At 35.9% G+C, this 144,179-nt stretch overlaps 1 long non-coding RNA gene across 1 annotated transcript; it reads left to right on the top strand.

Moving 5' to 3' along the window:
• The first annotated feature begins 62,703 nt into the window (after window positions 1-62,703).
• LOC116421257 lies at window positions 62,704-122,274 on the top strand. Its single transcript, XR_004231562.1, has 3 exons — window positions 62,704-62,795; window positions 64,486-64,555; window positions 120,975-122,274. It is a non-coding gene; the product is annotated as an uncharacterized LOC116421257 (long non-coding RNA).
• Window positions 122,275-144,179: the final 21,905 nt, after the last annotated feature.

Raw genomic sequence — 144,179 nt, 5'->3', positions numbered from 1 at the left:
ATTTGAAGATATCTAACATGTCCTTCTAACCTTTCTCTTCTTTAACAAAGTCACTATATTGGTAGATTAGAGATGTTTTGTAGGCATAGTAAATCTTGATTCCAGAAATAAAGATTAGAAAAGATTTCATTGAATAAATCATGGTATTCTTTTAGATAAAATAAAGAAATGTGGACTGAATAATACAGTGAAAAGTATTTGAAACTTTTTGAAGAACTGAACTCAAAGAATGTTGATTAATATGCTTATAGCAACCTAGCCATACATCTGTATAGGTAGAATATAGGGTCCAAGTTTCGGTCCTGTTCAACACTTTTTTTTTTTTTTTTTTAATATTTGAATAAAAAGGTAGATAGGGTATTTGTTCAAGTATTTGTTCAATTGGTGGGCAACACTAAGCTGTGAGGAATAACTGACATAGGATATAATAGAATCCAGACTGGAAAAACTCTTGTAGGCTGGAATGTTGGGCTTGACCTAAAATGATGGAATTAAATAGGGTTAAATGTGAAATCTGTTTCAAAACTCAAAATGGATTTTACACTTATTGCTGTCTAGTGAGGTGTAAAACAGGGTTACATATCTTTTACTTAAGGTGTTCCCCAGTGTTTGCAACTGACCTTGTGTTAATTAGACCACTCCCCAGTACTGCAAAAGCCTTTTAAGAAAAATCCATTGTAATATAAAAGGAAGGGATAAAGTCATTTTCACTACAAAATCAAACTGAAGGAAAAATGCCTATCATTAACTTGACATGGAATTGAGCTGGCAGCCCCTTTGAGTGAATCCAGCAAGACAGGTACTATGGATGGACAATGAATGGGCCCAGGATTAAGCAGTAGGTGGAGAGTGGGCTGGACCACATTTAGGAAACTGCACAGTGCTTTCAGTCATCTCATGAATGCTGCTCCCAAGGCTTTCTTCTTCTTCTCCTTTTTTTTTTTTTTTTTTTTTTTTTTTAATACTAATATCCTCTTAGCTATACTGTGAATATGAACATCATGAAACAGCAAGAACTCAGAGGAATTGAAATCAGTGGTCTATAGGCCATAGAACAATACATGGTGGGTATAAGCCAGCAGCAACATATGCTCAGTGATGGGTGTAGAAGATGTTGTCAGGGACTAGTTTGACCAGAAAGGGCAGTGGATTGTTTATGTGTCAGGAATGAGAGCCATCAATTAGATGGCCTCAGGTTAGAATGGTGCCCCCACAACATTAAAAGAACTAGAGGAAGGTCTCTAGCCAATTGTAAGATTCTGGGGGAATTTCTGAGAGCTAAGGATGGGAATGACATAGGGTGAGGAGATGTGGAGGGGTTGTGATCCGTGCCAGTAAAGGGATTGCTCACACAGATGCAATGTAAAATCATAGATTTATCTAGGTATCTAGGGAAATAGTTCAAACTCCAATTAAATCTAAGTTTAGGAGAGTGAAACTATATTTTATAACAGTTTGTATGAAAAAGAGCTGGATGTTTTGAGGAGTTCTGAATAAACTTGAAGCCTTAGGATGGCAATTGCTTCAGAAGGAGGTTTGGCAGATCATGTCCTTGATCATGCTGGCTCAGCAGAGATGGACAGGTTTGGGAAGCAAAGAAAAGTATTTAAATACTTTAAATAACTAATTTCTATATCCCAAGCAGTCTTATGCACTTCACATATTTCATCTAATCTGACCTTCATAATAACCTTGAGAGGTGGGCTCTAAATTGGTCTCTCTCTCCCTTTTGCAGTTGAGGAAACAGAACTAGAGGTTAAATGAATTGTCCAGAGTCACACAGCTAATAAGTGTTGTAAGCTAGATTTGACTTTAGACCCAGCATTATATCCCCTATATAATTTAACAGTTCCTAGAGAATGTAATCTGTAAAGTTTTGGGGAATTAGGTTGTGTTAGGGAAATGGTTAACCCTGGATACCTTTCTATTTTTGTTTTTCTCTCTCTCTCTATATATATATGGTATCAACTTCCTGGCCTTTTTGTTTCAGTCATTTAGGTTTCTATCTGAAGATCACCTTGTATCAATCTCCTCTGGCTTTTCTATTCACGCTCACCTCATGACCTGGCCTCTTACCTTTACTATCCCAGGTGGGTTTTGGTCTTATTCTTCTTTTGCTCAAGGGTTTATTTGACCACTGGCCTTACTTTGGGTAGGTTGCAGCAATTGTAAACACAAATCAAATGAGTTATAAACTCAAATCAAATGATTTCTAAAAAAAGCTAAAAAGACCTCAACCTCCATTAATAGAAGTATAAAGTACATATCAAGAATGATAATAGTCCCTCTGTACCCCAAAGTGGTTCTAGATTATCATAGATTTTGTCCCTTATGTGAGTCAAACCATCTTTTAAGAATTTTAGATGCCCTATTTTGAGAAGGGTAACAAAATGAAATGTTTCCAAAGGAAGATGAGGGAATCTGAAAACTATCCTGATTAATTGGCATAGTTGAGTTATTTAGTCTGGAAATAGTCTTGTCTAGAAGGGAGAAGATTGGTAGTTTCAAAAATCTGAAGGGTTATTCCCTTAAACAGGGATTATTAGATTTCCTGTAACTACTGAAAGGAGATCAAGGTTTGGTTGGTGAAAGCAGACTTGGACTTATATGAAGAAACTCCTAACAATTAGAATCATTCATCCTAAAGTTGAATAAGATGTTTTGTGAGGAAATAAGTTTCCTATTACCAGATATCTTCAAGATGATGTCTGCTATCAGGTATATTATAGAGATTATTTCTGTATAGGCTGGATATTGGGTTGTATAATTTATAAGATTCTTTCCTAATCTCAAAGACTGTTTCTCCAGACTAAGCACCTTGTGAAATATCAAACAATGGTGCCTTCCTTATTACTGGGTGAGATAAATTTTTAGCATTAAAATGGAGATGTGGCCTTTATAGCACCATCACCAGAGGGTAAGCAAGCTAACCAAGTTGCTCCAGGAAGAGACAGGAGAAAAAAAGAGAAGAGGAGAGGAAACAGACTCTCATATCCACTTCCCTTTAGACCTTAGGAATGGGCCAAGACTTGGGTTCCATGAGCTCAGGAATATCAGCAATACCCAGCTCAATGGCCCTGGTTATTTTTAATTTTTATTTTTTCCCCTTCTTCCCCCCACCCCCTCCCCTAGATGGAGTAAACCATATGTTAAACATGTTCAAATATATGTTAAATCTAATATGTGTATAAATATACAGTTATCTTGCTGCACAAGAAAAATCAGGTCAAAAAGGGAAAAAAATGGGAAAGAAAACAAAATGCAAGCAAACAACAATAAAAAGAGTGAAAATGCTATGTTGTGATCCAGACTCAGTTTCCACAGTCCTCTCTCTGAGTGTAGATGACTCTCTTCATCAGAAGATCATTGGAAATGGCCTCAATCATCTCATTGTTGGAAAGAGTCACATCCATTAGAATTGATCATTGTATAATCTTGTTGTTGATTGGCTCTGGTTATAACCTGACTTCTTGGCCATCATTCATAGGAGCAACCCTAGGGTCTCTGGTGCTTTTGGTATTTGTCTCTGCTTTTTCTACAGCTCTTGTGGCCACGGATTTACAGCGACTCAAGATTAGAAAAAAAAAATTCTTAGAACTCAAGTTCTTGGCATTGTTAAGTGGCTCAGTATCAGAGACAGATATAATTATAACAATTAAAATGTTCCTCAGGAAGAAATATCTTCCCTTTGCATTTGAGCAAAACTGGACTATTTGCAATCTGGGCCATTGGGTCTTATTGACTGCTATGTGGATATATCCTCCAGACCCCTAGGCATTGCCATCTACTCTGCTGCTTTGCCCTCTGGTTCATTAGCCTTACCAGCTTGCCCTTCTGTTGTATCCTAAGGATTATAGGGACTTTCTCTTCATTCTCCAGCTGACTCTCCTATGTGTATTGTTTCCACCATTAGAACCTCACATCCTGTTCTCAATAACAGGAACTGTTTTGCATTAATAGTTGATCCTCCCCAGTGCTTAACAAAGTGGTTTTTTTTTTTTTTTAACCAATAAAGTCCTTAATAAATGTCTTTTCATTCATTGATTCATACCACCAAGATACTTCATTATCTTGGTTAAAAACACATGTGGTAGTTTGTCTCTGTCCCTCCTGAACTGAACACAATGTATGCATATAATAATAATACAGTCAGTAAACATATTATCTCTTTCCTCTTATTTTACTTACTTATTTGTGCAAATGTTGCACATTCCTCAGAATCAATTAATCAATCAACATTTATTAAGTGCACTGTGCTAAATAATGGGGATATAAAAGAAAGTTTCTGCCCTCAAGGAACTTAATCTAATAGTTGGGACAATATGCAAATAAAACAGAAGGCTATCTGCACAATAAAGAGGAAATAATTGACAGAGGGAAGGCAATGATATTAAGAAGGATTGAGAAAGGCTTTCAGTAAAAAACAAAACAAAACAGGATTTTAGTGAAATTTAAAGGATTCCAGGGAGGTCAATAGTTGGAATGGAAGAGGAATGGAAAAAAGAGTATATTCTAAAGATGGAGGACAGCCAGACAAAATTCCCAGATCTGAGAGATGGAAAAGGCCAGGAGGTAAATGTCGGAGTATATGCTGGGGTGAAAGACTGGAAAGATAGGAGGGGGCAGAGCTTTTTCTTTATCCTTGCTTTGCTGTAAATTCACTTATACTATCTTGTTCATGGAATTGGCCTGTCAAAGTGACCTTGGATAACAATTTTTAATCTCCTTTCTTAGTCATCACTCTTTTATTTTTCTCTTGTCTTTGTAACTCTTCTTCCTCATTTCCATCAGAAGTTCAGTACTCCCTCCTCATCCCCAACTTCTCCCGACTTGATCTCAGGTTCTCTGGCTTCTCAGGGTTTCCATGCTAACCTAACTGTCTGTAGCATCCATCCTTCAATCTGTTTCAAGATTACATTGACTCAAACTCAGAGTTCACCTGAAACTGAGGACAAACAATACAGAACAGAAGCAAACACCCCTAGGCCCATTTCTTGGATAGATAAAAAGAGAGTAGAATGTAAGCTCTTTGGCCATTTTCTTTTTGTCTTTGTTATCTTCAGTGCTGAACAAAAGGCCAGTGATCAAATAAACCCTTGAGCAAAAGAAGGGTAAGACCAAAACTCACCTGGGATAGTAAAGTAAGAGGCCAGGTCATGAGGTGAGTGTGAAGGGAAAGGGACTCATATATGCAAAAATGTTTGTGGCAGCCCTTTTTGTAGTGACCAGAAACTGGAAAATGAATGGATGCAAATTGTGATATGTGAATGTTATAGAATATTATTATATTGTATGAGGATGTTTTCTGATGGAAGTGGATATCTTCAACAATGAGATGATTCAAATCAGTTCCAATTGTTATACAGAACAGAACCAGTTATACTCAGCGAAAGAACACTGGGAAATGAGTATGGACCACAACATAGTATTTCCACTCTTTCTGTTATTTGCTTGCATTTTTGTTATTCTTTCCAGGTTATTTTTACCTTCTTTCTAAATCCAATCTTTCTTGTGCAGCAAGATAATTGTATAAATATGTATACATATATTGTATTTAACATACACTTTAACAGATTTAACATGTATGGGACTGCCTGCCATCTAGGGGAAGGGGAGGGGAGAAGGAAGGGAAAAGTTGGAATAGAAGTTTTTGCAAAGGTCAATGTTGAAAAATTGCCCATGCACATGGTTTTTCAATAAAAAAACTAAAATAAAAAAAAATTTGGGATTCATGCCTAGTGCATGATATTATAGCCCTTTGGGCATAGTGCATATCTTTTGATCATTTATCAATTGGAGAATAGCTTTCTCTCTCAATTTGACTCAGTTCCCTACACATTTGAAAAATGAGGCCTTCATCAGAGAAATTTGCTTCAAAATTCTTTTCACAATTACTATCACTAACTGTATTTCCCCCCTTTTTCTTCTATTTTCTTTCTCCTACACCCTTTCCTTTCTCAAAAGTATTTTGCTTCTGATCATTCCTCCCCAATATGCCCTCTCTCCTATCACTCTTCCACTTCTTGTATCCTCTTCCCTTCCTACTTTCCTGTAGGGTAAAGTCATTTTCTATACCCATACCTGTTTCAAGTCTCTCTCTCCATTTCAATCCATACTCCACTAAACTGCCAAAGTGATTTTCTTAAAGAATTATTTTTTTACTTTTCTTTCTTGTGTTTTCCCTTTTAATTTGATCTTTCTTGTGCAGAATGATGAATATAGGGATATATTTAGAAGAACTGTATATGTTTAACATATATTGGATTGCTTGCTGTCTTGGGGAGGAGGGGAAGAGGGAGAAAATTTGGAAGACAAGGTTTTGCAAAGATGAATGTTGAAAACTATCTTACCTATATTTGGAAAATAAAACAGTATTACAATAATAAAAAAAAGAATTGGTTTTAACCATGTCGCCCCCTACTTAATTAATCACAATGGTTCCCAATTATTTCCAGGAACAAATATAAAATTCTCTTAAAAAACTCCCTCATAACCTGGTTCTTTCTTACCTTTATCCCCCTCGACATTCTCTATTACCCTGTGACAATAGACTGCTTGCTATTCTTCACATAGGACATACCATATCCATTATATTGGTGTCTTTTCACTGCATGTCTCCTATGCTTAGAATAATCTTCCTCTTTATTTCTATTTCCTGGCTTCCATGCTTTAAGACTCAGCTCAAATACTTTCTGTAGGAGACCTTTTCTAGTGTCTTCTTCCTGCCTCCTCCTTGTTTCTCCTTAATCCTTCTTTCTAAGATAACTTCCACAAAGTTGTTTTATGTTAGTCCCTCCATTAGGATGTAAAGTCCTTGAGAGCTGGGACTTTGGTTTTACTTTTCTTTCTATTTCCAGTGCTTGCATACTGCCTAATATAATATAATAAGGACTCAATAAATGCTTGTTCACTGATTCTCTGACTTTTTTATTTGACATTTTTGTAGCACCTGGTGACCACTCTCTTCTGGATGCTCTCTCTTCTGTAGGTTTTCATAATATTTTTCTCTCTTTGTTTTCTTTCTCCCTGTCTGTTCTATATTAGATTATTTTCCTGGATTATTATCCAAATTCTATTTCCAAACTGTGGATCATCCTTATGTTCTAGAATTTCTCTTCCTCTCCCTACACTCAATCTCTTAGTGGTCTTAGTGATTCCCATGAGTTTCAGGTCTAGGTTTTTCTTTTGAGCTCTAGTCTTATATAATCAGGTATTTATTTGACATTTTCCATTGGATTTTCCATAGACATCTTGAACTCAAGACAAAATTTATTATATTTCTCCCTAAAAATCTCTCTTTTCCAAAGTCCCTATTTCTGTTGAGGGTCTTGCTATCCATTTAGTCAACCCTATTCTCAACCTCATAGTCATCCTTGACTTTTAATTTTACATACTCCACACATTCATTGCTGAATCTAATCAGTTCTTCCTTCACAATATCTCTTGAATTTATCCCCTACTCTTCGTTTACAGGCTGCCACCTAATTCAGGTTCTCAAAACCTCTCAATTGGACTGCTGCAAGCCTTCTAAATAGTCTCCCTTATATAAATTGTTTTCCTTTCCAATTTATTCTCCACATAGGTACTTAAGTTCCATTCCAGGGCATGAGTCTGATTCTGTCTGTTTTTGCTCAAAAAGGTCCAATAGTTGCTCATTTCCCCTAAGATAAAATATAAATTCTTCATTTTATGTTTAAAGCCACTCACAATCTCTCTCTTTCTCTCTATGCAATCTTTTGGGGTTTATTATATATGCCTCCTTTTCATGAATTCTACATTCTTTGCTGTTCCTTTCACATGACACTTCAACTCCCATATTCCTGCCTTTGCTTTCACTGTTTCCTAGTGAAATTCATCTCCACCTCTTAGAATTTCTAGCTTTATTCAAGGTTCAAGGGCCACATTCCATATGAGGCTTTTTCTTAAATGAATCTCACTTATTTGTATCTCACTAACCCCAGACCGATATTCAGTGTACTATATATATATGTTTTGTATTTGCTTCTATGCTTAAATATTGTTTTCCTCAATAGTATATAAACTCTTTGTTGTATCACTGGTATCTTGCACATTGTATGGCACATGATAAGTATTTAATAAATGCCTAGTAGATTGGTTGATCAATTGTTAGCATCCTTTTACTAGACCCTACAAAGCTGGGAGATACCACAATAACATACTGGATGATTATTACCTGGGTGAGTTTGGACAAAACATTTAATATCTGTGAACCTCAGTTTCCTCACCTATAAAAAAAAAATGGAGCTGCATGCCCTTTTATATTCCTTCCAGATATAAATCAATCATCTTATGATTCGGTGAGAGATTAGAAAACTGAGGGATAAAGAGAATTTTTCTTCTCTATGAAGAGAAATAGGAAACTAGTTATTATTCTCAGCTGGTCAGACTCCACAAAACTCTAGGGGGTAAAAACAACCTCATGATGATTTCAAGAAAGTACAATCCAATATAAGTGACATAGGGTTCTGGAAAGATGAGATTGATCCTAGATCCTATAATATACTTCCTATTCAAAATTTCAGAAAAGTAAGGAGCTAGACTGGAAACTCTCTATAGAATGCTCTATTTTAGTTAGAGATTAGTGAAAACAAAAATGTAATTATTTTTCCCATCCAAGTTTACAGACCTCCTCCCCCTTGAAATTACAGACTACAGATTAAGAATCCCTGACCTAAAGAAATGAAACTCCAAAAAAAGGTATCTACTTTTTTGAGACATTTGGACCTCTTCAGTCTTTGCATAAACTGAAAACTCATAGATCTCACTTCTGTACTTCAGATAATAATTGGTGTGTGTGTGTATGTGTGGTAGGGCTCAGTAATGGCCTGGACTTCGGGTTTATTTAGGTTTTTTAAAGGGTGCTGAAGTGACCATCCTGGGAGATCCTTGGAAAAAAATAACTTTATTCTCCTTCCTGTTCTTTAGTTTTTCTCCTCAATTCCAGATCCCTGGCTTTAAAGAAAATCTTAAAACCTCAGTAACTTTTCTTCCATCTTCCAGCTAGGATATGAATAAAGGGACAAAGTTAGTTTGTCAGAAAGGAGTCTCCCTGGTACTGACTTCTAAGCCACTGGGTTTAGATAGAACTAGTTGAAGCAAATGCCACATTTGTCTCTCTTGAAAGTATGTGGGCTTTCCCTCATGCACTTTCATGCAGGCATTTGATTCTCATGCTTTCTCCTCTCTTTCCTTTCTCCCTTTTCTCCTTCCTTTCTCTCCTCTTCTTCCTTCTCCTCTTTTCAAGCCTATTTGCTTTGTGCACATTAGCATAAAGACTGTCTATATATGAGAAATCCCTTCTGAAAATTTTGCATGAAGAGGCTGCTCATCTGTGAGCTCAGCCACTGCTTCTGTCATATGGTTTGACACAGACAACTCATTCAGTTGTATATAATTCCAGGGTTGATACCTTGCTTCCTGACACTGAATAACCATATACTCTTCTGGGATGGGTTTAACCTATCAAAAAGGTCCTGCTTCCAGAGTGCTTTGGAGTTTGCCAGCTCTGAGGATTTATTTCCAAAACAATGTGAGAAATGCTTTGTAAGATTTCTGTTAAGAATTGCAGTGTTCAGCAAGGCTGCTTTTTCAGAGTTAAGTACTGGGAGAATAAATTAATGAGAAGGAATTTTTTCACACACCTACCAAAACATACATATTTGAAGGAATACCTTAGGGAAAGATGCTTTATTGTTCCAACCAGTCTTGCAATAGCCTCTAGAGCCTGCAATATATCCTTTTGATTCTTCTCAATAGGGGGCAAATATTTCTCTGTTAAGCAGAGATTTAATTTCCTGAGGTAGCTAAAAATCATAGAAAGACAAGCCTAGTGAGTTAGATGCGTGATGAATCTGGGGGTTATAGGTTTTTGGCCAAAAGCAAGATGTGACTATAAAGCAATGAGAATGTTTTTCTTGTATGCCTTGCAAATTGACTTTGCCAGGCTTCCTTAGCTTGCCTGCAGTAGCTCAATTCTCATCATTTCTAAAATATGAATTTTGAAGCTCCCAATGGAATTCCAGCAGTGTATGTATGAAGATCTCAGCTCAGAACATGCCAATTTACAGCAAAGAATGAGAGTCAAGCTTAGTGGTTTTGAAGCAAAATTGTCACCATTGAGGTTTCTAAGAGCCAAGAAAGAGAATCACGGGTAATTTTCAACATGATTGAGAACTTGCTTGGCTCACTTGGGGAACAAAAAATAAATAGGTTTGATTTTATCCCTAGTGGAATAATCTTCATGAGATGGAATTATTAGCTCTTAAATCTCAATTTGCTGCCACATTTCTCAGCTTCATGGGTCTAATGAAAATTTCTGCTTCAAAAGTGACTCAGCTGAGGAATCAGAGACAGACTTTGCTGGTGAGCAGGAAACATCATGGTTTTAACCTATATGGTGTGAAAATCAGTTTCTTGCTTTTTATCAGAGAAATTATGGGTTTTCTTGGGTTGAATCTACCCCTCAGAAATGGCTAAATAATTTTTTAGAAGCCAGCATGTTTAAAAGCCAAGGGTGAGAAAATTGTCACCTGCCCACCAAGAAGCCTTCTTTGAATCTCAGCCTAATTAGAAGTGTTATTTCTCTCTTCTAAATGTTTATACAATGTTTTGGGACTTCACAAATATTATTTTATCTTCATAGAAATATTGGTTGAGAATGTTGCTATCACTCCCATTTTGAAAAAGAGGAAACTGAAGCAGAAGTTGTGACTTGTCTTGGGTCACATAATTTAGATTAAATTTGAATTTACATCTTCCTAACTCCAAGTCCAGCACTTTTTCCACTGTACCCCAAGCTATCTAATGGAATTATGGGACATAAAGCTGAAAGGTAGGTTGTAGTTATCTTACATACTAGGATAAAGAGTCCAGATTTTATTCTGTAGATAATGGTAAGTACTGAAGATTCTTGAGCAGGGGAAAGATGTTATAAAATGAGGTATAGAAAACTTTGCAGCTGAAGTTTTTTTTTTTTTTTTTTTTTGACAAGGCAGTTGGGATTAAATGATTTAGCTAGAGTCACACAACTAGTAAGTGTCAAGTGTTGGAAGTTTGATTTGAATTCAGGTCCTTCTGACTCTAGGGCTGGTGCACTATTCACTGTACCATCTAGCTTCCTCCACAGCTAAAAATTTTTGAGAAAGGCTTTTATCAGATCCAGAATTTACACGGTGGTTTCTGTCTGACCCTACTTGTTTACTAAACTGAAAGGTTTCTTCCAGTAAAATTATACTCATGCATCATACATAGATTTACAACTGGAAAGGATTTTAGAAGTCATTGAGTTCAATCTTTTCACTTCTATTTTATAGATAAGGAAACTGATACCCAGAGAAGTGAGTTTTAAATTACCTAGATTAAACAGCTTGCTCATCCAGCTAAAAATGTCTGGAGCAGGTTTTGAATCTAGGGCTTCCAAATTCAAGTTCAGTGCTCTCTTTCCATTGTAGAACACTGCCTCTTAGATAGATCAAGCAGAATTTATATGGTCAAATCTCAGAGTTGGAAGAACTCTTGGAGATTATTTACTTCAAGTGGCTATCTGGGCAGGAATTAATTCTCTTCAAAAAGTACTGCCTTTTTTATAGCACTTTAAGGCTTGCAAAAATGCTTTACACACAGTATTTCATTTGATTCTCTCAATAGCACTCTGAGGGAGGATTCACATACTGTTTATTCCTCTTTTATAGGAGAGAAAATCAAAATTTATAAAGATTTATTAAGGTTTTCCATTGTCATTTAGTTAATAATTATTGGAATCAGGATTCTGTCTCTAATAAGGCAATATCTGAGGAAAAGGAAGAATCTGGTTTTTGCTTTTTATAGCCTTTAATAATAGCACCTATAACAATATAAGGAAATAGATTCTCCATTTTCACTCTTTTCATTTATCTGTTTTTCTTTCTTAAATCATGAATTTTCTTCAGAGAGACACTTTTAAAACCAAATATGAATCTCATTGGTCTTAGATGACTAAAGTGGCCAATTTCAACATCATTAAAGAATTATTCCTGTAATAGATCTGATGTGAATGGAATTGTGTGGCAAGACCAGATCACTCTCAGTGGACTTGAAAACTTGCATCTCCCCTCCTCCTTCATGTTTATTTTTTAATAAATTCACCTTCTCACTGATTGTATTTCAGTGTACAACAGCGATTAAATCGTGCAATTAGATTGGTGAGGCTGCCTAATTAGCTTCACACTCATTCTGGCATACTTTTCTCCTTTCATTTTCCCTTGATGGTTCTATAGAAATGTGAATCTCCTCTGGGTCAATTATTACTACTTTGAGGAAAACAGCGGCAATGTGAGAAGCAGGCCAAGGTGATTGGTCAATTATGATTTTCACATTTCTATTCATGCTTCCAATATCCCACTTGTCACTGACTCCCAGTGATTACTTGCCCTGCAAGAATCTACTTTACCAAGATTTTGAGTTAAGACTAGTTGCAAAACAGAAGCTGGGGCAAACTTTGTCATGGGAAACTTGACCTAAATAGACAGTGGGACTTGAGACTTAACCAAAAATAAATTATACTAGTTAGCTGGAAGAGCTAGAAAGTCCACGTTAACTGAGAATTCTTTGTTGTCAACCAACATAGCCCCTTTAGGCTTAGGTGGGGTCCCATTCTCTTCGCTGAATCTTAATAATTTCCCTTTCTCTAAATCAAAACTTACACTGTTTTTCATTTGTTCTCTCTTGGACTTATTTTCTGTCAGCGTTCTGTGAATAAATCTGAGAAAATAATAATAATGAATGTTTGATGTACCACTACCTCCCCCTAAGTAAGGGGTGTTTAAAACAGTCAAAACACACGGGTGTCTTAAAGATCCTTATGGAAGGGATTTAATCATACTCAATGGCACAATGCTTCAAAAATGAGGAGATATTTTTCATCTACTCTAAACTAAACAACCAGATCCATTGCAACAAGTATTTATTGAGCACCTATTATATGCAAAGCACTGTGCCAGGTGCTGGAGAGACAAAGATAATGTTATGCTCAGGAGGCCAGTTGTGCCTGGTATTAGAAAATTATTTTTTGCTTTTGTTGAATCCTAGATTATCTATCTGTAATTTCAAAAGCTGTTCTGGGAATTCTATTCAACAAAACTTCACAGGAACTGTTCAGGCTTTGGGACAACTTGTCTGCTATCAGCTCCCACAAAGCTCCCTGATTCATATGCAAATAAACCTAAGGGAAGAACCAAAAGGATGGTCCACTCTTATGCAATATTGTTGCTTTTATTACAATAAACAACAAAACTTGACTTTATTCCTGCTCTTATTGGTACAAACCTCACTTGGTCTTCTTGCAACTCCAGTTAAATGAACAGCCAGTTTTATTTGAAGATTTCAAGTGAGGAAGAACTCATTTATTCCAGAAGCTGTCCACTTTTAGATAGCTTCAATTGTTAAGACATTTTGTCTTAAATTGAGCTCATTTGACATTTAAAAAAATTAGCTCCCTAGGACCAAACAAAGTGATCTAATCCTTTTCTTCTGCAGTCTAAATGTTTTCAGTCTTCTCTATGTTCACTTTTTACCCAAACTTAGGTTAATCACTCTACATGGGCCTGTGATCTTATTTCCTCCCTTGTCTCTCAGAACCCCTCTCCAATATCTGTGTGTGCCCTCTCTTCCATGAACTGCCAATCTCTCCCTTTCTGTCTACTCTTCTCCATCTGACTCAAATATGCTCAAGTCTCAAAAATGTCTTGCTATGCCCTTTCCCCCCAGGTGCTGCAACAGAAAGAGCCCAGGATTTGGAGTCAAAGGAAAGAAGAAAACAAACAAGCATTTGTTAAGCACCTGCTTTGTGCCAGTTGTTGCTTAGTTATTTCAGTCCAGTTCAACTTTTCATGACCCATTTGGGGTTTTCTTGGCAAACATACAGGAATAATTTGTCATTTCTTTTTCCAGCTCATTTTATAGATGAGGAAACTGAAGCAAACAGGGCTAAGTGACTTGCCCAAAGTCACACAACTAGTGTTTGAGGTTAGATTTGAACTCAGGTTTTCCTGAATCTCCTATGTCACCTAGCTGTCTCTGTTAAGGCTATTGTCCCTACCACTTCCGTATTTGTAAAACTTATATTTTAGTATACCTGGAATACTTTGTCAGATGACTTGCCAAGTTCCATATATATTATGTTGTGGTGTTCTTTTTCCAAAACACAGCCAGGTGATAAAAGAGTTCAGATCTTTTATTGTGTCCTTCAATATAGCCCGGTTAGCTCAGAGACCTATCTCTCTGCTTGGTTCTAAGAGCTCCGCCCGAATATCTCATACTAAGCCTGAAATCTCCCAAACATGTGAACTCCATTGAGTACTTAGATACTTATGAGCTCTCTAAAGGTGTGAACACAAGCATCGTTTCTATCAGTTGTACTTAGTACCTTGTTTCAAGTTTTGGCCCAAAATATCTCCTTCTAAGATCAAATCAATCATGTTGAACCATGCCAAATTGGATAATTATTGTCTCTATCAACTCCAATGGCTTAACACTTTGTAAAGATTCCAACATTATGTCTATGACATTTCTTTGATCTAATAGAAAAGTAACCTTTTTAAAAAAAGGATATTAATTTGGCATTACTTGTTCTTAAGAAATCTATGCCAAATTCCATGGGTCACCACTTGTCTAAATCTTTACAAACTGTCTCTTTAAAATGTGTTCCAAAAATCTACCAGGAGTCAAAATCATGCATGCATAACATTCTAGTTTGAATATTTTGTCTTCTTATCTATTTTGAAAATTGGGGCATTTATTTGTTTCCATACTGTTGCTCCTCTTCTGTCCATGATTTTAAAAGACTAGTCACAGTGACTCAATAATCACATTCATGCATTCTTTTTTTTTAAATAATATTTTTATTTTTTTCTCTCTCTATATATATTTATTTTTAATATATATATTTATTTTATTTGCAAAAACAGAATAAGAAAAAAACAGAAAAGGAATACAAAGCAAAATAAAATGAAAACAAGAGAGAACATTGTCATGTGCCCAGCAGAACATCAAGAAGGATTTAAAATATATAAGAACAAATTATCAGATATAAAAGTATATATATATATATACATATATATATATATAATTTCTTCTATAATAGATCTATATATATTATAGAAAAAATTATATTCACAAATGTCCATTTTTTCTTTACTTTCTTGTAAATTGTTATTTGTTTCTTTTCTATGAACCTTATTTACTATTACCTTATTTACTTTATTCTTTTTCCCTTTTCATCACCCTCATCCCAAGCAATATATATTGTGTGTGTTTGTATATATATATATATATATATATATATATATATCCTTGCAAAACCTTGTGGTCAAAATTTTTTCTCCCTTCCTTCCCTTCACTCCCTCCCCAGACAGCAAGTAATCCAATATATGTCAAACATGTGCAATTCTTCTATACATATTTCCATAATTATCATACTGCACAAGAAAAATCAGATCAAAAAAGAAAAAAATGATAAAGAAAACAAAAAGCAAGCAAACAACAATCAAAAAGGTGAAAATATTATGTTGTGATATACATTCGACACTCATAGTTCTCTCTCTGTATGCAGATGGCTCTCTTCACAAGTTGTTTGGAATTATCCTGAATCACCTCATTGTTGAAAAGAACCATGTCCCTCAGAATTAATCACTGTATGATCTTGTTGCTGTGAACAATGTTCTCTTGGTTCTACTCATTTTACTTAGTTCATGTAAGTCTCTCCAGGCCTTTCTGAAATCATCCTGCTGATTGTTTCTTATAGAACAATAACATGTATATACTATAACTTATTTAGCCATTCCTCAACTGATGGGCATCCACTCAGTTTCCAGTTCCTTGACACTACAAAAAGGGCTGCCACAAACATTTTTGCACAACATTCATGTATTCTTAACTTTCCTATGATGTAGTTTGTCTAGGTCTGATGATCTGAATTCATTTAATGCAAAGTAAGTACAAAATGCAACCTGATTTATCTTGTATTTGAACTGTCTCTTAACTGGTTTTGTTTGATTCTCTTCATTCAAAAGTTCTTTCTTAATGGGAATGAAATAAGAATTGTGTAGTTAGGTCTTTCTTATTATCATTCTTTATTATCATCCTAAATATTGATACAGAAATCTTATGCCTTCCTTGGACATATTTTGGATATAAAAAAGTCCTATTTGTTGTCTTTAGTATTCATTGCCAGTTTCAGATTCCTCTCCTCTCTCTCTCCCTTTATCTTTCCATCTCTCTCTCTCTCTCTCTCCCCCTCTCTCCTCTCTTTCACTCTCTTTCTCTCCTTCTCCCTCTCCTCTTCCTCTCTCTCCTCCCTCTCCCTCTTCCTCTCTCCCTCTCTTCCTCTTCTTTTCTTCCTTTACTTCTTCCTCTTTTCCTCTTCTTCTTCCTCTCTGCCCTTCTGTTTCCCTTCCCCCCCTCCTCCGTCTCTGTCTGTCTGTGTGTCTGTCTCTCTCCACTCTCTGTCTGTCTCTGTCTCTCTGTCTCTGTTTCTATCTGCTTGTCTATCTGTCTGTTTGTCTCTCTGACTCCCACTTTCATGTCAATGATCTAAACAGGCTTTCAGGATTAAAGGTTTAGTCTCCCCATGAAAGGGAAACAACTTTGAAGTTTCTAAAGAGGCAACCCCCTTACCAGCAGAGCCACACTTTCATGGTAGCCAAAAAAAAAAAAAAAATCTGACTTTTAATGTTCTCATATTATGGCTTTTCTAAGCTCTACAACCATATGCTTCATGCTTTTCTCTCCAAGAATCTAACACTGTCCAATAACTTAGCCTTCTTTCTTTAGAAGGCATCTTTCTTTATTAATGAGCCTAGGTTCTGTGGCCCCATCTGAGAACAGCCATTTTCCTAGGACTCCATAGTAGAGAAGTTTTGTTACTGGTTCTTGCTTCCACCTCTAAAACTATGTGGGTAAGACCAAAATCAGTCAAACAAACAAAAAAAACAGAAACCCCACATATTCCCAAACCCTTCAATGTTTTCAATGTTCTCTGTTCTTTTTCTAAACATGCTATTGGTGATTTTTGCTCTTAGGTCCTACTCTTTCTAAAAATCCAAAACTTTTATCTCTGAAAATTCTCTTTTATTTTTACAGGTCCAGTTAAAAGATGGTGGTGATGAGTCTGATCTGTAACAACTGGGACCAGACAATTTGTCACAGATTCAGAGATTTAATCATTCATCCTTAGTGAGATATGATTGGGTCAACAAATATCCTGAGCCAAGAAATAGCCTCAACTTTTTTTCAGCAACATATTAACACTAACTATCACAACATTTTTTCAACTCCTTCAAGTGGTACTAGGTGGCTAGTCTGACCTCTTGGGGCTTCTCATCACTATTTCTTGCTGCCCTAGAAGCTGCATCCTTCTCTGATGGTCCTGTTGTACCTTCTATTAGAAAAGTTTCTAGAGATCATTACTGATCACAAAATAGAAAATTTCGATTATACCAAACTGAAAAGTTTTTGTACAAACAAAACTAATGCAGACAAGATTAGAAGGGAAGCAATAAACTGGGAAAATATTTTTACAGTCAAAGGTTCTGATAAAGGCCTCATTTCCAAAATATATAGAGAATTAACTCTAATTTATAAAAAATCAAGCCATTCTCCAATTGAAAAATGGTCAAAGGATATGAACAGACAATTCTCAGATGAAGAAATTGAAACTATTACTAGTCATATGAAAAGATGCTCCAAGTCATTATTAATCAGAGAAATGCAAATTAAGACAACTCTAAGATACCACTACACACCTGTCAGATTGGCTAAGATGACAGGAAAAAATAATGATGATTGTTGGAGGGGATGCGGGAAAACTGGGACATTGATGCATTGTTGGTGGAGTTGTGAACGAATCCAACCATTTTGGAGAGTAGTTTGGAACTATGCTCAAAAAGTTATCAAACTGTGCATACCCTTTGATCCAGCAGTGTTACTACTGGGATTATATCCCAAAGAGATTATAAAGAAGGGAAAGGGACCTGTATGTGCACGAATGTTTGTGGCAGCCCTTTTTGTAGTGGCTAAAAACTGGAAACTGAATGGATGTCCATCAGTTGGAGAATGGCTGAATAAATTGTGGTATATGAATATTATGGAATATTACTGTTCTGTAAGAAATGACCAACAGGATAATTTCAGAAAGGCCTGGAGAGACTTACACGAACTGATGCTGAGTGAAATGAGCAGGACCAGGAGATCATTATATACTTCAACAACAATACTAGATGATGACCAGTTCTGATGGACCAGGCCATCCTCAGCAACGAGATCAACCAAATCATTTCCAATGGAGCAGTAATGAACTGAACCAGCTATGCCCAGAAAAAGAACTCTGGGAGATGACTAAAAACCATTACATTGAATTCCCAATCCCTATATTTATGCACACCTGCATTTTTGATTTCCTTCATAAGCTAATTGTACAATATTTCAGAGTCTGATTCTTTTTGTACAGCAAAATAACGTTTTGGTCATGTATACTTATTGTATATATAATTTATATTTTAATATATTTAACATCTACTGGTCATCCTGCCATCTAGGGGAGGGGGTGGGGGGGTAAGAGGTGAAAAATTGGAACAAGAGGTTTGGCAATTGTTAATGCTGTAAAGTTACCCATGCATATATCCTGTAAATAAAAGGCTATTAAATTAAAAAAAAAAAAAAAAAAAAGAAAAGTTTCAAACCTCTTGTAGAAGTACAAAAGCCCACTCATCCATCTTCTCTTTCTTCTTTAAGTTCTATTCTCCCACTCTCTAACCTTCCAGCAAATATTAGGATCCCTTTCTATCTTTGTAGATTCCATTTCCTGTTTGTTTTCCTTTTGAAATTTCTTCTTCCATTGAGTTGAAGAGCATTTAATTTTCCCTCATACAATGAAGAATACATGTGGAGAATTATGCTGTCAGATTCTGTTGCTTCAATTTCTTTCCTTAGTTGGGAGACCATTCTATTTTTTTTACTTGGCCTTGATATAGATTTAAACCTAGTACAAGATCATCTGAAAATTCTCCTTGTCTTACACACTTGCTAGAACCAAAATCTTCACTGCTCTGATCCTCACTGCTTTCTCCTGCGACTAATTTTCAAGGCTAATTGCTGTAGCAAACTGATGCTTTTGGGTCCTATACCAGGGGAAGTGAGACCCTCTTCCTCTTTCTCTCCCTCTTCCTACGTCCCTTTTCTTTTTTCTCTCTTTCCACCTATTTCTGGGATTTACCTAATCGTTACCTTTTTTTTTTTTTCTTTCAAATTTTACTACATCTTAGATTCCTGCCAGTATTTTAATTCAAATAATGGCTGACCTCAACTATTGTCTAAGACAAAGTCTCTGTGAAAATTTCCACTTGAAGTTGCTTGTGGCTGCTTTATTTTTCTCATCTTGTCTCACTATTGATTAATCTTACAATACTATTCACCTATGGCTTACTTGGGGGAGTTAGATGGCATAGATGATGGAATGCCAGGCCTGGAGTCAGAAACACCTCAGAGCTGAGTATTTTGGCTATTTATAGTCCCTGGTCTTCACTAAGAATGTTTATGTGCACCAGGGTATCCTTTTACTGAAATGCTTCTTAGTTTATGAGCATAGAATGACCCTAATCACAGATTTCCAGATAGGTCATTTAACTTGGCACAGAGGACCCCTTAACCTTGGTTAGCCTTATCACAGACAGATGCTACTATTTGCAATTGAGTTTGGATGGCTCTGTGACAAACTACTTCCATTATTAGAAAAATAACTTTAAGCATATGTCCTATTTTAGTGCTTTAAAAATGATGACTATGAAATCCTTAGGAGTCTCTCAAGAGCTTGCTAGAGCTTCATGGAGTATATTTCCAATGAAATTGGTTTCAGATGTTCCTCTATACAATATTACATTTTATATAAAGTTATTATTTATGAATCCAAAATATTTTCTTTCATTATCTCAAATTACACTTATATTTTAAGAACATAAACTCAATGCTTGAAGGCAATCTGGAGATCATTGCAAATAACACTTTTGTTTTTTCAGAAGAGGAAACAGGGTTAGAGAGAAGTTAAATAATTTGCTGAGGGTCATCTTCTTCCTCTAACAATACCTTGTCTCAAGTGCATTTGAGCACTGTGTTTGAAAGCCACCACTATGTGTACCAATTTATAAGTGAAATGTGTGATACATTTCTTTTGATTATTATTATTTTTGTCTTGCCCATATAAGGAACTATATAAAAAAGGAAAGAGAAAAACAATATTACACCTACTACCCATTAACTTGTTATCTGAATATTTACTTAATGCACAGCTAACTTTAAATCAGGAAGGTTTGGGTTCAAGTTCTGGCACATACTGTACATAGGACCAACATAGATCACTGAAACTTTCAGTACTCTAGTCAGCTAAGACTTTAAATTATAGAACAGATGCCAATCAATTGACAGAGGTTGTTTTTTATTAGTGTGTCCAATATTAATAAAATCATAGATTCAGAATATCTATCATGTACCTATCAATCATCTACCTATTAGTCTATCTATCAACTATCTATCATATACCAGTCTCTCTTTCTATCTCTCATCCATTTATCATCTACCATCTACCTATCAATCAATCTATTTTCTATCATCTATCTACTCATCTATCAATCTACCATCTACCATCGACCTATTCATCTCTCTCTCTCTTTCTCTCAATATCTCTTCATCCATCTTTTATCTATATCTAACCCCTCTTAATCTCTATCATTTATCCATACCTATCTTTTTTATTCATCAACAATCTGTATCTCATCAATTCATCTATACATCTGTATCTACCATCAATCTATATATCTATTAGTCATCTATATCTATTTCTATCATCTATCTATAACTATCTTCATGTATCTCTATTATCTTTATCATCTACCTACCTATCTAATTTCCAAACTTGCAAATTCATTAGTATAGGGAACTCTTCTGGAGGACAGACCATCTACCAAAGCAGAGCTACAACATTTTTGCATCTTTACAGTCTTAGAGAGCTGCCTCAGGCACTGAAAGTTCAAGTGACTTTCTTAGTGTCACCTAGTGAATATGTGACCAGAGGAAACACTTACTCCTAGGTCTTCTTACCTGGACAGTCTAACTTGATCATATATATATTTTTTACACTATGAAGAGATCTGTCTGTCTGTCATTTTTACCAGGTAATGTCTCATGCATTTTATTTTTTAAATTTAAAGATTCTCTAAAAAGGTGATTTACCAAATTTAGAAAGTCCTTGCCATCCTGACTATAGATAACTAGCATCATCTTCATATATAAAGGATAGAATATTTATCATATGAGTTTAATATAACAATGAATCTTTCTAAGCTTTGGCTTATCCATCTCCAATATAGTTGTTATCCTGATGGGTTTAGGAAATAAATAAGGATAAGGGTCTTATAGATCTTCAGTTAATGGGAATGATGACATTGTTAGTAATAAAAGTAAATGGTGAAGCTGCAGATTGGTTCTGAAGCTCTCAGCCTGTCCAACTTTCCGCCCCCACACTTATCACTTTAGGGACATTGAATTAGGTAGAAACATGCTCCAGTTACTTCGCAGAGAATACTAATTTTTTATGTTTGTAGTATACTTTTAACTTTTTGAAGCACTTTTGAACTCATGAACTTATTCTCACAATACTCCTGTAAGATAACTAACTCAGGTAGCATTACCTCCATTTTAGAAAGGAATTAATTGAAGCTCAGAGACACTAAAAACTTTGTCACATAGAGAGTAGTGGATAAAACTAAAATTCCCTGAGTAGGTCAGTGTGTTTTTACTTTATCAGGTCATAAGCTCTACAAAGGCAGGGATTGTGCCTAAAATCATCTGTCAGCACTTAGTACAGTGCCTGGTAGATAATAATCATTTAATCAATATTTATTGAATAAATAGATTAGTAAAATTAAACTTCCCATAGTCTAGCACAGTGTTCTAATCACAATAAGGAATTTAATAAATTTTTGTTAAATGAATAAGTGAACATTATTTATGCAATTATTTTTATTAAGTTTTTTTTTTTTTTAATTTTCTTTGATATCCTTCAGGCCTTATTTAGAGTGTATTTGGCTAAATTTCCTACACATGCTGTTTTCTTTCCATTTGTGAAAGTAGCTTGTTCTGATGATCAGTGGTTCTGAACTAATGCCTATGGGGCTGATCTCTGGGTCTTTTCAATGTGTGCAGGCCTCAAGTTAGAATGTGGTAAGAGAAATGTTCCATTTCAGAGGAGACTTGCAAATGGAAGATGGCTCTGTAATTCAGATTTTAGATTTTGATTTCATGTTCAGAACTTTAAAAATGAGTTTCATTTATTTATTTATCTATTCATCTATTTATTTATTCATTCCTTTATTTATTATTTAGTTGGGTTTTAGTAGGTTTCACAATTATTGAAGCTCCCTGAGGCTTCTACAGAGGCCTTCATCTCACTATTTTCAAAACCTAAGTGCTGAATTCAGCAGCTTTGGAGTTTTTTTTTTTTTTTTAATCTCAAAATGTTTCCCAGCCTCCAGGAGAAAGAGTGCCCTTTAGTCTAGCGGCTTCACGTTTATCTTGACGTTTCTTGACATCTAAACACCACTTGGATAGGATTTGGTGTTTGAAATAGAATTTTCACTGGCACTGGGAATGTTGTAAAGAGCTCAGCCTTCAAGGAAACTCACTGTAACTCTTGTAAAAATGCCCCATTTAGAATTCATATGATTCTAGTAGCAGCAGAGTCTGGGCACCCAAGCTGATGTCCTTGGCAGTCACGCCAATGATCTGTCATGCTGATTTCCATTGGGTCTTTTTAGCAGTTAGTCAAGTTTTCATTTCTACTGGGGGCTTTGGGAAAGTAACTTGAGTTTAACTTAAAAATCCTAGTCTCTAGAATAGTGTTGATTTTATCTAGCTTTGGCACATGTGCAAGGCATTTTCCCTGTCCACAAATGCTTATAGTTTATATCTAATTGTCTATCAGCTGTAGACATAAAATCATATGGGTTAAGTGCAGCAGGAGCTCAGAAAAAGAATGGGTAAGTTACTGGGGCCTTGGGAAATTGGGAACAGTTTTATGGAGAAAACATAACTTGAGTTGGTTCTTGAAGGAAACACAGAACCAGGATAAGCAACAGAAGGGGAGTCAACATTCCAGAAAGAGAGAATAATAAAACGAAGTCAGGATTAGTAGTATAAATGGCATATTTGAGGAGCAATGAACAAATTTGTTTGACTGAAGGACTGCATTTTTTAAAATAATAAAAAACCAAGAAATAATATTTGTGGGGAATATGGAGGGAGAAGGTTGGGAGGGTGAGTAGAAGCTAGATCAGAGAAAGTCTGAATATAAGGCCAAATAGTGAACACATTATCTTTTAGGTGTCATTGAAATGGATTACTTCACTAGAAGGGAAGACAATAAGCATTTAAGTACCAGGTACCCTGCTAAGCTTTTTACAAATATTATCTCATTTGATCTCTACAACCTTGTGAGGGTTGATCTACCTGTGAGTCATATGTCATTATTATCTGTTAGAATCCTAGTGATAACTCAACTTGAAACAAGGTGATAACTCAAGGGAGATGTTAGAATCCTAGTGTTAACTCAATGGAATTGATACGATGCTTATTGGTTCACACCTTAGAGCAAATCCTTACAAAGTGATAAATCAGTTGCCTAATTTAGCATGGTACTTAGCAAATCCTCTAGCTCACTAATGTATTTAAGTACTCATTGGAGTTCACACTTTTGGGAGATTCACAAGTCAGTATTCAGTATGAGATTCACAAATCAGAAACCCATAATTCCATTCTCAGATCCCATAATCCCACCCTTTCAGAGGTCGAGTCAGATTCATTCACTTCATCTCACAACACTGTGGTGGCTGGGTTCCTGCACTTCCCCTACTGAGACCAAGGCTGGTCTGAAAGGCTCTCCAGAAAGCTGCCCAGCCCCAGGCAAGGAGACAAGAGATTCATTCCATTTTCCACCTTGGTGCTGGCTGGAGGCTGAAGGACAAACCTTTGGATTTGGAGACATTCGGAGACAGCTTTTGGAACCAAGCAGAGAGATAGGCCTCTAAGAAAATCTAACTGTGCTATTTTGGAGGAAGCAATAAAAGATCTGAACTTTTAACACCTGGCTGCATTTGAGTGATTATTACTTTTAATTGAAACGAAGGCTGCCTCCAGAAAACCTCTCCAAGAAACCTGCTCCCAGAGAGATATATTATATTTTAAAGAAGAGAACACCACAATTATCCCCATTTTACAGATGGGAAAACTGAAGTAAGTAGTGATTAGGTGACCCAGGGTTAAACAGGTAATAAGTGTTTGAGATTAGATTTGAATGCAGGTTTTCTTGATTTCAAGTCCAGCACTCTAGGTTTTGAAACTCATTCACTACTTATGGGAGATAACATGGAAAGGATTCTTATTCAGGAATAGGTTGAATTAGGTACATATTCCCTTCTAACTCTGACACTGATACTCTGGTTCAGTATAAGGCACAGATAGACTTGAAAGGAACCATATTTTAGTATATTTATCCTCATTCCTATCTCATATATTTGAGAGATTTAGAGAGATTTATACTGTACCATAAGATATCACCCAGGACAACATTGAAGTTCAGATTTTTAATGAAGTAAATGTAACCTTTCACTGAAGAAAATGCTCTAAGCACTGGGCACAACCCTGATTTAAAGTTTGCTAGAAGTTTGCATTATCTAATTACTCCATAAGCTATATAAGACCTTTTTATCCTCAAGGGGAGCCAAGGCTTCAGACATGCACTTGTTTGTTATAAACTATTCAAATCCTCATATGCATCCCTAAATGATGCCCAAAAGACCCAGTGACCTTAAGAACAGTTTGTTAAAACTGCCCATTTGAAAAGAGATTTATGTATTTCAGATTAGAATAGCTATGTAAGGTGGATCTTGCTGATGTTTTTTCAGGCTAAAAAGATTTCATCAAATGTATCACTTACATAGGGACCTTATCTTCAAGGTGCTTATCAAAGTAAGTCTGGGAAGCATTTCAGGCTGACGGGCTCCAAGTTGTAATTGTGAAACACATTTATTTTCCTCCTTGTAGGTACAGATTTTGTGGCTTTACTTTTTTAAACAACATGTCTGCAATTTTTCCAGTGAACTAAAGAAGGAAAAGGCCCATCTCTGACCTGGATTGGTTCTTCAAGATTCCAGTATCCAGTATAGGAAATTCCCTTCACAAGTACAGATCACAACCATCCATGCCTTTGCATCTCCTTTGAGTTTTGTCCATGTTTTTTTTGAATCCTCCATACAGGATTTACTCTGAATGTTAGAGATTCTCTCTCTAGACTTGCTTTTACTTCAATCCAGTGTTCCTTACTCTTCTAATGTGATTGCTCCTCTCTGCCCACCCCCACACTTCACTCCTTCTGGGTCCTAGATGTTCTCGATAAATTCATTTATGTCACTTTTTGTAGCAAGTTATTCCTGTGGATAACTATGGCTAATATTCACTGTGTATCTCTCCATGGATAGCCCCAGTGAGAAAGGGTAAATTCATCTTGCCACAAAATAGCAGAGTGAAGATACGAATGAAAAAACAAGGACTGCATGGAGTAAAGGAACTAAGATTAGCAGACCTATCCCAGAGAACATGAGGAAGACTTTAAAAGAAAACAGAATGGTAAAAGCTGAGGGAATCATGGCACTTGATGAGAGTGCAGGAGTAGTGCAGTGGAAGTATGAGTAACTTGACACAAACAATGGAACCCCAGAGAAAAGCTCCATAGTCCTTGCCCTCAAGTAATGAACAGGTAGGATGTATGTGAATATACATAGTCTCAAAGGAAAAGCATCAGCATCTGGGACAGGGTGACTGGGAAAAGCCTCCTGGAGAAGCTAACACTAGCTGAGTCTTGAAGGAATGTTAGAAAACTAAAAAATGGTGGAGAGGGGGAAAATATGCTAGGTATGAGGGACAGCCAACCAATATAAAGGCACTGGTGTTTGGTTTGAGGAGTTACAAGTAGGTAGATGCATTGTTGAATGTGTGGAGGCAGGTAAAGTGTAAGAAGACTGAAAGGTAGGCAGGGGCCAGAGCTGAAATGCTCTTAATGGTTTAGATATATAGGAAGCAATGGGAAAATTCCAGTATGGGGAATTTGTGAACAAGAGCACAAAGGTATGAAAGCACAAGACATGTTTTGAGGATAGAAAATAAATGGAATGGAAGGTATGGGTAAGGAAGTAAAGCTGGAAGGGAAAGATGGGGCTAAATTATGGAGAGCCTCAGATGCCAGGCTAAACAATTTCATTTTTATCCTATAGTCATAATGGATTCCATAGGAACCATTGTTTGTTGTAGTTTAGTTTTTTGTTTTCTCTTGGCAAAGGTGGTGGATTGGTTTGTTATTTACTTTTTTAGTTCATTTTACAGATGAGGAAACTGAAGCAAACAGGATTAAGCGACATGCACAGGTAAATGTCTAAGGCTAAATGTGAACCCACATCTTTCTGATTCCAGACCCAATACTCTCCTCTGCATCTGCCCTAGGAAGTCATTAGAATGAAATGAACAAGAAAATAAGGATGTTGTAGGGGAGCTCCTAAGGCAACATAAATTCTCCTACGCCCTTTTGGGTGGAATCAGTTATGAAAGTTGACCTCCGTTTTTGTCAGAGGAAATGGTCATGGGGCCCTTAAAAGGGAAATACCATTATCTTGTTCATTTGACAGTGATCTGGTCAGTGGTACCCTATTGTATGCAGCTAATGTATCACTCTGTGTGGGACAACTAATCAAAGCTACTAGAAGCTGCCTAGAATTAGGTGAAAGAATTCTAGTGTTTCCAAAGTGGCTTGTGGAGAGATTCCAAAGACTTTTATGTGCCCTTGTCCACTGGGGCATTACAGCCCACTAATCATCACCATACTACATTTGTTGTCTCTGGCTGGTGCATAAAAGTTATGCAAGACGGGTTGTTTTTTTTCCCTACTAAACCAGAATCTAATTAAGACTAAATCAATTAGGACAGAGACATGAGGAAAGGGTGAGGACTTTATATCCTTCTCTTGACTTCCAAAATAATTATAATTTGTCAATGGAATTAATTTATCTTTAATTGTCATTCCAGGTCATAAACTGAATAGTTAAATATAATCAGAATATACTATAATTTTAATATACTGAATATACTGAGTATACTGAATTATACTAATTCAGGTAATTGGAGCCTAACTGTGAAAAAAAAAATTTTTTTTTTCTCAAGTCCATAAGTTTTCAAAAATTCTTGGGCTATCTGGTGGGACTAAAGTCAGTTAGCAGTTAGACTGATCTTATTCAAACAGAAGTAATTCAAAGATAGATACTATTTTCTCATATCTCTATCTTTCATTTAAGTGATGTTGTCTCCTTTTTCCTCTTCACAAGATCATACCATAATGGTTTGATTCTAAGGTTCCCTTGACCTATAAAATTGCTTTATACATAACTTCAGAGTGACCTATAATCATGCTTTGATTGGCTTTTTTTCTGCTTGATTCTTGCTGCCTGGGCTAAGTGCCTGAAATTTGAGTGGAGAGTCAGGAGTCATTCCTCACTGGCCTATTGGGTTTCCCTTTTATCTAACAATGAAATGTATGTCTGTGAATTTTTGAGCCTTTGTTGTGGCTCAGGTCTGTTAGCTCCTGTAGGAATAGTTCCTCTTCCCTCCACTATTGTACCCTTAACACTAAGAAGTGTTATTTAATTAGCTATTTAATCAGTTATATTTCCCTCATTTCTGCAAGCTTTTACCTTGTCTCATGTCATTTTTGGTGGAGGATGTGATTTGGATAGATTCTATTGTATTATAGAATCATTAAGAGAAATGGAAAAAGACTTCTGAAAAATGTGCCATAGACTCTCTAAATAAAAAACAAAAAGCAAGGGTTCTTAATCTTTTAAATGTTTCATTGACCCCTTTGGCAGTCTGGTGAAATCTATGTATTCCTCAGGCACTGTGCTCAGCATATAGTAGGCATTTAATAAATGCTTGTTACCTTGCCTAGTAGGGATGCAAATATTTCTATATGAAAAATAAAATATCTATGATTTCAAAGAAAACTGATGATATTGAAAGACAATTACAAAAAATACTTTTTAAAACAACTTCAAAGATTTCAAGTTAAAACTGCCAACAGAAAAGCATCTGGGGATTACTTCTTTTAACATAAAAAATCTCTTCATAGAATCAAAGTGTAACTGAATTTTGGGTCTGGAAAAGAACCTTTGTGATCATCTCCCATTCTAGAAAGCAGTTAGGCAGATCCAGTTTTCCTTACTCTACTATTCTCACATATCCTTCCTTTCATTTTTTGAGTTCCACACAGTTATGAAACAAATGTGGACAATAGTCTCTAGCATCAAAACTTCCACTTCTAACTTGTCTTAATCATCCTCTCTTCCTTCCTTCCTTCCATATTTAGCTATGTTCATTTCTTTTTTTCTGTTTTTTTTCTTTCCCATACTTTTCCCCTTTTGTTCTGATTTTTCTCTCCCAGGAAGATTCATAAAGCAATGTGTATTAAAATAATAAAAAAAAAAGAACCTGGAGATAACTTGCCCCAAATTTCTCTTAAGTGACAAGTAGTGCTGTTGTTTCTTTAATAAGGAAGTATTGAGGTCAAATATTGGTTGAGCTGATAAAACCAAATAGAAAGGTCTAATGTATTTCCAGGAAGTACATCCTCCAAGACTTTTCAAAATATTCTTGTTTCTTGTGATTTACATAAGAATGAATGATATTGCTATGAGGGATAGAAAACATTGTTCAGAATTGTCAAGTCTTTAAGAAAGTGGAGTATTTAAGGCCACGGTTGGTGTTTTTGATCATTATTACTTATGTAAGGCATGGACGTTAGACAAGAAAGTTAGAGATGGGAAGCAAAAGGTACTTCAACTGAAAGTGAGGAAGAAGTAGGAAATGGAGTTGTGTCTTGCTCTTTCTTCCCATCTTTATCAATCTAATTATATTTATGCCATATACAGTTATAGAAACATACATAAATATAAATATAGTAATTTTTCATAATATATATTTTTTATTGCATAATACATACATATATATATTTTCTCTTTTAAGGATATCTTACTTTAGGAATATAGTCTATTCTGAGAGAAAGCTTATATCAATTAGAGGTTGATCTGAACCAATTTTCTGTAGTATTCTCTCTCTCAACACACACATATACATATGCATATACACATTTACACACAGATACATTTATACAAATACAACACACAGGTGCACATACATATGCAATATACATACATGTATTTATAAGTACACCATATATTCAATATGCTTGCACACACATGTATATATGAACAGATGGGTGTGCATACCTGGTTAGCTACCATAGAACATGGAAACTATGTGAGAAGAAAACTAGCTATATGGTTGACCAGAAATGAATAGGAAATAAAATCCAAATAGCTCCCAAGGGCATCACTGGTGGAAACAAGAGTAAATATGAAATTAGGAAAATTTAGAAAGAAGAATGCCTAGGTAGAATACTCAGCTTACAGGAGATACTTTAAAAATAGCAATAGCCATAAGGGAAATAGGCTAAGGTCTTCTTAGGGACCTGCAGAGAAAATCAGAAATGGAAGGAGCAGTTGTCAGGTAGGTGGGAGTCAGGAGTCTTAGAGGTTTGGAGAGAATTGGTACCTGATTGGACAAGGAGGGGGAGTTTCCTAATGATGTAAGCATTCAGTTTCCCTAGTACTGGAATGTGAATATCTCTTCTATGTCAAGACTTTCCCATTGTGGTTTTGATATATTGCAGGTCAACATAAGAAATTAAATGGGAATATTTTAGGAGTTTTGCATAGAAGATAAAAAGTTTAGAAACTCAGAAATGCTAACTTATAAACATAGTACTGTATAATGTCAACTCAAATTTTACAATAACATCTCATAAAAGAAAAGAAACAATTAGACTTCTCTGGTATAGAGGGAAGGCCAAAAAATTTTATATAGATTTTCCAGATTGTGTGAGGTACTATTCCCCTAAGCCCTGTGATGTAGAAGGGATAATTGTATACTGGTGGATCTTAGGTTTATTTGGTTTAGGCAAAGTACTGTTTTATTTTTTTCCTAGCAATGGCAAGGTGTGCCTTAATTTAGGGAAGTAGGAATTATTTTAAGATTCTAACTGCGCATAATGGAATATGCACAATTGGAGTCTAAGATAATAACTTCTGACCCTGTGAGTATAAAAAGATATTTTATACAATTTCAAAGGACTTCAAGTAAATAAAAGGAAAGACTATGTATTTGAATTTGGAAGTTACTAAATGACATAGCTTTGGAAAGGAAACTGAGTAACAAGAATTGTTAGAATTTTTTTTTTTGGTAAGATTTTTTTTATTTTAAACAAATAGAAAATAAGAAAATGGAAAAAAAAACACATTGCCACGTACAGTGAAGACCATAAGAAATGTTAAATATAAAACAATAAATTTCTATTTCACAAAAACCTATATAATAAGCCATTAATATAATAAATATTACACATTGTTTTCAAAGCTGCCCAGCTTTTTTTTTTTTTTCTTCCTTGTTGGTTTTCTCTTATTTTCTCTTGGGTACTTTTTATTTTATTTCCTCCCCACCCCAAAGGCTACAATTAAATGTGGATACATGTATGTGTATGCATGTGTATATTTACACATATATACACATACATACTCATATACATAGATGTAAGACCATAGTATGCTAATTTTTTCTGATCATCTCTTTCTCTGAAGATGGATAGCACGTTCCTTCATAAGCCCAACTTTTTCCACGTTTTTCTACATCAACCAGCTCATTTTCTATGCCATCACAATATTCCAGCCCATTCACATCCTGTCTCCCCACCTCCAATTTTCTTGATTCCTTCTATTTTTGGCTACATAGGTTTTATTTATATCAAAAAGTTTTTTGGAGAACCAAAAGTTTTCTGACCTATTTCATCATCTTTTCAGACTCTTTTCCTAGAATATTATTTTGGACTTTGGTCATCTTTGGGGAAATGGAGGATTCCATGGGAAATTTCTGACTAAGCCATGAAATGCTGGCTCACTGGGGATACTGGCATGGAGTAGATAATTTGCAGAAGTAATTTGGTTGCTTGCACCCAGAATACAATGATGCTTCGGGAGAACATAAAAATTTTGGTGATTTATGAGTTCACAGCTCCATCTGTCAAATGACTTGAGGAATGAGAATGACTTTTGGGGGATGAGTAGTGGGAAGGCAATAGGGCTTAAGTGACTTGCTCAAGGTCACACAACTAGTAAGTGTCTGAGATCAAACTTGAACTCAGGTCCTTGTGATTCCAGGGCTCATAGTCTGTCCATTGTACCTTCTAACTATCCAAACTGGCTGTGATTTTTTTGACAGAAATCAAAAGATACAGGAAAGAACAACTAAAGCAGCAACATGACATTCAAAGATCATAGATTTTGATAGGGACTCTACTTCTGTTGAAAGAAGACGCTCAGTCAGACATTTACTCATTTCTTACTTATCTGAACTACTCTGAGATTTATCTGCCTTCTTCATCATGTCCCTATTTTGGGTATGTCTCCTTCCCCTCTCACATTTCACCTTTCTTTTGAATATTCTCTTCCCCTATTTAAATCATAAGTTTTTTGAAGGCAGAAATCTTCTTCCTTCTTCTTGTTCTTGTTGTTCTTCTTTTTGTTGTTGTTGTTCTCCTTCTCCTTCTCTCACTTCTTGTTCAGTTCCATTCAACAAACATTTATTAAGTAGTTTCTATGTGCCAGACGCTGTGCTAGATACTTGTGTCCCACCTCCTCCTTAAATATCTTCTATTTGTTTCTTTTATTCATATTGTATATATTTATATACATACTTGTTTCTTCTGTTAGAATGTATTTATAGTTTTGTTTTTATGTCCCTTATATTTAGTCTGATTCTTGGAACATAATAGACATTGATTGATTGATATTGATTGATTGACTGAATGCAGGTTCAAAGATGAAACTGAAACAATGCTTGTCATCAAGGAGCTTACCTTCTATTGGAGAGAACCACAACAGACAAGTGAAATAAAAAGTAATCTCAGGGAAGGGGAAGAACTAGAAGGATTAGGAAGGGCTTCATGGAGGCTTCATTGAGCTAAGTCTTTACCAGGAGCTAAGGAATCCACCTGACTTGGGATGGGATGGAATAACTATTTGATAAGTGGCTGTCATGTGCCAGGTACTCTGCAAACTCTCTTACAAATATTATCTTTTTTGGTCTTTACAACTACCCTGTGAAGTAGGTGATATTATCATCCCCATTTCACAACTGACAAAATTGAGGCAGATAGATAGTAAGTGACTCATCCGGGCTAGCTAATATCTGAGGCTAGATTTGAATGCAATTCTTTCTGAGTCCAGACCTAGTGCTCTATCCTTTATAATGCCTACCTACCTTATAATTACTTGCCAATAATTATATAAGTTAGTAGTTAGGCAGAGCTAGAATTCAGATTTCATAATCATTATTTCACTGTAGAAAATGGGAGAGGAAAATACAGAATTAGATATGATACAATTTAAGTAACCAAAATTTTTGATTAACTGGAATGGCCAGATTTAAACTCTTAAAATCAAGTCTTTTGGACTTCAGATCCAGAGCTCTATCCACTGTCCCACCTTGTTGCCCTAAAGTTGTTTACAAATAAAGGAGAAATAAGTGAGTATAAGGAAAAATAATCAAAAGCACACAGAGATGTTTTGATAGAGCAAGTGTGAAAAGTTATGAGTTTTTATTGGTTCACATGATACCTTATGTCAAGTAGTAAATGGACATCCCTGCTGTTTTATAAAGAGAAACTGCTCACCCAGCAGAGAGCCTCTGAGATGGAAGAAACCTATCTGTATATATCTGAGAGCCAAATCGGGCTAATCCACATACTGATTGCCCTGTCATCTTCAGAGCTCTAGCCAACCCTTCTAATGTTTTTTCAACCCTGGGAGAACAGACAGGATTTGATACTTGTCCCAACTGGCTCGTAATTGCCCAGGAAGAGCCAAATTCCTGACTAAGCTTGGCTATTACCTTTATATACCCAGGCTATATTGGAATGAAGATGCTGGAAAGACAGATTGACTCCCAGTAAGTATCTTTGTATTAGCACTGAGCCCTTGAATAGGAAAGATCTGGAATAATAGAATGACAGGATTTAGAGCTGGAATGAGCAGTCAGAGATTCTCTAGTCCTGTTGCCTACCTTTTCTTTTTTCACCTTCTTCCATTACTAACTTGCTATGTGGCCTTAGGCAGTTTATTTAAGTTCTCTCTGTGATCCAGATTCTTCATCTACAAAATAAGGGAGGAAAACACCTGCCCTATCAAATGTGAGAAGTCTTTTCCAGTGGATGAAGTAGCACATAAACAAATGTGCTATGGATAGTGTAAGGAAAGAAAGCACTATAGGAATGGAATGATTAGCCTACATTTCTTGCTCCATATTTACAGAGGAGTTCTTGCAAACTAACTGTGGGGACAAATATTCTTATACTTTATGAGAATTGGAATAGACCTGGGACAGTTTTTTGGAACAGTCCTCCTGTCACTGAGATTGATGGATCACTCCCGTGGTCAAGGGGAATTGGGATGCTGTGAAACACAATGCTTTTAGTGTTAGTCTCTCTCTGACAAAGCAACGACCTTGATAAACACAACACTGAACTGTGCTGAGAACACAGTAAAGACAGGAAGCAGCTGCCATGAAAAAATACCCAAAGGGCCCAGGATCTTGGGAGATTCAGGATCAGATATCCCAGCAACAGGGGAGGGGGGAAATCTCATTCAGTAGGTCTCAGGAAGTAACCTATCATAGCTCCTGGGGCTGTATAGGGTTAGAGAACAGCTTTTCTGGTCTCCTCCCCACCATAAAGAATTCTTTTCTTTTTTTTTTTTTTTTTCAGTTGCAAGCATTGACTCTATATAAATAATCATGCTAACTCTTGACAGGGATAAAAATGTGGATCTTGTGTAAACCTGGAGGAACTTACAGGATAGTTGGAAAGACAACCAGAAGAAAATAGTCCATCCAAGGCAAGAGATAATAACAACTTGGTAAATAAGACACTCTGACAGCAGCACATTCAGTCAAACCTTCTGCCACCTTCTTTGGGGGCCAAAATAGGTCTTCTTAGTGAACAAACTATGTTCAACAGTATTACTTTATGCATCAATCATGTTGTTGTTCGCACAACATAACATTGGAAATTTGGAATAGAGGGAACTCCAGATCTGATCAAGTTCGCTCCCTTCATTTTATAGACAGGGAACCTAAAACCATTCATTTTGAGATCTTTCTATCTCCTCCCTTTTTCTTCTGCAATGCTTTATTTTTTTTCATCTCATATCTTTTATGTCTTCAGTCTCCTGAGGGCTTTCATGAGGATGGCCTAGTCTTGCCCATGGTTCTCAGAGTGAAAGAGGGTTTACTCATCCTGATGCTATTTCATCATCCATCAAAATGTAGCCAGTTTCAGACTTGTTCTCCCTTCTTTTCTTGGCTTTCCTTTTCTCCCTCCTTCAGCTTTTTCAGTTTCTGCTGATGCAACCTCTCTTTGAACTGAGGAAGATTGACTGAATAGCTCAAGCTGGTTTCTGGCTTTTTTGACAGCCAGACCTATTCAAGTCATCATGGATTCTGAGACTCTGGAAGACAGATTGAATCCTCCATACATTGATCTTTTTCAGATCATTCCAATATGATTCAGGCTCCTGAGAAAGGCACCCCTACTATGTCAGGTCAGCTAGGGGGTCCAGTTGCTCTCCTTTCTGCACTTCCTTCTGTATTATTGAATATATTGAATGGCTTTCCAATGGGGCAATTCTTCCAACTCTGCCCAGTACTTTGTGGGTCCTTCCAAAGCAGGCTCAGTATCTTGGTTTTGCCCCATCTGTTAAGGAAGACAGATAAATTCTTTATTTGTCCCAGGCAAATTTTGAATATTACAATCTGTGGCCTATAGCTCACAGGAGCCTTCCCACCTTCCCCACCATATCTACCACATGACTCATCACAAAAGAAATACCTACATGCCATGGAGATTTTCTAAATTAAAAAATATAGGCATTAAAAATAATGTAAAATGTCTTTCATTTTGTCTTGGGCACTATGCTACCAGAGTCTTGGCCCTGCCTGTTACCAGAAATGCACAAACTGAAGACTAATTTTTGGATGATGAAGTCAAACCTCTATCTATCTATCTTGTCTGTCTGTCTATCTATCTAGTCAACCATCTGCTTATCACCTCCTCTCTCTATATCATTTACTTTTCATTCATCTAACATTTACCTATTTTTGACAGAGATTTTATTTTCTAAAATTTTAATTGATTAAAAAAACATCACTTTCACTTCCAAATCCCTTCCTCCCCCTATCCCTATCCAGAAAACCATCACTTTTAATAAAAATTTTTCAAAAAGTAAGAGATATATAGTTTAGCAAAACTAACACATCAAGTATATCTTAACAGTTCATACAGTGACCTATATTTATAGTTTTCCACTTCTGAAAAGAAGGGAAACATATATTATCTTTTCTTTGTAAGCCCAAGATTGATCATTAAAGTAACATTATAGTTTCATTTGTTGTGGTGATCATTCTCTCTATGTATGTAGCTTTAGCTATTTTCTTTTTACTTCATTTTATATCAGTTTGTATTCCTAAGGTTTTCTTTAAAAGTTATTTGTGAACCTAGTATCTGCAGAGTATACTAGGTTAAGGCATTGAGAAGATAAAATTCAGTTAAGACTCAGACCTTGCTCTTGTGGAAGTTACATCTACAATGTCTTAAGTCATAGAAATTCACTTAAAATACTCAAATATTATGACAATCAATAGTTTCAACATTTCCCCAGAGGAATTTACACACACACACACACACACACACACACGAGCAGATATACCCTAAAATCTCAAAAATGACTTATTCAAATAGCCTTCCTTTGCTCTTCTCAGAACTCTGGGAAGGCATGAATGAACAGTGATTGGTGAAAAGAAGATTGGGAGTGAAGTAAAAGAGGAAGGGAGATAAAGTCAGGGTTAGAATAATTCACAAAGTAAGTAACAGTTGAGTGGAGATTTTCTCATCTGTATGCATATATTTCTAAAGAGGTCCATTTATGGTTTTTTCTTGTATCTTTTAAAAAAAATCTGAACTTGCCCAACACCAAATAAAATGAGTACTTACATGAATCTTAATTATATACACCTTGATTTTTCTTTTTAAATGTATCATGAATTCAGCATGTAACTTTCAAAGTTGTCCTGCTTGGCTGTGCTTCCTTTTGACTTTCCATATGTTTTCTTCTGTACATTATTTTTAAATGCTTCAATAACCATCTTTTTCTTTTTTCTTTTCTTTTTAGCAATTCTGTTGCTAGTTTTCTTCTTATTTTTTCACTTCCTTGGAGAAAGGAAAAAGGAACAAGCCTTGTAAGAAATGAAGTCAAGCAAAATAAAGTGCCATAGTGTTTAAAAATGTATATCTCATTTTGAAACACATAATCTGAATCCATCATTTCTTTGTCAGATGGACAGAGCATTGTTGGTCCTCTGGATTCTCGGTTTCATTGTTTTGATCAAAGTTCCCAGGATTTCATCCATGTCTTTCTTTACAATCTTATCATTGATTAAATTGTAAGGGAAGTTCATGTATCACAATCTTGACAAGCCATGTAGTGCAGTGAGGAGATTCTGGTAGGAGTTCCAAGTTTGTCACTTCCTTCATGGCACTGGCATGTTAACAAGTAATTTTCTCAGTTTCCTAATATATAAGAGCTCTAAAATGGGATTAATAGTATACTCCCTAGCTACTTCATAGAGTCATTATTAAGAAAGAACTCTTGTAAATCTTAGTGATGTAGTAGAAACTCCAAAAATAGTAAAGACCCCAGTATTTTTCATGAAGCCCTAGGCCACCTGGTCTTAGTCACCTTATGAATGTAGCTATCAGGAATGATGTAGCACAAGCTTGGATAATGTGTGTGAAAGAAAGGGAATTGGGTCTGATATCTTTGTTCCACTAAGCTAAGATGTTCAAGGACATCTGGTTTGTCAGCCCAAGTCTGGGCTACTATTTTGCAACCGGACTCAGATGATGAGCACATTTTAGTTTCATGAAAGAAGAAAGGGGATCATTGTTAGTCTCTATTACCAAACTTCCCACCAATCATGCTGACCCTAATCCCATGGTGTCATTTACCCTGCTGTATTCTTTATTCTGTATTCCCCAACTCTATCTCTGTTTTCCCTATAAATGTATCTGTTTACATACTACTCTTTGCTATCTTCCTCTTTTGAAATTTAGACTACTTTAATTAGTGATACAATTATAATAAATTTTTGCCTCTTGACTTAGGAATTATCTAAATTTACAATTCTTTTGGGACACCTGTCTGAAATCCCAATATATTTTTGGGACTCGTGAACTCCATTAGATTACTATCAAAATATGAGTTATTGTTATTATCTGTCAAGTGGTGATAATAAAACCTGTTGTGTTTATGAATTGGAATTCTATGAGGTTCAAATGTGACCACTTTTAAAGTGGTCACAGGTTATTTAACATTTTTGGGCCAAACTTGTGATTTCATTAGTTCAGGGAGTTTTTGAATGAGAAAACTCCTTCTGCCAGTGCAGGTTAACCAACATCTTCTCTGTAATTTATAGTCTTAGAGAATTGCCTAGATATTAAGAGGTTAAGTGATTTGCCCAGTGTCACATAGCTAATATGTTTCAGAGGCAGAATTTCAACCAGGATCTTCTCAGCTCTGTAGCCAGTTCTCCACCCATTATACCATGCTGCCTTTGAAACAAAATATTAGGAATTAGTAGTATTTACTTTTGGAGGCAGTTGGAATTAAGATGAGCTATTGGAAAGAGGGACTGTTTTTTGTCTTTCTTTATAGTCCCAATGTTTTAGTCCAGTGAATACTAAATCCTTAGTGAATGTTTAACATACTGTTTAGGGAAAGTCTTTGAAAAAATAGTTGAAGTAGATTTAAAGAGTATTTGAAAGAGCCTGGATGGTTTGAGGTGACTAAAGGAAGAGGTTTTTGTGTACATTGCACTTTTCTACATAGCAGGTAGACCTTAAGTATTGAAGGTTGGAGGGATATCAGAGACCATTTAATTCATTCCTCCATTTTATAGGTGAAGAAACCTAGGGTGACTGTGTAGTCAACTACATAGTAGTAGACTTGGAGTTTGAACTCATGTTCTGTGATTTTCAATTCAATATTTTTTCCACTGCACTTACTCTGTCTCCCATAATGATAATGTCTCCTTAATGGAAGTTTGTAAAGTACCCTTGGCCTGTGTTCCAATCTCTAGGAGTCAATGATTTCATTCTGTCCCTTCATTCCTTAGGGGCCTTTACTTTAATAACACAGTACACTAGGACTGCTTTGCCCACACTCTAGACCTTCCCAGAGGACCACACCCACACCTTATAAAAACCTTGATTCTTTCCCACAAATATTCTGCTTGTTAATTTGAAAAATTAGTTTAAAAAAAAACAAGAAATGATTAATTAATGGCAGAGCATATATAAAGCTTTAATTGTTTTTTATTTGTTTGCAAAGCATTTTACATATCATCTCATTTGAAACAGATTTTGGGAGAAAATCTTATAAAAATCAAATGTTCATGGGAAAAACATATTAAGAGCCCAAGATTCCTGGCTTTTCCTATTAAAAGTTTAAATCTTGGAACTTCCTGGTTAAATTGATGGAAAAGATCTCTTTGTCACTGCTAACTGCAAAATGTACAGTTCAATCTCAGCAGGGAACTGCTCAGGAATTCCTTCATAAGCATGGTATGGGGCAAGGTACAATGGATAGGCATCAGAATTCTGTTGAAAGAACTTGTGTGACCTGTGGTAAATAACTTCTCTGAGTCTTCATTCCCTTTTGGATAAACTGCAGCTAAACTCCATGATTTTTAAGGCCCCTTTCACCAAATCCTGTGATTCTATAAAGTAGCATTTTCCAAACTAACTTCACATAATGTAATTGTGAATTATCTGAGATAATACTGAGGCATTGATGTTTTCCCCTAAAACATTAAGTGTGAAATTATATACTAATCAATCCACATGCATTTCTTCAGTGCCTACTCTGCTCCAGGGACCATATCAAAAAATCTTAATATATATATATATATATATATATATAATATGTTATGAAAATAAGACTAATTTTCTCTATTTGGCTCCAAAATTGCCCTAAATATCTTGGGATATTCCAAATTTCCCATGTCCTTCTAGATCAGTATTTATGGATTTGGTACATATTTCAAGGTCAGAAATGTGCTGAAGCAGCTGGTGGTGCAATAAATAGAGCACTAGATCTGAGTCAGGAAAGCATGAGTTTAAATCTGACTTTAGACACTTATTAGTTGTATGATCTAGGCCACTTAACTCCTCTCTGCCTTGATCTACATCTTGCCACTAGAATCAGATGGCTCTGGAGGGAAAAGTGAGGCAGGTGGCCTTGCACACCCCTCTCTCACTTAAATCCAACTCACTTGTGTGTCATAGAATCATCTTCCTGATGTCATGGTCCTCTTGGAGAAGGAAGGGCAAACAACAACACTACTTGTCCCCCAGGGTTGCTATGAAGATCAGATCAGATAATATTTGTAAAACACTTAGCACAGTGTCTGGCACATAGTAAGCACATTGTAAATGTTTGTTCTCTTTTCCTGTAGTCAAAGGAGTAACAGATTATCTTTTCTTCCTCTCTTGATTCCTGACTATCTCTGAGGCTTGGTTTATTATTGCTCACCTGCATCCACCTTATATAGTATCCTTCTGGAGGTCCCTGTTTGGGCGCCAAAATGTAGTGTCCCGACTAGCTCTCTGGATTATCTTGGGACCAGCCTTGATTCTAGTGGAGGAGAAGGAGGCAAGAGAGCCACCTCAGAGGTCATTTAGTCCAAGTCACTCATTTTACAGATCAGGAAACTGAGGCCTAAAGAAAGGAAGTGAGTTGCTCACACAGGTAATAATCATTGAAGGTGGAGTTGAAGGACTACCCAAGTCCTCTATGGACCTAGAGAGCTGCCTGGGGCAGCACTGTGATATTTAATGATTTCTCTAAGGTCATATCATCAGTGTAGGTCAGAGGTAAGCCTTGAACCCAAGTTTTTCAGGTTACTCCATGTTATCTTTTATCTGTACTTCCTAAGATGTAACCATTAGCTTAGTTTAATATGAGAAGACCTAGGGATCAATCATGAAAAGTGATAGGGTTAGGGACAGAATAGAAGAGTAGTTTGGGAGGGGAGTACTTTGGGAGTAGGATGAGGGAGCCATATATGGAGTTAGAGATGACAGAGAACCAGCTTTTTGCTTCTGGACTATAGGGCCTGATGTTTTGATGGGGCAGTATTTTTAAAATAATATCTTGTTATTTTTCAAAATATATGCATGGATAATTTTCAGCATTACCCTTGCAAAAACTTGTATTCTATATTTTTCTCCCTCCCTCTCTTTTCTCCCCTCCCTTAAACAACAAATAATCCAATGTAGGTTTAACATGTGCAATTCTTCTAAACTTATTTCCACATTTATCATGCTACACAAGAAAAATCAGATTAAAAAGGGAAAAAAAATGAGAGGAAAAAAAACAAGCATGCAACAACAAATACTATGTTGTGATCCTAACATATTCAGTTGGGGCAAGATTTTTAAGAAACAATTTCATCACCAAAAGCAGAGCCATCCAATTGCAATTTAACTAAGGGAATTTGCTTCAGTTAATCCAACCAGGAAGAGAGAGAATGGGTTAAATCAAGGAAAGAGAAAGCTTTAAGGGGTTCAGAATATCAAATTCTCTAGAGTAAGCCAACAGTCATGGAGCTTAAGGTAGGAAATATCTTTGTAATCAGATAGGGAATAGTATTTCTTATCTGGTAGCCAAGAGGAATGAACCTTGCATGGCTGGTAAATCTAAAGTGAGAAATCTCATGATATGGGCCTGGTGAGGAGAAATGCAGGAGAGACATATCTTTTTGATGTAGTGCATATTTTGTGTTTATTTTCCTCCTCCCCTCTACCTCTCACCTCCATAAACATTGGCAGTTTGGGTCCTCAGAGCTCTGCTACTATTGCCCTCAGGGTTTTGGTGGTAACCATATCTGTTTCTTCAGTAATGTCAGTTAATGTCTCCCCAACAGCATTTGACCACATCATTCAGACTTTACAAAAGGAAGGTACAGTAACCTCCCAAACTGGGAACACTCTCTGTTCTACTATTCAGTCTCTGGAGAAAGTGCATTCAAATTGGAAGTGGTTGCTACAAAGCATTCTTAGCACTAACTTCGTTCCTGAGGCTTCCACATCCAAAAGAGATAGTCAAGATTGATGCTCCCTTGCACATAGGACATAAGAGTCTTGGCTGCTGGGTTGATTTACCACTAGACTGAGTCAAACAGACTACACCTCAGGGAGCCCAGGTTCCTACAACCTAAGGTGGATTGAGGAGACAAACTTCTGAAGGCTGAGGCACTAAACCAATTTTGCTTGCTGCATTTACAAGTCAAGGAGCTACAATTGAACTAAAATAAGGGACAATGCCGGAAAGAAGAAAGGAAGGAAGGAAGGAAGGAAGGAAGGAAGGAAGGAAGGAAGGAAGGAAGGAAGGAAGGAAGGAAGGAAGGAAGGAAGGAAGGAAGGAAGGAAGGAAGGAAGAGAGGGAGGGAGGGAGGGAGAGAAGGGAAGGGAGGGAGGGAAGGAGGGAGGAAGAGAGGGAGGAAGGAAAGAAGGAAAAAGAACAAAACCAGGATTAATTTTGTAGAATCTTCCTAGTTTGTAATCTTTTGCCTTTCTGTTTTTGGATTATTCTCTCTCCGTTTGTGATTTTTTTCTAAAGAATGTTGTATTAAATCCTTTTTAAAACTATGTACTGCTATGGAGGAGATGGTTGGGTGGGAAGTCCGGAGTGGGTATAGGCTGAGCAGGAAGAAGACAGAATTTGTTTTTTCCCATGGAGATTTGGGGATTCAGAAACCTAATAAAGAAAGGGACAAATTGGCGATGAGAGACCAGAAGAGGGCACCAATGAGCCAGATCCTGAGTTTTGCTGGCACTAAAGCGAAGTATCATGGAGAAGCAGGAGAGAAGAGGAGATGGGGGGAGGGGTTCCTCCCTTTTCAGTTCAAGACATAGCCCCATGAGTAGTAAAGATGCTAACTGCTTCAGGAATCATGGAGGGCTACAATGGCCAGGAAAAGTGGCCAGTGGACTTCAATTGAGCCTTGAAGGATGAATAATAACTTTAGATGGAAGGGAACATGAAAGCCATAAAATCCAACCCTGTAATAATACACAAGAAGCAGCTGAGACTCAGAGTGTAAATGACTTGTCGAGATCACACAGTAAGTGGCAAAGTGTGGGATCTATCAACTACAAATTGAGCACTTCTCTCCTTGCATTATTTTGATCATTGGGTAAGATTTGGAGAGATATTGATAAGTCAGATGAAAAGGGGAATAGAAGAGAACAAAGTTAATTTATTTACATTTTTTGAGTTCTGAATTCTCTCCCTTCTTCTAGACCCTCTTCTACCTATTAAAAAGGCAAACACTATGATATATCAGTTATACATGTGAAATCATGCAAAATACATTTCCATATTAGCCCCCAAAAGGGAAGAAAAATAAAGTGAAAAAAATCATACTCCAATCTGTACTCAGAGTTCATTGGTTTTCTCTCTGGAAATTTTTCATATTTGTTTTCCATCATGAGCCACTTGAAATTGTCTGGGATCATCATATTAAGCAGAGTAAGTAAGTTAAAGGTAGGTTTTAAAGGCAATGAGTGGAACAGTCTGGCCATATGAAACCTTGAATATGGGAATAGTGGGGAGCATCTTCATCAGGCTGGAAGTGCAGCAGCCTCTCATTGGCTTAAGTCCAAGACTTTGCTGACAAATATTTAACAACTAAATCTCTTAAAAGAAAAATGTAGGCAGGACATACTTTTAAGTTTAATTTGCTTCATTAACATTTTCTCTATCACTTTTTAAGGTCTAGAAAATCTACAAACAATCCATCAAGTTCTAACTTGTAGCATTTGCCAATTTCCTAGATGTAAATGCTTACACTGAAAATTTAGAAATCAGTTTTGTGATTGATTTGACCTGGCTCTAGCACACTAGTGCCCTTACTGATCAGCCCAGGAGCTCTAGCCTCCCCTGATCTGGACCAGTTTTTTTCCTTCTTAAGTAGCCTGATGCCCTCTATCCTGTCCAGCTCTTAAAAAGTCTTCATATTGGTTTTGGACTTGATCAGATCTATTGTTAGCCCTCTGAAGCTTAGAACTCTTGAGCTCAAACAACCAACCTCATCCTCCCTTCCTAATAGCAGGGATAATAGGGTCCCACAATATCCAACTCATTTATAATCTTTACTTATATAGAATTTCTTTTAGGATGAAATTGGCAGACCATGGAAGCAGGTAGTTTGGATGAGAAGTTATAATTTTGACCCAGCTCAGAGCTGTCTTTGACCTTACTATGCACATAATAAAAATTTGTTGGAATGCCAATTTGATTAAAAATGGTCTTTAGCTCACCAGGTTTTAGTCTTGCTTTGAAAAATCTAATTCAAAGTTATCTTGTTAGTATCAACTTGCTAGTACTTCCAAAATCATTAGAAAATGAAAAGTACATCATAGAGGCAAAGTTGACTTTTTGCAGGGAGAGAAAGGGGAGAAGTCAGGAGGAAGAAGGAGAGAATAATGTCCTTACCTTTATTTCCAGTGCGGTCAATATTTAAGAGCAGATTATAGTCAACTAAATGTGAAATCTGGAATGTGGTAGATAATATGGGGGATGATTTGGATGTGCTGATGTTATTTCAGGATAGGGTAGAAAATGGCATCAACCCAGAGGTGATACAAGCTCAAGAAAAGTGGATGGTATTTATGTCACAGGCAGAATTACAGTTACCAATGCTGGTCCCTGGGGCAATCCAGGCAAAAGTTTCCCTCAAACCTCTATTTTAAAGTAATTTCATTTTTTTCATGAGTAAGTACAAATCCCTGACTTTGGGATGCAAAGCCCTGTTTTAGGCAATACCCTGAACTACCTTGGGAATAGTGCAATAGACTCCAGAATTCCAATTGCCACTGCTGAGAGGCCCTCCTTGGGAAAAGGCAACTGAGGAAGGCGTAGCTTGATATATGTTCATGTAAGATGTGGCTTCTATTTTAACTAATTATTTAATGAATCATTCTTGTTGACATGTGTCCTGTCTCTTTGGCTAGTAAGCCAATTCAAGACTGGTCAATTCAAGACTTTCCCATGGTCCTAAAACTAATGCAGACAACAAGATTAATTCTGTTAGATGTGGCTCTTTTCAACAGTGAGATGATTCAGGCCAGTTCTGACCTTGTGATGGAGAGAGCCATCTGCACCCAGAGAGAGGACTATGGGGACTGAGTGTGGATCACAATATAGTATTTTTCACTTTTTGTTGTTGTTGTTTGCTTGCATTTTGTTTGATCATTTCCCCCCTTTTTGATCAGATTTTTCTTGTGCACCAAATGATAATTGTGGAAATAAGTATAGAAGAATTGCACATGTTTAACATATTGAATTACTTGCTGGCTAAGAGAGGGCATGAGAGGAAGGGAGAGAGAAAAAAACTGGAACACAAGGTTTTACAAAGATGAATGTTGAAAACTATGCCTATGTTTTGAAAATAAAAGCTTTTAGAAAACACTAAAGCAGGTAATGTGGAATAGTGTGCTGGACTTACAGTCAAGAAGATCTGGGTTCAAAAACAGTTTTGGGGGCAGTTTTGTTTAACAACCCTGGGCAAGTCACAACCATTCAGTATCTTCATTTTTCCATCTAAAAAATGAGGAGGATTTGACTTGATGGCTTGTAGATTCACTTTCAGTTTTCATTCTATGATCCTCCAGTTAACGGGGTATTTGGGATGTCTAGAACCCCTGGTGTGAGGGCTTGCCAAGTGCTACTCATCCATCCAGAGTGTCTATTTTCAAGGAACTTTCTCCCATGGCTCTAAGAAGCTGTAGCATTCATAGCAGCCACACATTCAAATAAAACCATCTCAGCAGATGGGTTAAACCAGGCTGAGAATAACTGAAAGGCTCCAAACCTATTGGTGAGTTAGGGGGTGATTTTTTAAGCATGTGAAAAATTTCCCTGACAGAAGGGGTGCATGAGAACAATTTGCTCCAATGTCCAGAAGGTGGTTGAAGTAGGTGCTGTGGAGCTCTTAGAGCGTGGTCAGACTTGACTACAATGTCATCCACAGTATCTAGGGACATCACCAGTCATCATGGCTTTGATCTTGCATTGGATTTCAATAACTCGGGAAGAGAGTGAGACTGAAGATTTTGTGCAACTCTACATCACTTAAATCCAATTCATTCATAAGTCAACATCCCCCATGATGTCACTGGTCATCTTTGAAACTGAAGGAAACACAGAAAAATAATAATGATCCTTTTGGTTGCAGAATTACTGTCATATAGATTGGTAGAGAGTTTCTTCACTGGACATTCTCTAGACAATTAAATCTCAGGTGTGTGTTCCCCTTTGCCTTTATGGGTACATGTGTATGTATTTGCTATAAGTGCTAAACTCATTTCTTACTGGTTGCTGAAAGAATAAAAGGTCAGTCAGCAGCCTGTAAAATCCAGTGCCCTGGAGACAAAGAACTGATCACCTTGACTTAGTTACTACTCTAGTTTTGACAGCAGGAAAACACATTTTTCCCCTCCTAAATTCCATGGACCCACCTCCAGAGTTGTACTGCTTGGCAGACAAGGGCTATTTGGGTGGGAGTAGGATTTATTTATCTTTGATCACACAAGATTTTCTGTTTCTAAGGCAAAGAGTCTTACTGTAAGCTTTGAAAGCCTATTGGGACATCCAGTTTTCATCAGACAACTTGCTGATGAGTGGAGTTTAGGGGAATAAAAATATAAAGCATCAGCTTTACCAAAGTGATGTGAGGCTCAGGAAAATGTGTTATAAAATGCATCTGTCATCAGACAGGCGTTAGAACAGAGTGGCCCTGTTGTAAAAGCTGACCTTGTAATTTTCATCCTTTCCTTCCCTCTAGCATCTGAGGTCATCTAACTTCACAGATGCTCCCTATTCATCTGGCTTGTCACCTGTGGGTTCAGCATCACTTATACCATGGTTTCTTTTCATCCAGATATAGGCCACATGAAAGTCTCACAATGAGAACAACTCTTGCCCCATTTTCAATTGTGATATGACACTTTGACTCTCTTGAGTTATCAGATACTCAAGCTGTCCCTGAATACAGCTATTGGCTGATATACTTGTATTTAGAATCATTAGTTCATAGAATATTAGAGCTGAAGAGGATTTAATTTTTTATTTTAGTAGTATATTATTTTTTCAATTACATGTAAACATAGTTTTCAACAATCATTTTTGGAATATTTTGGTTTTCAATTTTTTTTCTTCTTTCATCCCTTACCTCTCCCTTCCGTAAGCAATATGATATAGGTTATAAATGTATAATCATTTTAAATACATTTCCAAATGAGTCATGTTGGAAAAAAATCAGAACAAAAGGGGACCCCCCCCAAACAAAACAAAACAAAAGTAAAAATAGTATGCTTTGATTCATATTCAATCTCCATTGTTCTTTCTCTGGATGTATGTGGCATTTTCTATTCCAAGCCTATTGGAATTGTCTTGGATCATTCTATTGCTTGTCTGTCATAGTTGATCATCACACAATCTTGCTGTTACTGTGTACAACGTTTTCCTGGCTCTGCTCACTTCACTCACCATCAGCTAGTAAATGTCTGAAGCTGGATTTGAATTCAGATTTTCCCTGATGCCAGGTCCAGTGCTCTATCCATTGAGCCAGCTAGATACTTCCTTGGCTTTATGTCTAGTGTCTGTTTATTCCTAACCCCTCTGGACTCGACTGCCTGGACTCATAGCACCCAAGCTTGATTACATTCTCTGGTCTTTATAAGAACACCTAAAACTGGCCAGCACTAGTTAGAGATTCAAGGGTGGGCTGGAGTCAGTTCCAGCTGGCTTGGGAGTGATTTTTAAATTTTTACATTTACACCTCTGAAAATGGAAACACTACAAATCAGGGCTTAGTTTATTGCTTTGTTTATTGTCTGGATTTAAGAAAATGGTAGAGAAAATACTTATGATGCAGATTAAACTGAAAAGTATGTCATGTATGGGGATTTTTTTTTTGAGAGGTGCTTGTTCAATATTTATCAGCACTCGGATAGAAATCAGGCTAGGAGTCAGCATGACATGGATTACTGTCTAGCCTCTTATCCATGGCTGTGGGACCCCACACAAGTGAATTAACCTCTTAGTGCCTCCAGCTAACTCTGATATTATTGCAGAGGAGTTGCTAATTAGCAGTTGCTTATCAGAAATGATAGAAAGATTTCTCCCTCTTTTCCAAGAAGCTCCTTATGTTGATGATCCCAGAGATTCTGTTGTAAATAAATCTTCAGTTCACTCAGGCCCTGTTTACGCTCCATCTCTCTGTGGCTGCAGCCCTACTTAACCATTTCTTCCTTGCCAACAATCCAATCCCTGTGTAAGAACTCAACAACCAAGCCTGAGTATCAGTATAAACCTAGAACTTGTCCTTTCTAGTACCCATTTGCTGATCATAACTAGATTGTTTCAGTTCTCTGATGTGAAATGAAGTGAATAATAATTGTGATTTACACACTTAAGGGACCATCCCCAAGAAAAAAGCAGCTATTGAGACAGTTAGGTGGTATGATGGATAGAATATTGAGCTTGGAGGCAGGAGAATATTAGTTCAAATCTTGTTTCAGTCATTTACCAATGGACTTCTGGATAAGTGATTTTGTCTCAGTTTCTTCATTAATATAATTAGGGGGTTGGACTCAAGTGCCTCTAAGGTCCCTTCCAGCTCTAAATTTGTGATTCTATGAACTCAGAATTTTTACTTTCCTCTTAATTCTTCTGTATATCCTTTCTCCTTTTCTACCTCCCTCACCCACCCTCTATTCTCCTATCCTATCTGGATGGTTCAATTCTAAGAGGGACTAAATGTACCTTGAGTGAACTACCTTGCTGGAGGTGATGTGAATCAATGAAAAAGGCCTATATTTTGAAAGTGATGAATCATCCCCAAGGGCAACTGTCCAAGATGATGAGGAATATGCGTTAGAAACCAATACTCATTCCATGGCAGTACTCATTCACTCCGGGAAGGTGGAGGGAGGGCTTTCAGGAGAGAGTGGGGGTGGTAGAGAGAAAATAATTATCAATCAATCAACATACATTTTTTGATGAACTCCTTAGGCATATCCTGGGCAATGTGGGAAATATTAAATTATGACACAGTCTCTTCCCTCAGAGATCCTATAGTTTAGATGAGATAAAGTTAAGATACACGAAGCAACAGCAAATGATATATAGCTCAATCCTCCAAAGTCCTTCTTCAATCCCTCATCATGGCAGAGAGGTAAGCCTGGGGTCTTGAAGGACATGCCAAGAAAGTGCAAGCTCTGACAGATCATGTGATGTAAGGATTAAAGGTTGCCCCAAAAGCACCTCCAAGATCAGTTACCTTCTGTGGGGTGAGCTCATATAGATGAGTCAAGCATGAGGAAAGAGCTTTTGTATTTGTTCACACTCTCCTGTGAGTCCTCAGCGTCTTGGGCGTTTCCTACAGGGAAGAAAAAGGCTGCCCTTTACACAGTAACCATATTTTATCCTTAATGGGTGAGGATTTAGGGACTCTGTCATATGCATGTTTGGAATAGCCTAGAGTGAAGCTACACTTAAATTTTATCTTGTAGAGTTTTCCAGTTCAATGCAGGAGGGGATAATGAACCAAAGAAGGATTTCTTAACCTTTTTGTTACCATGGACCCCTTTAGGCAGTCTGGTAAAGTTTATGGATCCTTTCTCAGAATAATGTTTATAAATGAATTAAATGAAATGTAGGATTACAGAGGAAATCTATTATAGTGAAAAATAAAGATGTATTTTTTTCCTCTCAAGTTCACAGACCCCCTGAAAATTATAGACACCCTGAACCAAAGAGAGAGAAATAAACCCTCAGGGATCAAACTTCCAAGGTGTGTGATTCATGTGCACCAAGCCCTTGATAGGCACATGAGTCATATTTGAGCCCAGTAGGACCTAAGTAGGAAAGGATTTGAGCTTCTAATAGACTCCATGTCTACCATCCAATGATCAGTTTTACTAACTAGTTTATGATGGACTATTTACTCCATTCCCGTGGAAGAATTATATGATCTGTGCCAATAAAAAAAATACTAACACCAACAAAGTCTCTCATGTGTGGAGTGATGAGAAGATGAAATTAAGTGCAGAATTGTGTGATGGAAACTCTGAGTTCAGAGGAAGGAAAGACATTGAGGAGTGTTCTTATATTGAGACATTTAAGGCCAGTGTCTTGTTCTGATTTCTTAGGCCCCTATGCAAGCATCCCTCCTTCTTGCCTGTGCCTGCATTGGTTTCTCAGGAGAGAAACAATCTGAGGCTTGATCATGTTCACTATTGCTGTTGGTCTCTCCAGAACAGCAGCAAACAATTTACATCTTCCACCTGATAATTGAGAGTTTTTTCTTTAATCTTAAAAGAGGAGGAAAGGAAGGCAGCTCATGTGGCACCCTGAATTCCAGCTGGCCTTGTCACTGGCTAAGATAATCAACCACCAGTATCAGGGTAACTACTGATAGGAGAACAACCAATTTAAACCTTTGATAGCTAAATTCATGTTGATCATTAATTCAGCCAATCAGCTATTGTGACAGTTTAAGCGGTTAGCAGTCCCTGTTAATGGGGGGAAAAAAGATGTTTTCCATAATTATCTCTGAATCCTGACTAGAGATGATTATCTAAAGCACTTGACAAACCCCACAATCCTATAAAAATGTTAGCTATTATTATTATTTAAAAATTTTAAATTTAAATTAAATAAAAATTAATTTAAATTTTAAAAATTAAAAAAAATATTATAATATTTAAAAATGGGTTCTCCTGGCTAGAGTAGTTAGTGAAGATTTCTGGGGAGCACTGGAACTTGAACTTGGGAAAGATAGAGAAAGAAAGGGACCTCAGAGACTACTTATTCATTTTTTTTACCTTTTTTTTTTTTTTTTTACTTATTCATTAATTTTTATCAGTTCTGGGAAATTAAATGAGTTTCTCACACAGAAAATATGTGTTAGAGGTAAGATATATGGAATTTGGAATTTAGATGAAGGAGGGTGCTAAGGACTAGGCTGGTAGAACAGTATGAGCAAATCATGGTTTTGAGGATCCTATATGCTAAGATATTCTTAAGAAAGTGATGAAACTGGTCTCACTATAATAGAGGGATGTGTGTACCTGTGTCTTTATACCAGCTTGCCCCCCCCCCCCCAAGTCTTTAATGTACTTCCACCTCACACCTGACTTTTAGAATTTCTTATTTCTTTCAAAATTACTCGATACCTTCTACATGAAGTCGATCCTCCAGCCTCTAGGGGTCTCCTCATAAATATTCACATGCACATAAATATATCAAGTGTGAAAACAAATGACCAAAAACTCACAGTGGTTTTGCAGGTGTTGGTAGCTCTATAAATACCAAAGAACTCACACAGGTTAGTACAAATACAGTTAACTCTGAAAAATGAAATTAAAAAAACAAAATAAAAGCAAAGTTTTTTTTTTTTTTTTTTTTTTTTTTTTAAATCATAGACAAAAAAACTTGTTTTATTCTGTTGGAGGACTTAAACTAAACACATGTTCTGGGGCCTCCTCTGATACTGAGGAGACTTGTTTTAGTTGGAGCCAATTTCGGTACATATGTGAGAGGCAACACAGTGAGCTTTAGCCCTGACAATGATGGGTAACAGCAAGAATGAGACAAGTTTGATTCACAGAAGGACTTTGTGATGGGAACATGGGTATTGGAGATACTTGTCTGAGCTCAGAAATACGTGTGTGTGTGTGTGTGTGTGTGTGTGTGTGTGTGTGTAGTTCCTAGCTCAGATCAAGAGATTAGGCCCACATTCTCTCAAGAGGAAAGTCTAAGGTGGGAATTAGGGATATGCTGAGGAGACAGTTTCTTTTATATGTCTGCAGGTTCCAAAGTTTTTTTTTTTTTTTTTGTATCTCTCTCCCAATATATGCCTGGAACCATCATATTTCTCTCCCAATCTAGTCCCTGTAATAGCCATACAGTATCACTTTGGAATTCTCTCTACCTTCTTACTCTATCAGTTAGGAGTCACATCTTCTGCATACATTATGCAACATAATACTTGTGTAGAAGCTGGGAATATAAGCAGAGAGACAGAAAGAGACAGAGGGAGACAGAGAGAGACAGAAGAGATAGAAAGAGGGCAGACCAGAGGGTAGGAAGTTAAAAATAAGTGGTAGATACACTCATCCCCATCACCCCAGAGTGAACTGAAGAGATCCCATTCCATCCTGAATTTTCCAGAAGATTGCTTCTTCTTTTAGCCTTATTCTCTCATTTATCTCCATTCTCTATCTTCTTTAATGCCTATAGACATGGACATGCATCTCTGATCTCAGAAAACTCCTTATCTGACCCATCCCTCCCGGCTAGATATCATCCCATATCTTCCCTTTTCCTTCCCCCTGGAGAGAGAATCATCTACAAACAGTGCTTTTAATTCCTTTCCTCTCATTTAACTTTTTACAATCTTGCTTCTGTCCTCATTGTTCAACTAAAATTACTTTTCCCAAAGTTACTAATGATCTTTTAATTTCCTAATCTAGTGGCTTCAATCCACTGTTAATACCCTCTTTCTCTTGTTACTCTGTTCATTCTAGGCTTTCATGACATTGCTCTTTCCTGGTTTTTCTCCCAAATGTCTGATCGCTCTTAATTCTCCTTTAGTGAATCTTCATCCAGGGCTCATATCCCTCACAATGTAATACCGAAGAAACTGAGCAAGACAGAGATTAGAGACCAATTCAATAGTTTATTAAATGGAAAGAAATACTGGGACCAATGGATCCATGTTGATCCCAGGGCTAGACAAGACTATCATCTCAAAGAGTCTAGCCCCAAATCTCAGGACAGCAAACTTTTTATAGAGTAACAAGAACAATGACATAATGGAGGTACCTAAGTGGGGATAACCTAATGGAGGGAGGTTACTGATATTTTAATGACATCTAAAATGGATAAACCTTTATCTTGTCAACATTAAGAAGGAATATCTATAAAACCTTTATCTCAAACATCAAGAGAGAAAGGTTATAACCTAAGGCAGAATAACTAAATAGGACAATTGGAGAGACTGGGTCACAACATTAAAAGGGAACTTTGGCATAACTACAAATCTGTCCTGTATCTCTCTTCTTTTCCCCCTTGATATCTCATTAGCTCCTGTGAATTCAATGGTAATTTCTATGAAGATGATTCTCAGATCTATTTATCCAGCTGTAATCATGCTCCAGATCTCCAGTCTTATATATTCAACTGCTTATTAGACTTGAACTGGGTGTTCTGTAGACATCTTAAATTTTATATTTCCAAAATTGAACTCATTATGTTTCTCCTCATAACTTCCCTATTACTGGTATCATCATCCTTCAGGTGCCTTACGTTTATAACCTAGGTGTCATTTGTAACACCTCATTATCACCTTTTCTTTAACCTTGAATTAGTCCAAGCATGAGGATGAGGGCTTTTCTTCTCTGACACGGCTACCATTCTGGTGAAGGACTCATCATCTCATGCCTAGACCATTTCAATAGCTATTTTGTATGGTTTCTTGCCCACAAGTCTCTCCCCATTCCAGGCCACCTTCCACTCAACTGTCAAAAAAAAGTGGGAGGGGAAAAGAGAAGGGGTTGGCTAAATAGAAAGGAAAAGAGAAATAGTAAGTGAAAGGTATAAGATGGTATAAGGGAGAGTCTTTAAAGGGTGAGGATGTTTGAGGCAAGTAGTGCTCATAAGTAAAATACTGGAAAGGAGGGAAAGGGGAAAAGGAAAGAGAAAAGTATAATTTGGGGTTAATAAAATGGCAGGAAATACAAAATTAGTAGTTTTAACTGTAAATGTGAATAGGGTGAACTCTCCCATAAAACATAAGTGGATAGCCAGATTAAAAGCCAAAATCCTATAATATGTTGTTTACAAGAAACACATTTAAAGCAGAGTGATACATACAGAATAAAGGTAAAAGACTGGCGTAGAATTCCCAGCTTTTACGCAAATGCATAAGCATTTCACCTTATGCTTCAGGTAAAATAAAAAGAGCAGGGAATAGCCATCCTGATCTCAGATCAAGCAAAAACAAAAATTGGTCTAATTAAAAGAGATAAGGAAAGAAACTATATCTTGCTAAAGGGTACCATAGATAATGAAGCAATATCAATATTAAACACATAAGCACCAAGTGGTGTAGCATCTAAGTTCCTAAAGGAGAAGTTAAGAGAGTTGCAAGAAGAAATAGACCATAAAACTATAATAGTGGGAGATCTCAACATTGCTCTCTCAGAACTAGATAAATCAAACTACAAAACAAATAAAAAAGAAGTTAAAGGGGTAAATAGAATACTAGAAAAACTAGATATGATAGATCTTTGGAGAAAATTGAATGGAGACAAAAAGGAGTACACTTTCTTCTCAGGAGTTCATGGAACCTATACAAAAAATTGACCACATATTAGGATATAAAGACCTCAAAATCAAATGTAGAAAGGCAGAAATAGTAAATGCATTTTTTCACTGTGCAGTAAAAATTACATTCAATAAAGGACCAGAGGAAAATAGACCAAAAAGAAATTGGAAACTAAATAATCTCAGCCTAAAGAATGAATGGGTGAAACAGCAAATCATAGACAAAATCAATAATTTCATCCAAGAGAATGACAATAATGAGACAACATGCCAAAATTTGTGGGATGAAGCCAAAACGGTAATAAGAGGAAATTTTATATCTCTATATGCTTACTTGCATAAAATAGAGAAAGAGAAGATAAATACATTGGGCTTGCAACTAAAAAAGCTAGAAAAAGAACAAATTAACCCCCCCCCCAATCAAATACCAAACTTGAAATTCTAAAAATAAAAGGAGAGATCAATAAAATTGAAGCAAAAAACTATTCAATTATTAAATAAAACTATGAAAAAACCAACAAAATAGATAAACCTTTAGTTAATTTGATTAGAAAAAGAAAAGAGAAAAATCAAAATTGTTAGTCTCAAAAATGAAAAGGAAGAACTATCCACCAATGAAGAGGAAACTAGAGCAATTATCAGGAGTTACTTTGCCCAATGTCAATAATTTTGACAACCTAAGGGAAATGGAGGAATACCTACAAAAATATAGATTGCCCAGATTAACAGAAGAGGAAACAAATTATTTAAATAGTCCCATTTTAGAAAAAGAAGTAGAACAAGCTATTAATCAACTCTCTAAGAAAAAATCCCCAGGATCAGATGGATTTACATGTGAATTCTACCAAACATTTAAAGAACAATGAACTCCAATACAATATAAACTATTTGAAAAAATAGGAAATGAAGGACTGCTACCAAATTCCTTTTATAACACAGACATAGTACTGATACCTAAATGAGGTAGAATGAAAACAGAGAAAGAAAATTATAGACCAATCTCCCTAATGAATACTGATGCAAAAACTTAAATAAAATATTAACAAAGTGATTACAGATAATCATCCCCAGGATAATACCCCACTACTAAGTAGAATTTATACCAAGAATTCAGGGCTGGTTCAATATTAGGAAAACTATTAGCATAATTGAGTAGCTGAAATATTGGTTATTGAAATAGCCAAATTAACAAAAACCATATGGTTATCTCAATAGATGCAGAAAAAGCATTTGATAAAATCCAACACTCATTCCTATTAAAAACATTAGAGAGAATAGGAATAAATGGACTTTTCCTTAAAATAGTCAGTAGCATCTATTTAAAACTATCAGCAAGCATCATATGTAATGGGGATAAACTGGAACCATTCCCAATAAGATCAGGAGTGAAACAAGGTTGCCCCCTATCACCCTTGCTATTTAGTATTGTATTAGAAATGCTAGCCCTGGCAATAAGAGAAGAAAAGGAGATAAAAGGAATTAGAATAGGTAATGAGGAAACCAAATTATCACTTTTTGCAGATGATATGATGGTATACTTAAAGAACCCCAGAGAATCAACTTAAAAGCTATTAGAAATAATCTACAACTTTAGCAAACATGCAGGATACAAAATAAATCCACAAAAATCATCAAAATTCTTATACATCATTAACAAAATCCAACAGCAAGAGATACAAAGAGAAATTCCATTTAAAATAACTGTTGATAATATAAAATATTTGGGAATTTATATGCCAAGGGAAAGTCAGGAACTATATAAGCAAAAGTACAAAAAACTTTCTACACAAATAAAGTTAGATCTAAACAGTTGGAAAAATATCAAGTGCTTGTGTATAAGTTGAGCAAATATAATAAAGTTGACAATACTCCCTAAACTAATCTATTTATTTAGTGCTATACCAATCAAACTCCTAAGAAACTATTTTAATGACCTAGAAAAAATAACAACAAAATTCATCTGGAAGAAATTTCAAAGGAATTAATGAAGAGAAAAGCAAATGAAGGTGGCCTAGCTGTACCAGATCTAAAACTATATTATAAAGCAGCAGTCATCAAAACCATTTGGTACTGACTAAGAAATATTGTATTTGAGTAGTGGAACAAGTTAGGCTTACAGAACAAAATAGCCAATGACTATAACAATCTAGTATTTGACAAACCCAAAGGCCCCACCTTTTGGGATAAAAATTCACTATTTGACAAAAAGTGCTGGGAAAATTGGAAACTAGCATGGCAGAAAGTAGGCATAGACCCACACCTAATACTATATATCAAGATAAAGTTGAAATGGGTTCATGATCTAGACATAAAGAATGATAGCTACTATAAACAAATTAGAAGAACATAGGATAGTTTACCTCTCAGATATGTGGAGGAGGAAGGAATTTGTGACCAAAGAAGAATTAGAGATCATTATTGATCATAAAATAGATATTTTTGACTATATTTAGTTAAAAAGTTTTTGTACAAACAAAATTAATTAGACAAGATTAGAAGGGAAGCAATAGAATGGGGAAACATTTTTCCATCCAAAAGATCTGATAAAGGCCTCATTTCTAAAATATATAGAGAATTGACTCAAATTAATAATAATTCAAGCCATTTTCTATTTAATAAATGGTCAAAGGATATGAATAGACAATTTTCAGATGAAGAAATTAAAACTATTTGCGGTCATATGAAAAGGTGCTCCAAATCACTATTGATCAGAGAAATGAAAATTAAGATAACTCTGAGATACCATTACACACCTGTCAGATTGGCTAAGATGACAGGAAAATATAATGATTAATGTTGGAGGGAATGTGGGAAAACTGGGACACTGATACATTATTGGTGGAACTGTGAATGGATCCAACCATTCTGGAGAGCAGTTTGGAACTATGCTCAAAAAGTTATCAAACTGTGCATACCCTTTGATCTAGCAGTGTTTCTTCTGGGCTTATATCCCAAAGAGATCCTAAAGGAGGGAAAGGAACCCACATGTGCAAAAATGTTTGTGGCAGCCCTTTTGTAGTGGCAAGAAACTGGAAACTGAATGGATGCCTATCAATTGTAGAATGGCTGAATAAATTATGCTATATGAATGCTATGGAATACAGATGTTCTATAAGAAATGACCAGCAGGATGATTTCAGAGAGGCTTGGAGAGACTTACATGAACTGATACTGAATGAAATGAGCAGAACCAGGAGATCATTGTACATGGCAACAATAAGACTATATCTCGATCAATTCTGATGGACTTGGCTTTCTTCAACAATGAGATGATTCAAACCAGTTCTACTTGTGCAGTGATGAATAGAATCATCTATACTCAGAGAGAACCGTGGGAATAGAGTGTGGAACACAACATAGCATTCTCACTCTCTCTGTTGTTATTTGCTTGCATTTTGTTTTCTTTCTCAGTTTTTCTTTTTCTTTCTTCTTGATCTGATTTTTCTTGTGCAACAAGTTAACTGTATAAATATGTATACATCTATTGGATCTAACATGTATTTCAACATATTTAACATGTATTGAATCCCCTGCCAGCTAGGGGAGAGGGTGGGGATAAGAAGGGGAAAATTTGGAACAAAAGGTTATACAAGGGTCAATGTTGGAAAAATTACCCATGCATATATTTTGTAAATAAAAAACTTTAATAAAAAATAAGTTAGCTATTATTAAGAGTCACCTTTGACACATGCTGACTGTGTGACCCTGGGTGAGTCACTTAACTCAATTTAGTGTTCTGGTTAATTCTTTAAGATTATAAATTGCAGGAAAGCTGCTGACCTGCTTTGGTACAAGGAGTTGGGAGTTCTCTATAATAATGTAATTTCAAATCTAGTCTGTATCCTAATATCTATCTAAAAATAGATGGATAGATAGAAAATTAGGATGATTGTTGGATTTGTTTTTCAGTCATGTTTGACTCTTCATGACCAAATTTTGCAAGATAATAAGTGGTTTGTCATTTGCTTCTCCAGCTCATTTTACAGATGAGGAAACTGAGGCAAACGGGATTAGTGACTTGCCCAGGATCACACAACTAGTTTGCATCTGAGGCTAGATTTGAACCCATGAACATGAATCTTCCTGATTCCAAACCTGGCACAGTACTCTTGCTTCCCTGGGGTGATTATTAGGCTCAAATAAAATAACATAGGTTAAGTGTTTCACAAACTTTAAGGTGCTATATACTTGCTTGTCATTGCTACTTTCCAAGACAAAGGAATAAACTTCTCAAAACTCTGGTTCATTTGAGAAAGATGAATCAAGGAAGATGAAACTCCAGGGTTACTCTTCCTCACAGCTTTTATCAGATGCCAAGACACAGAGAACTCAGCTAAAAGCCCCTTTCTACTGTCCCTTCTAAGCTGTCTTTGATTCATTGTCAATATTCATTATCCAAGTCCCTCGAGCTTGGGTGTTAGGTAAATGGAAAATGTATTTTTGCCATTGGGAGGCTTCAAATTCATTTGTTCATTCATCGATTTAAACAATGAGCAGCAGAATAAAAACTGCTCAGGTATATAATGCCTCATTCAGAAGTGGCTCCTGAAGACACCAGCCAATTTTCCCCAGCCCAAGTACCACATAAGCCTATCATTGCTTTGTAAAGTCAGACACAATGCTGGAAAGGCCGCCTGCTGATTCTTAAAGTCCCAGAGGCTGGCACAGGGGACTGCCATGCTCCAGTGACCCCAAACACAGGGTTCAGTAAAATCCTGTGAATAGCTGAATCCAGATAATTTAATGAAATGATTCTTGCATGTAGCAGCTAGGAATATCTTTCTTTTCTTTTTTCAGGGTAAGATTTGTTTCAATGTTTGGAAAAGTTAGAGTTTTCAATAAAAGAGGCTCAGATCTCTATTGCTTTTTGTTTCCCTAAGGTTCAAACTATATATGTCTGTAAGATTCCAAGCATGCCAGAATTCCTAGAACTGGAAGAGAACTTGGGGATCAACTAGTGCAAACCCCACTTCCTCATCATTTTAAAGATTTTGGGCATTTCTGTCCCTTTTCACCTCAACCTTTTTCAGAAAAAGAAAATAGTCAAGCAAATCAAATGAGACAAAGACCACATACGACAACATACCCATCAAATTATATTTATGGTCTCTCTTTTCTCCCAAACAAGGAGGAAAGTAGTTTCCTCATTTCTTCTCCAGAGCTAAACTTATTCTAGTTATCTATTCATTCATTTTTTTTTAAAATTACCAAGTTATCTCTTCGAATACACCACTTTGGGACTTCTCTGATTGCCTTCTCCACTATGACCCAGGAAGTTCATTATTAGGATACCCCTATCATCCTGTAAGATCTCCTCAACTTTGGGGCTTCACTTTATCCCTATCCTCTGCCTCTCTGGTTAGATGGTGGGCCATGAACTCCAATCTCTATTTAAGGAGAGAGTTCAGTTCAGATATGTCTTCTTTTCTCACCTGTCTACACTATTTTGGAACATCTCTGATTGACTTCTCTACCATGTCCCTATGTTGGATGTCTTTCACTGACTTTCCTTTCAGATTTCAACTTCCTTTCTGTTATTTCCTTCCATTAAATTGTAAGCTCCTTGAGGTCAGAACTGTCCCTTCCCTCTTCCTTCCTTCCCCCTCCTCTTCCTTTTCTGTCTTTCTCTTCCTTTCTCCTTCCTTCCCTCCCTTTTCTTCTGTCTTTCTATTCTCTCTCTCTCTCTCTCTCTCTCTCTCTTTGTCTCTCTTTGTCTCTGTCTCTCTTTTTCTCTCTCTGTCTTGGTCGGTCTCTCTCTCTCTCTCTCTCTCTCTCTCTCTCTCCTATATTTATACTTTTAGCATTTAGTACAGTGCCTGACACTTAATAAGCATTTAATAAATATTGATTGATCTAGTGTTTAGCTTTCTTTTGTTAATTTTTTCATTTACATGATTATCATCAACATTATATGTGCTGGGATTTTTGGGTCTTGTTTGCTTCATTATGCATCAATTTATACAAGTCTTTCCACAACAAATGACACATTATACCAAAGAAACACTTGAGACTCTGTGAAGAGTCCTGCCCAAGGTCATACTGCAAAGTTTGAACTAGAACCTAGAATGAAGAAGTCTTGCCACAAATTCCCTCAAAATAGAGAGCATTCTAGAACACCACTCTGGAGAATGAGGACTTTTGCTTATTATTATTATGTTTATCATTACTCTAGATATTTCTAGAATTAGCTTACAAAGCACTTAATATACATGAGTTTATTTGAGCTCCTGCAATAACTCTGTCAGGGAGGTAATATATGGGTTATTATTTCCATTTGCTGACAGAAGAATTAAAAGTCCAATTGATGAAGTGATTTGACCAAAGCCATATTACTACAGAATAGCAAAACCAGCACTAAACCTAGATTTTCTGATTTTAAATCTAGTGGGCTTTCCTTTATAACCAGTTGTTTCCACTGAACAGCCAGATGCAACTGATCTGACCTTTCTTGATGGCGTATAAGCTACTGGCTGAACTCTTGCAATTCCTATCTGTACCTAAGGTCATTTTTGTTTATTATTTTATATTTTACTATCTTATGATCTTTACTTGTTTCATATATGTGAATCTTCCCTTTCCAGCAAGAAAGCTCTTTGAGGATGGAAATAAAATTATATAACTTATGTGTACCTTGCAGAACTCCCAGAATGGAGCTAAACACATGGCAGGTACTCAATGAACATAATTTAATCTGACCTGAACTATTGCTGAACCCAATGTCCTCATGATGCTTCTGCTGCTCCCTAATAAGATCTGCTTTCAGAACTTTCATTGACATGGTATAAATGACTGATAACAGCTTTCTCCTAGAAGAATTTACATTTTAACAGAGATCAAAAAATTGATGAAAGCATAACTCTTTGATGATAAAAATTTCAGTGAACAGACTTTGGGGGCATTGAGGTAATTCTATTGCCTATGAAATCATGAAAAACACACCATTACACTTTGACGCTGGGTCCACCAGGGCCACCCCTGTAACTTTCTTTTCCTTGTAGACTCAACTGAGAGTTCAAAATCCTATCCATCAGGCAGGTACATCTACCTGGACATCAACATTGCAACACATCCCCCCATATCTTGATATTGTTCTTTGGGGATTAACAATAGGGCACTTTACGCATGTACTCTTGTGACTCAAAGTGCAGGGAATAGAGTGCACTAGTCTCTAATCTGCCCCAAGACCCATCCTTTTCATGTTTCCAATCCTTCTATAGAACCATATAGGACCATGAAAAACATTCTAAGAACATGACACTGATTCAAACCCCTTCACCCATAGTATAATGCAGTTTTATTACTTGCACATGAATATTAATTTGCAATTCATTTTGTTTCTATACTTTCAACTTCCACTCATGAGCCACTCTGAATCACAAACACCCAGATATCAGCTTCCACATCATTTCTTATCAATTACTACTGTCAGGTAAACAATGTACGCTCCATTATAAGTCCAAGGATTTTGAGGGAAATGGGCAGGATGGGGTAGAATTATTAATTATGGACAGTTATATTCCCTTTTTGTCTTACACACATAGTTTTCTTTCAAGTTAAGCATAGTCTAGAATCTACAATATCATAAAAGGTGGTCATTCATTCATAACACAGCTCTGTTTATAGTCTAACTGTAAGAGTATTCCACAATCATACCCTCTGAGGACCAGTTTCACCATTTCTAATGGGAAATTCATTCATTTATACATCCATTCAATTATTATATATTATATTTCTACTACATGCAGAGGTAAGGAGTCTTGGGCAGCTCTGGGCTCTGAGTATCTAGACTAATTCACGGGATAGCTGTATGATAATGGTCTTATGAACAATTTGTACAACCACCTGTGTTTCAAAGCCTATTTAGAGTTAACATGCACTCTTGTCTTTTACAGAATTCATTATAGATTTCCCCTCTCCCCCTGCCATTAAAAATAAAACAAGGGGCAGTTAGATGACACAGTGGATAAAGCATCATTCCTGGAGTCAGGAGGACCTCAGGCACTTAACCTTTACTAGCTGTGTGGCCCTAGGTAAGTCACTTAACCCAAATTGCCTTGCCAAACAAACAAACAATAAAAAAACAAAACAAAACAAAAACAAAAAAACAAACTCAAAAAAAAAATCCCAAACCCACTCTTTGGAGTCTGAGAACCTAAGTTTGTTTCTTTTCTCTGCACTTAGTTGCTATTAAATTTTCAAAAAAACAAATTTAGGTTTTATGTGGGGACATTTTCCTTTAAAATTAGAATGATGATAGGCTATATTTATATAGCACTTTAAATTCTATTTTGCTCATTGCAAATATTATCTCATTTTATCCTAATGATAACCCTAGCAGGCAGATGCCCTCTTTTACAGATGAGGAACCTGTGATAGACAGAAGCTAAGTTGTCTAAGGTCATTCAACTAATTAGTATCTGAGGTTGAATGTGACCATTTTTTTCTTACTCCAGGTCTAGTTCTCTATCTGTTGCACTGCCTAATAAACTAACTGGAGTGTTCATGGAGGATTAGCTCCTTTGGCTCAGGGCTGCTCATCCATCCCAAGTGTTCACATGTGCAACAACCACATCCTGGTAAAACTGTCTTCTCAGATAGATTGAGGGTGACTGACAGACTTCAAACATTTCAGTGAGTTAGGGAGATGATTATTGTAAGCATGTGAAGATTTTCCTTGTTGGAATTAGCAAATGAGAACAACTTGTTCCAATGGTCATGAAGCAGAGTCTGAAGCACTTGGAGCTTCTTCAGACATTAAAGCTGCCAAGGACATTCTCTGCATCTTATGCCATCTCCAGTCACTGGGAATTTTGTCTTGCTATTGGACTTCCATGATTCAGGAAAAATGAGTATTATGACTTTGCATCATTCTTTGATCTCACTTAAATCCTTTTCATTTGCAAGTCAATAAATCACCTTTGATGCCATTGATCCTCTAGGAAAATGAAGAACAACCTATTAACCAAGAGAAAGTGGAATGAAAGTGGAGCGCCATTATTAGATTTTTTCAGCAGAGGCTGAGTGACCATTTGCCTGGTGGGTATTCCTTTTTTGAGGGGTATTAAAGTTTGGATCAAACTGGATGTTTACTGAAGTCCTTTTCAGTTCCTGTCAATCATTTAACTCCTCTGGGCTTTAGCTTCTGTGAAATGACAATGATAGGATTGGCTCTCCCTTGCTGTCAGGGCTTCTGAGTGTACAGAGGAGCAGCCTATTGTAGGATAAAGAGCACTGGATCTAAGGATCTGGACTTTAATCTTGGTTTCAGAGTTAGTAGAATAACTATTAGTAATAAGTGGCAACTGTCAAATCTGATCCACTAATTAATATGTATGTACAAGAAGAAAAATTATACACAGACTATGAGGATTGAGTCAGTTAATGTTTTGAGAGATCCTCTTTTTTTTTTTTCCAAGAGAACTTGATTTAAGTTTCCTTATGTGAAAAAGAAAGGTGATAGATTATTTGATCTAAAGTCTCTGCAACCTCTGAATTCTGTGATTCTATATGAGATAAATTATGTAAAGCTTTATTTAAATGTGGACTGTTATTATCTTTAGCTATACCACAGTGGGATTGGAGAGAGCTAGATGGTAGAATACTAGACTTACGGTCAAGAAGGCTTAAATTGAAATCTGGCAGTGTGATCCTGGGCAAATCACTTAATTTAAGTCTCTCCAAATGTATAATAGGGATAATAATTGTTTCTATCTCATGAGGTTATTATAAGAATTAAATATTTGTATAACACTCCACTAGCACATAGTAGATGCCATATGATGCTTAGTTTTTTCCACTAAAGAGATCACCTAAAGTGGTCTCCAAGTTTAAAGTTAAAGTTTAAAAAATCTTTTAATATCTAGAATTATTTTTCCTCTCCCCCAAACCTCACTGGTGAGGACAAATTTTTTTGATAAACCAAATTTTGACAAAACCAAAATTTTTATGATAAATAAGCATAGTCAAGTAAAAGAAATTTCCATATTAGCTACATCTAAAAGGGTATTTTTTCCTGCATATTAGTTTATTGTCTCTCTATCAGGAGGGGATAGCATTCTTCATTATCAGTTTTTTGGAAATATGACTGATTATAGATTTCTTAAGTCTTTCAAAGTTTTCATTTTTCAATATTGATATTGTGGTCATTCAATAAGTATTATTAGGCACCTACAATGTGCTAAACACTATCTATACAAAGAAATAAAAGACATTTCCTCTTCTCAATGAGTTCATATCTAATGGAGGATTACAATATTTATATTCATAGATAATACATGTGTATGTGGCTGTATATATTGGAGCAGCTAGGTGGCACAATAGAGTTGCTGAGCTTAGAGTCAAGAAGACATGAGTTCAAATATAGCCTCAAACCTTACCTTTAGTTTAGTTTCCTAATTTGTCAAATGAGTTGGAAAAGGAAATTGCAAATCATACCAGTACCTTTCTAAGAAAACCCCAATTCATGAAGAGGTCAGATATGAGTGAAAAATGACTGAATAACAACACATATGTATTATATATACATACATATAAAATAAATTGTTCTTCTTGTTCTGCTTTATAAATTTGATCTAGAAAATACCAGTATCTAATAGTTTGATGAGAAGTCATTTCAATCAACCTACATCTTCATAAATAACATTGTCCTTCCTAGGCTTCCATGTTGTGAATAATGGTGAGGCATTTTGAGAAACATAGTCTCTTTTTCCCCTTCCTTTTCAACCAGGAAGAAGATGGAGGAAATATCTTGAGTTGGTGATAAGGAAATTGCAAAAAAAGTCTGGAACTAGAAGTAGGTAAGCCCCAAATATTGGAGAATACACCTAGCTGAAATGAGAAAGGCATAGTAGAGTTTGTTTTGTGTTCTATATTCTTCATTCCTTCTTCTATAGTATCAGATACTGCTTTTTAACACAATACTTGCTTCTCTATTAAGTTACTTCTTGCCCTATAGCTCTCATTGCTGATGTTTTGGAAGTCTAATTATTTTTACATGAATTAGTTTGTTCCTATTGTCTGCAACTTGGATTTAAATGTGGACAGGAGGGGAAGCTTTAATATGTTGCTTTTTCACAGGAAATTTTAGCTTGTAACTGGGAAGAGATTCCCTGGGGACATTTTGTGAACTGTATAATTCTGTTATTATTTCATAGTCCTTTAAACTCTCAAAAAGTTGGGTCAGAATTTTCCCTATGACTAAAAAAGTTGGGACTTCCATTATTGTTTTAAATTCCAGTAGAATTCACTAGAACACTCAGGCCCCTGGACCATTGCCATTTCTTCAGCCAGGGTTAGGGATGAGGGGATGTTCACATTTCCTCTTCTGTAGAATGAAAATCTATGCCCTTCTTCTGTCCCCCCAGCCTAAATTATCTATACTATGATAGAAGAGAAGAATAGTGGAATCTAAGGAGGAGTGAGGTGAACATAGACAGCTCATCACCACAATGACATCTAGAATCAAGTCAAAAAAACCCCTAAATTCGCTTGCTATGTGCCTAGAACTATATAAAACTCTGGGATACAAAGAAAACAAAATATAGTCCCTGCTGTCAAGATCTCATGGTCTAGTGGGGAAAAGAATGAAGAAACACTTACATATAAACCAAATGTTATAAGGAACTCTAAATCTGCAAGAATTGGGTCCTAACTAAGAAAATATAGTTGATAAGTTCATGTGGTATACAGCTTTATGGACAGATAAGCAGAGCTTCCCAAGGAAGCCCTACTCTCTCAATTACTCTGATTTGATAATTCTAAATCTTATTTTAGGGTCTAAACCCCAAAGCCTAAATTAGTATGTAATCTCTCCCATATGGCTATGGGAAGCCAGGATAGGAGCTGTAAGGGAGAAAGCCAATGAAACACACAATAACCATTCAATATACATTTGAGCTCCCAGAAGCACTTTAAAATTTTTTGTGCCAACCTTGGAACTCAACTAAACAACACAATTTTCCTCCTCCCCCATGACTATGTATATTTATTATAGATTTTTTCTTTTTTAATGACGGGAGTGTATGGGAGGAAGAGAAAAGAAATGTTTGTTCATTGAAAAAAATTAAATTAAAAAAAGAAAATAACCAAATAAGATGGGGAGAGGAACGGCTTGAATGTTATGGGATGGGAAACAACAAGAGCCCACTGCTGTTTATTTATAAAACGTGGTGCTGAGAGGCCAGGCTGCTTCTACCTTTGGGCACACACCAGAAGCCTGATGACTCTCTGGCCTGGGGGCAAGAGGCGTCATGTTCCTGCCCCATGAGGGTTGGGGATGTTGACACAGGACTGTGATTTTGACCAGAGCCTCCACTTCAGAGGAGCTGAAACACACGCCCCCAAGTCCATGGTTCTTTGTGTTTCTGTCTGCCTCACGCAGATTGGTATTTCCACCCCCAAAGCTCCTCGTTGGAACCATTTGGCAGACAGCATTTGGCCCCGCTGTGGCAGTGCGTCTAACAAGCTTGTCCTGCTGATTGATTAAAGCTGATGGGCAACTGGAGTCTGGAGATTGGAAACTGCTTGGTTGTGATTGTCATGACAATTGAGCTGCCCTCTAATGAACTGAGCTTGATTACAGTCCAACCTGGCATGTGCCTCCTGTTGCCCCAGTTTGGGGATGAGTCTGTTTAGCTTAAAGGTTTGGAAAGGACTGCATCTTCCCAGGCATGTCTAGGTGATTGGGCCAAGAATTATTCTCCCAAGCAGTCATTCCTCTCATTTTTTTTTTCCTTTGGGGCTGGGGGTAGAACCTGACTCCACAGAACCCTATGAGGAAGAAGCCAAAAGAAGTTGCATGCTAGGAAAAATGTAGAGGAGATGGTTTTATTGATTCTAAATATCTAGGGCTGGACTTTCCAAACTCCAGAACAAATAGCATGCATCTGGCAGGCTGACTCTCCAGATGATGTCATCTGTCTTCAATCACATCCTGTTACCCTTTGCTAAGAAAGATGCTGCCGAACATGGAAGGACATAGAGCCTGGAATCAGATTATTTGGGTTTAAATCCTGGCTTTTTGATTCAATACCTAAGTGACCTTGGATAAGTGATTTTACTTGTCTGGAGCTCATTTTCCTCATCTGTAAAATTCATGGTCTCAGACTAGTGATGTTTAGGAGTTCCTTTTTAGCTTTAAATATGTTTGTGATTTGCTTACTACCTCCAACTTTTTTGTCACAGTTCTAGCCCAGCTCTATAAATAGCAACTATAGTCCAAACAAAGAATTTTTTTTTTTTTTTTACCTAAACAGAGTGTGAAAAGGATGTTGGCCCTTTTAGCTCTACATAGCCCCAGAGAGTCTGCTTTCAGCAGTTACCCTTAACCTTTCTCTTGGCAAAGGTGTATACTCATATGTAACCTCATTTCAGGGTTCATCATTGCCTCTTCCCTGTGATTAGTTCCTCTTCTAAAGGAAAATCCATGAAAAGCTCTTGGCCGATCCAGAAGCTGGTTTCACTGTCAAACTCACCCAATGTAATGTTTGTTAGTTTCTTGTGTTAACCCTCAAATCTGCCTATCACAGGTTTGTTAAAATACTTAGAACAGGAGACTACTTAGTATGGAAGGATTTGATTTGTTCCACTTGACTCCAGATAGGGACTAGATAGGGAGACAACTTCTGAATAAATAGAATTTCCTAATTAGAAACTTCCTCAAATAGCTCAAGCAATCAATAAGCATTTATGAATGCCTACTGTGCTCCAAGTACTGTGATAGGGAGACAAAGACAAATATGAAATTGTGCCAGCTCTCAAAGAACTTACACGGAATTGGGATGTTTCTGTGTGGAAATGTACCTATACAGACATATACATAATTAATACAAGTTAATGTTTTTTTTGGGGGGGTGGGTGAGTAGACAGGGAATAGCAGGTGGAGAAGAGTAGATCTAGAAGAACCTCACGGAAGATGTAACTGAGCCAGGCTTGGAAAGAGAATAGAGATTCCAACAGGGGTGGAAGGCAAGGAAGGAAAGTATTCTAGGCATGCAGGATGCTTAGACAAAGACATAAAGTCAACAGCTAGTCTGTTGTTGTTGTTCTTTACTGAAAACAAAAAAGCCAGTCTGGTTGAACTGAAAAATGCACAAAGACACATAATATATGGTAAATGCAGAAAAATAGGTTGGAGATTTTTAAAAGAAGAGTTTGCTTCATACAGTTATATTACTTGAGAATGATGTATATACGGATCCAGAACATCCTTCTCTGCAAAATTCTCTTAGCTTCTGAAGATGTGAATAAGTGCTGTCCCACTATTCTGACCTTGGCACTCATTGTGAGGCACTGGAGTTTATGGCTCACCTTTATAGGAAGAGTATGGGACATTTCAAGTATCCTGTTACCCAAATATCTTTATCTGCTTACTGATGAATGAATTCTTTCAAAAGAAGAGAAAGCCCTTTTTTTTCTTCCACAATTAGAGATAAGGATAAAACTACACATATCTATCCTCTCTCTCTCTCTCTCTCTCTCTCTCTCTCTCTCTCTCTCTCTCTCTCTCCCTAGCTACCTTTCTTTTTCTATTTATCTATCATCTATCCATCTTTCTCTCTACATTTATGCCAATCTAAAATCTCTGTTTTGCTACTCTGGGAGAAGAAACACAGCTATTTAAACTGGTTCACAGTAAATTGACAGTAACTGATACCAGAGCCCAGATTTTGCTAGGATTACAACAGGAGGAGAATGATGTGAAAGGGGTGGGGGTGGGTGAGGAAAGGGAAAGCAGCTTCGTACCTGCTAACTAAATCCATTCCACTTTTTAGTCTGGAGGGGGTGCTCAGAGCCTGACAAATACATCTCTATTCTGTGTTAGGAAGCCTACAGTGGAAGCCCCTTCGGAAGGGGGTTCCCTGTGGTGAGATTGACATCTGCCTTGATAGCTAAACATGCCCTGTTGGACTACTTAGGAGGAAGGGGAGGAGAGGGTGTGTGCTGCCCCATGGTTTCTGTGAGTGTATGTGATAATGAGCCATGTTATAACAGGGTCCTCGTGGAACAGCATCACAGGTGTGTTCCATCTGCTCTGCATAAGGTCCTTCCCCTGCTGTGCCAACAAAACAATCACTGAGAAGGTTACGAAGGGGAGAGGACCGGGTTGCCTCTGCCCGGGTGAGGGGGTGGGGGTGATACAAGAAACGAAATAGTTCCCTCGCCAATGGTTCCCTTGAGGCTCTGCTATGGGCCAGACTTCCATCGGTCTGTAGTGCAACGGAAACTACCCAGCGCAGCTCTGGCACTGAAATTCATTCTTCGAGGGGTTATAAATATGCAACTCCTTCAGAGAGGAGGAATCAAGGCCCTTCATGTATATTTAATAATGAGTTACCAGCATCCTCCATCCCTCTGTCTGAAATAAGCCAGATTACATTCTAATGCAATCTGCATTAATGGTTTCATTTTCATTTAATTATCTTCTTTCTCTTTGTTGGCATGTAAGACATGCTCCCAGACAGGCATCTGTCTTAGAGCAGCCTGGGGAGGGCGGGGACCCCGGCAAGGTTCCTTGCTGCGGGCAGACTCCAGGATAACGGCTCTTCCGTTCATCAGAAGTTTACTTCTGATGCTCCTTTTTTGGTTTTGTCCTTCCGCCTCTAAAACCTCCAGCTCAGGCTGTCCCTGAGCATGGGGGAGGAGACCGCTGACGGAGGTGGCTAAGCTTTGAACAGCACTGAAGGCCTCCGGCTCTTCCAGCTTTTGGCTGATTTTTATTCAGTCTCAGCGTGTCAGAGCCCGGGCCACCCCAGCTGCAGCATGGAGAATAATTTCTCCCCTGGTGGGCTGCTGGGAGGCTGGCCTGCTGTGGCTGTCCTATTCAGAGGCCGCCTCTGGAGGTTTACTGACTGGGGCAGTCAAGGACCTGTTAACTGTAATCAGCTGATTGATTAGCTTTCAAAGAGTAGTGATAGCAGGTGATGACTTTCTCTTTGTCTCTCTCTGCCTTTGTCTTCAGTGTTTATCGCTTTCCCTTCCTCCCTCTCTCTACTTGATTTTCCCTTTTCCCTAATTTTTTTTCTCTCTTCTGTAGTCCTTCCCCTTCCTTTCCAGCATCCCTTTCTCATTTAATTGCTTATTATATGGAACTGAAGAATTTATTAAAAACATTTTTCTTTTTAATCAGCCAAAGTAGTATATTTTGCACTTTTCATTTACAAAGCAAATGGGTCAAATGTTTTATATTTATTTAATGAAAAGAACTAGATAATATATTTTTTAGTAGTTTTTATTTATTTATATTTTTTGAGTGTGATCTTCAATTTTTTCTCCCTTGTGGTCAATAGTTTTGAATAGAAAAGAGTAATATCATCATAGATTTGGATTTGCAAGTTCCCTTATTAATAAATGAAGGGAAAATGAGGAAACTGAAATCCAAAGAAGAAAAACAATGTTGTTTTTGTCCTTTGTTCTTGAAGAGAACCATGACATCAGGGAGGTGATGCCATGATATGCAAATGAATTGGATTCAAGTGAGGCAGGACTGGGCAAGATCATCTGCCTTACTTTCCCCTCCACAACCATCTGGGTTCAGTGGCCAGATATGGATCAAGACTAATAGAGATAGTCTACAGAAAGGGAAGACAATGGCAATACCAGCAATAAGTGAAAGAAGATTTGAATTCAATGACACTGACTTGAAATATTATTATTAAATACTTTAAGGTTTGCAAAGCACTCTTTATATGTGTGATCTCATTTGCTGTTCTCTTAAATTAGCATTCAAATCAAATTTGATTTTTTGAAAACAATCTGTGGTACATCATTAGGATAAATAAGTTGCTTCATTCAATTCAACTAAATAAATATTGAGCTGTCTACTACCTGCCAGGTGTTGGGGAAACAAAGACAACATACAAGCATTTATTAAATGTTTATATGTGTCAGGCAGTGCTAAGGACTTTTTGGTTTTGGGGAGACAATGAAGATTAATTGATTTAGCCAGGGTCATATATCTGAGGTTGGATTTGAACTGATTTCTGAGCCAGAACTCTATCCATTATACCATCTAGCTGCCCTGCTAAGCACTTTTTAAACATCTCCTCATTTGATCCTCCCATCAACCCTGGGAAGTGGGTATTTTCACGCTTTAGTTCTTGCTCTCAGGGAGAATATTTTCTACTGAAATTTAACCATTTTCTGCAGTATAGCCGTTCTTGGACTTCAGTTTCCTTCTTGGTAAATTGAGGATATGGCCAAAGTGACCTTTTAAATATTTTCCTGCCTTAAGAGGTTATGACTATTAATTTTGGAATCCATTTCCATCTGAATCAAACCTCAATTTATTAAGGGGTAAATGAGCCTTTCTTTGTGATTTTGAGCATGTAACTTCCCTTTCTGAGGTCTCAATTTGCCTTTCTGGAAAGTCAAGAAAATTAGCTAGAATGATCCCTAAAAGTCTCTTTCAGTTCTAACACGATACATTTAAGGATTTTTTTTTGGGGGGGGGGAGAGGGTTGGGAGTGAGGTAGGGGTACAGAGTAGGTTTCAAATCCTTTTTCTGGCCTATTCCCCAAAAGCATGTCTTTTTTTTCCAGAAGGATTGCTACTATCTTCACTGTCTAGTAATTGGGCTTGTTGGATGCTGAGTGTGAAGGAAAAATTTGTCTTTACACCTACTTATCAAGAATAATTTAAACAGGAAGTTACCAAATGGTGATCTTGTGTGCATGCCTGTCTGTATATATATACACACATTCACAGATTCCTTATTTGGTATCCTTCTTTTCCCCCCCTTTTCCCATAGAGTGATCTGCCTCCCTTCATCAAATAAGAATGCTATATGCCCCAGGCATTAAAAAAACAAAAAACAAAAAACAACCTTGTTAGGGATTTATATGTTGCCACCCATCTTTATTTTAAAAGTCTCTTAACTCCTCCCCATTTGGTATCCTTCTTTTCCCGCCCCCTTCACTTTTTTCCTCCTCCAATTCATTTTTCATGTCACAGTCAGGTTAATTTCCCTTAGCCACATATCAAAGGACTTAAACTCTTCAATGAATCTTTATTGCCTATTAAATAAACTTTTTACCTTGGCACTCAAAAGCCCTCTAATCTGATACCATTTCTCTTTTTACAGAGAACCATACTATTACTCTTCACAAGTGCTTTACTACTTCCATACTGGGTTCTCTCTTGTGACTAGCAAGCCCCTAACGTGGATCACTATTTCATGAGAAACCCAGGCTCTACTTCCTTTATTTCTGGCTCTGAGTCTCACATTCTGGACTTCTACTTCCTGCTCTGCCCTGGAGATATGCTACTCTGCTTTCTTTTTATTGGTGAGTCTCTGACCTAGATCACATTCATAAAATACCTGGTTCATGTTTAGTTCACTTCCTTCTCCACTCTCCACTGAATTATTCTACTTCCTTACTAAGAGTTTTGTGTCACAGTCCTCTCTCTGCTTTCTGGTTCCCCTTTATTTGTTACATTCACTTAGCAGAAGATATCAAATACAAGTGAAAAGTTTCTTTCTCTTCTCTCTCTCTCTCTCTCTCTCTCTCTCTCTCTCTGTTTTTTTTTTCTCTCTCTGTCTCTCTATATTTCTCTGATTTTCTCTGTTTTTTGTCTCTCTGTCTCTCTTTCCCCATACTGAGGTATAGTCATACATTTCCAAGTGCTTCTTGAGATATGTCAAAATGTAAGCAGTACTTCAAAGTCAATGTGTCTGGAAAAAAACAAAAACAACTCTCATTATCTTCCATCCCCTTTCTGAATTTCTCAATTACTGCTGAAGGCACTACTATCTTTTCATTACATAGGTCCACAACCTCTATCAGTCCCAACTCCTCACTCTTAACTTACTTCACATATCCAATTGGTTGTCAAATCTTACTAATTCTATCTTTATACTATCTCTTCTATAGATCCCTTTCTCTTCCCTCATATAGCCCCAACCCTAGGTCAGTCCCTCATCCCTATCTATCATGCAGTAGCTTTCTAATTATTTTATTTGCTTCAGATCTTTCCCCCTGTTCTATTTATCTTTCACTCTGCTGCCAAGGTGCTTTTTCTGAAGTGTAGGTCTGATCATATCACTCCCTTGCTCAGTGATGTCTCAATCATACTTCCACATATAAAGCCCTCTGTTTGTTTTTAAAGCTCTCCATAGACTGGACCCTTCCTATCTCCAAAATCTTTTTGAACTTTACTTCCCTATTGATGTCTATGATCCAACAACACAGATTTACATGTTTCTCAAATACTATAATCCATCTCCCATCTCTGTGCCTTTGAATTGGCTTTCCCTTTCCTTATCTTCCTTACCTTCCCCCATTCCTGGAAAGATCTGCTCCCTCATCTGCCTCTTAATTTTCCTGGGTTTAAATTCCAGGAGATGTTTACCAGTATTTTCTAGTCATTAGTATATCCCCTTATCAGATTACTGTCAATTTATTTACTATATGTCTTGCATGTATTTGTCATTTGCTTATTGTCTTGCCTATTAGAATGTCATCTCCTTGAGGACAGGGAATATGCTTTCCCCCCTTTTCTTAGTATCCCCAGAGCTTGGTATGGTGTCTGAAACACATTAATGCTAAATAGATGTTTGTTGACTGACTAAGATGTTAATCCCAATAAAATGTTGCTTCCTTGAGGAAAGGGAATTTTTTTTTCTATCCAGGTAAATTTAATAATATTTGACAACCAATTGGACATGTGAAATAAGAAAGAGTGAGGAGGTATTTTTTTTTTTTAAATCCTAGAGTTCCCTACAAGAATTCTTTTGTGAGATGAAAGTGAAGAAATTTCTGGAGATAGTAGAATTAAAATACTTATGATATTTTCTAAATGAGACAGCAAAAGAATATATGTATGTGTGTGTGTGTATATATATATAGTACCACATGGTACTTTTCAAAAATTGACCATGTACTAGTACACAGAAATGTTAAAAATTATATAAAAATTCAGAAATAATACAACTTTTATACATCATAATATAATAAGAATAGAATTTGATTCGGGGACTACAGACAAAAATTAGAGACCCAAATGGACACTTTACAAATGAGTAAGCCAAAGATCAAATCATAGGAACAATTAAAAACTATATAAAATGACTTCGTAAAAGGACTAATAGCCATGTAAAAATAATAATGATGAAACAGCAAACCAAAATTTCTAAGATGCAGCCAAAGCAATCCTCAGGAGAAAAATCATATCATTACAAATCATATATGAACAAAATAGAAAAAGAAGATAAATGAATTGACTATACATTTTGAAAAATTAGAAAAGAAACCCCAGAGTGCTTGGTACTTAATATGTATTTGCTAGATTGATTTGATTTGATTCCATTAATAGGAACATTTGAAGAACTTATTCATTTATGGACAATCTCTCTGCACTTTTCATCCTGTCCTGAGCTATATATCCTACATGAGTGGCAACAGATTTTGTGACTTTGCTATATGCCTTAATATTAATAACCAATCAATAAAATTAAATTTATTGTTATATCTTTAAAAGTATTTTGTATGAATTTCAAAATATCTAAGAGAGAGAGTTTGAAATATCTATCAGATAGCCTCTAAGGATTCACTAATAATAATAATAATAACCAGAACAGTAATAACAGCTGACACTTGCATGTAATTTTGAAAGTGGCACAAAGCTTTACATGGGTTATCTCATTTCATCCTGAAAAAATATTTCTGAAAGAGGTGCTATTTTTCTTCTCATTTTATTGATGAGAACACAGAGGCTGAGAGAGATGATGTGATTTGTCAAGAGGCACAGGACTGTTATGTAACTATTCATAGGGCTGAAGTAAGATGAAAACTAAAGTTAGTTTCTGAAATAACACTTCAAATTGGGCCATCTATTTACTGAGGGAAACTATAGAAACTAATAATTTCTATTATATTAAACCAATTTTAAAATTAGGATTGAGGTTTTTTTCCTCTTTATTTCTATATTCAGGGATACCCTCAGAAGTCCAGTTATTCAATCTCTCAAGGACATTACAGATAGCTAAGCTTGCCCAAATCTTCTGGCATATGCTCAGCTATCTTGGAAGGGACCCCGCCCAACTTCTGTTTAGAGTGTATATACAATCTGATCTAGCTGAATTCTTGTCCTTAGAAAAATTAGACCCCGTCATTGCCCCACTTCATTGAAGTCTAGAGGAAGCTGATTTATGAAGGACAAAACCACCCAGAGTGGTCTGGGATACGAATGGATTGCTCTGTTCAATTTGTAACTGAATCTCATGATCAAGCCATGTTCTCAGCAGGAGGCACTGAAGACTTTTAGCCTACTACTTTGTTAATATGTTCATCCCTTCTTTGACTGTTCCCCATAAAGGGTTGATTTTTCATCTGTCAGAGGAACTTCCTTTTCTAAAGATATTTAAGCATTCAGGGATCTCCATGGTTTTGTCTTTGGTTATCAAGAGAAATCACTGACTCAATATTTTGATTACTAGATAGCCTAAATTAATTGGTTATTAATATTCCAGAAATGCTATTTCTTGGGCTTTTCATTTATCTCACTACTATGCCATATTCATTGCTTTCTTCAAATGAAATCTTAACAAACAAGACAGTGGAATCTTGTATTCTTTATACCTTTTTCAGCAATTATGTGACTAGAGTAGAGATGAGGTTTGTAGAATATTACATGTGGAAGCCATTCTATTCCCTTCTCATGTCTTCATCAAAGATAGCCTTGAAGCACATGTAGGTTATTCTTATAAAAATTTTGTAGAGATGAGAAAATAAATATATGGCTTAATAGGTATTGCTATTTTCTCGTCACCTTTTTTTGGGGTAACATTGAGATCTATTGTTTAGTATCCTCTCTTTTTCCAGATAGCTGGAGAATCAATCCCATAATGCCCTCCAAATCTGTAGCCTCTAGCACAAATCTCCTTTGTATTTACTTGGCCATCATTTCCTCTTTGTAGCTTTCTTTTTTTACTGGTACATTTTTATTCATGCAACCTGCTGGGAACTGTGATGGAGTGCAGATATGGTCACTCCATTGTCACTGATGAGAAAGAGAATGTTATAGAAATTTTGGCAGATCTTTTTCCATTTGTGTCTGCTTATTTTTATATTTTGCCTTCCTTTAAGCTTCGTCCTTAATTATACTTTTTTTTTTGATTCTCTCAATAAGCTTTATGTAAGTTTCTAATTCCTCTTTGTCATTTTATAAGATAGTATGACTTGTAATCTCCCATTTTCCTCCACTTTAAGATTCTGCAAATTTGCGTATATTCTAGACTTGCATTGCCTTTGCCTACCATTTTTGTCCACTTGGAAAGAAGACCAAATATTTTCTGGCTAAAGAAGTTTAAAGAAAATTTTGATATCTACTTTGTGGAAATTAACTTTAATCAATTATACTTCCTTAGGAAATATGGATACTCTAGGCAATATTTTTAAAACCTTTTTTCTCATTTTTCTGCATTTAACAGATTGTTTAAATAGATTAGCTTAGGGACAACTAGATGGCACAGTGGGTAAAGCACTAGCCCTAAAGTCAAGAGGATTTGAGTTCAAATCTGATTTCAGACACTTAATACTTCCTACATGTGTGATCCTGGGCAAGTCATTTAACTCCTATTGTCTCAGCTGAAAAAAAAAAGGTTGCCTCAGTTACAAACTATATTTTCTCATTTTTATTCTAAAAAAAAATTGTTTACTGATCTTGGTATTTGTTCCTCAGCTGGTGTTCTGACTGTTTATAATAATGACCCTAAAAGGAACATTAGCAAATAATCATTTCCTGTCTGTCAAAATAGAATTAATTTTTGCCTCATGTTATTTAGTATTTACAATGTCCAGCATTTCCTTATCTTCTTGAAGAAAGTATTTGTGATTTCTAGGTATGAGACTAAAAAATATAACCTACAAGTTTTTGGTCTTTCTAGCTTCATATTCAGAAATCACATCTTCCAACATATTTTCTACCATCCACTCCTCTGCCCATATTGGCGTTGAAAGTCACTGACTATTAAAGCATATGTTGATTTAATTTTGGGAAGTAGAGGGGTATGAATTCATAATTGCATCAGTGTATGAAACTCCCTAGTGAAAAAGCTCCTTCTGCCAGGGCAGATTGTCAACTATTTTGCAACTTATCTTCTTAGAGAGCTGCACTGAGAGGTTGTCACACATCCAGTATGTGTCACAGGTGGAATCTGATCTCAGACATCCAGACTTTGAGACTTGTCTACATCTACTATGCTCAGATGTCTTTCATTATTTTAAGAGGAATTTTAAAAAGTTCTTTGGAGAATTTCTTTACTGCCTTGTCTGTCCTCTGTGACAAATGCTGGCACATAGACAACAGTCATCTTCATAGTGTCTTTTTTTTTTCTTCAAATATTTATCATGAGCACTGCAATGTGAAGTGACTAAGTGTCCCATGAAATGAAGTTTCTTATTGTCTTTAGGCAAACAATGAAAACAACTCCACTAACTCCTTTATTTGCCCCTCCAGGGACAATCTATGAGCCATCCTTCCATTTAGCTGTAACTAACTTTGTCTTCTGGTTTAATTTATAGCAATAATATCAAGATTTATTGATTCATTTCCTCTGGACAGAGATTTTATAAATGGTTATAAATAGTATCTAAACTTGTTGTTTGTCCTTCATTCTCAAACAGGACCATGACATCAGGCAGGGGATGCTGTGACATACAAATAAGTTGGATTTAAGCGAGGGAGGGCTGGGCAAGGTCACATGCCTTACTTTCCCCTCCAAAGCCATCTGGGCCAATGGCTCATTTTTATGTAACACAGGACTGGCTATGGTCTCAGTCCTTATGCACACGAACAAAGTGCTGCTGATGCTGCATTTGGATATGAACTTGATGGAATCAATGCATGTGTGTGACTTGTGTCACAGTGAGTGACTTGTTCTCCTGACTTGTGACCATTAAATTGAGTGGTCTTACATGATATGATATACAATTTCTAGTAAATTTCTAGAGCTCCTTTCATTAGAGTGAGTATCACCATTATTCTTTCCTCTGCCTACCTTTTTCTGGTACATAAAATTGTGCCAAGTAATATTGGACTTATGCCTAGGCAAAGTAAATAATATTAGTTCCTGGCATATATAAAGACCCAAGACAAAAATTCCTGAAAATAGATATCCCTAGTTCAAGAGATGGGGGGCAGCTATGGCATCAAGAGTCTAGTAGAAAACATATTGGATAGAACTTAGTGGGAGAGACATTGAAATGAAAAGGAGTTGTCCCAGAGAAAATTAAAAGTTTATTTTTCTTCTGAGGAAGAGCTTCTGTGAGTGTGTGTGATGGGAGACTGTATGTGATTATGGGCTCCTTTATGTGAGTCCTTTGCATCTTTCTTTTTCTTTCTTTCTTTCTTTCTTTCTTTCTTTCTTTCTTTCTTTCTTTCTTTCTTTCTTTCTTTCTTTCTTTCTTTCTTCCTTCCTTCCTTCCTTCCTTCCTTCCTTCCTTCCTTCCTTCCTTCTTTCCTTTCTTTCTTTCCTTCTTTCCTTTCTTTCTTTCTTTTTCTTTCTTTCTTTCTTTCTTTCTTTCTTTCTTTCTTTCTTTCTTTCTTTCTTTCTTTCTTTTTCTTTCTTAGATAAAATAAAGGTTGACCTTCTACCCAGAATTCCTGCTACTTTGAGAATTTGTATGGGGCCTCATTACTCATATTTGTAGAAACCAAGATATGAATTACATTTGGAGATTTTCCCAGAGTAAACTACAGGTAGAAACAAAAGAGTGATTATGATCCTTTTTTGGACATCATCCAAAGTTGAATCTAATCTAAGTCCAGAGCTTTTGTGTTGTGATTGGCCATGGGATCCATATAATATCAGAGGCAAGAGTGTGCCCCCTCCATTCCATCCTTCCCATCCCGCATCTTCGGCTTGTGGTGACTTGAAGCAGTAGAGGATAAAAAACTGATTTTGGAATCAGAGAACGTAGGTCTAAATTATTTCTGATTGTTAAAGTGATTTCAGATCAATCACCTAGCTATCCTCAGTTCTAGCTTATACATTTATAAAATGAGGAGATTGAATTAGGTGATCTTACAAAACCCTTCTACCTCTAGATCTTTGGTCCTATGATCTGATACAATTTAGCTTTTCTCTTCTTGTTTTGATCCTCAAGAAAATGCAAAGAATTTTAGGAGAGGAAACATAATTTTTAGCTATTCCACATCTTATTATAAAAGGAGGATTTTGGAATAGCATTTTAAAATGGGAGAGGAAGAGAAAGCATTAGAGCCTTAGGCTTTTAGTTGAGGGAAGCTGGGAGTGAGGACCTACCACTGAAGGGAAGTACTTTTGATGATGTCTGAGGTAACTAGGTGGGAGAGAAATCCTGAAGTATTGATAAGATGATAATACTCCCTAAGGCAAGTAGGGACCAGTTCAACCTATAGTCCCACCACCCCCTGTTGTGTCTTGAGTTATTCCACTTTACAGTAGCCAATCAGAAAGCCAAGTTATGATTAAAACCCCTGAGGTTAAATTTTCTATATAAATCTGCCCATTGCTTACTCCATCTTTGCTAAATCCCATTTTAGCACACCATGGTGTTCTGCCCCATGGTGTTTTCCTTCTGATCTCTACCTCCTCCTGTGCCTCATGGTATATTTCTCCTTGTTATAACTAACTCTTTTAGAATGGGAGGTACCTTTTAGGATCTAGCCTGCTAGTTAATGACATACTCCCATCTCATAGCTTATTCCCTTTCTCTTGGGTAATTGTGAGTTCCACTAAGGAACTTGTCTTTTCCCTTGTTAATTGTTAAAACATCTTTTTTTTTTTTTTTCTGTAACCATATATTCTCCCATATCTATTTTACTTCTTTATTTTGTCTGTAACTTCTCATAAATAAATGTACCTTTTGGCAAAGAGAAATGCCCTTATGAATTTGACACATATGCCTTGAGCTTTGTGTCTTGTGTATCAAACTAGAAATTGACCTGAGGCTCATTATTTGTTGCCTGCTCCAAATCTCATCATATTTACAGCATAAGGCAGGGCAGCTGGGTCCTAACAATTAACTTGGTCAACTTCACAATTTTTCTAAGAGCTGAATCTGGTATCTGGATTAATGCTTTAAAAAAATATTTAATTGTTTAAAAATTTATTTTATTTTGAATTTTAGAAATAAAACATTTCCATAACATAGTGGAATAGAAAAAAAGATGATTGCACATGAAACTACAAATCTGTTTTGTACAATTTAACTATTTCTTTTAAATATATAACAAGATTATGTAATTTCTTAGAGACAAATATAATTCTTCTCTGGATACAGATAATATTTTCCTGTTAATTTGGGGCTTTATGATAGTAAAAAATGACTTTGTGAATTAATACTTAATAAACAGTTTCTCCATCACCGGGTATAAGTCCTTGGCACTGGAACTGAGACTTCCTATAGTTATGGTCTCTCAAACCAATTGAGGTTTTCTACATTGGAAGGAACTTTGAACAAACCATTTATTTATAAACTGTGTACTTCCCTCTACTCCTCTGGATTGATGTTTAGGAAAGCTAAACTGGAAGAAACAGTGGGATTGTGCTCTTTCCCCTGGCAATGAAAGTAGAAAAGAAAATGTAGCTAGTGGAGCTGCCAAGAGGAGAAGGCATAAGGTACAGAAACAGAAGGGCAGCATCATGTATCCAGCAGAGCATAGCTCCAAATAATAAATCCGAATGGGGAAGCACAGTTTGCAATCTCTTGACCTTTTTTTTTTTTTTTTTTTTTTTTAAAGCAGGCTGTGGAGCTCATTGCTTCATTGTTTGCCTTTAATTGTATGACTAAAGTGATATATAGACCCATGATCTATCTCCTTAACATTTGAATACCAAAGGAAAATTTCTAGATAAAAAGAAAGCTGGAATCCTGAAAAGGAAAAGCAGTTTACTTCCCTTGTTCAGAACCTCTCTCACCCCACTTCTTGTCTCCTACTTCTGTCTATGAGGGACTTAGCACCAATACAGACCTTGTATTTTCATTGCTTGAGCTCACTGAGGCAACAAAGTTTTGAAAAATGAATGAATGAAGAAGAGAGAGGAGCAGGAAACAGGAGGAAAAATAGCAGCTCATTTTCATGTTCTGGAAAGGGTTTGGGAGACTTTTAGATTTTTCCTCTCCTCTAGCAAAATCAGACTGGGTCCTTGAAGTAACAGATAATATTGATGCCGAAGTGGGAGGCTTCATCACTCCTACTTATAACTGGTTTAGTAGGAGCTTTAGAAGTTGTTGGACTATATTGGATTACTTGCTGTCTAGGGGAGGTAGAAGGTAGGGAGGTAGGGAGAAAAAATTGAAACACAAGGTTTTGCAAAAGTGTATGTTGAAAATTATTTTTGCATGTATTTTGAAAAATAAAAAGCTATTATAAAAAATTAAAAAGAAAAGAAAAAGAAGTTGTTGGAAAGGACATTCACTTTTCAATAAAGGCAGTTTTCCTACATGAGAGGATTTCAGGTCAAGAAGAGCCTTTTATTATCCTGATGTTCCTAGTTTCTCTAAATTGACCTTGAGGCCAGAGACAGACTTTGGTTACAGGGACAGGCTGAATCCATGACTCCCATCTCTCCAGAGGAAGTAAAACCAGGAAAAGATAAAATATTCATTGGGGACTACAGAGGCTTAAGAATGCCAGTAGATAATTTATTATTATTATTATTTGATGTCACAATGATTATGATTTAAAGCAGATGAAGTCTAAGTTATTTTAATTGCTCTAGCCTCATAGGAGGCTTTTGAGCTGAGATAGGGGTATAAGCCCAACTCCTAAGTAGATCAGTAACAGGAAGGTAGTTGCTGGTAGACTTCTCATGCAAAAACATAATCAATGATGCAATCTTTGTCCTCCAAAATGAGAGAAAGGATTCTTTCCAGGATATGTGGACAGATTTCTTTAATGTTTGATTTATTTGCTTGTTAGTATAACAATTTTAAAGGAATGCTGGGTAGAAAAATAAATCTATAGTCTGAAACAAATTGTAGTACATTGGTGTGAAGACCTGCTATAAAAACAAGTGCTGCTTGGGTGATGCTAGAACCCCTCCTTAGGAAGGGCTCTGATACCTTAGCTTCATTGACTACGATCTATGGAGGCTTTTGTATCCTATCTAACCCAGTTACTACATCCTTAGCTTTAGAATCCCTTTTACATAATCTGTAACTTTTATTCAGTCTCATCTTTGCCTACCTTGTTGCTTCTCTTGTACCTCACCATTCTGTTTCAGTTTTCTATGGAGGTATTTAAAAATGTAGAGATATAACATGTAACTGTTGTATCAAAGTCGCTTTATATACTTCTGTAAAACTAATGGACATCAAAGAAGAAAAGGACCAGGAATTCTGAAGGATGGGATACTTTGGAAAATTAATGGTCTAAATTGCTATACCCTTCCTCTGCAACACATACAGATTTTGCAGCATAGGCTACTGTATCCTACACCTTAAGTGGCAGTATTCCAAACTCTCTTCTCATTCCAGAAAAGGAAAAGAATAAATATTGAACCCTCATATTTTTCCTCAAAGACAGCAAGCCCCAGAACATGAATAGTCTTTGGTGGAACATGGTGAACTGGGTCCAAGATATCTTGGAGTTTTCTTAAAGAACTGATAATTAGGGACATTTTGGTCAATTTCTCTTAAAACTTAGAGAAAAGGCCAGAATTGAGTCTTAGGTAGAGCTATTGCTAAAGCAGTCCCTTCAAGCTTTGTATTTCCAAGGACTGAAGGAATTCTGAAAGAGTAATTTATTTGTTACAAAACCTTGGCTGCAGGCAAGGATGTGGCTTAGATTGGGTGGAGTGGACTGAGACAGGAATTGCTGGGTGACTGGGAGACATAGAATACAACCATGTCATCCTATTCAATAAATTCTAGTGTCTCCCTATAATCTCCAGGACCAATAACAAAATCTTCTGCATGGTCTTCAAAGCCTTTCATAATCTGCCTGTAGCTTTTCAGCTTTCTTACATCTTATATCCCTTCCTCCCCCCAAATATGTTACTTCAGCCCTCTGACACGGGCCACCTTGCTGTTCCATTTCCTGACTAATGTTTTCACTGGAATGCTCTTCCTTTTTATCGCTATGTCTTGGTCTCTCTAGCTTCCTTCAAATGGCTAAAATTGCACTTTTTATAGGAAGCCCTTCCCAATTTCTCTTAGTTATAGTGCCTTCCCTTGGTTAATTATTTCCAATTTATCCTGTTTACAGTGATTTATATGTAATTAATCGCATGCTGTCTCCCTCATTAGACTATGATCTCCTTGAACACAGGGACCATCTTTTGCCTTTCTTTGTTATCTCCATGCTTAGCATAGTACGTGGCACATAGTAAGTGATTAATAAATGTTTGTTAACTGACATTATTAAAGCTTAAAATTGTGCTGCGATTTTGGGACACCCTGTATTACTAAATAACTTTGAAGAATAAGAATAAAAATATAACAAAGTAAATATACTAAGAGAAGCTAGATACATAGTGAGTGGCTAAGTCAGAATCCTCTATTGATGCCCACAAGAATTAACCAAAATTAAGAAAGTCCTATGAACTCTTTAAGAAAAAAGACCAGTTTTTTGATGGGTCTTTCTTTGTATCTCTACCACTTAGCATGGGCCTAGAACATATTAAGGATTTAATGAATTATTGTTGATCTTACTTGACTTTAATATATTGAATAAATTACCTATAATGCATTTGTGGGTGAACATAGTCAAGATTTCTGAGGATAGGAGGGTTTGGAATATTGTAATCTGTATCTTTGAAGGAAACTTCCAAATAAATGGTATCTCTGATGCATTTGAATGTTTTCTACCATCCATACTTATGCCTATCGTTTCAATGAAATCACTGAGTATTAAAAATACATTGATTTAATTTATAGGATTTTTATTGTTCTTCATGAATTTCTTTATCTCTTTATTCTTTGAAAGAATATTGTATAATCTGTAATGATGTCATGGTGACCTTTTGCAAATGCTCATTATGAGTGCTTTAATATAAAATGACTAAGTGTACCATGAAATGATTTTTGTTGTTTTTGTATATACAATAATATCAATTCTGCTTTTCCTTTATTTTTCTTTCCAAGGAGAATTTGTAGACTATTGAAGCACTTAGTTGTATATGTTTTTATCGTCTGATTTAATTTATAATAAGAATATGAAGACTGATATGATCTAGTCTCTCTAGTCACACATCTACTTAATCAATGGCCAAGGATATCATACTTGGAGCAAAATTAAGTGATGTAATATTTAAAAACAGCTGAAAAATAATATAACTCAGCCCCTTTCTACTCTATCACTATTACTGCTGAAGTGGCAGGAGGCTACACAGGAATGAGGATCACTGTGTATGTATTTCTTTGTTTTCTCATGGGTTTCCAAGGCCAAAGAATTCATCATTAAGAGTTCAATCCATTGATGAAGAACTTTTTCCTACTTTGCTACATAGTCTTTGGAAAATAGCCATAGCCTATTTCCTAGAAAATTTTGGAAGACTTTTCAGCATATTAGAATCTGCCAGACCTTCCAATACAAAAACTGGTGGCAGGTTAGATTTGGCCTACAAGCCATAGCTTGCCAACTCTAAGATAGAACATTAACTTGAATCCATTGATATAAAATTCAATAGAGATAAGTATATTGCACTTCGGTTAAAAAAAATCAGCTTTTCCAAGATGAAAAGGGAAAGAATAGTTAGTACTTTATCTAAAAATAATTTTAGTGTTTTAGTGGACTGGGAGCTTAATATGAATTAGCAGTGTGATATTGCAGGGAAAAAGCTAATGCAATCTTGTATTGAATCAAGATGACCATAGATTTTGGGAATAAGGAGGTAGTAGTACTCTGTCCTGTACTCTATCCTGATGAGACCTTATCTGAAGTATTGCGTTCAGTATGAGTAATATGGTTTAAGAATTGATTTCAGAGAGTAGAGCTAAGATGGTGAAATAGAGGAAGAAACTCCCCTGAACTTTCCCTCAATTGCCCTCCAACAAATTTAAAATTATACCCCAAATAAAATTCTGGAAAAACAGGGCCAACAAAATGTCAGAATTAAACAATTTTCTAGCCTAAGACAGTTTAGGATGTTGGCAGGAAAGACCTGTCACACTTGGGTAACACTGGAGAGCAGTGCCTTGGGGGTGGCTACAACAATGCAGCAATAACTTCAGGAGTTCTTAGTCCATAGAAGGCAAGGGGGTGAGACTACTGATAAGAAAGAAATTACAGGAAGTCTTTGCTGGCTCTGGGTGCAGGATCCTATTGTATTATCCATATGCAGTTTTAGGTCTTAGTTCCAGGGTGAAGAAGAGCACTAGTATTTGTAGCTGCAGAGGTTCAGGGACCCTCATTACAGTTTCAGGATGGAGAGGAGTACTTGTGGTCATTCACAAGGGAGCTGAATCCCTAGTCTCAGTTTTAAGACAGAAAGGAGCAATGAGCAAATAGGAGCTCATGTCACAACTCCAGGGCTAGAAGAAGCAATAGCATTTGGGACCACAGGGGAGCAGGGCCCTGGTCACAGCAGTTCCTGGGCCAAGAGGAACATAAGTACTTTTGGCTACAGGGGAACAAGGTCCCTTCTCTTATAAGAAGCAGAGTACAGAGACTTACATCATAGCACCTTCTAAAGTTCCAAAAACGTACAGACCCTTAGAACTAGTTCCCAAAACAGCAACTTGAAAAATCTGAAGCTTGGAATAGTATTCCCTCTATTTCAGAAGCAGAGTCTTGTAATATAAAGTTAGAAGTTAATAAATAAACTAGAATCTGCATTTCACCAATCAATAATGGTTTTTAAGGTTTTTTCCATAAATTGTTTTGATTTTTTGATTATAAATTGTTTTGCTTTCTTAATTGGAAAACCACTTATTCACATCCTTTGACCATTTATCAATTGGAGAATGACTCAGATTCTTATAGATTTGATAGTTATTTTTATATTTTAGATATGAGACCTTTATCTGATAAACTATCTATAACCTCTCCTCCCCCCCAATTTTTTTTCTGCTTTCTTTCTGGTTTTGGCTAAATTTATTTTATTTGCACAAAATCCTTTTAATTCAATGTAATCAAAATTACCCATTTTACGTTTAACTTTGTTCTCTATCTTTTGTTTATTGATAAATTGTTCACCTATTCATAAATTTGATAAGTAATATATTCCACATTCTTCTAATTTCCTTATAAAATCTCTCTTTATAGCTAAATCATATATCTATTTTGGCCTTATCTTAGTAAATTGTGTAGATACATGCCCAATTTTTGCCATACTGCTTTCCAGTTTTCCTAACAATGTTTCTCCAAATAATGAATTTAATTGAGATTTAAATAACTTTGACATATTATTTTTATGCCTACACAAATTATAAAGGACACATAGAAAAAAGATTATCTGCATCCAGAGAAAGAACTGATAAATATATATGTATATAATAATTTTACACACACATACACACATGTATCTATTTGTATAATGATTAACTCTCTCTAGGACAAGAAGGGAGGGAAGGAAAAAAAAGAAATTTATATGAAAATTTTGTTGTGTATTTGAAAGGAATAGCAAGTTTTGTATTGTAGATGTATGATTTCATGTGCAGTCTTTTTATTGTACTATGTTATGGGAACAGTTGTTTCATTTCAGAAATAAAGATAAATTTAATTTAAAAATAGAAAAAATATGCTAAAAATGAGGAAACTACAAAAAAAAAAGAATTTAACTATAAAAATTTACTAGAGAGACAGGGAAGATCAAGACATAGAAAAAGACAACAAAGTCAAAATCTATAAGCAAAGCCTTGAAGGGGAAAAAAAATGAATTGGACACAAGTCCAAAAAGAATTTCTGGATGACATCAAAAAGAATTTTTAAATATCAAATAAGACAAATAGAGACAAAATGGGAAAAAATGACTGATGAAAGAAAATTATGAAAAATATTTGATAAAAGAGGGGAAAAATTCTGAAGAAAATAATACTCTAAGGGAAAAAAAGAATTGACCAAATGGTAAAAGAAAAATAAAAATCAACCACAGAGAATACCTGAAAAAAAGCAGAGTTGGCCAAATGAAAAAAAAAAGACACAAAAATTCGCTGAAGAAAATAATTCCTTAAAAATTAGAATTGGGAACTTTTAATGACTTCATGGGGGATCAAAAACAATAAAGGAAAGTCAAAAGAAAGGGAAAAAGAGGAGAAAATATGAAATATCTTTTTAGAATAATGATTGACTTGGAAAATAGATCAAAGAGAAATAATTTAAAAATTATTGGATCACCTCAAAGCCACAACAACAACAAAATAAAAATAAAAAACCACAAACACCCTCATATTTCAAGAAATTACCAAGGAAAACTGCCCTGATATCCTAGAATCAGAGGGTAAGATAGAAAATGAAAGAATGCATTTACTTTGTGAAAGAGATTCCTAAATGATAACTGTCAGGTATATTATTAAAAAAATATACCTTGGTCAAGGAGAAGATATTGCAAACAGCCATTAAATTATGGTGAAGCCACACAGGATCACACAAGACTTAGGAGTTTCTACATTAAAGGATCAAAGGGCTTGGAGTATGATACTCTAGAAGGCAAAGGGACCAGGATTACAACCCAATAATAACCTACTTAGAAAACTTAATATCATTCTGCAGGGGGAAAATAACTATTTAATGAAATAGAATCCTTTTAAACATTTCTTATGAAAAGATCATGAATGAAAATTTGACTTCCAAACACAAGACTCAAGAGAATTATGAAAATGTAAACATGAAAGAAAAGTCATAAGCAATTCATTAAGGTTAAACTCTTCACATTCCTATATGGCAAGATGATGCTTGTAACTCCTAAGAACTTTATTGTAACTATTTAAAGTAAATCTATTTTTTTTTAAATAAAAGGAGTATACACAAAAAGAAGTCATGGGTGTGAATTGATTATTACAGAATGATTTTACAAAGATAAAATTAAAGGCTGAGGAAGAGGGATGCACTGAGAGAAAGGGGAAGGGAGAAGTATGAGGAAAATTTTGTCACATAAAAGGCATGAAAGGAAGAGCTTTTACAGTAGAGGGGAAAATGGGGATGTTGGTGGGAAGTGATTGAACTTCACTCTCATCAGAATTGGCCAAAGAGGAAATAGCATATATATTTAGTTTATAGCTAATCCTACAGGGAAGTAAAAGTAGAAGAAAACAAGAAAAGTGAAAGATTTAATAGAAAAAGGAATGAATTAAGGAATTAATTGATCAGAAGAAAGATTTTTGATGAGGGACACAATAAAAATATTTATAGAGAATAAACAGGAAAAAATACGACGGGGGAAATACACAGTTAGCAATCATAACTATGATTGTGAATGAGATGAACTCACCCATAAGACATAAGCAGATAGCAAAGTAGATTAAAAACTGCAATTCAACAATACTTTGTTTACTTAAAACAAAGATATCCACAGAATTAAAATAAGGAACTGGAGCAGAATCTATTACGTTTCAGAAGTTGTTTGTTTGTTTGTTTGTTTTTAAATAAGCAGTGATTGCAATCATGATTACAAATAAAACAAAAGCAAAAAGAAGGTCTAATTACAAGAGGTAAATAGAGGAATGACGTTTTGCTAAAAGGTGAATAGTCTAATAGGTGAAATGGGATCAATGCTAAACATATAGGTACCAAATGTCATAGTACACAGATTCTTAAAGAAAAAGTTAAATTTTTATGGGGGTCCATATGTACATTGTACTTTTTGCTAGGAACAGAGTTGCTCTCCTTGGAAGAGATGAAAAACTTTTTACTACATAAAAACAGGAAAGGACAAACCATATCTTTTAGGCATGGTAATTTGGAGATCTAAACAAATGGATGTTCGTGAAATATCCTAAGGGAGACCAGTATGGTCTTTTTAAACTAAAAGCACCTTTGAGCTGGCTCATCTGGATTCCTGAACTCAGTTTAAGTCAGGTAGAAGCAGACTCTGATGGATTCTTGAGCTAAACTCAAGGTAGATGCAGACCCAATTATTAAATTAATATGGCATAAAATCAGTTACATTGTAGAACTAGTACAGTAGAAATCTGAACAAAAGCAATATTAATTTTCACAGTGGGATTTATATAGGACTGTTTCAATGTAGGAAAACTATTGGCATATTTGAGCATATAAGTAACAAAAAATAATAAAAACCATAGCATTATTTGAATAGATGCAGAAAAGTTGTTTTTTTTTTTTTTTGCCAAAATGCAACACTCATTCCTATTAAAAACACTAGAAAACATAGGAACAAATGGAGTTTTCCTCAATATGATAAGTAGCATCTGAAACCAAGATAATGCATTATCCATAATGAAGATAAGCTGGAAAACTCCCTATAAGATCAGGGATTAAATAAGAATGCCCACTAATAACCACTAGTATGCAATATAGGACTAAAAATGCTAGTTATAGCAATAAGAGAAGAAAAAGAAATTGAAGAAATTAGATAGGCAATGAGGAAATAATATTATCATTCTTTGTAAACAATGTAATAGTATACTTAGAGAATAAGCAAAAAATTAGTTGAAACAATTAGCTTTAACAAAGCTACAGGATATAAAATAAACCTATACTAGCATTTCTATTGCCAACAAAGTGCAGCAGCAAGAGATAGAAAGAGAAATTATATTTAAAATAATTGTAGCCAATATAAAATATTTGGGATCTACCTTCAAAGACAAACTCAGGAACTATATGAACACAATTATAAAACACTTTGCACAAATAAAGTCAGATCTAAACAATTAGGGAAATATTAATTGTTCATGTATAGGCCAAACCAATATAATAAAAATGACAATTCTACTTAAATTAATTTGCTTATACCATCTCAATAACTACCAAAAATTATTTTATAGAGCCAGAAAAAATGATAAAATTAATCTGCAAAGAAAAAAGGTTAAGGATATCAAGGGAATCAATAAAAAATAAACTAAAGAAAGATTGCCTATCAGTACTAGATCTGAAACTGTATTATAAAGTCTTTATCATTAAAATAATCTAGTACTGGCTAAAAATAGAGTGGTGAATCATTGGAATAGATTAGGTACACAAGATTCAATAGTAAATAACCTTGGTAATCAGGTGTTTGATAAACCCAAAGATCTAAGTTTTGGGGAAAAGAATTCATTATTTGATAAGAATTGCTGGGAAAACTAAAAAGCAAGTTTGCCAGAAACTAAATATAGACCACTATATACCAAGTTAAGGTCAAAATGAGTGCTTGATTTAGACATAAAGTATGATATCATAAACAAATTAGGTGATAATGAGAAATTTATCTGTCAACTGTGGATAAGGGAAAACTCAAAATCAAAGAAAAGATAGAGAATATTTTATAATTTAAAATAGATAATTTTGATTATGCTAAATTAAAATATTTTTTGCTTAGGCCAAACTAAAGCAGCTGAGATGAGAAGGAAAGCAGGAAACTGGGTAAAACATTTTATAGCAAGTTTCTCTTATATAGACCTTATTTATCAACTATAGAGAGAAATGAGTCAAATTTATAAGAATACACTTCATTCCTTAATTGATAAATGATCAAAGGATATGAAGAGAAAGTTTTTAGAAGAAATCAAAGCTATTTATAGTCAAACAAAAATGTGACCAACTCTAAACCACTATTGATTAGAGAAATGTAAAATAAAACTATACCCCTCCCATCAGATTGATTAATATGACTGAAAGGGAAGATGAAGAATGTTGGAGAGGATGTGGGAAAAAAATTGGTAGATTAATACACTATTGGAGGTATTGTAGATTGATCCAATCATTCTGGATAGCAATTGGGGGACCAAAGTGCTGTAAGACAGATTCATACCCTTTGACTCAGCAATACCACTACTAGAACTGAATTCAAAAGAAATCTAAGAAAAAGAAAAAAAGATCTATATATACAAAAATATTTATAGCAACTCTTTGTGGTGACAAAGAATTGGAAATTGAGGGAATGCCCATCAATTGGGGAATGGCTGAACAAATTGTGATATATATGATTGTGACAGAACACTGGTGTGCTTTAAGAAATAATGAGGATAATTTTCATAAAACCTCAAAAGACTTATATAAACTGATGCACAGTGATTTAAGAACCAGAAGAACATTGTGCACAGTTGTTGTGTATCCTTCATTTTCTAAAAGGACCAGTGACATCACAGGATGATGTTTTTATTCATGTGCAACTTGAATTCAAATGAAACCAAATTGCACAAAGCATTTTCTCTGCAGAGTCATCAAAATCTAGTGGCAAGCCAAAATTCAAAACAATTGATGATGACCCAGGAAGCAGTGGATGACCTTGGCATCTTCAATACTAAGTGTTCCACAGAAACTGTTTCAATTACTTTCTTGGCTGTTGGAATAAATTATCCTCTTTCTGCCCATTTCACTGAGGGAAGTCTTCTGTACACAATAACAGCAATATTGTATTATGATTGCGAATGATTTACGTATTCTACAGAAATTCAATAATTTAAGACAATTCCAAAGAACTCATAATGGAAAATACTATCCACCTCCAGAGGAAGAAGCGTTGAAGTCTGGATGCAGATTCAAATGTATAATTTTTAAGCATTTTATTCTGGTATTTTTTGTCTGTGTTTTCTTTTGCAACATGGCTAATATGAAAATACATTTTACATGAATTTACATGTATAATCTATGTCAAATTGCTTATTGTCTCAGGTAGGGATAAGGGGAAAGAGAAAATTTGGAACTCTATAGTTTAAAGAATGGATGTTCAAAAATGCTTGCATATAATTGAGAAATGCTTAATGAAATAAATAAAATATAGTTGGGTGGAAAAGAATGGTATTGACAATCTGGAGAATGTTAAGAGGAGGACAAACAGGGTGGTGAAGATCCTAGAGTTCATGATATATACGGGGATTTGTTGAAGAAATTAAACATGCTTATCCTAAAGAAATAAGATTCAGAGGAACATTATAGTTCCCTTCAAGCATATGAAAGATTGTCATGTGTAGGAGAAATTAGACTTATATTTGGTTCCAACTGGACAAATTCAAAGGAACAAGTGGAAATTTCAAATAATCAAATTTAAGTCTTACATTCGGCAAAAGTTGCTAAGAACTAGAAACAGCCAAAATTGAAATCTGATAAGCATAATCTGGGTAAGAGTTGGATTTGTATCAAAAAATTCATGTCTAAAATTAGAATGGCAGTTATAATGGAGAAGGAAAGAGCATGACAAATAAGCAAAACAAGATCTGCGGGTTGAATGGACAGTGGCTGATATGTTACAGGTCATATGAATGGCAAAATACTCAGTAGAAGCAGTTGAGGTCTGTACAAGCCTGTATCTTAGTCTGTACTAGGGGTGGAAAAAATAGAAACTGGCAGAGGTGATTTTAAAAAGTTTTCTAGGGTTCAGTTATAACAATAGAATTTAGTTATCACTTGTAGCTCTTTGAGGCTGACTAGAAAACTCTACATTGGAAAGTATGAATTGGGAAGGCTCTCTAGAGAAGCTTTCTCAGCTTATCTACCCTAGGCAATAATTTAGTTAGTAGATAGATACTTCCTCCCTTTCCCCTCTCTTTCTCCCTTCCTCTGTCTCTGTCTCTTTGTGTCTATTTCTCTGTGTCTCTGTCTCTGTTTCTATCTGTGTCTGTTTATCTGTATCTCTGTCTGTCTTTCTGTGTCTGCCACTCTGTATCTCTGTCTTTCTGTGTCTGTCTCTCTATCTCTGTGTCTCTGTCTCCCCTTTCCCCCCTTTTCTTTTCCTTTCCCTCACCCTTTCTCTCCTCCCTCTTTATTTGATTCTCAAATTCTCACCTGAGAGGCAGGTGCTATTATCATCCCCATTTTATAGACATCCCCATTAGATAGGCAGAAGTGGAGTAATCTGACCAGGTTCACACATCTAGGAACTATCACAGTTTTATTTAAGGTCAGTGTTCCTGAATCCAGGTCCACTGCTCTGTTCCCTGAACCACCTAATAACTAATAAATAACTGTTCTCTAATTTTTAATCTTAGAGCAGCATCACCTGGGGCTTTGATAGATTAAGTGAAATACCCAGCATCACATAGGGAATAGATTAGAGGTGGCACTGGAACTCTGATTTTTCTGATTTGAGGCTAGCTTTTTATCTACTGTGCCATGCTATTTCTTATTGTTAAGAATTCTATAAGAGTCATTTCCTCTTCTGATGATTCAAACATATGAGAGATTTCTATTTCTATTGTATTCTCATGTTCATCATTAAGGTAAGAATTTTCTCTGTAGTCCAAGTACTTCATGGTCATTACTATCTCTCTCTAGCAAAATGGTATATTTATCTCGTACGATTTGATTTCCAGTTGCTTTAATAACTAGTGCATAAAAGAATCCTGATTCCCAAATCAGCAAGTAGATCTCCAATACAATCTAATTTCACCTATTTAGTTGTAGCCAAATAAATTTCTACACATGTAAGATAGATTCTCATATATTTTATATATTTTTAGTTATTTGAAATGAAAACTTTCCATCTCTCTTTCTTGGTTTTGTTGGTAATTTACAGATAATGTGATGATTTATGTGAATTTATTTTATATTTTGCTGCTCAACTGAAGATTATTTCAATTAATTTGTAGTTGAGGTTCTGCGGTTTTTAAAGTAAAATATTATGTAATTGGGGGGGAGGGGGCTGACAGAAGAGAGCATTTCCTAGTTCTATAGTTCTCTGAATAGAAGTTGGAAACCAGTATGAGAGCTTTTACTTCTCTTCCAGGGGCTATATTGAGAACTTAGGGATAAAGAATATCTCAGAAGTATGCTCTCAGACCAGGTAGTTTCAGGACAAGCACAGTTTTTAGTCAAGTCTTCTCCATGCAACATTCCCTTCCTGATCTGACCAATGTATCACATATACTTTGTCATGTAAAGCTACAGACAAGTTGTGTCTTGGCCCAAGATCCCAAATGATTAAATTTAAATAAAATTACTAGGCTCATAAGATGTGCAAGGCACTGAGCTGGGTATAACAAACACACAAAAACAGAACAGCCCTTGTCCTTAAAGGTCTTATGTTCTATTTGGGGCAATGCAGTAACTGCTCAGATAAATAAATATAAAATTATTTGAGGAGGAAGAGAACATTAACAGATGGAGGAAGGGTGGTGATGGTGGTGAGAGATAAAAGGCTTTACATCATAGGTGACTTGGGCTTTACTTTGAAACAAGATAAATATTCCATTTGGAAAGTGGATAGAGAGCCAGACTTGAAGTCAGAACTCATCCTCCTGAGTTCAAATCTGGCCTCAGACACTTACTAGCTATGTGATCCTGAGTAAATAATTTAATCCCATTTGCCTTAGTTTCCTCATCTGCAAAATGAACTGGAGAAGAAAATGGCAAACCATTCCTGTATCTTTGCCAAGAAAACTCCTAAATGATGTCTCAAAGAGCCAGATATGATTGAACAACAATAACAACAAAGTATGTTAAGAAGTGAAGTTTAGGAGAGAATGTATTCTTCTCATGGAAAAGGGGTGGGGCACACATTTTATGTAGAAAAGGTACTGACTATATCAAATTTGGTAAAGTTTTCATTTGATTGGTATATAGAATTATGAAAGAGAATAATATGCAACAACTATAAAGGTGTTCTGGAATTAGGTGAAGGGCTTAAAATGCCAAGATGAGGAATTTGTATTTTATTCTACAGGTAATAAACTAACTTTCTGACTAAGAAAATGGAGATGAAACATTACTCCAGTGACCCAAACCCTAGGAGGAAGATTTGGGGGAAAAAATATAACAGAATCAAATGAGGAGAATTTCCAGCATAAAGCTATGAAATGCACAATTTACAATATTACACATATTTCATTGAAGGAGTCCATAGCTTCTCTTAAGATTAACATGTTCTTAGATTCCCATTGACTAGGGAATGATTAAACATGTTTTACTTTTTTTTTTTATCCTTGGAATGTAAGACAGTGCTTGGCAAATAGTAAGTGCTTATTCAATGCTTGTTGATTGATTATTAGATGAACAAAGTGAGGTATGTGAATAAAATAAGAGTATTCATGCACTATAAGAAGCAATGAATATGATGAATTCAGAAAAAAGTGGAAGATTCATGTAAGTCAATAGAATATGCAATAGTCAGGAAAGGAGAACCCTATATACACTCACTACAGCATTATAAATAGAAAGGAAACAACAAGATTAAACCTGAATGCTGCAAAATTATGACTTACTTTGGTTATGAAAGATATATATGAAAAGATACATTCCTACCTTCTTTGCAGAAGTAGGGGACTATGGGATGTGGAATACCAACAATAATGTCACACTTTTAAGATATCTTGATTAGTTTTGATGATCTATTTTCTTTATCTCTCTGACTTTTTAGATTCTTTTATATAGAAGTTGGACTAGGAAGATGAGAGGTGGGATGAATGCACTATCCTTAGCATTGGTCTTAATTTCAATCATGTATAGGTTATAAGTTCAAACTAGAACAGGGGAATTTTGCTTGATTTGAGATATTCCCAGTTGGACAATTGTGACTGATTACTTTCTCTTTGGATGGATCAGTACATTGTTATTTCCTTTTAGCTTCGGTGTTTGACAGCTGGCCTTGACATGGTCTATTATAAACAGAGTGTGACCTTTCCCTACTGATGGCAGTCCTGTTCCCAAATCTCAATTCCCCTGTTGCCCACATTGGAATGTAGTATATACTCTGCTATGCCTGCCTTGTCTTCATCAATTATCTTGCAGAGGGGCATCTGGCAGTTAACATTTCTGATAAGCAGGAATGGATGGATGCGATTTCCCAGAAGCCTAGTTTATTACCAGAAAAAGAAGTTATAGAGAAAGTTGTTGGAAACAGGTTGTTAGCTAGGAATGCTAACAGATATCTAACAGGTATTTACATCTCTGCAAAATCACTTCACTTCATTTCTCTGAATGAAAGTTAGTTAATTAATCCCCTAAGAGTGAAAAACTTCTGAGACTGTCCTATAGGAAGAAAATGCCAAAGTAAGGGGGAGAAAAAATAAGAAGGTCCAGGAGATTTTTATTTCCTTCTATATTTCTAAATTTCACATTGGTAACCCTGAACAGCAGAGAGGAAGAAGTGTGGGGATCACTAAAGATCCTTTATTTTATAAACTAACCAAGAGTAAGGCAGAACTTCCTAACATTTTTCCCCTTGGGGAATGATCATGATGATGGCAGAGAGAAGAATATAAAAAAAATCTGTCTATTCTGCTTTAAAATTTTTATTTGTATCTTCATTTTTACACTATTTTCATTTCTTCATATATCTCTGTTCCAATCAGAGTTATCCATTACAACAGTGCTATCAAATTCAAACAGAAACAAGAAGTCACACATAATAAATTAATGCTATGTTCCATTATATTATATTGATTTTATTGAATATTCCCCAATTATAAATTAATCTTATGAGTATGTTGCAGCCACTAAGTGATGGGTAGTATGTTTGTTATCTTTGTCTTATAACAAAGAAAAAAGAAGGAAAAAACACAGTTAAGCAATACCAATCAGAGTATGCAATGTTATTCAATCGTAGTTTTCTACCTCTGCAAAGAAGGGAGTGGGATGTCATCTCATATCTCTTCTTTAGAGCTAAACTTGATCATTACAATTATACAATTTTTAGTTTCAATGTTGTTCTTTCCATTTACATTATTATTTTCATTTTCCCTTCTAGTTATCCTTCTTTTTTGTATCAATTCATATAAGTCTTCATGTATCTATCTATATTCTTCTTATTCATCATTTGTAGTGCAGTAATGTTTTATCACATTGATGTCACAATGTTTTGTCATTCAACAATCAACTTTTTCTGGAACTTTTCAGAGACATTTTTATCTAACAGAATATTATCTTGGTTATCTTGGTTAGGAGCTAGTATTCTCATGAGTTAGATAGATATATTCTTTACCAGGTTGTAACAAACATCCTACTAGATTAGAAGGCAACAGTTGTAATGAAAACTTTTGCTTCCTCCTATAAAGTCATCCATTCGTTGTTACTTTGGTTCCTTCCAAGACCCTGATCATAGGTTTCTTAGCTAAGCCTTAGGGAAGGAGAATGTACAAGGGCTGCAAATTTTGGAAAACAAACTGACAAAGAGGAATATGAGGGCCCTATCACTTGTTCTTATTGGACTGCCCACAACTCAAAGGGAAGACTGGAATTGTAATAGAGAATGAAGTATTAATCAAAAGACAAAGACTCCAAGGGGAAATAGATGAGTAAGGACAAAGCCCTTGAATTAAGGACTTGGATCTGCTTTAATTGGGCATGGCTTTTTTTTTTTTTTTTAGTTCTTCTCCCTGGAATTTCTTTTTTTTCTTTTTAAAATTTTTATTATAGCTTTTTATTTACAAGATATATGCATGGGTAATTTTTTAGCACTGACCCTTGCAAAACCTTCTGTTCCAACTTTTCCCTTCCTTTCCCCCACTCTCTCCCCTAGATGGCAGGTAGGTCAATACATGTTAAATATATTAAACTACATGTTAAACACAATATATGTATATATATCCATACAGTTGTTTTGCTGCACAAGAAAAATAGGACTTAGAAATAAGGTAAAAATAATTTGAGAAGGAAATAAAAAATGCAAGTGGACAAAACCAGAGGGAGTAGAAATGCTATGTTGTTGTTCACACTCATTTCCCACAGTCTTTCGCTGGGTGTAGCTGGTTCTCTTCATTATTGAACAAATGGAAATGATTTGGTTCAACTAATTGTTGAAGAGAGCCATATCCATCAGAGTTGATCATCATAGAGTATTGTTGTTGAAGTATATAATGATCTCCTGGTTCTGCTTATTTCACTCAGCCTCAGTCCATGTAAGTCTCTCTAGACCTTTCTGAAATCATCCTGCTGGTCATTTCTTTCTTTCTTTCTTTCTTTCTTTTTTTTTTTGAGTGATTTTTAAATTTTATTTATTTATTTATTTTATTATTATAGTAAGTTTTTATTGACAGAATCCATGCCAGGGTAATTTTTTTTACAACATTATCCCTTGCACTCACTTCTGTTCTGATTTTTCCCTTCCACCCTCCACTCCCTCCCCTAGATGGCAAGCATGGTCATTTCTTACTGAACAATAATATTCCATAATATTCATATACCACAACTTATTCAGCCATTCTCCAATTGAGGGTCATCCATTCAATTTCCAGTTTCTAGCCATTATAAAAAGGTCTGTCACAAACATTTTTGCACATACAGTACTCTTTCCTTTCTTTAAGATCTCTTTGGGATATAAGCCCAGTAGTAACACTGCTGGATCAAAAGGTATGTACAGTTTGATACCTTTTTGAGCATAGTTCCAAATTGCTCTCCAGAATGGTTGGATGCATTCACAATTCCACCAACAATGTATCAGTGTCCCAGTTTTCCCACATCACTTAATATTTTTCCAATTGGTTAGATATGACTTTATTTGTGTGGAAAGTGTTTTGTAGTTTTGCTCAAATACTTCCTGACTTTCCCTTGGCAGATAGATTCCCAAATATTTTGTACTTTTGGCAGTTATTTTAAATGGAACTTCTCTTTGTATCTCTAACTGTTGGATTTTGTTAGTGATATATAAGAATGCTGATGGATTTATGTGGATTTATTTTGTATCCTGCAACTTTGCTAAAGTTGTGGATTATTTCTAATAGCTTTTTAATACAATCTCTGGGGTTCTCTAAGTATACCATCATATCATCTGCAAAGAGTGATAATTTGGTTTCCTCATTATCTACTCTAATTCCTTTAATCTTTCTCAACTCTTATTGCTGAAGCTAGCATTTCTAATACAATATAGAATAGTAATGGTGATAATGGGCAGCCTTGTTTCACTCCTGATCTTATTGGGAATGGTTGCAGTTTATCCCCATTACATATGCCGTTTACTGATGGTTTTAAATAGATGCTACTGATTATTTTAAGGAAAACCCAGTTTATTTCTATACTCTTAAGTGTTTCTTAATAGGAATGGATGTTGGATTTTATCAGATGCTTTTTCTGCATCTATTGAGATGATCATATGGTTTTTGTTAATTTGGTTATTGATATAGTCAATTATGCTAATAGTTTTCCTAATATTGAACCAGCCCTTCATTCCTGGTATAAATCCTACTTGGTTGTGTTGTATTATCCTGAAAATGATTTTCTGCAATCTCTTTGCTAATATCTTATTTAAGATTTTAGCATCAATATTCATTAGGAGATTGGCATATATCTTGTAAATAAAAAGCTATAACAAAAATTAAAAAAAAGAAAAAGAAGAAATTCCAGGGAGAAGAACTAAAATTTTCTTTCTCTGTTTTCACCTTACCTGGTGTAGGTATCAGTACCATGTCTGTGTCCTAAAAGGGATTTGGTAGGACTCCTTCATTCCCTATTTTTAAAAATAGTTTATATAACATTGGAGTTAATTGTTCTTTAAATATTTGGTAGAATTAACATGTAAATGCAGCTGGTCCTGGGGATTTTTTTCTTAGAGAGTTGATTAATAGCTTGTTATATTTTTTTTTTCTAAAATGGAACTATTTAAGCAATTTACTTCTTTTTCTGTTAATCTAGGCAGCCTATATTTTTGAAGATAGTCATCCATTTCACTTAGGTTATCAAATTTATTGGCATAAAATTGGGCAAAGTAACTGCTAATTATTGCTCTAATTTCCTCTTCATTGGTGGAAAGTTCTCCCTTTTCATTTTTAAGACTAACAATTTGATTTTCCTCTTTCCTTTTTCTAATCAAATTTACCAAAGGTATATCTATTTTTTTTAATAAAACCAACTCTTTGTTTTAGTTATTAGTTCAATAGTTTTATTTTTTTACTTTCAATTTTATTAATTTCTCCTTTTAATTTTAGAATTTCAAGTTTAGTATTTGATTGGGGGTTTTTAATTTGCTCTTTTCCCAGTTTTTTAAGTTGCAAGCCCATTTCATTGATCTTTTCTTTCTCTATTTTATTCAAATAAGCCTCTAGAGATATAAAATTTCCCCTTGTTACTGATTTAGCTGCATCCCACAAATTTTGGTATATTGTCTCATTGTTGTCATTCTTTTGGGTGAAATTATTAATTGTGTCTGATTTGTTGTTCCACTCAGTCATTCTTCAGAATGAAATTATCTAGTTTCCAATTACTTTTTGGCCTATTTACCCCTAGCTTTTTGTTGAATGTAGTTTTTATTGCATCATGATCTGAAAGAATGCATTTACTATTTCTGCCTTTCTGCATTAATTATGAGGACTTTATATCCTAATATGAGATCAATTTTTGTGTAGGTTCCATGAACTGTTGAGAAGAAAGTGTACTGCTTTCTGTCTCCATTCAGTTTTCTCCAAAGATCCATCATACCTAACTTTTCTAATATCTATTTACCTCTTTAACTTCTTTCTTATTTATTTTGTAGTTTATCTAATTCTGAGAGTGCAAGGTTGAGATCTCCCACTATTATAGTTTTGTTGTCTATTTCTTCTTGCAACTCTCTTAACTTCTCCTTTAGGAATTTAGATGCTATACCACTTGGCGCATATATGTTTAGTGTTGATATTGCTTATTATCTATGTTACCCTTTAGCAAGATATAGTTTCCTTCCTTAGCTCTTTTACTTAGATCAATTTTTGCTTTTGCTTGATCTGAGATAAGGATGTCTACCCCTGTTTTTTTTATTTCACCTGAAGCATAATAGATTCTGCTCTAGCCTTTTACTTTTACTCTGTATGTATCACCCTGCTTTAAATGTGTTTTTTGTAAACAACATACTGTAGGAATCTGGCTTTTGATCCAGTCTGCTCTCTGCCTCTGCTTTTTGGAAGAGTTCATCCCATTCACATTTACAGTTAAAACTACTAATTCTGTATTTCCTGCCATCTTATTATCTCCAGATTATACTTTTCTTTTTCTTTCCCTCCTTACTCCCCTCCCCAGTATTAAACTTGTGGGAACCACTTGCCTCATACAGCTCTCCCTCCTTAGGATCCCTCCCGCCCCCTTTGAGTCCCTTCCCCTTTCTTGTACCTTTCCCTTATTACCTTGTACCTTATTCCCTTATTATTTTTCCTTTTCCCTTTTCCTCTCCCACTTATTAATGAAGTAAGAGAAGTTTCTCTGTAAACCAAATATGTTTATATTTTCTCTTTGAGACAAATCTGATGACAGTAAGATTCACACAATGTTTCACCCACTCCCTTAATTCCCTCAGATATGATAGGATTCCTTTGCCTCTTTATGAGGTATAATTTCTCCCTTTTTAGCTCTACTTTCCCCTTTTTCTGATACAATCCCCTTTCCACTTCTAATTCCCTTTTTTATACTATAACAATAAAATCAAATTATACACATGATCTTTATATATACCCGTAACAGAAATCCAGTTCTTAAGAGTTCCTTTTATCTTTTTATGCTTCTCTTGAGTCCTATATTTGGAGGCCAAATTTTTTGTTTAGCTCTGGTTTTTTCATTAATAACAAATTAAATTCATCTGTTTTATTGAATGTCCATCTTCTTCCCTGGAAAAAAATGCTCAGCTTAACTTGGTAATTTATTCTTGGCTGCATTTCAAATTCTTTTGCCTTTTGGAATATCAGATTCCAGGCCCTTTGGTGCTTTAATGTGGAAGCTGCTAGATCCTGAGTAATCCTTATTGTGGCTCCTCGGTTTTTGAATTTTTTTTTTCTGGCTGCTTGTAATGTTTTTTCCTTAGTCTGATAGGTCTGAAATTTAGTCACAATATTCCTTGGAGTTTTTATTTTGGGGTCTCTTTCAGAAGGTGTTCAATGACTTCTTTCAATGCCTATTTTACCTTCTGATTCTATTACATCTGGGCAAATCTCATGATTTCCTGAAAAATAGTGGCTAGGCTCTTTTTTTCATCATGGTTTTTAGGGAGCCCAATAATCCTTAGATTATCTCTCCTAGATCTATTTTCCAGGTCTGTTGTTTTTCCAAGTAGTTATTTAAAATTTTTACTATTTTTCTCATTTTTTTTTGGCTTTGCTTGTCTGATTCTTGATGTCTCAATGAATCATTCATTTCCATTTGTTCAGTTCTGATTTTTAATGAGTTAATTTCTTCATTAACTTTTTCTACTTCTTTTTGTACATGTCCAATTGAGTTTTTAAATGAGTTGTTTTGCTCTATGGAATTTTTTTCCATTTCACTAATTTTTTTAATGAGTTATTTTCCTTTTTTTGATGCTTTATCCTGGAGCCCTTGGAGTTTATTGATTAATGAGAATAACATGGTCAGATTTGGGCTTTTGGAAGACCCCCTTAACATCTTTTTTTTTTTTTAATAATTATAACTTTTTATTGACAGAACCCGTGCCTGGGTAATTTTTTACAACATTATCCCTTGCACTCACTTTTGTTCCGACTTTTCCCCTCCCTCCCTCTCCCCTCTCCCCCAGATAGCAAGCAGTCCTATACATGTTAAATATGTCACAGTATATCCTAGATACAATATATGTGTGCAGAACTGAACAGTTCTCTTGTTGCACAATAAGAATTGGATTCAGACGGTAAAAATAACCCAGGAAGAAAAATAATGAATTATTTTCTTTTGCCAATTCACAAATCCTACTTTCCTAGGAGTTTTCTATATTTTCCAATTCACAGATTCTGTTTCTCTGGGAGTTCTTTACCTTTTCCAATTCACATTTCAGGAAGTTGTTTTCTTTTTTCATTTTATCAAATCTTTTAATGAGTTATATGCCATTTCTGTATTCTCTTGCAGAGCTTCTCTTTTCTTTCCCCATTTTTCTTCTAGCTCTATTTTAAGATCTTTTATAATTTCTTCTAGGAGAGCCTTGTGTGATGAGGACCAGGTTATATCCCCCTTTAAGGTTTTTTTTTTTCTGGAGACTGCTATTAGTTTCCTTGGGGTTGGAAATCTGCTCTCTTTCTGTATAGAAACTATCTATAGTTAGAGGTCACTTTGATTTTTTTACTCATTTTTTAAAAAGCCTTGGGGTCTGCCTTCAGGGCAAGGAGGTTCCCAGCTTCCTCTACAGAACAGGGACAGATGGGCAGTAACTGTCCTGAAAACAGGCTGCAAAGAGTGGCTGCATGACACAAGTGTGACTGCCCTGGGAAGAGCACCACACTACAGAAGTGCCACTGTCCTGGGAAGAGCACCAAGCTGTAGAATGAGGAATGTGGAATGCAGCTGCGCAGCTGCACTGTGGTTGTGCTGAGTCACTCTGGGTGCTAGGTGAGTATGGCCAGGTCCTGTGAAACTCTGGCATTTTGGAGTACACTCTACTCTTGGTGTTTGTGTAATTTCTCTGCTGATCTACTTCTTTTGCAACCAAAGCAGAGCAGCCAACCTGTGGTAGAGTCCTCCCTGCAAATTCTCCACCTGTGGGGGACTACACCGCTTTCCTGGTCTGCTCAGTGTGTGCTAGCCTCCATGTTCTGCCTCCCTGACTGCACTGGCTTCCTCCTTCCTGATCAAGACAGACTTTTTCTGGTGATCTTCCAGATTATTTCCTGCTGGTAGTTTATTGTACTCCCAATATTTGTGGATTCTACCAGTCAAGCATTATTTCAGAGGCTGAATTTGGTAATCAGTAGTGAGGGTAGAAGGGAGTTCAGAATGAAGTGTCCTCTCTGCCATCTTGGCTCTGCCCCACTTGGGCATGGCTTTTTAAGAAAGAGAGGATTTTACTTGAGGTGGAAAAATGTAAATATCTTTTAAAGTGTGTGAAGAAGACTTGACCACTGGGACAATCCAGAATCCCTTGAGAAGGCAATAAGTTACATCCAGAAGGGCTTGAGATAATTGTGTCCAGATAAATTTATGAAAAAAACCACAAGGTAAATATGAGATGATATTTGTCATTGGAACTCTAATTTCTTTGCCTTCTAGAAGACCAGGTTCCAAGACTTCTGTTTCTTTAAAGTGGAAAATGTGATCCTGACAATGGTTCCACAAATATTTGAATTGGTTTTTTCTGGATGTTTGCAATATTTTCTCTTGATGTGGGACATCTGATATTTGGCTATAATATTCTTCAGAGTTTTCATTTTGGATTCTCTTTCAGGAAGTGATTTATGGATTCTTTTAACTTTACAATATGATGTTTTTTATTTTATGAATTTAAAAAACATTATTCTAAAAAAAGTTCCATAGACTACATTAGTTTGTCAAAGGGGCCATGACATAGGAAGGACAGATTAAGAACCTCTGCACACACCCTACCTTTCATTGGTTTTAATGATTCAGAATTGCTGTTTGAAAACAGATGCAGACATTATTTCTATGCCAAGAATCTTGGCTTTGGGGCACAATACTATCAGTTTTGGAGAGTAAATGAGGTAGGTGGCCTTCAAAGGATTGTCACCTGGCCCACAATCCTCCTATTTTACCATATACTGGATATCCCCCATACACTAATGAGAGTCCAAAAACTTGTTTCCTTCAATTATGAATTCAAAACTATAACAACAACATTCTGAGAAGAGGTTTATGGTAGCAATGATCTGCCAAAATGGTATGACACAAAATGTTTCAGGATCCTTGGTCTACAATTTGTACAGTTCATCACTCTGTAGACATACCACTTTAGGAAGCCCCATCTTCTCATTCTACCTGCATTTTCTTTGAAATATCGTAATTTCTTATTGGCTGTACTCTATGGACTTCATTATTGCTCTCCATAATATTATCATCCTACATGATCACACCAACCCTGAGAATCACACATCTCTTTCATTCCCAGCTTACTCCTGAATATTTTACTCCCTCTGACTAGAAAGGGTAGAGAGTAGAAGGTAGAAGGTGGGCAATGGTGAACTTTTCCCAGAACCTCCATTTAAGAAAGATAGTCATTAGCTGTTTCATCATTGCCTGCTCTCTATTTCTTTTGACATCTTTTTTCAGCTTCTTTTTATGTACTGTCCTCCCCCAGTAGATTGTGAGAACCTTTCCTTATATCCCTAAGGCTTAACACAGTGTCTGCACATAATAGATCATTAATAAATGTTTACTGACTAACTGGAATAATTTTATATCCATAGATTTCCTTTGGTTTGCCCCAAACCCTGGGAACCTCGGGGATTAGTTACCCTACACACACTACTCACACCAGGGAAAGGGGGATATAGGGCTGGCAAGTATGATTTCCTAACATTTTTCTATTCATGTGCTAAACCTCCAAGTATACTGTGCTGTCTGTTGTAAGGACTCAGGGGTACAGAATATCCTGCTGATATGTGACAGAGAGTGTAGTGATCTCTGACCTACCTGTCCTAATATTCAGTTCCTGTCCTAATATTCAGGAAACTACAGTCCCGTGTCCCAGCATAGGTATTTTGGATTCTTTCTTTTCAGGCATGTTCCCTTAGTTGTATCTCATCTCTTTCACTTCAGGCAATGTGTGTATGTGTGTGTGTTTCTCTCTGTCTCTGTCTCTGTCTCTGTCTCTGTCTCTATCTCTGTCTCTGTCTCTGTCTCTATCTTTGTTTCTGTCTCTCTCTTTCTGTATGTGTGTGTGTGTGTATAGACTTTTTCCCTCTAGGACATGAACTGCCTAGCTATGGCAACCTTACCTATCTATGTAATCCAAAGAGGAAGAATGTCAGGATCTGTCATCAGGGCATTATTTTCTTTCCTCTCTTTTTAAAATTCAGCTCAGTCCTTTTAAAAACAGTCCCTATTCCTCTCTCCTCCATCATTAAGAAGCTGCGTGAACTCTTTGGCTATGCTTATTCCTGGAGTTATATGGGAAGATAAGGGAGTTCTACCGTATGTATGGCAGTTTTGCTATTTAAAGATTGCTTTTATTTAAGATAAATATCCTAAAGTCTTTCTGCTTTCAAAGAAGAGTGTTTCCCCAGATAAAGGAGGTATTGATCAGGATTTCAGCATAGAGCCCAGAGACATGACAGCAAACTGTTCATAAATGGACAGTGAACCATGGAGCTGTAAAATGTTTTATGGGGAAACTCATTAAAACTTCAAACCTTCTTTATAGCTGATCAAGAATCATTTTAAATCATTCATCTTTTATTAGAAAATGACTGTGAATATGAGTTAATCAATTTCAAATTGATTCTATTTACGCAAAATTGAATTTTTTAGAAAGTGAATTCATTGCTCCCAGTGGGCTCTTTCCACATGAAATTATTGAGATATTAGTGGGATGCAATGTAGAATAGGATCAACTTCATTAATCAAATTTTGCCAACTTGGACTCCTAATGATGCATTTCCAGCTTATAAAAAAAAGGCCCAAGTGAGGTTGGCTGCTTCTCAAAACCAAAGAGCAGGGAACAATGAATTCATTGGAATCAATAGCACGTCATCAAAACATTTTTATCCTAGGTTTAGGGGAGCCCCTTTAGGGATATAAGAGGCAGCATCTCCATTTCTCAAGTGCAGTTCATTTCCCTCTCCCCTGCCTCCTCTCCCCCACCCCTGAGTCCTTTATGATTTTTATGTGATAAAAATTGAGTATGGAAATCTGGGTTCGAATTCTTCCTCAGTCATAACTTAGGTGACTTTGGAAAAATCACCTTTATATTCTCGGTCTTGATTTTTATTCTCTCTTAAATTCAATGTCATGGAGCTTGAGTCCCTTCCATTTGGAGGAGACTTTTCATGTAAAGTTCATTCTGGTAAAAACTTTCCTTGTTTTGATAATTCTGTGAAGTTGAAACTTGAGACTTGGTCATCCAGAAAATCAGTATTGAAATGGTGAAGATGGGAAGTGGGGAGGGAAACAAAACATCAAAACAGATAAACAAAACCCCACAATTCATGAGCAGCTTATTTTTCAGACCTCAAAAAGTGAAGCTCATTTATGTATTCAGATAAAAAGAAAGTATTTTGTTTTGTTTTTCTTTTATCATTTAAATAATGGAGATTAAACATCTAAATGTTTAGAAGTATAGGTAGTCTTCTATCTTTGAAGTTTGGTGTTCACTCATTTATTACTGATTCATCAAAACCGTTTCTTTGATTATCTCTATTTCATTTGGTGAAAGGTAATGTAAAGTAGTGGAAAGAAAACTGTCCTGAAAGCTAGGAAAGTCATGGTGGAAGGAACTTACCTCTGACACACTCTTGTGACTTAACCTTTCAGAGCATTAGGCTAGAGTTGTCAAGTAGGAGGCATTGTACCAAGTGGGATGTCAACATGTGTAATGCTGCCTGAATCAGATTAAAATGCAATTGGGCAATATTTAACAATGACAAATGGACATTACATTTTCAAATGAAGTCAACATAGATATCATTATATGTAGATTAATTCTTCCAGTTTCTATGTAAGTTAGTTGCCATTGTTTTAGGTGATAGTCTAAGATTATAAGGTATAGAAAAGGTGCCAACATGCATAGGTGGAAGAAATAGCCGCATCTAGGAATTCTAATGAATCTATATACTAATATATACTAATGAAATCACAGGTTCTGTCCCTGCAGGTTCCATTGAGACATCAGAAGGGAATCCTCAGAATTCTGTCTGACAGACAGAAGAATGTCTGTCTTCATTATTTCAATAATAATGAAAATGATGAAGAGGATGATGAAAAGAACAAGGATGCTTCAAGAGTGGCTACAGGAGATAATCTTAAATGTCAATATACTTCAGTTTTTGAGATGTAAAGCCATCTCCTGTAGGTTCTTTTGAAGCATCCTTATGCACATGAATTTCACTCAATTATGCAATTTATGTTTTGTAGAAATGGAGTTTAGGATTAAAAAAAAATGAAGCGAGGACCAAAGACACATAGCTTAATGATTGATGCTGATCTCTCTCTCTCTCTTTCTCTCTCTCTCTCTCTCTCTCTCTCTCTAGATATATATATATATATATATATATATTTCCTTTCCCTACTCTCTCTCAGCATTGATCACTAAGATTGACATGCACACACGTACATGTATATGTGTATATGTATATCATGCACATACAATTATATATACATACAAGAATATGTTTATGTGTACATATATGTACACAAATACACAGGCTCAGTGTGTGTGTGTGTGTATATATATATATTATATACATACATATATATTTATGTATATACATATATATATAGTAGAAACTATAGTTTTCAAAAATTTAGCACCCACAGAATAGTTAACAAAATATGAACTGGTATTTAGAATTATACATCAAAACCTCAAAATCTTTAATGAAGTTACTGATGACATATCCCCATTTCGCTTACCTCAAAATATCCAGAAGAACTCAGTCAATAAACTACATTAGATCCAGAGCATTCATGCTTATCATCCCTTTCTCTATGCAGCTACATCTGTATGCTTTCAGTGAACTTATAGAAGAGAAGCTTAAATCTAACTATTTTCATCCAACTATAAAAAAGCATTAACTTATTCTCCTTTGCAAGGATATGTAAAGGATTAGGTAAAAATGAATAATACCAGGGTAGTGATTTGTCCTAGGGCACCTCTATCTAAACTCCAGCAAATGAGATGAGAAAAATGAAATAATTGACCTTTATATAGTACTTTATATTATCTAATTTAAACCTTACAAGAATTGTGTGAAGTGAGGATTACTGGTGGTTGTTTTTTTTTTTTTTAATCCCTACTTTAAAAATAAGAAAACTAACCTCATATAGGCTGAGCAATTTGCTTGTGCTCACATAGCTAGCAAGCATCACAGTCTGAGTTTGAATCTAAGTCTCTCCTGGTTCTGATTGCAACCTTACCACCACATCTCTTGAAATGTTTTGAAGCTCTTTCTAAAAGTTTATGCTAATGACCTGATAATTGTTTTTATGGTTTTTGCAATGGAGTGTGAAATGCTCTGATAGCTGCTGGGAGTAAATCTGAGAAAAAAAAAATGAATTCACAACCATTGTTTCCAGTTCTGCTTTGGTTTGATATTGTTATAAAATGAAGCAGCTGATCCTGTAGTTTTGATTAAGTAGAAAAAAAATCAAGGAATCTGTTGTTTTCTTCAAAAGTCAGCTCCAATATTATCTTTTTCATGAGTTCTTTCTTGATGCTCTTAGTTTTATATTCTAATAACTACCTTGTTTTGCTGATCATGAGGATGTATGTCTGTAATTTCTGTTATGAATTACTGTTGAGGGCACCACCATCCCCCCAATTCTTCAGTCTCTCCACTTAGGAGCCATCCTGGATTCCTCATTATTCTCTTCTTACCTCCTTTTCACTACTCTCCATATCCAAGTTGTTGCCAAGGTTTGTCTATTTCCCCTTTGCAAAATCTCTCAAACCCCATTCTTTCCTCTGACATTATCAATCCCCTGTTGCAGGTTTTTATCACTTCACTTCCAGACTATTTTCATAGTCTTATTGGGGAGGGTCTGCCTGCCTCAACTCTACCCTCTATTTAGTAACTAAAGCCATTTTCCTAAATTGCATGTCATCTCCCTTCTCCTCCCTTATAACTCAATAAACTTCAGTGCCTCCCTATTACCTTGAAGAGCAAATGCAACATACTCTGTTTGGCATCAAAGTCCTTTATAATCAACTCCTTTCTACCTTTCCAATTTTCTTACATGGACATAGTCTTTGATCTATTGATATTAGCCTCCTGGTTGTTCCATGAATAACATACTCCATCTCTCAGCTTTGAACATTCTCTCTGGCTGTCTCCCTATACTTGGAACACTCTCCCTTTTCCATTTCAACTATTGACCTCCCTGGTTCCTTTAAGTTCCAACTAAAGTTGTATCTCCTACAGAAAGTTTTCTTTAATCCCTGTTAATTACAACGGCTTCAGTTGTTAATTATTTCCTTTTCATCTTGTATATAATTTGCTTTGTATAGATTTGTTTGCTCCCCCATTAGATTGTAAGTTCCTTGAAGTCTTTTATCCCTTTCTGCATCTCCAGTGCTTAGCAATAATACCTGGCACATGATAGAGGCTTAATAAAAGTTTATTGAATTGAATTGATTATTTGGATTCAAGAATATCAGAACTGATATAATTCTGAACTCCACACTGTCAATGGTCCCAATATAGTGAGCTTCCATGGGTTGAATTAGTCTGGATTAGAAAAAACAGAGAAAATTAAAGCTTCTATTCTAGTCTAGAGGAAAAGCTTGTTGAATGGCCACTGCACTTCCATCCTGGATGAAATAGAAAAATCTAGCCTCAGAAACAAAACATCTTGTATCTATTTTGTGCATAACTGTATTTGTACATAGTATCTTCCCTTATAGAATATAAGCTTCTTGAGGATAAGAAATGTTTAACTTTGGTCTTTGTATCTCCATTACTTAGCAAAGAGGCAGGTACAAAGTAGGGGCTTAATAAAATCACTACTGACTAGATGCTTGTTGACCAAAAGAGTGAAGGAACGAAGTTTTGCATCAACTCTCACTTTTAAAAAATATCACCATTCAGTCTTGAAGAAGTATGAAGTATGTTGAATCTTCAGCTAAAAGCCATGGGTTCAGGTATTTTTTCTTATACTGACCAGATAAGTAAGTCATACTTTTCCTTGAAGTCTCAGTTTCTTTATCTATAGAATGGGCATCATAACACTTGCATCATTTACTTATTAGGAGTGAGTAGAATAGAAATGTAAGTTGCTATTATCATGTAACAAAGATATATAGCACTTTGCTAGGTGTTGGGAGATATTTAAAATTTAGGTAAGACTTGGTTCCTACTTTTGGGCATTTTACAATCTGATACATTCTCTAAATCTCCTTTCTCTCATTCCCCCATTTTTGTCAGCAACAACAAAGATATATTGATCCCACTATTTTGAAAATAACCCTAAGGTCAACAGAATGATTGAAAACTTCTTCTGAATGCAGGGAAATTTATTAAGAGAAAAAGAAAGTATTATCTTTTACTTCCCTCTCTCCTTTTTTAAAAAAGAAAATTAGTCGTTTGAATATTTACCTTTCCCCATCCCAATACCTCTTCAGGTTCTTCTAAATTCCAAGAAGAAAGGCAAAAGTCATCCATAATTAAATGCTTAATTTTAATATACTGTACACCTAGCATAGTAGTTTTAGTTCAATTTTATGACACAGTGGATCTGCAAAGTTTGTATGCCATATATTTATAGCATATGAACATACAATATAGAATTGATATGTTATATGTTGTCCTTTAGAAACTCTTATATAATGAGATAATCCCAGCACATTAGAGCTAGAAGCGATCATTTGGACCAATTCATTCCTTTTATAATCATCATAAATAGGAAGGACATTGAAGCCAATTTCATAGAATTTGGAACATAATGTATACTATTTTAATTGTTCTGAAGTTTACAATTGTAGTTTTACTTTTATGATAAATTGTTGGTTGGATCTGTTTCCAATTATGAAATTGTTCCGATGGGAGAACATGCTTTGCTCCAGAAATTGCTTGTAGTGTCTATAAAGCATATGTGTTAATTAATGTCGTTATGACAATATTTTCACCCATAGTACTCTTAGTTTTGTTTTTTAATCTTCAAGAATTGGATAAATTATAAGGTCTTTTCAAGGTCTAAGATCTTACAATTTAAAAAAATAGTTGGGAAAAAACCTGTCAATCTTTTATTTACATGACCAATTAGCCAAATAATAAAATAACAAAGTTTATTTATATAATTCCTTTAGTGCATTACTTATTTTCTTTCAGTGAATTCAAAATGTTTACTACTTGTGGAAAGACCACCATCTATTAGACACTATCAACCAGAGTCTCTCCCCCTTCCATTCCTCACACATGGTGAGGACGTGGGTGAGATTAGATTTTTCTTAAAAGTCAACACAACCAAGATTTAACTGGCCTGGTATAGGGTAAGATCGTATGCTTCCCTTGAGACATCTTCCTGGTGGTCTATGGATGTATTTAAGTGTTTTCCAGGTAATCTGGATACATCAAAGATGTCACTCATATGGAGTTGGTGCCCCCTCTCTTTGATGTATAGTTGAAAACCACACCCTGGAGGACTGAACAGAGATGGGGGAGCAGTACATTTATGGAAGTTAAATGCCATGGCAACGAACTTTAAAAAAAATAAAATAAGACTGTTCAATGACATAAATGCACCTCATTTAATCTCAATATTGACCCTGGATTAATGATACTAGACTGCACCTCCATGCAACCTAAATTCCTTAAGGGAATTGCAGAATTCTGAACTGAAAGAGGTCTCAAATGTCATTTAAATCAACCCCCTCCCTTAATTATGAGTATCTTCTATAATCCTCTCCAAAAGTAGTCATCCAGATTCTTTAATATTTTCTGTGATGGAGAACTCATTGCCTTTAGTAGTTATTCATTTATTTGGATGACATTAAAAATTAGACATTTTTCTTTATATTGAATATGTTTTCCTGTAAATTCTACTTTTTCATTCTAGTTTTTCCCTCTGAGAGCATACAGAATAAGTACAATGAATCATGATCTGAGAGAGATTGTGTGTAGATAGAATTTGGTGACCTGGAAATTAGTTCAAGGTAAATATTAGACAGAGAGAACAATGAGAAGAAGCAGTTAAGATCAATTCAACAAAAGACCATGAATCACCTATAATATGAAAGAAACTATTCTAAATACTGGGAGGAGGGGGAGGCAGGATACAAAGATAAAAAGGGAAACTGTCCCTGCCCTCAAGGAATTCATATTCTATGAGTCAGTATATTGATACATTACGGTGGCTTGGGGCAGAACCGTTGGGGATACTCATATTTGAATGGAAAATTTAGCACAAACGCCGAAAAAGAGAGATGGAAGAATAAACAAAGAAATCAAGGGAGGTTTTACTGATAATCTATGAAAGGGTAGTTTCAGTTAAGTAGTGGGGTCAGAGACAAAATTTAAAGGAAGCAAAGAACTAATGGAAAGTGAGGACATAGAAGAGTAAAAAGGAGAATTGTAGACCAACAGCTTGGGATGATGTTCAAGAAAGTGAAGGCCAAGTGAAGCTTGTTGAGATAAACTCCTGGAGAAGAGAGATGGGAATGGAATGGGATGGGGTGGAATGGAAGACATAAGTAGAAGCATGGGCCTTGGCAAGGTGAAGGAGTACCTCTGCCTCAGAGACTGGAGCAAAGTGGTGTAGATCAAAATGTATAAAGATTTTGGGGTGAGGTATAGACAATAGAAGGGAGCTCATGTCAGAATAACCTTAGTTTTCGCAGTAAATTAGAAGTCAAGGTCATTTACTGAAAGAGAAGGGATAAAGATAGAATAGGAGGATTCAAGGTAGAGTAGGAGTTTGGACACATCTGATATGGAGAGAACAATATAGTCAATTAGGGAAGAATAAAAAGATTGCCATGTAGTAAGAATTCAGAAGGATTAAATAATATGAATTTTCTGGGAATTATAGTGTCATGTTTTCATGACTTTCTCGAGTGGTGTTAGGAAGTGGCTAGTTGTTAGGAGCAAAGGATAGTGTAGAGATGTACCAGAACAGAGGATTGGCAGATGATGAATAGCAGTATGACAAGGGTACAAGTGATTCCAGAGTGGAAAACAATACATAGTTGAACTAGTTAATTATGGGGTCAAGACTCTGAAGGGATCAGGGCAGTTGTTTTGTGTGTGGAGAACAGGAAAAGGTAGAGAATCATAGTATAGAAGAAAAATAGAATTAGGAGGAATGAGACAGAAGAACAAAAGGAAGAACAAGAAATTATGATCAGGAAATAGAATTTCAGGATTCAAGATAGTGGAAGTGACAGCATGATCACTGCTTCAAATATGAGATGCTTTTATGTAGATAAATGATATTACATTGCCATCTTAGCATTGGAAATGAGCTAAAGAAAGGCTGCTCAATAGCAAATGTTCTTCTTCACTTTTTCTCCCCTCCAACTCCAATATGCAAATTATTGAAATTCTCATTTTCTTCTTCCCAGAGCTAACTCAAAAATGGTTTAGTTTAAAAGAAAGATTTTCTTTTCTTCCATACTTCTTTACCATGGGCTAGATTTCTTGCCCTTTCTGGCTGAAGAAAGTTCTCTCTTCATTGCCCTACACAAAGATACTTTCAATTCTCATCTGTTACTGGATTTAAATCCATAGAATTTTTTCAAATGAGGAAACTGAGGTTCAGCAAAGTTATATTACATGACCAATGAGATTGGTAATTAGAAGTTCTGGAATACAAATCCAGATCTTCTGACTATAAATCCAGTCCTCTTTCTACTAGATCCCAAGGTGTCTAAGGACTAATTTTTAAAAAAGGAGGCTAGGAGATAGGAAAATGTGAATTCTGTCTTTTCCAAAGTGCTTCTGCCATCCTGTGAGCAAAAGGCTGCTATCCTAAAGAGCATTTTTTATAGATAAGAGGACAGAAATGAGTAGACCAGCTGTGGGGGAGAAAGAAACCTTTTCAAATCATTCTGTAGATGACATGTGTCTTAAAGAAAGTAAAAAATGAAAAGCATAAATTTATATTCAGCAATAAAATAAGCTGGAGAACAATAATAAGAAATGAAGAAGGTGGTTAAAAAATCCCTATTTGCCATATTTTTTTAGCTGAGTGCCTGGCAGGGTATCCAGAGTATGCTTTAAAACTCTACTTTAAACATTTTACTTATTTACTATTTAGATTTCAAAAGAAATCATGCATTTGGACTTTTTTTTGGAAAGAATTCAACTTAATTCATTTTGATTAGATGCAAATTTATTAAAAGAGAGAATTTTGAAGTTAGCAGGTGGATTCTATCCTTGTTTGTTCTACTTTATTAAATTGCTTTCTTTCTGGATCTTAGGAAGCCAAGATCTCTTCTGGATGGGGTTGAGGGTGTAGATAGAGAAGATGTGAGGCATTTGAGAAGAGAAGAGAAGCATTGGAACAGCTGTTTAGGGAAGTGAGAAAGAGTCTACTTAGGAAGAATAGAATTTTGTTAAGAAGGATTGAGCAAATGGTTGTGATTTGATAGCGTGAATTTGTTAATCATGTTGACAGTTTTGCGACTTCCTTCATTGATATCCACCAGCTCAGGAACATTACAGAGAAGGTAAATGAGGTAGTGATCTGAGATTGATGATGGGCATGGCAGAAAAAGAACGATGGAGGTAAGGGTGTCAAGGATGAAGACAATGTTCATGTCTAGCATCAAGATAATGATGACAAGTGGACCCAGAGTAGGGATAATAGACTGGGAGTGTAGGGATTAGAGGTAGTAAAGAGAATAAAGGTAAAGTTTAAGAAGAATAAGCCATTGGGAGATATAGAAGAATATGAGATTGATCAGAAAGGCTTATTTTTTTTTTTTTAATTGAGTCTTAGAAAATATTCTACATCAAACTAGTTACTCAGCAGACACTACATCACTTCCATTTTAATTAGATTAGAAATTCTTTATGCTTTTTTTTGGTTATTTTAAGATAAAAATAATGGGAGTAGCACAATAAAGGGTGTGGTGAGTTCTAGGATATCCTTTTTATTGGCTGAGATATACTAAAGCTGTGAGACTTGAGGAAGCTATTAATTCTGAGGTCAGAGTGCTTTATTTTTTTGGGGGGGAATCTATATGTATATTTAATGTCACAAATTTTGAGGGCAGGGGTCTAAGAAAAAGACTACCAGTTTGAGAAAAAAGGGAGCCTGTCTTGGAGATTAGTTGCATACAGTAATACAGATCTGGATCAAGTGAAATAGATAAGTGGCATGAATCTTAAAAAAAAGAAAGGTATTAACAGGTTTTAAAATTAGAATCTCATTTGATCCTCTAAAATAACCATGGGAAGTAGCTGTTATTATAGCCTCTTTTTAACAATTGAAGAAACTGATGCAGATATAGACCAAGTGATTTGGCCATAACCATATAGCTAGAAGATGTCTAAGACAGAATTTGGACTCGGGTCTTTCTGCCTACAGATCTAACACTATCAATAGCTGCCTTTATTCTATATGGTTTTGTTGTGAATTCTATCTGCTCTGGTAAGTTGACTTGACTCCAATTGTGTTTGGTTTATAGTTTGGAGCATGCCTTTGATCATATCCTTTCTATCCAAAGTGGGAGGAAATCTTTTTAATTGCTCATCCTCATCAGAACATGTTGACTTCATCCCTAAAGGTAGTAGACCAAACATATAGGGAGGATGAAGTAACTGAATTATTTGTCTTGCTTCTGTCAGAAGAGAAAGCCAGTACCACTACTCAAAATACAGCTATTCCTTCTACATTACAATTTCCCCCATTATGGTTTTGATATATTGCAGATTGGGATTAGAAATTGGATGAGAATTTTGGGGGAGTTTATAGAAGATGCAGATGACATAAGGAGTTCAGCGCATGATACAGGAAAAGTTTAGAAACTCAGAAATGCATAAAATGTGTATATAGTATCGTATAATATCAAAATATTTTATCTTCTGATAATGTAATAATTTTGACTTCTCCTCTGGTAGTAAGGGAGGGCCAAAATTTTCTATATGGATTTGCCAGATTGAGGGGGTACTGTACCCCTAATTTCTGTGATCTAGAAAGGATAACCATACCTCCTTTCTCCTAAACTAGAAAGTAGATTGTTTCACAATTAGAGATTTCTTCCATGGTTTGAAGATAAATCTTCTCAGATATTTATTTATAGCTCAGTTCTGTGTGAATGTATTTGATTTTTTTTTTTTTTTGTGAACAAGGCTTCTTTTTTGAAAAGGCAAAAAGGTAGAGAATAGTAGAACACTGGGCCTGCATGTTCCTAACATTTTAGTTTAGAGAGGGTTGATGTGCACGGAGCGTGATAATGAACCTACAAAGGCTATAATCAGCATAAATGAAGGACTGTTTGCTATTCAACAACAGGCTATACTTACATCAAGAATTTTTTTAGTTGGGTCTGAGACTACTGCCAGAGAAAACGTGTGAATTTGCAAGTGAGGAGGATGGTGGGGAACAGGTAACAGGTTTCCCGAGGCCCAGATATATATTTGATGTTAAGGCAGGTTGACATAGACATTAGGTCTCATGAATACTTAGTTTGAACTGACTCAGCCCTCACAGTAGAATTTTACCCACTGACTGAGTGCCTTGGGCAAATTCATAGAATTTTTGAGCTAGAAGGAAATTTTGGACATTGTAAAATCATTTTTTGATATTAGAAATGGAGACCCAGAGAAGTTTAATGACCTGTCCAACATCATATAGACAGTGGCAGAAATTGAATTAAGATCTAGATTGAACTTCAGATTTCTAATCATACTGTGCATATTTCCCATTTATATAATTATGCATTATGGCATAATCACTACTTTACATATAAATAAACTGAGGCTTGGTTAGTTAAATGATTTACCTAAGGGTATAAAGATACTAGTCACAAAATCAGAATATTTTACACACTTTCTTTACATAAGATTATATAATTGCAAATTCTCTGTCTAAGAACTGGATTCCAAATACAGTTCTCTTCCCAATACATGCTACTGATATCTAACATTTTCATACTCAGGAGGAGATAGTTATCATCTTAGACTTGAAGGAGCATGGGAAAAAATACAACAACAAAACATGTTTCTGAAAATAGGCTAGAGTAGAGATTGTGAGTTTGAGAGAACATAGGAGACCCTCAAAATAGCATCTATGACAGAGGTTGTAGGCAACAGAGTTTAGTGAGGAGTCAAACCCTGAGCTATCTATTTGACATGGGTCAGTGCATACTAATTACTGCAAGTACAGGGGCAACTTTGATTACCTTCTAAGTCACATTCAGAAGTGACTGTGATGGGATGAATGATCCCAGAACAGCATTACATGATCTTATCACTGGTGCGAAAATTACTCAGAATTTGCTGTTTAGTCACCTGGGTAAAGTTACAACTCATTTTTTCTAAATTAGTCTTAACCAGTACTGCATCCATCCTAAATGGCCCATTCAATGCAATAACCCCGTGGCTAATAGACAAGGTAGGTATGATCAAGGACTTTGATATACCCGGGAGAAAATGCCCATCTATTCTAAGTTAAACTTTATTAGACTAAAGTATGTGATTAAGGCTGAGTCATTCTTGGAACTTAAGAAGTTTGGGAAGAGAGAGAGACAAACAGATACACATACACATACAGAGAGATAGAGAGACAGATCTGTGACAGACAGAGAAGAGACAGAGAGAGAGAGAGAGAGAGAGAGAGAGAGAGAGAGAGAGAGAGAGAGGAGAGAGACACACAGAGATAGAGAGATGGAGAGTGACATAGAAAAGATCGAGACAGAAAGTGACACACACACAGAGATAGATAGAAAAAGAGAGAGACACTTCTGTCTCTAGAGAGATGAGAGAAAAAAAAGGTAGACAGCTGTATGCCTATGAGGATGTCAGAGGCAACTAACTAGTAGAAACACCTTTGTTTCAAGGTATTTCTTAAATATAGCAACAACTTCTTTTTAGAAAAAAGAAAAGACACTCAAGTCTTCAATACCAGCTAATCTCTTGGCAAACTTCTTTTCAAAAAATGTCAAATTCCATTTGCCCAAATTCTGCAAAGCTCCATAAAGGTATTTAACATAGAGATGATTATTTTTTTAAAAAAAATAATACCCTTTATAAAATCCACAAACAATAGAGCCACTTCATTTTTATCTCCAGTACCTAGCACAATGCTTTTCATCTGTTATTTCGTGAATTGAAGTGAAATTATAAAACAAACACAATCAATCCAAATCTCTCTTTCAAAAAGTCCTACTGAAATTATTTTCAGTGTAGTATTAGGCCTCTAGCTATCTTCTCTTAAGGAAATAATTAGCATCATTTGCCTGATACCTTTTCTAGGAAACAGGGAAAAATAACTTGCATTTGTTTAGCTCTTTAAATTTTTCAAAGCACTTTGTATACATTACCATATTTGGTTCTCAAAACATTTGCCCTGGGAGGCAAATACTAACATTATCCCCATTTTACAGTTGAGGAAAATGGTTCTGAGAGGGGTTAAGTGTCTTGCCCAGGTGTCTAAGGCTGGATTCTAACTCAGATTTTGGTAACTCCAAACCCTACACTTTTATCTATACTTCCACAGAACTGATGAATCAAGTTTCAGTATAGTTTAAAAAACCAAACAAGATTGGAAAGAGTAATTCATTGATTTCAGTATTTTGTTACTATCAATGGCTCTTGGGAAACACTGTGCTGTAAGAAAGAGATCCTTGGACTATGAGGCAAGGGTGAAATTCTAGGCTGGCTTTAGTGACTAGATAACACAGATCAGAAATACTCTTTTCTTCCTTCAACCTTATATAACACATTATACTTTTCTTACGCACTTCTCAGAATCACAGAATCTGAGAGTTGAAAAGGGACCCCAAAGTCCATCTGATGTGATCTCTCTTTCTGAGAAAGAATTCTCTCTTCAGCATTCCTGACCATTGGTCACCCAATAGCCACATAATTGCCTTTAATAAGTTCATGAAACACGATTAACTTTTGGCCAGCTTTAATTGTCAGTCAGTCAATTAGCATTTATTAAATGTCTACCATGTTCTGAACATTGTGCTAAGAGCTAGATTATGTTCATTATATACTTATTCAATTTTATATTATTATTAGTACATATGACCTATCTTCTTTATAAAGCCATTGAATTTTGTAACAGTAGAGATAAAATACTATTTATCTATATTAAGGGGTTCTCAATAGAATCTCAACATTCCTATAGTACTCTGGGGCTCAGAGATCCTTTATTCATTGGGATAGTCTGTGGATTACCCATTCCAGAAAGCTCTGGATCACATATGTGAAAATATTTGAAAAAAATCATTGAGAACTTCCAATGAATTTGAGATAGCAAAAATCACTTAGTTCAAATATTCCTGTGTTAGGATCTACTCCATCAGAGTTATCTTGGATTTGTTTTACATGTTTTGCATATACCTGTGATAAATGAAAAACCCTAAGGGACAGAATTTCTGGATAATTAACAATATATTTATCAATTAGGCTAGCTAATAATCAATAAATTGAGGCTTTTGGCAACTAAAGACAAAAGACATGGAGAGCCTGAAAGCTTTAAATAACTCTTGAAAGAGAATTTCCTTGACAACTGAAAATCAATTCTGATTGATATTTAGTAGATATTTAATGAGGTGGTAGCCTAGAAATCTTTAACTTTTGCTGAGAATGTGGCTTGCTTTTGAGATTCAGCCATCACTAGGACAATCTGGATAGGAGAATCATCTCCATCCAGAGCTCTCTGGTTGGTTTTCATCTTCATGAATAAGGTCACTCTAAACTCTAATGGAGGGGTACAAGAACAAGGGATCATTTTTTTTTTTGTGAATAAGAACTCTATTAAACTGAATTCTTTTAATTCTCTAAATGAAAGTAAAATCTCCTAGTTGGGTAGGATTATGTGCAAGACAGAAAAGTATGTTCTTTGAAAGCTAAAGGTTCTCTCAATCAGGCATGTCCTTCAGATGCTGATCTTCCACAGGAGCTGGATCTCAATGAAGAAACAAAAGAGAAAAGCCTGGATACCAATTTAACAATTGGTTATTAATATAATAGTAAATTAACAATTTCTCTCACATATATAGATGTTATTATTGACAAGCTCTAATTCCAACTGGTCCAGTGATTCGGGTTCAGAATAGAAAGAAATAAAAAAAGCACTAGGTCATCTGATATTTAACAAAAGGAGATTTATTAATTGTATAACAGTGACATATTTATATCTAGTTTTTGAGTGGTCTTGTAGCTGTAAAGAATGTTTAAGTTCCTCTTAAATTTTCTATTAAGAAGGAACCAAATTCAGCCTCAGACACCTACTAGTCTTGTAAGCTTGGGTAAATCATTTAACTTCTGTTTATCTCAATGTTCTCATCTGTAAAATGAGCATAATAATAGTACTTACCTCACAAGGTTTTTTGAAGATCAGATGAGATAATATTTGTAAAGTATTAAGAAAGCTGTCATCATCATCATCATCATCACCCAAGAATATATAGGATAATCTGCTTTGCTGTCCACCCAAGATTGCCTTCAATTCTGGTGTCTGAGTGGTGAAGTAGCTATAGGATAGGTGCAGGAATACAAGCTTTTATGCAGAACTACAGACTGATCCCTATTGTCCTTGATGATTAAGGTTAGTACTATCTATTTATTAGGAGTTGGAGATGGGCAAAGGGACCCCAGAGACTTTCAAAATGTACCAGTATAGAATAAGCAGAACCCTGGAACTTTCTGAATCATCCAATTATGAGTAGGTTACATAATGCACATAGGGTCCTGTAAAATTCCTTTGGTTTCAGGGCTTGCATTTTTGGGTTTGTTAATTATTTTAGCTATTTCTTTTCAGGTATCCATATCCTCTTCTTCCTCATCACCCTATCAAAAGGCTTAGTTTGACTGGTCTACAATAGGAATAGATGAAAGCAGCAAGGGAGAGAATATAGAAGTAAAAGAGGTCAAGATGATTTCCATGGAAGACATTCACAGTTTAATAAGTTAAAGAAGGACAAGAATGAACAACATGGGAGACCAAAAAGGAAAAGTCAGATATGAAGGAGGAAAATCAGAGATCAGTGTTACAGAAACCAAAGAAGGAGGAAATATCCAGAAGTGACATCGTTTGGTAAAAGCTATTATGTATGGCAGAAATATGTGTATGAAGACAGAAAATAGGCCATTGGTAATTGTACAAGTCAGTTTTAGTAGAATTATGGCATCAGAAATCAAATTTCCATGAACTTTTTACAATTATTCCTCTCCAAATTGAAATGAAATTTTTGGAATCAAATGTTGATTTGGAGTCAAATCTTAAGCTCTACCTTGGTTGAATATTTAATTTGGCAAAGATTTACCTCTTCCACCAATTAGGGAAATTGGGTTTATTTCAGGTCATTAGCATGAATCCAGATGTGCACAAACTTGATGTGAAAGGTACTTTGCCTTATTAAGTCACTCTAAGGTACCGAGATGGTAAAATTTGGATCACTAGGATATGTTAGCTATTTCAAACTTTAGAAGGGCTGGCATGTGGAAGATAGAAGAATGCATTAATACTGTATAGCCCTATAAAGCAGATTTGAGATTAATGAGGAGAAAGTACAATAAGACAGATTTCTATTCCACATAATGAAGCATTTCCCAGTCAGAGTTTTCTAAGACCTGGAACATACAATGCATGAGGAACTGAATTCCTTATTCTCCTGACTAAAAGCATTCAAATAAGGGCTGTTTGAGTCTGTCAGGGCTCCTACAGAAGAGGATCCTGTATTGGATGAGAGATTGAACTACATGACCTATAAGAGCCCTTCTAATTCCAAGAATCTATGATTTTAGCTAATGAAAGCATTTTCTTTCCTAAGCAGGATAATTTGCCATCATTTTCTTAATTAAGGGGTTGAAACATTTGTCTTACTCAATGGTCATCAAGTCCTTGTTACCTTTATCATGACTAAAGATTCACAAAAGAATCTCCTCTAGGAGATATCTTATCAGTGCAACACAGTCCAATCTTTATTCCTAACATTTAAAAATCTTCAGGAATGACTGGCCTTATATATTAGTGGAGCAAATTGTTGACTGATTCACGTAATTTGAGAAGTCTTGTTAAAATTTCCTGTAGGATTATTTCTATCATAGTATTTCCCATTTCTATTATAAAAATTCATATTATATATTGACCATTCCATGAAGTAGTGTTTTAAAATAGACATTCTAAAAAGGGTAATATAATTTACTTCTGAGCAGGGAGCTGGGGCAGATGGAGAGCACTGGGCATCTAGTATATCGTTCCTTGAAAACAGAAAAAGGAATATATTTCTCATCTTTGATGAAGGCCCGATCCTGAATTCTGTGCCCTTTTGACATGAGAAGGAGTTTGGGGCTGGTAAAGAAAGGCTGTTGCTAACTCTATTTGTAAACTTTCTATTCTTGCTAAACTGATTTTTCTGTTCCCTGAGTATACCTTGCAATCTTCCACTTTCCTGCCTTGGTTTACATTATTCTTTATACCCTGAATAATTTCTACTTGACTATTTCTGGGATGTTTCAGGTGGCAGAAGTTGCCTTCCTTTCTGGGGGTCTTCAAGCAAAAATTGAATGACCAGTAATCTGCAAAGCTGTAACAGGAATTCCTGTTTAGGAATGGATTGAATTAGATGATTTTTTAAATTCCTTTCCACTCCCAGAGTCTGTGAATTCCTACCTATTTTTTAAAGCTTGCCTAAGCAACCCCTCCTCTTTGAAGTCTTACAACCCAGATGCCTGTAAGGATCTTCCCCCCTGCTTAGGTGTCATGTAAAATTTTGTTTTGCAGTTGTTAAATGCACTTATATGACATGATTTATTCCCCTATTAGAAGAATATAAACTCCATGGGGCGAGACTATATTTTACTTAAATATTCTATCTCCTTTCATCTAGGAAAGTATCTGAACACTATAAATGCTTTATAAATGTTTGTTGATTAATTTATTGCAATGTGATGATTATCAAACCAAATAGTTAATAGTTATGGATTTGATAGCTAGAATAACACTTTTCTCTTTTGTGTATGGGAAAAATTAAGATTTGGAACTCTTATATAAATCTTGCAAGTTCATGTCCCCAAGTCAACTCTATATTTTGGGTCAAGTTCTGGTTGAAAGAAAGAAACTGAGGACAAGGAAAGATAGAAAACATTAGCTAATTTCTCTTTAGGACAGATGGTGCGATGGAAATACCACAGGATGAGCAACTTCTTGATAGTATTCTAGTTCTGACTTTGTCACTAGTTTTCTTTGTGGCAATTAAGAATGTCACTTAGATTCTCTGACCTCTATGTTTATCTGGAAAGTATGCTCTGTCAACATAACTCAGAGTCTTTATGTGGACCAAAAGAGAAAATGAATGCAAAGATTCTTTGCAAAGAATAAAATAGGAAAGATTTTTTTTCACCTACATCCAATATGATACATGGTTTGTATATTCAAGAAGTAGCTAAATGTTTATTAGCAAGGCTAGCCTCTTGATGGATAAAGCAACAGATTGTCTATTATATGATTCCAGGAACTTTGGGAAGACTTAAGCAATTGCCCAGATAATTCTCTGCATTAGCTGACAATAGAAATTTCATTAATAGCCTTGGTTCCACTTAAAATGTATCTTTCCACCCCCTCCCCCCCCCGCCAATCCTCAACCAATTCATGAAGCAGTTCATAAACACTTAAAGTGGACAAGTCACTATGCACATAGCAGCCTATCATCTCATTGTGAATGAAGCTAAGGGACTGAAACAGATGGATGTTGGACACAAAGGAAGCCAAGAAAGGTAAGGAGTTAGAGATGTAATAGCAGGTTAGGGAAACAAAAGATAAACTTTACCAATTAATCAAATTTGTTTAAGAAGTGTGGGTTTCTTAATATATCTCTAGAAAAAAGAATCATGACTACTAAGAAAAATACAGATCTCTTTTCAATGTAAAAAAATAAAGGCTTCATTGCCCCTTAAACTAAGGTCAACTTATTTGAATTTCTTATTTTCTAAGCAGTTGCTTGTAATCTCCTGATACAGAGGACTCTGAATGCTGCCTAAAATTTGAATGTAGTGTTGGGAGCTCATCACTCATCTTAGAAATTTTACTCACTAAAGCATTTCAAATTGGACTCAACACATAATTTCTGGATAAAGTCCAATAGGTATCAGCAATGTATTGTTTCCTGTCCCTGTCCCTGGTACTGTTGGAAACTCCTTTCCTGAGGAGGTGGGGAAAGGTTTTAACTGGGGCATTCTGGCACAGTTGAAGGGGAAGAAATTATACTTTGAGAAAACATTTGTCTAAGGTTAGGTATACATACATGTCTTGAAACTATGAAAGAAAGTTAGTAGCAGTGTCTGAAATAGAAAATTAAACAGGCCCAAAGTAGTGGTAAAGTGTAAAGAGAAGGTTAGGTCAGTATGAGGAACACAATCAAGTTGGGGTAAGGTGGTGGTGGGGAGAAAAATAAAAGGAAAAGCCTGAATTTCAGTAATCAAGGCTCTGTTATCAGATGAGTTGTAGGCTATTGAAGGAAGCAGACATTTTACTTATGGCAGTAGCTGCTTAGTTCTTGGACCATTTTATGCAAGAGTCTTCTTATTACTTAAAAAGCCTCTCCTCCAGCTTTTACTTCTAGATCATTCAGCCAGTATGGCACTGAGAGATTGTGACTTACCCAGTGTCACACAACAAATATGTGTCAAAGATAAGGACATGAACCCATGTGTCCCCTTTCTCTATTATGACACTGCTCTATCATATCAAATTCTATTTTGTGATTTTGAAAAAATGAAGAATTGTGCTTGGATTCTTCAGTTTCGGATTCTAATTGCTATTGTCTTTTTTTATAGAAAATATTTGAGACTAAATACAAATAAGAAAAAAACAAAATAGAAAAAGACAGACAGGAAAAAAACCCTCAAAACATTGTCATGTGTCCAGCAGGATATTAGGGAGGATAATTGCTGTTCTTTTAAAGAATATGTGTGTGTGTGTGTGTGTGTGTGTGTGTGTGCGTGAGACAAACAGAAAGAGAGAAAAAGAGAGAGAGACAGAGAGAGAGAGAGAGAGAGAGAGAGAGAGAGAGAGAGAGAGAGGAGAGAGAGGGAGGGAAAGAAGAGTGCTAAGAATTTCTGGTGAGTACAAGTAAACAGAAAAAACATTTGGTGGGAAAAAATATTAACAACAGCACAACATATTGATGAACTTTAATCCTGAGAATTTATTTACCTTCCAAAGAGGAAAAAAACCTGGTAGATGAAATGAATTTTCTTGTTCTGCTTTAGGTCTTTGCTCAGAGGAGAAATGGCAATCTTGAGAAACAGTCAGTCAAAGCTTTAAAAAAAAAACCCACCAGCAAGCAAACAAGGAGCCAAAATGGTTTTATTTTGATGTGCCTAAAGAGCAATAAGAAAGAGCAGCATATTTCTAAAACAGAAGAGTTTCCATTTTGATTTGGTTTGAAAAAACAGGTGAAGGTTTGAGTTTTCAATTCCCTCTGAGGTGATTTGCCCTAATTTGAACTTCTGATGCTGAAAATTGAATGGAAAATGAGTACTTTCTGTAGTTTAACCATTGCCACCTTAACTACATTATTATTATGATTTGTGGATTGTCTGCACTCTCAGTGCTATGTAGGAGAGAGAACCTCAGTGCCTGCCCTCAGGGTTTTCAACTACAATTTCAGGAAATATTCGTCTGGCTTTGCATCAGCTCCTGAGAGGAAATAGGTCTGCTTGTACAGGGGGAAGTGACGTTTCCCCTGATTTGAGTCATGGCTTCTTGTTCCTCATGTACACCATTCCCCTCCACTAAATTCCTTCATTTTCATTTCTTTCAATGTGAGAGGATAGATAGTTCTTGAGGATGTGATGGCAGAGTTAAGAGAACATATTGCCTATTTTGCTTGAAGCCTTTGAAGGCTTCCATTCCTAGCAAGGTTAATATATCACACTACTGTGATAATAGTTGCCCATGTACTAATTTATACAACTTTTTCCAAGAAAATATTTGTATTTTAACAGGAAACTTCTAGAGAAAAGATACTGTAATCTTAAAGGTAGCTGTCTCTTTAAAACAGAATGGTGGACTAAGAAGAGCATGGGATTGGAAGGAGACCTCGGCTGTATCATTGGCTCAACCACTTACTCACTGTGTGACTCTTTACAACTAGAAGATCTCAAGAATTGGAAAGAATTTTTGAGGCTCTCTAGCATAATCCTCCATATTGTGTGTAAGAACAACTGAACTGAACTGAAATCTTTTCTGCAGGAATTTCAATAAGCAATCATCTGACCATTGCTTAAAGATAAAGAATGTAAGGAGAAGAAAAGAATGTTCAGTGCAAGGGCACTCTGCTATCCTCGAAGGTAGTCAATTCTACTTTCTGGTAGTGAAATTGTTCTTATTTAAATCCATTAAAATTGTTTTCAGCTTTCTTAATTTGTTCTGTTTTTACATTTCAGACATTTAGATTATTTGCACTTTAAGAGAGTTTTCTTATAATAAAGTAAAACAAAGTAAAACAGTGATAAAGTCACAAAAAATAAAGTAAAAAAAATCAATAGTACAGTGATCTCATCTGAAAGTTCATGCAGCTTCATTGAATGCCTTATAATTAGTCTTTAATGGTTTCCTTATATTTCTTCTGTATCTTTTATATTAATTTTTTCATTAAGTTCTGGGCTTTTTGATACAAATACCTGAAAGTCTTTCAGTTCATCAAATATCCATTTTTTCCCATTGAGGATTATACTCAACTTTGCTGAGTAAGTTGTTCTTGGATGAAACTCCAGTTTCTCTTCTCTTTGAAATATAATGTTCTAAGATCTATGGTTTTTTAGTATAGAAGCTCTTAGGTCTTGTGAAATCCTGGTTGTTTTTTTAAAATTTTTCTTGTTGTTTGCAATATTTTCTTCTTGACCTTTCACCTCTGTTGTATGCTCACCTTCTTAAAAAAGTTAATAGAAATCATTTTTTCTTTCTCTTTCACTTACCCTTTAAAAGACTAAAGATAAAAAGTAAATCTCTTGTAACAAACATAGTCAAGCAAAAATGTCATAAGTTTTTCTTCTCTTCAACTTTTAACCATTACTTCTAATTCTACCCTTTGAATCAAGAAGTTTAACTTCTCTTTCACATGATAATTCTTCAAATATGAGGATACAATGTATATATGGTCTGATCTAAGAAGAAGTCAAAGGGATTTCAACCTACTTTCTTCCTCTTGTTTGGGATACCATGTATCTTGTAGTGTAGCCCAATATCCCATTAGCTTTTTGTGGTTCCCATATCACATGACTGACTTGAGTATCTATTTCACTAAAGCTCCTGGATCGTTTATCTAGTAATGACTGTCTAACCATGGCCATCTCAATTTTTTGAAGCTGAGTTTGAATTCAAAGATGGGACTCCATGATAATTATCTCAATCAAATTTAATTTTATTAGATTTAGCTCAATATTCTAGTTTAAGACCTCTCTGGATTTTGAGACTATCAGCCAATATGTTAAGTATGTCTTGTAGCTTTGTGTGATCTACAAATATAATAAACATGCAATTTATACCTTCATCAGTCATTAATGAAAAATTAGACCAATACTTGATCTGTGAGTCCATGATGAAATTGATCTGCTGAAGTGATCATAAAATAACCTTTAAATCCAGTTATTCAGTTCTGAATCCAACTCACAGCATCATTTAGCCTACATCTTTCTATCTTGTCTACAAGGACAGATTGAGAGACTTTGTCATCTGCTTGACTGAAAGTTAGACATATTATATCTATAGCATTCCCATAATTAACCTGTCTAATAATACTGTCAAACAAACAATGAGATTAGTCTGTCATGACTCACTTGATCTAGTCTATTTTGAGGACTTGAAGGGGGCTTTATGAAAGCATTTAGCGAATAATAAAATTCAGTGATTTTTTTTTTTACTTGGCTCTCTTAAGGGAAGGCTTTGTGGTTTAACTGGAAACAATTCTGGTTAGGAACACAGAGGTGGAAAAGAAGGTGATGGCAAAAAGGAAAGAACCCCAGAATAGTACCCTCATTCTCCTAAATGGGATAGTAGCTGATACTTACAATATTAGCACAATATCCATCATCAATAGAGGGACTGAATTTGAATCTTCTAAAATTTCCCTGGGAAGGTCAAAATAAGTTTACAACAAAGTATGTTACCAAGCCATAACCTCCAGTCATTACTTCATATCCCAGGTATCTTCTGGCTACCTTCTCAGCTGTTTGTACCTCAAACATTTGGAGAGATGGGACAGTCAGTAGTGTCTTGCAGTTCAAAAAGAATGAGAAAAACCATTGAATCAAGCAATTAATGGACCATTTGTGACTTTTTAGAGAGTAGTTTCAATGGAAGGGTTGATTTCAGAAGCCAGATTTATAAAGGATTCATAACCTTTATTAAATGACTAATATCAGTCAGAATTAGTTCCTAATGTTTCAGATAAGAAAAAGAAACAATCATTGCCTTCAAGGATTTTTGCAATCAAGTGGGGAAGACAACCCACAAAAGGAAGATGGAAGTGTGTATGTGGAGGAAGATACCAGGGAGCATCTTGTTCCTTGGAATTTAAATCAAGCATAACTGTTGATGCAAAATAGAATGAATTTAAAAAATCCAAATCCTGTCTTTTGTAAAGAAAAACTTGGGAAGGAAATTAATGCTTTACCCTCCAACCCTCCAATCTGAGGGAAGAAGAGGCTGAGGGAGCTGGGAAGGTGTTGAATATGACGAGTAGAGAAAATACTTTGGGACTAGCATCCTTCAAATTTTAGTACATAGACCTGCTCTGGTCATGATGATAGATAGAGTAATAGATCTAGAGAAGAAAGGGTTTTCAGAGATGGCTTAGCTCAGGACTTATACTTTTTTCCAATTGTGACCCCTTTTTGGCTGAGAAATTTTTATGTGAACCTGAGTATAGAGGTATATAAAATAAGTCAAACATTTACTGTTAATAAATCATAATTTGTGACCCCCATATTCAGTTACAAGGCTTCACATGGGCTTGTGAACCAGTTCAAAAAGTATGCCCATCCCTTTCATTTGAGCATCTGAGATCCTCAAAGAAAATGTTGTTTACCCAAATTCAGTTAAATAGTATTAGCTTTGGGGCTTAAACTGAAATCCTCTAAAGCCAGAGCCAGTGTTCTATTTGGCAATATGACCTTTCTAAAAAAGTACATGATGTAGAATGAGAAGAGATGAGATTTTTCCAGTCCAACCATCTCATTTTAGAGATGAGGAAATTGAAACCCAGGGGAGTAAGTTTTTTTGCTCAAAATCTCATAGGGAATAAATAAGTGGTCAAATCTGGATACAAAAGCAAATCTTCTGACTCAAAAATCCATTGTTCTTTTTACTGTACCAGGCAGCCCAAGTGTAAAGCTGGCCTTGCCCATAGACAAAAAACTAGGAACAGATGGAATTGAGAATAGCACTGTAAGAAAATCTTTTAGAACAATGAACTGACAGTTAACAAAGAGAATAGTTACAATCGTGGATCCACGCAGTCACTGCTACTTACAAACACACACACACACACACATATACACACACACACACACACACACACCCTTCTGCACTATTAATGCTGTCAAGTTGGAGTAATTGAATATGAAATGTTGTCTCTCTTTTCCCCACTGACTCATCACCCTTTTCCTTCCAGTACTAGGAGAGCTTCCTTCCTTTATAGCACTCACCTGATTCCCTAACATGCCTGGCCGTGAAAATGAGACACTTTAGGTAAAGTACCATACAAATGTCAGCCAGATTATTGTTACTTTTGAGTCATAGAATGTTACAACTTTAAGGGATTCTAGAGATCATTTCCAGGGTTGAACCTATCTTGTTAATGCTTTGAGAACTATAATTCATTATGATTGGTTTCCTTTATAAATCTATGTATTTTGTTTTAAGCATTTGAAAACATTATTCTGTGAAGGACTTGATAGGCTTAACCAGACTGGAATCAAAAATATACATGAGACAAAAAATCTTAAGAACCGACATTTATTTATTTATTTTCATTTTTATTTTTTAGAGAATGCTTTGATTTGTATTCAGACACAATCAGTTCCTTCTCAGGGTATGGATAGCATTTTTCATCATAAGTCCTACAGAGTAGTTGTGGATGATTGTACTATTGATAATAACAAAATCATTTATAGCTGGTCATCCCAGAACATTGCTATTACTTTGTATACAGTATATTTCACTTTAAGAACCCATATTTAGTAAAACCCCACTATTTTATAAATAAGAAAGCTAAAATCACAGTGTTATTTGGTCATTTCAGTCAAGTCTCACTCTTTGTGATTCGATTCAGGTTTTTTTTTTTTTTTTGACAGAGATGCTGAAGTAGTTTGCCATTTCCTTCTCCAGATCATTTTTTCAGATGAGGAAACTGAGGCAAACAGGGTTAAATGATTTCTCCAGGGTCACACAGCTCGGAAGTGTCTGAGCCTGCATTTGAACTCAAGAAGATGAGTCCTCCTGACTCCAGGCCTACTGCTCTATCCATTGAGCCACCTCACTGTTCTTTTCCAAAGTTATGGTTAGTTAATGATAAAACACATTTTGAGAATCTCACCATTATGGCATCTTACTTCTCATTGTAGAACAGGCTAAAAGTTTTTCTACTCTTCATCATTCATAGTTTACTCCTTCTCATGCCTCCTGGGTACCTCTCAATACCTCTCTCTCTGGGGCAAAGATGGGGGACTAATTTGTACTTATATGAACATGATAAAAAGCTCCAGGCCTGTATTAGAGCAAGGAGAGCCAAACCCCAATGTTTATCTTTGCCTGATCCTCCCACTCCTAGCAGTGTCTGGCTTGGATCAGCATTTTAGAACCAAGCAGGATAAGGATGGAGATCTTTGGCAAAAACTTCCACCTGAAGTTTTTTTATAGTTTGGTCAGCAGAGTAGAATGTGCAATAGAAAGCCCTTGAACCTGTAGATTCATGCTTATAGACAAAGGATATGCTGTTTACTGGGAAAACTAGTTGTTTTAGGCCTCAGGCAATAAAGTGTCCTAGGCTGCACCAGTAGGTCTTCTGAATAAATCAAATTGGTCTTGAATCCATCATGAGAAAGGGACCCTTCTCTTGAGGACACTTATTTTTATTCCTAATAGACAACAGTGTTATTATTTTGTGGATCTTGGGATCCCAGTAGGTACTTTAAGACCCATCTGGGTGAGAACCCGAAAAGTAACTTATTCAGAGTCACTCAACATTTAAATTATAAATCCAGGATTCAAAACAATTTCTTTTCACTTTAAATGCACTGTCAGACTCTCTTTCCATAGAAAGTATAGTAGCATAGGAGTCAAGATTTCTGCGTTCTAGTCCTAGTGCTTCCCCTAATTTACTATGTGTTTGAAAAATAATAATAACATTTACACAAACCTCAGTTTCTGGTGCAATTATAACCAGGAAGACTCATTGTGGGGTTCAAATCTGGTCTCAAACATTCATTAGCTGTGTGACCCCGGGCAAATCACTGAACTATCTGCTTCCGTTTCTCATCTGTAAAATGAGCTGGAGAAGGAAATGGCAAACTATTGTAATATCTTTGCCTAGAAAATCCTAAACAGAGACACAAAATTATTGAACAAAAACACAGACTTTACTTTGTGCCAGGTTCTGTACTAAGCATTTTACAATTATTATCTCATTTGACCTTCATAACAATTCTGAGAGGTGTTGTACTATTGTCATCCCCAATTTACAGCTGAGGAAATGGAAGCAACAGAGGTTAAGGGGCTTGCCCAGTTTGTAACTGGATTTGAACTCACATTTTCCTGATTCCTGGTTTAGTATTTTATCTAGTATACCATTTATCACATCTGGGCCTTATTTTCATTAACTGTAAAATAGAGGTTTTTATTAATATGTACATTACACTGTATTGGGGATAGAAGAATGATACAAAAAAAAAAAAAGAAGACACAATTCCTTCCTTCTAGAAGCTTATGATCTAAGTTATACAGTCACAGAATATTAAAACTTGAAAAGAATAAAGAACCATTTCATTCAAAAACCATTTAATTCAACCTCAGAGAAAGTATTTTCAAGGTTATATAATTATAATTGTCTTAATTCACATCAATGACAATAAAATTAAATAATTTCTGACAACCTAGAACAAAGGAGGACCAAAGGTTGACTCTATTCTGTATGCTTGAGAGTTTTTGGCTGGTAGTCCAAAAGGAAAAGTCAAATACTTAAAAATATGTTCCTGTGAAACTCAACTAATATTTTTTAAAGAATAATAAGTGTCAGTGTCAGAGTCAGGCTGGCTACATCTGTCCCTCAAGGACTAGGGGTACACTGAGTGGTTGGGTATGTTTTTTTTCTAACATCATCACCTTGAACCCTCATAGTTGTGTTCTCCCCATTATCTTCCAGTGCACCAATAATATTTAACTACTTAATATTAATTTGTTTTTATGAAGAGATATTGAAAATGTAAAATTTTAAAACAAATCATTCCCATAACCTAAGGACACACTGTCCTCTATTATACCTTGGTCTCAAGGGATAATACTGTTTAAAAGACTGTTAAGAATAAATAAATAGATAGATAGATAGATAGATAAAAGAAAGGAAAAAAAGAACTTCTAAAAAAGTATCCCAGTTAAAGGGGAGGGAGTTCCTACTTTCCTTGAATTCCTATGCATGTTAGTTTTGTGTCTCCCCTGGCATTCACTAGTTGCATCATTTTATTACAATTTCATAGTATTTATAATTAATTTAACTTAATATATTATGTTAAGATATATTACAATACTTTGTAATTATAAGAATATATTAATTATGATAAAACCTAAATATGTACATTTGTTATAACAATTAAATTTTATTGATTATAATAAAATAATAACTAAAATAGATGAGATATTTTTGAGGAGGAGGCACTGAGTTTTCATTCCTCTGTAATATCTTGGATCCCAGTTTATCCAGTGCCTCTGTGCTTGGGTTTATGACTTCCAATACCTAACTTCTAGCTTGGTTTTGACCACTGCTTGACCTCCAGAGTCAAATATATAATACTCTACAAAACTCTATTTGCATTCAAAGCCCTTCACAATCTGTCTGGTCTCCCTGCTGTCCCATCTCCCTTTTTTTCCAGTCTTCCCATATCTTTCCAGCTCTGTACTCTGCAATCCAGTTACACTGTCCTCTTTCTAGTTTCTCACACAAGATATTCCATCTCCAGACTAAGTATATTTTTTACTGATTATTCTTAATGACTGTAATGTTCTCCTTCTGAATCTCTATATTGTAGCTTTTTTGTCTTTCTTCAAGTCCCAGCTAAAAATGTCATTTTCCATAGGAAGTTCTGATCTTCCTTGATGTTAGTATCTTCCCTCTATTATTTTAAATAATAATCACTCTTCAAGATTATCTACCAAGATATGGATAATTTGTGTTCTCTATTGATGAAAGGTATACTAATGTTGATAAAAGTCATAGATACTTGAGGTAATTTCAGTTAATTTTTCAAATGGGCATGTCTCATGAAGGCTAGAGCTTGGTAGAGTGAAAATCTGGATTCAGGTTCTGCCTTTTAACACATACGATCTGTGTGACCCTGGGAAAAGGATGTAATCTCTCTGGACCTCACTATAGATCATAGTCCAGGTGTCCATTGATTTGATAGGGGGTTGTTCCTCATTAATCTTTCCTTCACTACTGAAATTACATTCTTTGTTAAAAAAAAGGTGTCATTAAGTAGGTTGTAAATTACTTCAGAAAGGCAGACACCTCAAACAATGGTAGATGCTCAATAAATGCTGGTTTGATGAATGAATCTGTGAGACTCAGAAATTTCCTGGTTGGTGAACATCCCTTCTACCTTTCAGTTAATTTTCAGAGTTCATGCTAACTCTCTGAATCCTAGAATGAACCATGTTAACTAACTAGTTATTAACTAGCTCTATATAATGATAGAGACTTTTATTTACTCAAGAGAAACAATCTCAAAATAGGTGAAGATATTTAGACATGCCTTCTGTTACTGGTTAGCTGGTATACTTTTTCTTCAGTTCTCATCCCAGACAAATCTTTAGAAAGAAATGTGTTTAAACAATAGTTGTTCAGAGGAACTTGTTCTCTTAAAGTGAAAGAAACCATCATTTACTGTTCCTCCTAAAACAAAAACAAAAAATGCATGACATCATTAAACCTCCTTCAGAGTGAAGATCAGCTTCTATTTTTCCAGCTGAGACATGTGACATCTGTTTAGTGGTATGGCTTTTTGTTTGTATTTACTAATCAAAAGATTTTTTTAAGTTGTCCTTCATGATTTCCCCCTAATCTAAATTGTGTCTCTGTGTTACATAAAATTGGGGTCAGCTTTAGTTGATTGATTGATCTTAGGTATATCAAGACTCTCCTATGAACGTGGTTTTCTCTATAAAAACAAGAGTTGGATTAGCCTTTCCTAGTTTTTTGGATATCTTTGTTCATACTCTGATCCCAGGTGGTTTAATGGTTGGAGAAATAAAGAAGCCATCCAGGGAATTTGGAAAAGGTAAGGGACTGGCATCTGGGTCTTCTCTCTAGGGGGCATTAACACTGACTAGCATGGCTTAATAAACATAAGGGTTATTTAAATCTAGTGAGATCTAATGGAACTGCCTCTAGGTGGTTTGGAAAGGTTCCTTTGGCTGTGCTTCAGTTCTCTCATCTGTTAAATGAGCAGATTGGCCTAGACAGCCTCTAAGAGTCCTTTCTTTTGGTTACAATTTAATTAAACTAAATTTAACTTATGCTTATGAAGTACCTACTATATGCAAGATACTGTACTAGACACTATGATAATATTTAATCTTGAATTTCTTATCCATCCATCTGAGTTTTTTCTTACCTTTCCATTTCATAAGTTTTCCTTACACGTCAAGTTGTTAAGATTGCTGAGCAGGATAGGGCCAAGGACAGAGCTCTCCTGTCCTCTCATTGCAGGCTCAGCTCCTGTTATGATTTTGAAGATTAAAAAAAAAGCACTGTTTATTATTATTATTATTTTTTTTTGTAGACTGACCTACCACCTGTTGGCTGGCAGCAAGAGGAAACTCACCTGAAATTGAAGTTAGGTGTCTGGTTTGAAAGTCCTATGACTTATTACTTCCTATATGCTATAACCACATCTTGGGAAATGTTTGCAATTCATCAAAAACATTCAACATAATATAGCAGAAAGAGTGTTAGATTTAGAGTCAAAGAGCCAATGTTCACTTCTCAGGTCTGCCTTTACTGCCAAGTCACTTAGCTTTTGTTGGCCTCAGTTTCTCCATATGTAAAATAAGAAGTGTGATCTACATCAAAGGTTCTTTTTTTCTTTCTTTTTTTTTTTTTTTGGTTTTAGGACATCTTTATACTTTGTGAAATTTTTGAGGACCACAAAGGACTTTTGTTTATGTTGGGTACATATTGACATTCGCCATATTAAGAATTGAAGCATTTTAATATTATTATGACAATGAATGAGTCCCTAGACCACACTTTGAGAACATGACCCCTAAGGTCACTTTATTCTATAAATCTATAATTTTCTGATCTATGCTATATGGTTTCAGTACAATTAAAAAAACCAAACAAACAAACAAAAAAATAAAAACATTAGACTGGGAGTCAGTGTGGATTTTTTTTCCACTTTCACCATTCAGAAGCTTTGAGCAAAGAGCTTAACTTTCTGAGCCTCAGTATTCTCCTCTGGTGGGTAGGATGAGCTAAATTCCCTTTTCTACAGGCAGCATAGCCTGATTTCAGGTTCAAATCCCACCCCTGATACTGACTGTGACGTGGTAAGTCACACCCTCTTGATACTTTAACTCCCTCGATGTAAAGTGAGATTAGAATAGATGAGATGACCTCTAAGATCTTTTCCAGTTCTAAATCTATAATTCCATAATCTATCATTCTATCATTTGGTAATTCTATCAAATGTGTACCTGCTACCTGAAATTTCAAGCCTCTAAAATCAGGTGCCCTCCCTGAAGCAAAGCGAAGGCCGAATTGGTGCACGTTGGCTGAGCAGGATTTGTGGCAGCCCCCTCTAATTGCTGCCCTGGGCTTGCCCACCTTAGAAATAAATGATCAATACTGGAGCCCAGAGCCACTAAAGAAACCTGGCTTTGAACTGTTTCCAGTCAGGACTACTAGATGGCGCTGTTCCCCCAGGTTTCCATCCAGCCCAGGTTTAGGCAGATGGCTCTTCGAGGAGAATTAACAATTAATGTCCAATGTATCAGCCAAAGGCTGCAGAAAATATGTTCAACTCCAAGAGCGAGTGAGAGCTAAAATTGCTCAAAGAGAATCCCTTGCCAACTTGCTCCCCAGCTAGCCAGAACCATAATCAGACCCTGGTTTGGCCCCTTAAATTGTCCACTACCCCCTTCATGAGATATTAATAACAAGTGTAAATATGGGTATTATTTCAGATGATTAGAAGGCCTAATTTTATTGACTCGATAGCATTATTCTATTAAGCATTATTCTGTAGCGGTTAAGCAGTTGACCCAGGACAGAAGGAAGATCATAGGGCCTTGGGACAAATATTCTTGCATGTCTCATTGCAGCATTGAGAATACCCAAACAAAACTTGACATAGAGAAAGAAGAGGGAGAGGGATGGGGTTTATTGGGGGTGGAAAAAATCTTGAAATCCAGATGGAGTATATTAAAATTGCTAATGCCTTGGGTGGAATGATGGCCAGACAGAAGCAGGGAACAAAGATTTCTAGTTTTCCTATCTTGGATATTCCCATTGCAGGGCTGGTTGAGCTAGCAACTTGTAGATCCAGGAAATTGGTCATGATAATAAAAGAGAGAGACTATATTAAAAGGGAAAAATCTGAGGGAAATGTTAGAAAAGGCTAATGAATTAATCTGTCCAGTTTAAGCTCTTCCATTCATGTTATATTTCCTAATGATAGAGCCTTCATTAACACGGTTGCTTTTTTCTTCCATCTCTGAAATCAGATGAGACTCTTGGCCATAAAGGTTGTGAAGAGAATGAGGAGTAAGGACCTTCAACCTCAAATGTGTACATTTTTCCCTTTCTCCTCTGGCTCCCATTACTCTGGTTCTTGACTGCTCCCTGGCATTGACCTGTGCCAGTCCAGAACCAAACTACAAGAAATCCCAATCCTTTAAATTACGGATTGCTTGGATCTTCATTTTTTGAAGGAATTTTCATTTTCATTTTCACCCTATCTTAGCACATTTCCTTTTCATTTTGCCTTTCGTGAAGTCATGGTGCATATTGTTTTGATTTAGGAAAACATTTCCAATGCCAACTCCTCTGATGAGCAGCTAAAAATTCATTTTCAGTATATACCAGCACTGGCTGCATACTGACTGCAAAGCTGAGGTATCTTACTCTGTGCCTGGTAAGAGGATCTCCAGGAGGGGGAAGAGAGATGACACTGGATAGTTATTCCTGGTGGCTCTTTAAAAATTTTTTCCCACCTTCTCATTTGCCCTATGGACTGTATGCAATGCAGTCACAAAGGGAATTTTACACATCAGGGGGAGCCCCACAGCATCTTGAAGGATCCCCCAAGATTATGATATTTATTCATTCATGTAGTAAAGGCTCCAGAGCAGGGGGCCTAATTAGGCAACATTTGGCCACCTGAGAAGACTCCATGTGTCTCCCCCCTCCCCTCAATTTAGGACCCAGCTTCCCCAGCTGTAGGAGTTTGGGAGCTTGTTTAGTCCAGCAGCTGCCAGGGCTAATTATTGTGGTGTAAGGTCCCCAGGTGGCACAGTCAGGCCTGGGAAGAGGGAACCTGGGGTCAGAAGCAAAAATACTGAAAGGAATTTAGGCAGTAGACAATAAGAAATAAGGAAATATAGAGGAAACAGGAGAAGGAAGATGAGTGTGGATAAATTAGGAGGCTGGAAAGAAGTAGTGGAAGGGGAGATGCTATGAATGGGATGAGCTTTACAAAACAAATTTCCATGAAGTTAGGTGGCTGTGATTTTTCAGACAAAAGATCACAGACTGAAGAACTTAGAAGATCACATACTAAAGAGGCTAGAAGTCCTTTAGTCCAGGGGTTCTTAATTTTGAGGTATTTTATGGCTTCCTTCTCTGAATAATGTTTGTTTCCAACAATTTTGAATTTGAAATGCTAAATTTCAAAGTTAGCAAAAAGAAAAGTTGTCATTTTTATTCAAGTTTATAGACCCCTAAAATCTATTCAAAATTCCTTTGGGGGGGGATTGTAGAGTCTGGATAAAAAGCCCCTGTTCTGTTTGAAGTTATTGGGCTTACAGAGGATGGAGGCTAGGGGCTAACCGGGGGAAGTGGTTTGTCCAGAGTCACCCAGGCAGTAAGAAACAAGGTTAGCGTTTGACCCCATAGTTTTTGACTTTAAAATCAAGGTTTTGTTGTTACAGGTCACTGCTGTTACTGCTAGTGTCTCTGTTGCCCCTAGAAGACAGCAGAGGTTGCTTCATACACCAGCAGAAGCAAAATTGTAAAGTAGGCAGACTTTGAGTTTGGTGCGAGGGGGCCCTGTCCTTCTCCAAGTTCCCCTCCCTGATTGACTTTCCTTCATTTTCAATGAAGAAATGTGCTTCCTCCACAGCATCCAGTGACCTCGGGCATACTTCTTTTTTTCTGCCGTAAAAAGCAATGTCATAAACTTGTTCCCTAAGGTGCTAGAAACTTAATGTACCACTTTCTTCAGGGATATCTGTATTAAAATAAACAAGCAAACAAACAAAGCTCAGAACTGCAGGAAGAAGTGAATGTTTAACTCCCCACAAATGAACTGCTAATGGTCAGATTTTAGGTATCAGTTAGAGAGATGTTTTGTGTGTGTGTGTGTGTGTGTGTGTGTGTGTGTGTGTTGGGGAGGGGGGTGGTTGTCTGAGAGTTCCTAGCAAGCCTTTGTCCTGCTTTTGTAGAGAATAGCTCATCCTCTTAGGTAAATGTTCCAATACCATATTTTCTCCACATTACTCCCCTCCCCGGTGAGTCCTCACTTTGATAAAGGACAAGGTAGAGGGGAGGCAGAAAAGAAAAGAAGGCTGTCTGAGGAGATGGGGACAAGGAAGACAAGGGGATGGGAGAATTAAAAAAATGACTCTGTCCCTCTCCAACATAATCTGAGTCTAAACTGGTGTGATATAAAACAGGGCTTCTTAAACTTTTTCCAGTCATGATCCCTTTTTGCCCTAGAATTTTTTATGGGACCCCAGATATAGAGGTATATAAAATAGGTATCCAAATAAAACATTTACTGATAATAAATCATAATTTCATAACCCCCACATTCAGTTAAAAAGTTTTGGTATAGAGTATAGTACATTGGAAAGTATAGATTGGAAAGACATGAATTCAAATCCTGTTAAAAACACTAGTAGGTCATTTAACTTTTGTTTTTGCTGAAGGAATGGGGATTAAATAACTTCCTCAGGGTCACACAGTCAGGAAGTTATTGTCTGAGATCAGATTTGAACTCAGATCCTCCTGAATTCAGGGTTGGTAATCTATTCACTACACCAACTAGCTGCCCCATTACTTAACCTTTGTGATTCAGTTTCCTTATATTTAAAATGATGATAATCAATAACAATACTCAACTCTCAGGGTTGTGGTAATACTCAAATGAGGTATAAATGTAAATCTTAAAATGCCACATATATCATTATGACTTCTAATCTTTTGATAGAATTTGGACAAATGGCCTAAGGACATGTTGCTATCCCCCTATTCTTTTATATTTCATGTTTCTTTGGACTGTTGTGAAGATGGATGATGTGAGTACTTTTTAATAATTGAATAAAACTATCATTATTATATTATTTTATCTTTATATTTAATAGTGCTCAGAAAAATTTTGTATCAAGTTGCTGTATTGTTATTATTTCTTTATATTCAATGTTTGGCAGACTGATAGATAAAATGATTGATTTTTGTAATTGAATGAAAAATTTGAGATGCAGAACCACCTTCTGTAAGCTTGCTGGAAGTATTATTCAGACAACTCTAGGAGCAAAGATATTCTGCACTTCTCCTATTTTTCATTAATTTTGCTTTATTCTCCTTGGTCTCTATCATAAGAGTTTTTTTTATTGCACATGGTGTAGAGGTTAGGAGAGTTTAGGGTGACAATATTTATTAAAAATGTTAGTCTTCAATTTTTGTGGGTGAATGTTAGGTTCAAGTGATTATGAATAATAGAGTTTTATCTTGGGTTTGGCATGGCTCTGTTGAATTCTCAAGGATATTTTGAAGTTTGAATTTGTAATATGGGGATGACAGTTATAGTTCACAAGAGAGAGGCTGAGGTTTTAAGGATCTAAACGGAAGGATAGCCTCCTAACCCTCTGAGATCTGGGTTTGATTCCATCCCTCATGAACCAGGTAGTTAGGTTCCACTGCTTAGCTAGCTGCTTTATAGTTCTGTTTTTATTTTTTTCATCTAGAATCACTGAAAGCAGTAAAATCTAGAAGGAAGTGTATAGACTAGAACATAAAAGATACAACTTTAATTTGTGGCTTTGTTTATTGCATGTTCACTGCATTTTTTTCATTCTTTTTTCTAGATTTTGTTAAGGAGAATTAATCACTCATACATTCCACAATAAATTGGCATTTATTAAGTGTCTACTATATGGTAGAATCGTCCTAGAGACTGGAGAGAAAAATCAAAATGAAACAATCCCTGCCCTCAAGAACTCACCCAATTCTATCAGGGGAGATAATTTGTCTACATGTTAACTAAATGCTGCAGTAGATAGAGTACTGAGTCTAGAATCAGGAAGAATCCTCTTCTTGAGTTCAAATTCGGCCTCAGGCTAGCTATGTGACCCTGGATAAGTCACTTAACCCTGTTTGCCTCAGTTTCCTCCTCTGTAAAATGAGCTGGAGAAGGATATGGTAAACCACTCCATTATCTCTGCCAAGAAAACCCCAAATGGGGTTACAAAGAGTCAGACACAACTTAAAAATGACGAAATAATTTGTCTATATGGATTTCTACATAGAATAAATCAAGGTAATTTTGATATGGGAGGCACTAGAAGTTGGGAGCATCAGGAAAGCCCTCATGTTATGGGTGGCATTTTGATTGAACTTTAAAAGAATGTAAAATTTTTAAGAGGTGGTGAAGGCAAAGGGAGAATATGCTCCAGGCATGAAGGATAAAGTCTATATAATGGTGCAAAATGGGATTGCGGAGTATGATGTGAAAGGAACAGCAAGAAATCCAGTTTATGTGAATTGTATGGATCATAGAGAAAGCGGCAGAAATTTAAAAGTCTTTGATGTGATCCTTTCTTGGAGCACAACAAGTCTCTTGCTGAGAAGAAAAGAGATTGGGAGTTTTATATCGCTTTACTTGTTTTATCTGTGCCCAAGGAAAGATGCTTGATTTTTCTTATTTCAGACCTTATGAAACTGACAAAGCTTTCATAGCTAAGAATGAAGAATGGTGGACTGAAGAACAGATGCGTTGGGACCAGTCAAATGTAGACTGAACATCAGTGTAGGAACTGGACAGATGTGTACTAGCTGGTGACAGCTGGAGCAAGAATTAGAGGGGTAGTGGGATTTTTCAAGGTAGAAGGATGCTAGACTTATTAAAACTTTGAAGTCTGCTTCCCTTATAGGTTTTTTTTTTATTTTTCTAGTCTTTTGCTCTGATGTCTGTAAATTGAGTTTGATTCATACCAGTCTACACTAGCAGCTTCATATGCTTTCATGTCTTCATATTACTATGGTTTAAAAAAAGCACTGGGGGACAGCTGATTGCTGTAGTAGACAAAACATCAACCCTGAAGTCAGGAGGACCTGAGTTCAAATCTGCCCTCACACACTTAACACATTCTGGCTGTGTGACCCTGGGCAAGTCCCTTAATCCCAATTGCCTTGGGGGGTGGGGTGGAGGGGAGCACTGGATCTAGAGTTCCAAGGACTTGATTTCACATTCTCTCTTTTCTCTTACTATTATGAGACTTGAGTATGCCATTGAACTTTTCTGGGTTTCAGTTTTCTCATCTGTAAAATAAAGGGATTAATTAGAAGTTGTCTTAGATAACCTTTTAGCTCTAATTCTATGATATGATTTTGGTCTCTAGATGGTTAACTGCCCCAAACACCAGACATATGATGCATATTGTCAGACATGTTGATGTGTTGGTTGGTTTTGCTGAATTGCTGTTTTTTAAAGTCTTTGTTGAAAGGAAAGGCTCATTAGGTAGTTGGTGGGGGAGAAATATGTCCAAAAATGAATATACATCAAAATAAAAGGCAAGGGTATTTTAAAACAGATATCGCTACATGTGAAGAAATGGGTACTTAATTTTAGATAATATATAGCTCTTGCCCTCCTAGAGTATATTGTCTAATAGAAGGGGATGACATATACAACTCACTGTAGTACAAAATAATACATGATAAAAATATAAAAGGGACTTACGTGGCCATCTAGTTCATTCCAACCCAATATTTTATGTGGACAAAGATTACTAACAGAGGGATTGGGTAAGGGATTCCTGTAAGAGGTGGCATTTCAGGAGAATTTAAAAGTGAGCTATAAAGGCTAACAGAGGTGATAATGATAATACTGAGATTAAAGAGGTGATATGAAAGAAACTGCTTTTAGGAATATTGGTTGTGGTTGCCATTATTGATTAAAAGAGCTGGATTATCCCTTGGATCTCTCTAAAATGGGCCCCAAAAAGAAGTAGTGGTAGTTGCTTGATGAATGTTATTAGTTTCTTACCCTGCTCCTCCATCCTTCTCCACCAACTTAAATTTTGTTGAAGAGCACTTTGGGATCTGGCTTTGCTGCTCTTTTCTCATAAGAAAAGAAGAGATAGCCCTTCTTCCTTTACATTCACATTCAGGTTGATTTACCCAACCCTTTCTCCTTTCTCCTTTCTACTAGGGAGCCTCATGAATAAAACAGGCAAATAAATAATCTCTTGCCTCAAGTTATCCCTTCTATGAACAAATTGGCTCAACAACAACAAATAACCACAACCAACTGACCAACCACCACAGACGCCACTAATAACAACAGCTACCAGCAATGATAACTACGCTTCTTTGAAGAGAGCTACTGAGAGACTGAGGCCACAGGCCACTAATCAATGCTGGCCAATTTTAGATAGTCAATAAATTGTTATTAAGTGCTTACTATATTCCAGTCACTATACTAAGTGCTGGAAGTAAAAAATGAGACAAGATATTCTCTGCCCTCGAGCTTACAATTTAATTTGGGAGATAAAAAGCAAACAAATACGAACAGATGACCTATATAGAAAAATAGGAAATGATAAAAAGAAGGAAGACACAAGAATTAAGAGGGGTTGAGGAAGGCTTTCTTTAAAGGATGGGATTTTAGTTGAAATTTGAAGGAAGTCAGGAGGCAAAGATTCTATCCATGTTTCAAGTATGAGCTTTAGTCAAACTCATGCAGTGATCTCTTCCTAGCTACTCAGACTTACAGCATTTTTTCCTTCCTGACCTCTCATTAGTACTTAGGGTTTATGCTATATATTTTGTTTAATTGTTTCTTAATGCCTCTAGAGTCAAATTGCCCAATTCTAATTTTTGATGAATTATTTTCTTCAGTTAACTTTTGTACCCCCTTTTCCATTTGACCAATTCCAATTTTTTACCCAATCCTTCATTTTTATTTTTTAAGCTTTTTATTTTTCTTTCCTTTCCTTTCCTTTTCTTTCTTTCTTTCTTTCTTTCTTTCTTTCTTTCTTTCTTTCTTTCTTTCTTTCTTTCTTTCTTTCTTTCTTTCTTTCTTTCTTTCTTTCTTTCTTTCTTTTTCTCTCTCTCCTCTCTCCTCCCTCTCTCTCTCTCTCTCTCTCTCTCTCTCTCTCTCTCTCTTTCTGCTTAGGCAATTGGGGTTAAGTGACTTGCCCAGGGTCACACAGCTAGAAAGTGTTAAGAGTCTGAGACCAGATTTGTACTCAGGTCCTCCTGACTTCAGGGTTGGTGCTCTATACACTGTGCCATCTAGCTGCCCC

Source organism: Sarcophilus harrisii, chromosome 1 (assembly GCF_902635505.1).
Source record: "Sarcophilus harrisii chromosome 1, mSarHar1.11, whole genome shotgun sequence".
NCBI classification, from domain to species: Eukaryota; Metazoa; Chordata; class Mammalia; order Dasyuromorphia; family Dasyuridae; genus Sarcophilus; species Sarcophilus harrisii.
This window is presented reverse-complemented; position numbering and strand designations above follow the sequence as displayed.